Genomic DNA, 134,734 nt, shown 5'->3' with positions numbered 1-134,734 from the left:
CAGATACGTCTAATCTCACGTGGAGAAGGAGGGAAAGAGGCTGAGAAAATCTGAGGTCTTAGCCCAGGCTGGTGTGCTCAGTGGTTAGAGAGCCAGGCTGTGCATGGAAGGGTCGCAGGTTTGATCCCCCCCCCCCCTGTCAAGGCCACACACCTCAGTTGCAGACTCCATCCCCGGCTCTGGTAGGGCATGTGTAGAATGCAACCAATCTATGTACATCAAATGTTTCTCTCTCTCCCCCTCCCACCCTTCCACTCTCTCTGAAAATCAATGGAAAAAATATCCACGGGTGAGGATTAACAACAAAAGGTGAGGTTGGCTACCAGCGAGCTGGGAAGGAGGCAGCAGAGAAGGAAGTTACCAGATCATGGATCAGAAGGGGGGAGGGGAAGGCTGAACCGGAAGAGGATAAGTCCTGTGAAGCGACAGAATTGGACAGACAGTAAGAAAACACACATTTTAGCCCTAACTGGTTTGGCTCAGCGGATAGAGCGTCAGCCAGTGGACTCAAGGGTCCCGGGTTCGATTCTGGTCAAGGGCATGCACCTTGGTTGCGGGCACATCCCCAGTGGGAGGTGTGCAGAAGGCAGCTGATCTATGTTTCTCTCTCATGATATTTCGAACTGTATCCCTCTCCCTTCCTGTGAAAAATCAATAAAATATATATTTAAAAGAAAGAAAACACACACTATAACAGAATCTTACCCAGGAGCTGCCTGAAATTCCTGGGCTTATGGTTTCTCTCACCTTTTCCGGAGCTCCAAAGTGAGCTCCTTACTCAGGATGGAACCGTGACCTTAAGCCGGGTGCCCCCAACATACTTGGTCCAGGGGGTCTTCTTGGTACCCACTCCCTCCTTTACCCGTGCCCAAATTTTGATTTTGGTGTCTCAGCCCTGCTTCCTCTCCCGCCCCCCCACCCCCTACTGGTACGTACACTCAACAATCCGCCATCTTTGTTCAGGGCATGGTGACTTCCGGTCGGGGAGGAAGCAACCCTAACCTGGCTTCCGGGAGATGCTGGAATAGGGTTAGAGCAGAGGTTTGCGTGGGGTTCTTCCAATCAGCTCCCCATCTCGCCCTCTGGCGGTTTCGGATGGCAGCCAGATTTAGTTTGACTACGGTCATTCTCCAAGACTGGCGCTGACCCTTTTCACCGAGGGATTTGGGGGTTCCAAATGGGGGAGGAGGGGACGGAGGGCACCGTCCATCTGCTGTGCCTCGCGGCCTCCAGCGGAGTCCCTCTGTTCTGCAGGAGCAGCCGCGGCGGTGCTCCCGCCCGCCAGCAGGTGGGGCTCTGGACGTCTGGATCTCCGAAATGGAAGGGGGTTAGGAGCTTGGGCTCAGGTCTTCAGGGGAGCAGGGGCTGGGGAGTTTAGAGGTCTGAGGGGTGCAATAGACCAAAGACTCAGTTTCCCTGACCAGGAGGTGCCAGGGGACCTAGAAAGGGGAGGGGATTGGGGAGGCCCCTGTCTAATGTCCTCAACCTTTCCGCAGCTCCTGTTCTCTGTCATCGGCTCCCTCAATGGAGTACACATGTTTGGGCAGAATCTCGAGGTGCAGCTGAGCTCTGCGAGGACCGAGGACACCACCGTGGTGTGGAAAAGCTTCCATGACAGGTCTCCAAGTGGTAGCGTGCAGCGGGGACTGGGCCCTGTGGAAGATGACCTCAAAGGCCTTCCAGCCCTCCAAGGCCAGCTGTTACCCTCTCTGATCTCTGAGTTTCTCTGGATGAGAAGCGGGTTATGCTGGAGGAGGATGTAGCTAGCAGCCGGGATCAAGGGCAAACTCCTATCCTCACCGTCCTGGTCCCTGGCCTGGACTCATTCTTCCTCTCACCTTCCTTTCTCACAGCATCACCCTCATCGTTCTGTCATCTGAGGAGGGCACCTCGGAGCTGAGACTAGAGAGACTGCTCCAGATGGTGTTTGGGGCCATGGTGAGACCCCCCAGGCCTCTTTTGCAAACCAAGGAATGTGAACTCTCAGCATCCTTCTCCCTCAGACTCAGCAGTCCAGCCCCCAGCGCCTTTCTCCCCCGCAAACCTAGGAATCCTGGCTCCCAGTCCCTCCTCCCGCTGACTCAGGAGTCCAGATCCCCAGCCTGAGTCCCAGCCCCTGCTTTCTTCTAAGATGCCCAGGGCCCTATTCTCTCATATGGTTCTTCTAGGTTCTTCTTGTGGGACTGGAAGAACTGACCAACATCAGCAATGTAGAAAGACTGAAGAAGGAGTTGAGGGTGAGGCTACGGATATGTGGGGACTACAGTGCCCAGCAGCCCCTGGGGCAGCCTGCCCCATGGATTCCTGGGACGGCTCCGTTTTCTGACCCTGGAGCTAGGCCCACCCACAAGGGCCACATGCCTCCCTTCTCCCTCTGCCAGGCCTGTTACCGCCTCATTGACAGCTTCCTGGGGGACTCGGAGCTCATTGGGGACCTGACCCAGTGTGTGGACTGTGTGGTTCCTCCAGAGGGAGCCCTCTTCCAGGTATGGGGGGAGCCTTGGGAACTCAAACCTGTCTTTATGGGCCCCGTCTCAGTCCTCATCCTCTTACCCCTGGACCATTGCCTCCACCTCTTCCCATCCCTCAGGACTTCCAGTTCAACCCCCACTTGGCCCCAGAAGGACCTTTTTACACCCAGAGCTGACCCAGCCCTCCCCTTAGCACAGCCCTCTCATGGCTTCCATCCCCCGCCCCCTCCCCAGGACAAAGCCCCAGCCCCTTGCCCAGTTGCCTGAGGGGTCCCACACATCCTAACCATTTCTCAGCTTCCCTGCCCTAGCATAGGCTGTTCCTTCTGTCTGGGGAGTCTCTACCCTTTTTTAAAAAAATATATTTTATTGATTTTTTACAGAGAGGAAGAGAGAGTGATAGTTAAAAACATCGATGAGAGAGAATCATCGATCAGCTGCCTCTTGCACACCCCCTACTGGGGATGTGCCCACAACCAAGGCACATGCCCTTGACCGGAATCGAACCTGGGACCTTTCAGTCCGCAGGCCAACGCTCTATCCACTGAGCCAACTAGGTATCGGCTCTCTATTTACCCTTTTTTTTTTTAATATATTTTATTGACTTTTTACAGAGAGGAAGAGAGAGGGATAGAAAGTTAGAAATATCGATGAGAGAGAATTATCGATCAGCTGCCTTTTGCACTCCCCCCCCCCCACTGGTGATGTGCCCACGACCAAGGCACATGCCCTTGACCGGAATCGAACCCGGGACCCTTCAGTCCGCAGGCCGACGCTCTATCCACTGAGCTAACCCGGTTTCGGCTCTCTAGTTACCCTTTTAAAAATGCTGCCCTTGTGGATTCACCAGGGGTGGCCACCCCCAGGAGCCTGAAGGTGGTTGGTTGTACCTGGCACACAGTAGGTCTCAGTAAACCACAGCTGCTGTAATTGTTGGCGCCAGCAGCTCATGCTGGCGGGCAGCAGGTGCCTTACCTGTTTCACTTCCCGCTGGGACTTGGGGATTGTGACTGTGTATGGTGGTGAAGGAGCCCAGGCCCAGGGCGGGTGAGACACTTGGGCATGGCCACAAGGCCACCTGGGAATGGTCCGGCTGTCTGTTCGCACTCCTGCCCCCCCGGGACGCCCCTGTGCCCGTTTCTGTCTCCTTACCCAGGAAGCCCTCTCCGGGATCGCGGAGGCTGCGGGCACGGCCTTCGCCAGCCTCCTGGTGTCGGGCCGGGTGGTGACAGCCACGGAGAGCTGGTGGCGGCTGGGGACGCCGGAGGCCGTGCTCCTGCCCTGGCTGGTGGGGTCCCTGCCGCCGCAGGCCGCGCGGGACTACCCGGTGTACCTGCCGCACGGGAGTCCCACGGTGAGCGGGTGGGTGAGCGGGTGGGCCCGGCGGAGGGGAGGCGGGGGCCGGGGGCACCAGGGCACGAAGGGGTGAGGCCTAGAAGCGGAGTCTCAGGAGGCAGGGCTGGCACGCAGCTCTGGCCCGAGGCTCACCTCGCGCCCCGGGTTCAGGTCCCGCACCGCCTCCTGACCCTGACGCTGCTGCCGGGCCTGGAGCTGTGTCTGCTCTGCGGGCCGCGCCCTCCCCTCAGCCAGCTGGATCCACAGGTGAATTCGGCCCACGTCCTGCTTCCTCCTATTATAGCCCCCACCCGAGTTTCCCGCCCACGTGCTCTCTGCTCCGTGCTCCTCCCGCACAGGCCCCGCCCTTTCGGGCTGTGCTCCCTCCGCCCTCGCCCCGGCGTGGCTCCCCTTCGGCTCCTTTGCCGGGTGTCCATCCTCAGTCCCCCTTGTGGGCTCCTGCCCTCCTCGGTGGCCACGCCACGTCCCCCTGACACCTCCCTGACCCCCCCGTGGCCTGGCAGCTCCTGGACCGCTGGTGGCAGCCCATGCTGGACCCCCTGCGGGCCTGCCTGCCGCTGGGACCCCGCGCCCTGCCCGCTGACTGCCCCCTGCACGCCGACATCCTCGGGTAGGGCTCGGATGGAGGGCGGGGGGGGGGGGGGTTGGGGTCCGCATTCCTTCCTCCCGGGTCACCGCACGCCCTGCCCCGCAGGCTGCTGCTCCTCCACCTGGAGCTGAAGCGCTGCCTCTTCACCGTGGAGCCTTCAGCCGATAAAGGTGACTGAGGGGGCGGGGGGAGGCGGCCGGAGGGCCCCGGGCCCCGCAGGGTCTGTCACCGGTTCGGTTCTTCTCCTTTCAGATCCTCCCCCTGCGCAGCGGCGGTGCCTCCTCCGTTCCTTCTACGCCCTCGTCACCGCCACGCACTTCCCACCAGGTCAGCGGCGGGCACAGCGCCCCCTGTGCGCAGCCTGGGACACTGAGGCCCAGGCCACTCAGGAGGGAGGGGGGGTGGGGGTGGGGGCGGGGGAAACTGGCAGGACTCAGCCGGATGGAAAGGAGGGGCAGGGAGGTCCCAGCCTGGGGTGACAGACTCTCCTGGGTCATCTCAATAGTTAATCTGCTGCCAGATGCTGTATATGCAATGACTCACTTCGTCCTCAGAGCGAGGGCTACCTCCTGCGGTGTAATCACTCCCGTATCGCAGATGCGGAGACTGAGGCTCAGCTAACAAGCAGCAGGGCCAGCTCACTCCGCTCTCCCGCTTTAAGCCCAGGCTTTTCGATGGTCGGGGGAGGGGTGCCGCGGAGCCCGGGGGAGTTAGGAGAAGCCCTAGATCTCAAGGGGCGCTGGAGAGACGGAGGACGGACCCAGGGTGACCTGCCCCGGCAGTGAGGAGCCTGATATTTAGCAAAACGGTGAGGAGCAGCACCTGGAGGTCAGGACTGCCCTCTCCAAGCTAGTGACTCCACCTGCCCCACCAGCTTCCCACAGTGGGGTGGCCCCTGGGGTACCGCCCCACTGGAGCTGAATGCCTGACGGTATCACCTGGGTGTTTGCCATGTGTGTGTTTGTTGTTGTTTTTTTAATATATTTATTATTGATTCCAGAGAGGAAGGGAGAGGGAAAGAGATAGAAACATCATTGATGAGAGAGGTTCACCGATTGGCTGCCTCCTGCATGCCCCCCACTGGGGATCGAGTCTGCAACCGGGGCATATGCCCTTGACCAGAATCAAACCCGGGACCCTTCAGTCCAAAGGCCGACACTCTATCCACTGAGCCACACCAGCTCGGGCTCCATTTGTGTTTCTGAGTGGCCTGCTGGGGCTGCAGTGTCCCAGGAGAGCAGGGACCGAGGCTGGGTGAGAGCCTGTCCGGAGTCACCCTCAGGCCCAGGCTGGGTTTGGCTCCCGCAGGTGGCATCGGAGCGGCCCACACCGCACCGGTCACTCAGCCCTTCCCCTCCTCCCTCCAGAGCCCGGGCAGCAGGAGGAGAAGGCGGAGGGCACGGCCCAGCGGGCTCACGTGCCGAGAGCCTGCTACCTGGTGTCGGGGACCGAGGAGCCGGGCACGGGATGGCGTCTGGTGGCCCTGCAGGCGGGGCCGCGGCGGCTGCTGCTGCTGCTGGCCGCGCAGAGCCCCTGCCACGGGCTGCGGGGCCTGGCCGCCCGCACTCTGCAGGCCCTCACCCCACTCCTCTGACCGCAGACCGGACGCGGCGGTTAGCGTCTCTGTTTATTGGGTCACAATAATACACAGCCCCTGGCGGGCGGGGGCGGGGGGCCACAACAGGGTGGGGGGGGGGAGGCGCCCGCTTCCCCGGCCCCTCCCCCTCTGTGCTTGGGGGGGATGGGAGGGAGGGGGCTCCCCCTGCCCCCCAGAATGTAAACAGCAGCAGATGAACAAAAATAAAAATACAAAAGGCCGGAGGAGAGTCCCGGGCACCCCCTACCCTGGGGTCCTCCTGTCACCCGCGGAGGGCCCTCTGCTCCGATCCACAGCTCCCTCGTCGGGGGCTTCCTGGCGCGGCCGCACTTCCGGGGGCGGGTCCGGGGCTCAGAACTGCTGGGCCAGCAGCTCGCACAGGTGGCGGGAGACGGGCTCCTTGCTGGTGCGCAGGGTCAGCCGGTACATCTGGGGGAGGAGGGGGAGGGGCTCAGGGAGGAGGCGGAGGGATACAGGCCAGGGGAGAAGATGGGGAGCCCGGGGGGGGGGGGGGGGGGGAGGGGATGGGGAGCCGGGGGGGGGGGAGGGTCCAGGGGAGGAGGCGGAGGGGTAGGGCAGGCCAGGGGAGAGGATGGGGAGCCCGGGGGGGAGGGTCCAGGGGAGGAGGCGGAGGGGTAGGACAGGCCAGGGGAGAGGATGGAGAGCCCAGGGGGGGAGGGTCCAGCGGAGAGAAGATTAGAAGAGAGAAAAATGAGAAAGGGGTCTAGAAGGTGATAGAAGGGACAGGAAGTAGGAATAAAAATGATGGGAACGGGCAAAGAATGAAAAATAAAAGAGGCCAAGAACAGTGGAAAGGCCCTAGCCGGTGTGGCTCAGTGGATAGAGCAGCAGCCTGTGGAATGAAGGGTCCCAGGTTCGATTCTGGCCAAGAGCACATGCCTGGGTTCTGGGCTCGATTTCCAGACGGGGGCGTGCAGGAGGCAGCCGGTCAGATTCTCTCTCATCATTGATGTTTCTCTCTCTCCCTCTCCCTTTCTCTCTGAAATCAATAAAAAATAAAGCAGGAACAGTGGAAAGGATATGTAGACAAAAAGCCAGTGGAAGCTGAGCCAGAGGAGGGGGGCCTCACCTGAGCCTGGGCGTTGGGCTCCAGCCGGAGCAGGCAGCCCACCTGCAGGGCTTTCGTCTGGATGATCCCGGCCCCCACGAAGTTCTCGGGGTTGGGGTCCACGTTGTCCAGGAGAGCGGAGCCAAACCCCAGAAGCTGGGAGGAAGGGTGGTGGCCGTCAGGGTGGCCTACGGGTCCCCAAAACTACCGGAGGGGGAACTGGCCGCATTTCCCAGATGGGGAAACTGAGGCTCGGGAAGGTGACCAGAGTTCGGGAGAGGCCGGGCTGGGATGTCAGCCCGGGGCTTCCTCCCGAGTCCCCCTGGCCCTCACCTTGGCCTTCGTGACTTCCGCGTCCATGGGGTGGGTGGCTTTGAAGATTTTCTGCGCCTCCTGCTGCGGGCTGGGCGGAGAGGGTCCAGTCAGGGACCGGCCGCCCGCCCGCCCGCCCGCCGCCCTCCCGCCCCGAGTGAGGCTGGCCCGGCGCTACTCACAGGCTCAGCTGCTTCCAGCGCTGGAAGAAGTCCTGCGCCGCCATCTCTGTTGGCTGGAAGAACTTGTTGATGGTCACGGGGAGCTTCAGGGTGAGGGACTGAGGGGCTCCCCCGTACCTAGTGTTAGAAAGGGCGGTCAGACCACGCCCCTTGCTCACCAGGCCCCGCCCAACAGGCCCCGCCCTCACCCCAGCAGCCCCCCACCAGGCCCCGCCGCTCACCCAACAGCCCCCGCCCACCAGCCCCCGCCCTCACCAGCAGGCCCCGCCCTCACCCCAGCAGGCCCCCACCAGACCACGCCCCGCACCCAGCAGGCCCCGCCCACCGGCAACACCTGGACTCACCGGAAGCGCACGGACAGGAGCGGGGGCGTCAGGAAGTCCCTCAGACACTCGATGTTGAGCACCTGCTGCACCTGCGCCCCGCCGTCCACCTGCGCGGCCACGCGCTTGGTCTGCACGGCCAGCTGTGCCCAGCGGTCAAGGAAGCCAGAGACTGAGGCGGCTCCTGGGCCCTGCCGCCCGGATGCCCCCATGCTACATCGCCTTTCACATGGGGCTCAGCGGCCTCCCCACCACTCCCCGCCCCGCAGGCAAGAGCCTCTCTGGGCTGCAATCCCAGCTCTGCCACCTCAGCGACTGTGGGCCCCTCGTGGCCTCTCTCGGCCGCATCTGCGAACTGGACGTGTCCTCGGCGCTCAGTGACAGGACCCAGCACAAGCACTTGTCTGTGTGGCTGGCACACGGGACCTGCAGTCATTGCTCTCACCTCCCTTCATGCCAGCGGCCCAGGGCATGGGCTGGGCCTTCTGCATCTCACCCCCTCCCCCCACCCATGCCCAGCAGAGCTGAGTGTTCAAGAGGCCTCTGGAAGTGGTGATGGGTGAAGCGAAGAACTAAAAATAAGATCCTCAGAGTTTGGGTCTGACCCTATCGTTTCACAGGGCTGGGAATGGAGCAGAGGGGAGAAGGGACTGGCTGCTCAAGCACTTCCTTTCATCCTTCCAGAGTTTTCCAACCACGTGGATGCACAAAACTACCCCATGAGGAGGAAGCGAAGGGTCCACACAGGCAGAGCGACAGGCCCCGGCTCACAGGAGGCCCTGGTCGGCACCGGGACCCCGGGCTGGCCCTCGAGCTCGGGAGGCCCTAGAACCCCGGGAGCGGAGGGACAGCGGACAGAGTCAGGAAAGGTCTGGAAGGGGCCAAGCAGGGACAAGGGGCCTGGGCAGCAGGGGCTCCAGAAGCACCACCTCCTCACACCTGTCACTTCGCTGTCCCCTCCTGTGGGGGAAGGGACCACCCTCCTACAGATGACACTGCATCTCACAGTTAACAAGGCTCTCAAGCAAGAGGCTGAAGACGGGTCTCGACCCGGGTCCCTCTCGTCCCAGGAGGCAGACCCGGCGGGTGGCCTGGGCCGGGGCTGGGCCAGGGCAGAGGATATGGGTCTGGAGGTCCCCGGGGTGGACGACGGTGGGCGTGAAGCTCTGGAACTGGACGGAGGTCTTGTTGCCGTAGAAGAGATACATGCGGCCTGCAGGGTGGGGCGAGGCGGCCTCCGTCAGTCCCCACGCCACACCCGAGCCAGGTCTCCCCGCATCCCCACCCTCACAGCCCCCCAACACCCACATACCCAAGTTCTGCCGGAACTCCGACTTGACTCCAATCTGCAGCAGCTGGTTCTCAAACAGGACCCCGTTGTTCTTACACACGAACCTGGGGGGGGCGGAGAGGGGCAGCTCAGGATGAGAGGGCGCTTGTCTGGGCTCTGCTTCGTGCTCCCCGCCCGTCCTCACGTCCCTCCCGACCTCCCCAGACTCACTTATTCATCAGTTCGTCAGCCTCTGGGATGGGCGACCCGATGTCCTCGGACCCGGGGCTGCAGGGAGAGGAGAAGATGGGAGGGGTTGGGAGAGGGAGGTGCTGATAGAGGGAAAGGCCTAGAACTAGCTCAGGAAGGAGACAACGGCCCTGAAGGGGCAGAACCCACGATCCACACACCCAGAGTCCCCAGAGAGCCACACAGAGCCCCACACCAGCCTGGTGCTGCCTCCCGGGAAGAGGCCCTGCGTGTGCTGCTCCCCACCCCACGCCAGAGGGCCCTGTTTGCACTCCCTCCCAAGACCTCGACTCCACAGTTAGTGCAACAGGAAGCCCTGACGAGAGCTCCCGGCCCCTGACCCTCCCTAGGGCCACGTCTGCCCACCGCCCCCTGAGGCCACCCCTTACTCGGCAGCTGGAGCCGGGTCAGCCAGCAAAGCCATGGGGCTCTCAGGAGCAGGCGGCTCCAGCTCGCTGGGCCATCCAATCCCAGAGCAGACAGAGAAGACAGGCGTGGCAGGCAGCCAATCCCAGACAGGCAGCAAAGGGCCAGAGAGAGAGAGGAGGAGGAGGGAAGGAGAGAAGGAAGAGCAGGCTGAGACACGGTGATGGGACAGGACGACAGAGGGTGGCCAGAGGGACGAAGTAGCCGAGAGGCGGCAGGCAGGTGGACAGAGGCACAGGGGCAGGGAGGGAGGGAGGAGGTGGGGGAGGAGACAGAGACGGGGCCCGGGGCCCAGGCAGATGGTACCTGAGGAAGGCCTCCTCGGGGGTGGGCCCCAGGCCGGGCTGGGCGGCGGGGCCGTCGGAGGAGACGTCCACCAGGAGGTTGCCTGCGCCCGCGGGGGCCGGGGCTGCCGCTGGAGGAGGGGCTGCCCGCAGCCCCAGGAGGTCGGCGGAGGGGGAGGGTGTGGACTGCAGGAGGCACAGAGGTAGGTGAGGAGAGGCGATGGCCCCGGGGCCCCTCCCCGCGGCCGGTCCCGGGGGGCTCACCACCGTGCTGGGCGTGGGCTCCACGCCCCCGTTGATGTCGTTGCTGCTCGCGTCCCTCCGGCCATCGTCCAGGGCGCTGGCGGCCCCCGGCCCCTTCTTGCGCTTCAGCTTGGCCAGGATGGACGACTCGCGCTCGGGGAAGGGCGGCATCTCCTCCAGCACCGTGGCCTGCGGCGGCGGAGGGGGCGGGTCAGGAGGGGCGGGGGGGCCCGGGGGGCAGAGGGCGGGCGGGGGGCCGGGCCCTGACCAGGACGTCCGTGCTGGCCACCGAGCTGAGGGTGAGGTACTCGACCGCGCGCTGCTGCAGCTCCACGTCGGCGTTGCGCAGCTGCGAGCCGGCCCGCAGCACGCCCTGGATGGTGGCCTTGGTCTCGGGGAAGAGGTTGATGAACTTGATGTAGGTGGACAGCAGCAGGGCCCGCGTCGCCACGCTGCACAGGTGGAACTTGGAGTGCAGCAGCGAGAACTGGACCGGGGGGCTGTGTGGGGGGCGGGGGTCAGCGGTGCCAGCTCCCTGCTGCTCCCACAAACCCCCAGGGCGGTGCTGCCTCCCGGGCAGGGACCCTTCCCAGGGGGCCCCGGGGCAGTGGCCTGGAGGCTCCTGGGAGCTGGGTTCTCCCTCATCCTCCAGGGTTCTGGGTGGGGGGCTGACAAGATTCCCAGCATCAGGAGCCTAGAGACTCCGGGGTCCCCCCGCCCAGGACCCCTCAGAGTGCGTATGATCACCCCTCACCTGGAGCGGGGGTCCCCCGCAATCAGGTTTCCGAACTCCCCGAGGATGTAGCCGCCGACCTTCACCATGTTCTCGTGGCAGGCGGGGGCCTGGAGCGCCTGCGGGAGGGGGAGCACTCAGGGGTGCGGGCGGGGCTGACCGTGGGACTCCATGAGTGTGTGTGTGTGTGTGTGTGTGATTACAGAGGGAAACTGAGGCCGGAGTAGTGAAGTGACTGGCCTGAGCTCACAGGTAGTAAACGGGACAGAAAGGGACCCTTTTCCGGTGCAGAGGGAGTGGGCGATGCTGAGGCCTGGGGATCGGCGACGGCACACGCTGACCTTCCACTGGCCAGCGAAGGCCAGGCCCGGCCCCTGGGAGAGGCAGGGAGGCCAGAGAGCAGCTCTGAGGAGGGGGCAGCAGGACGATGGGCCGGGTGGCGGGCCCGGAGTCCCAGCTGTCCTTTCTCGGCCCTGACGCCCCTGGATGGGGTGCTGACCTCAAAAACGGTCTTGGCAGCGTAGCCCTGGACGTCGTCGCGGTTGGTGACGATCTGCAGCACGCGGTACCACACCTCCTCGCTCACGTAGTCGCCGGCGATGCGGATGAGGTTGAGGATGGTGTCCACGTACCAGCTGTAGTCCACGGCGTACTTCTCAGCCAGGATGGCCACCTTCAGGACCTGCCGCCGTGCGAGGACGGGCACGTGTGTGCACACGAACGGATGCCCATGGGGCACAGTGTGTGGACTCAACCGGACCTGGGCTCGCAGCTGTCCCCATCTGGAGACCCAGGGGTCCAGGCCCCCCGCCCCTCCTCCCTCAGACCCAGGGGTCCGGGCCCCCAGCCCCTCCTCCCTCAGACCCAGGGGTCCGGGCCCCCAGCCCTCCTCCCTCAGACCCAGGGGTCCGGGCCCCCAGCCCCTCCTCCCTCACACCCAGGGGTCCAGCCCCTCCTCCCTCAGACCCAGGGGTTCAGGCCCCCAGCCCTCCTCCCTCAGACCCAGGGGTCCGGGCCCCCAGCCCCTCCTCCCTCACACCCAGGGGTCCGGGCCCCCCGCCCCTCCTCCCTCAGACCCAGGGGCCCAGGCCCCCGGCCCCCTAGGACTCACGATCTCTTCGCGGATGGCGTAGTCGGCAGTCTCCAGGTACCGCAGCATCTCCGACACGATCTGCTTGGCGTTGCTCCGGTCGCACATGGCGTAGAGGAGGTCGGCCGCCCGCTGCCGCACGCTCACGTCCCGCTCCGTCTGAAGGGAGAGCAGGCGCTGTGCTCCGGGCTCCGGGCGGCGCGGGGCTGGCCACCGGGGGCCTGCCAGCCCGGGCCTCTCTGAGGAGGCGAGGGCGGGGGCGAGGAGAGCCAGCCCAGCGCAGGCTCCGGGGCACACACACCTTGAGGGCGTTGATGACGGTGTCGATGTGCGTCTTGACCGCCTCGTGGGAGAACTCGGAGCTGGCCAGCGTGCACATGCTCTCCAGGGCCAGGTAGCGCAGGTTGGTCTCGCGGTGCTGCAGGAACTGGCCCAGCTGGTTGCAGGCCCGCACCAGGAGGTTGGGCTCACTGCCAGCGAGAGAGAGAGAGAGAGAGAGAGAGAGAGAGAGAGAGAGAGAGAGAGAGAGAGGACATGAGGAGGTGGCCTCCGGCAAGGCTGGTCCATCTACGCCATCCTCGGGACCCAGGTCTTCCCTCCTGCCTTCGGCCCAGTCATGGCCGACCTGGTGACCCCGACATCGAGGCCACAGCCCAAATAGAGAGCCGGGAGCCGGAACCGGTTTGGCTCAGTGGTAGAGCGTCAGTCTGCGGACTGAAAGGTCCCAGGTTCGATTCCGGTCAGGGGCATATACGTTGGTTGCAGGCACATCCCTGGTAGGAGGTGTGCAAGAGGCAGCTGGTCGATGTTTCTCTCTCATTGACGTTTCTAGCTCTCTATCTCTCTCCCTTCCTCTCTGTAAAAAAATCAATAAAATATATTAAAAAAAAAAAAAAAAAAAGACAAATAGAGAGCCAGGAATTCTGGCTCCCGGGAGGGAGCCGCACCAAGCTAGCAGGGTGGGTGCCATTTGTCCTCCCTGAGGTCACAATTCCCAGGCCCCGCCCCCAGGCCCGGGATCCAGGCCCGCCCCGGCGGGCACCTGTCGTAGTGGATGATGAGGCTGATGGTCTCGAAGAGGATGGCGTTCTTGGCGTTGGAGTGCTGGACCTTCTTGGACTTGGGCGGCTCCTGGGCCTTGTTAAGCACAGTCTCCAGACACTCGACCAGCCTGCCCTTCACGGCCGCATCCTCTGGGGAATGGAGGGCACGTCCTGCTGAGCGCTGGGCCGGCCGCTGAGCTGCCGGGCAGGGCCATGCCAGGCTCCCTTCCCGGGAGGGGGCAGGCCCTGCGGCAGTGGCCGGCCCAGGTGACCGGAGGAGGAGGGAGAGACGCCGACAGAGGACCCCACGCCGGGGCTCTCGTCCCGCTGCGCTCTGCACGGGACTCTGGGAGCCTCAGTTTCCCCTTCTGCAGCACCGATGCTGTTCAGGCTCCTCACAGACCAAGTTCCATGTACCTTCCCCGGAGACACCCTGACCCCCAGCTCTCCCACGGAGACAGGCAGACAGACGCCAACCACAGCTCACACGACCCCACGGCTGCTCTCCCTGCGAGTGAGGCAGCGCCGTGGACAGAACAGCTGCCACGTGTCCCAGCAGAAATGCGGCCCGGAGTCTGCCAGGCAGTGAGCGAGCCCTGGCCGGGGTGGCTCCAGGCATTCCAGAGCCGGCAGTCAGTGGGCCCTGGCCGGTGTTGCTCAGTGGTTAGAGAGTTGACCCTCGGACCAAGGGGTCTTGGGTTCGATTTCCAGTTAAGGGCATGTACCTGAGTTGCAGGCTCATCCCTGGCCCTGGTCAGGATGTATGTGGGAGGCAACCAGTTGATGTGTCTCTCTCACATCAATGTTTCTCTCTCTCTCTCTCTCTCTCTCTCTCTCTCTCTCTCTCTCTCAAGATCAATGGAAAAATATCCTCTAGAGAAGATTAAAAACAAGCAGGCACTGGGGCAGAGGGAGGTGGGATCTGGGGAGACTGTTCCAGACTAAGGAAATATTTGTGGTCCTAGATTGTACTGTATTTTGTTAAGCCATAAACATAATGCTATGGCCTTGACCAGTTTAGCTCAGTGGATAGAGCGTCGGCCTGCGGACTGAAAGGTCTCAGGTTCGATTCCGGTCAAGGGCATGTACCTTGGTTGCGGGCACATCCCCAGTAGGGGCGTGCAGGAGGCAGCTGATCGATGATTCTCTCTCATCCATGTTTCTAACTCTCTATCCCTCTCCCTTCCTCTCTGTGAAAAATCAATCAAATATATTTTTAAAGAAAATAATGCTATGGACGACTGGCCCAGCTTGGTGCTCGGACTGCAGACGACACTGTGAGGCCGTTTTGAATCTTCTGAGGTAAGATGAGGGCGCGGAGGTTCATGCTGCACTCCCGGGAGACGCGTGTGGAATATTCCAGGGTGGGGAGCGTTCTGGCGGGCCTCATCTTCAAGCGATGCTAACTGTCTGAGCGGGCGCGTGAGGGAGGGCAGACACAGCACAGAGGCACCTGGGCGCGGCCACCCTGCTCCGGGAGGGTATCTCTGTGTTTGAAACTTTTAGTAACGAGCGGCTGGTGAAAGCCAACGCCCGGGAATAAAGGGGGCAAGTCTCCCAGATGAAGGGAGATGGACGAGAAGTAAAATCCAATTCGGGACTAGTATCGTGATTAGATCCTCGTAGGAAGTCTGTCTGGGGAAATTAGGAAAAACTGCAGTGGGATTGCAGAACATCAGGGGATCTTTGTAGTTTGAAGTATGAATGTAGAATTGCTGTTGGGAATGAAAATCACCATAGTTTTGAGAAACACATGATAAAATATTTAAAGGCGAAACATCATGATGTCTGTAATTACCTTCAATATATATATATATATATATATATATATATATATATATATAAAAACATATGTTTTTATACCTATTTATATATTTTTAATTGATTTCAGAGAGGAAGGGAGAGGGGGAGAGAAACATCAGTGATGAGAGAGAATTATTGATCAGCTGCTCACCCCCATTGGGGACCAAGCCCGCAACCTGGGCACGTGCCCTGCCTGATCAGGAATGGAAGTGACCTCCAGGTTGAGACTCATCCACTGAGCCACACCGGCCAGGCTGTAATTACCTTTTAAATATGTCAGAAACACATAAGCAAATAAGAGCGTGCCTACAAGAAATGCGTGAAGTCTAGGTGATGGGTATTTGAATGCTGAAAATTGTTTTTGTTGATGTTAATCCTCGCCTGGATTATTTTTTCCATTGATTTTTATAGAGTGTGAAAGGGAGGAGGAGAGAGGCAGAGAGAAGGAGAAACAGAGACACATTAATAGGCTGCCTGGGATCTACCTGCAACCCAGGTATGTGCCCTTGACGAGGAATGGAACCCACAACCCATCGATACACAGGACGCTCACCACTCACTGAGCAACACTGGCCAGGGCTGGAAATTTTTTCATAATACATGTTAAAATAATTGTTTGGGCCATGGCTGCCATTTCTACAGTGTGAGAAAGAGTAGGGAGGTGCCCACCCTGGCACATGCCAGAGTTATAAGGTGGATCTCTGAGGTGGAAGGGGGCTTAGGTCCTCCAAACCCTCCTTTACAGCATGAGGAAGAGTCAAAGTGCAAGCGGCTTCCCCAGGGCCGGAGGGGCCTGCGGAGTGGCCTACAGCACACACTCACAGTGTGTGCACACATACACTTGGACATGCACATACACATAAATGCACGCACAGACATGTATGCACAGATATGTGCAGAATGCACACATACACAGGATGTATGCACACACAGACAAGCATACGAGGGACATGCACAGGCACACACATACACAGGTGCGTGCACACATGGACATGTATGTACAGAGACATACACAGGCGTGCATACACACACAGAGATGCACATAGGCAAACACAGACATGCCTGCAATGCCTGCAGAGACATGTATGCACACAGACACGGACACCCTGCACACAGTGCTGGCTCTTAAGACTCAGTGCTGCACACCAGCCCCAGCTCCCGGCAGGTGCTCAGCATGGGGCTGAACGGAAGGAAACTGGTTCATCAGGCACCTGCTCTGTGCTGAGCGCCTCAGGCCGGGCCCTCAGGCTGCTCTGAGGCCGGACCGGGCGCCCATGGCAGGGGGAGGGGCTCAGAGCACAGATTCTGAAGTCCGGCTCTGCCTGTCTCTGCCAGGCCTGGAGAGGCCGCGTCTCCTCTCCAAGCCTGATTCCCTGTCTGCACGGTGCAGGGGCGGTCCCCCTCACAGCTCTGTGCGGGGCCGGGGAACACACACACACACACACACACACACACACACTCCTGTGCAGGGCCTGGCTCGCAGGAGGCGCTTCAGCCATGCCCGCTTTCATGACACTGGGGACATGAAACCCTAACAGAGCTACGGTCACTCAAACCGCACGGCCTGGGCAAGACCTGAGACAGGGACCTCCCCACCCAAGCCTCGGTTTTCTCATCCGTAACACGGGCCTGACAACAGCCCCTGTCACAGGCTGGAGTGCGAGTGCGGCTCAGGAGGCTTTGGCCCACAACGGGGATCAGCGCCGGTGACCTGTCCGCATCCTGCTGCAGAGGGCGGGCTGCTGGCGTACGCTGCTCCCGCCTGAGCGTTCCTGGCCGGTCCTGGGCTCAGGGCTGCCCCACTACGGCCAGGGGACGGGGCTAGAAGCACTGGCCGCCTCTGAGAAACCCTCACACGGCCCCACAGACCCGCCCGGCTGCCCCAGGGGGCAGAGCCCCGATCGCAGCCCCAGGGTCCGCGGTACCTGGCGGCGGGTAGCACTGCAGCAGCCGCAGGAGCTTCACGGAGAGCCAGGGCGCGGGCACGAAGTAGTAGGTGTAGTCCTGGAGGTCGGTGGAGGCCGAGGAGACGATCTGGGGCAGGAGGAGGGAGGTGAGGCAGGGGCAGGGGCACCAGCTGGGTGGACAAACGCTGCCTTCCCAGGGGGAGACGGGAGGACCTGGGACAGAGCCGGGCCGTCGGGGGAATCTGCCCGTCGGATTCCCTTACTGTGAGCTCCTCAGCTCTGTGCCCCCAAACCTGGCTACGTCCCCCAGCGCATCACACCCCCTCTGGAGACTGTTCCCACGGTCCTCCCCCGAGACTGGCAGCTCCTCAGGGGCAGGAACTGGGTCCCTGGGCCCAATACAAGGTCAGACACGAGGAAGGCTCAGGGTGTATATAGGAGAGAATTAGTGAAAGAGCGTGTGTGGACTGATTCACAGCAGCCATGTTGTGAGGTGGGCACTGGGATCATCCCCATTGAACAGAAGAGACCACAGAGGCCCAGAAAAGGGGAAGCCACGCACAGCCGAGCCAGGATGAACTCAGCTCAGAGCCGGAGTTCCTGACCACCAGCTGGCTGCCTCCCGGGGGGGAAGGCAAGGAGGACCAGAGAGGTGCGGGGGAGAACAGGGACGGAGGCCCCGCCCGCAGCCCCAGCGAGGCCACACGCACCCTGCTCAGGCGAGACACCGCCAGCGAGATGCAGGTCTTGAAGTCGTCCGGGTTCTTTTTGCAGAGACAGGTGATGAGGCTGACGGCAGCTGTGACCACGCCCTGCAGGGGCAGAGAGTGGCAGTGAGGGCCCTGGTGAAGGTCAGACTGGGGACAGTGTGCAGGCCGAGGATCTGAGAGCGGAGACTCAGGAGTGCACAGGGGTGGGGCTGGGGGGGTGCTTAGGGGTGCACAGGTGTCACAGGGGGTGCTTTGGGGCTCAGGGGCATGACCGGCACTCACTTGGGTTCTGGAAGAGACCAAACTGGGGGTAGGGACTGGGACAGGCAGCGGGCACTGGGAACTCTGGGTGTCAGACACACAGGCCGGATCTTCTGAGGGGCTGGGCGGGTGTTGGGGACACTGAACAGGACCCCTGGGCAGCCAGGGGGTGTCAGGGACGGAGACGGAGTGTCTCGGGACACTGGGGTGAGCGGTAAGTACTGGGGAGACGGACCAGGGTCTCTAGGTGCCTTGGGAAAGGCAGGCACATGGGTGGGGTCCCCGGCATCCAGGGCGGGATGGGACTCCCGGCCTCCCTCCGGTGGACACAGGGCAGGGACGGGGGGACAGGGCCCGGGCTCACCATGTGCTGGTCGTTGAGCAGGTGCACGACGCGGGCCGTCCACTCGCCCATGGGCACCAGGTCGGGCGAGGCCTTGTAGAGCCGCAGCAGGCACAGGGCCGCGCTCTGCTTCACACTGTCCATGCTGTCCCTGCGGGCACACGGGGTGCGGGGAGGGGTCAGGGCGACCCCAGGACGCCAGCCCCGCACACCTCCCGCCTCTCCCGCTCCTCCCAGGCGGACCCGGGATCCAGCCTGGCGCTGCTCTCGGCAGCCTTGTGGGGTCCCTGGCAAACGCCAAGCCTGGCTCTGCACTTATGCAGCGCCTACTGGGTACCACCACGCTGCAGGCACTGCGGGCAGGCCAGTGAGCAGATTGGTCCAAACGTCTGTCCTCACAGAGGCTGCGGCCTGGCCGGGCCGTCGGTATCCAAGCTCATTGTACACCATGCCCCCGGCCGCTGCTGTGGGGGCGGTGCCAGGGGAGGGGAAACTGAGGAACTGGATGAGGAAAGACAAAATCTCCGCACAGCAGGAGCGCGCGCTGCGGCCGGCCATCGGACACAGCGGACACAGCGGGAGGTGTGCCAGGCCGGTGCACCATTAGCGGCCGCTCTCCCTGCATCATCACGGCTCCCGGCTCACAAGCCCTGACTGCGGCCACTCTGCACCACAGCTTCTCCTTAACGTGTTCGACCCTCGCCACCGCCCTCCAAGGAGGTGAATTCTAGCATCATCTCCAGTTACAAGCCGGGAAACGTCCAAATAACAAACCATGAGCTTAAACCCAGTCTGTGATCATATGAAGGGGAAGTTTGAAACTACATAGTTTGGGGGACTGAGCCCAGGTATTAAAGGAAGAACCACCTGATTTAGAGGACAGGGAGGGAGGAAGGAAAGAGATGATCTGAGGGATGTGAGGGGGATTTCAACTGCAGCTGTTTCATCATTTTAATAAATGTTTGTTTGTTTTTAAATATATTTTATTGACTTTACACAAAGAGGAAGGGAGACAGACAGAGAGTTAGAAACATCAATGAGAGAAAAACATCGATCAGCTGCTTCCTGCACACCCCCTACTGGGTATGTGCCCACAATCAAGGTAGTACATGCCCTTGACTGGAATCGAACCTGGGACCCTTGAGTCTGCAGGCCAACGCTCTATCCACTGAGCCAAAGCGGTTAGAGCAATAAATGTTTTTAAAAATGTTTTTAGTGATTTTTAGAGATAGAGGATGGGAGAGAAACACCGATCGGTTGCCTCCCGTATGCATCCCAACTGGGGATCGAACCCGCAACCTGGGCATGGGCCCTGACCAGGAACTGAACCGGCAACCTTTCAGTGCATGAGCCCGCGCTCAACCAACTGAGCCACACCTTCCCGGGTAACTATTTCTTCTTTCTATGAAAGGCATGGTACCATGTGACTCAGCAATTCCTCACGTAGGCATCTACACAAGAGAACAGAACACCGAGTCACACAAATGTGAACCTTGTACAGATAGGCGGGAGATGGGACCTTTTTTTTTTTTTTTTTTTTTTAGATATAAATAAATAAATAAATAAATAAGATGTGGTCCATCCAACAATGGAATGTTACTATTCAGTCACAAAAAGTTATGATGCACTGATCCGTGCTACAACACGGGTGAAGCTGGAGGATCTGATGCTGAGAGAAAGGAGTCAGACACCAAAGGCCACAGGCTTCCATTTGCAGGAAATGCCCAGAACAGGCGAATCTAGAGACAGAAAGCAGGTCAGTGGTTGCCTGAGGCTGAAGAGAGCGGGTGGAATGGCCTGCTGATGGCTGTCGACATCTTTCTGGGATGATGGAAATGTTCTGGAATTAAGTGAGTAGTGGTGGTTACACAACATTGTGAAGATACTAAAGCCTGTACCCTTTAAAATAGTTAAAATGGTGAACTTAGCCCTGGCCGGGTAGTCAAATGGTTAGAGCACTGTCCCACATTCCAAGGTTGCGGGTTTGATTCCGGTCAGGGCATATACAAGCAAGAATCAATCAAGGAGCCCTGGCTGGTTTGGCTCAGGGAAAGAGCGTCAGCCTGCACACTGAGGAGTCCCGGGTTCGATCCCAATCAAGGGCACATGCTCAGATTGTGGGTTCAATCCCCAGTAGGGGGTGTGCAGGAGGCAGCTGATCAATGATTCTCATCAGTGATGTTTCTATCTCTCTTTCCTCTCTGAAATCAATAAAAATATATTTTTAAGAAAAAGAATCAATCAATGAATACATAAACATGAACAACAAATCGATGTTTCTCTCTCCCCCAATATCTAAATATTAATCAACACATTTTATTTTATTTTTTAAAATATATTTTATTGGCCAAAACCGGTTTGGCTCAGTGGTAGAGCGTCGGTCTGCAGACTGAAAGGTCCCGAGTTCGATTCCAGTCAAGGGCATGTACATTGGTTGCGGGCACATCCCCAGTGAGGGGGTGTGCAGGAGGCAGCTGGCAGATGTTTCTCTCTCATCGACGTTTCTAGCTCTCTCTCTCTCTCTTCCTCTCTGTAAAAAATCAATAATATAATATAATATATATATATATATATATATATATATATATATATATATGTATATATATATATATATATTTTAAATATATATATATTTAAAAATATCCAGTTTGGCTCAGTGGATAGAGCGTCGGCCTGCGGACTGAAAGGTCCCAGGTTCGATTCCGGTCAAGGGCATGTACCTTGGTTGCGGGCACATCCCCAGTGGGGGGTGTACAGGAGGCAGCTGATCGATGTTTCTCTCTCATCGATGTTTCTAACTTTCTATTCCTCTCTCTTCCGCTCTGTAAAAAATCAATAAAATATTAAAAAAGAAAAAAGACTTAGCACAAAAAATACTGTAAGACAGCCTTGGGCAGTGTAGCTTGGTTGTGCATTGAAAGGTTGCCAGTTCGATCCCCAGTAGGGGGCGTGCAGGAGCAGCCAATCCATGTTTCACTCTCAGACCTGTTTCTCCGCTCCCTTTTCTCTCTAGAAATCAATAAAACAAAATCTTAAGAACATTTCCCCCAGCTCTTTGTTTCTCCGGGCTGCATTCTCACTCACTTCAGTTCTACTGCCGGTTTAATCCTGCTTTGATCACTGTCTATTCTGCTGCTACACCAGACCACTCAATTTATAAAAATATCAGTGACATTTTCCAGCTCTGCTTGCGCTTTGCTCCAGTGCTTAAGTCATTTTCATAGTTCTTGGAACCCATTAAACGTATTTCTTTTACATCCTATGTGACAATTCTAATTTGTTCTTTTCTATTTTCCTTCTGCTGGTTCTCCCTCGAGGTGCTTGCTTCCTGTGTTTAGTGAGTTTCTTTCTTTTTTCTTTTTTTATTTTACAGAGAGGAAGAGAAAGGGATAGAGTTATAAACGTCGATGAGAGAGAAACATCGACCAGCCGCCTCTTGCACACCCCCTACCGGAGATGTGCCCGCAACCGATGTACATGCCCTTGACCGGAATCGAACCTGGGACCTTTCAGTCCACAGGCCAACGCTCTATCCACTGAGCCAAACCGGTTTCCGCTGCTTTGTAATTTTAAATATATATATATATATATATATATATATATATTTTTTTTTTTTAAATTACAAAGCTGCTCATCATCCACCCCGTCTCCCCCCATCAATTACAATAAAACCTGACTTTCTCTCCTGTTCACCACACTCCTTCCAAAAACACTCTCTCTGACTCCAGGAATGTAGAAAGCTCATGCCAGCCTCAGGGCCTTTGCACTTGTTGCTCCTTTTGCCTGGGACTCTCCCTCCAACATTTCTGAATGACTATGTTCTTATCGCTCAGTGGCAAACTGCATCCCCTCTTTAGAGACCCCCGAGGAGTCTGGTCTAAGTGGCCACCCTCACACCCTCCAGGACACCCCACTGCCCTATTCTGTTTTCTTTGAGTATCAGTCACTGTCTGAACTCGCCTTATTTTATTTTACTTTTTATTTTTAAAAAATATATTTTATTGATTTTTTTACAGAGAGGAAAAGAGAGAGACAGAGAATTAGAAACATCGATGAGAGAGAATCATCGATCAGCTGCCTCCTGCACACCCCCCACTGGGGATGTGCCCACAACCAAGGTACATGCCCTTGACCGGAATCCAACCAGGGACCTTTCAGTCTGCAGGCTGACGCTCTATCCACTGAGCCACACCGGTTTGGGCTGGATTCACCTTATTTTTGTGTGTATGTGGTCGTTCTTTGGCTCTCCCACTCCATGTAAGCTCGGCCAGGGTGGCACCGCGGTCCCTGCTGCTCCCCTCCGCCTCCCCCATGCCCATACAGCGCCCAGCACAGGGCAACAGAAATACCTGCTGAAGGACCTCGCGCCTCCGACACTCACTGCCCTTCACGCCTTTCCCCTTTCCACAGCCAGCGCCCCCCCTCGCTTAGGCCTCAGCCTCGGGCCGCTTCCTCCGGGAAGCCCTCCCTGATGCCCCAGGCGAGGTCAGGCTGAGCCCACTAACTGCTCTTGGGGTTCCTACCCCCACAGCCTGGTTTTAGAGGAATTAAATGCTTCATCTGCGATTATCCAATCGGTGTTTCTCTCTCCACGCTGGACTGTGAGTGCTGGGAGGACATGGGCCATGTCTACATCCCCAGCAGGCAGCATGAGGCCTGCACATGGGAGATGCCCAGCAGACACTGCTGAATGAATGAATGAATGAATGAATGATGCCCCGCTCCGCGGCCCGGCTCACCCGGCCACCAGGACGCGGGGGATGTCTGCGGCGAAGGCCTCCCCCATCTCGCGGCTGCCCACGTTGGCGATGCAGTGCAGGGCCAGGCACATGAAGGTGGGGTTGCGGCTGGCCAGGTCATTCTTGATGGCGTTGTTGATGAGCCGGATCAGCTCCGAGTTCGAGTTCACCAGCACCGAGATGAACAGGTAACCCTGGGGGGGGGGAGCCTTGTGGTTCATCGGTCCTAGGCCCCAACTCTCATACCCCAGTCTGTACTTCCAGCCCCTCCTCCCTCAGACCCAGGGGTCCAGGCCCCCAGCCCCTCCTCCCTCAGACCCAGGGGTCCAGGCCCCCGGCCCCTCCTCCCTCAGACCCAGGGGTCCAGGCCCCCAGCCCTCCTCCCTCAGACCCAGGCCCCCAGCCCCTCCTCCCTCAGACCCAGGAATCCAGGCCCCCACCCTCCTCCCTCAGACCCAGGGGTCCAGGCCCCCACCCCTCCTCCCTCAGACCCAGGGGTCCAGGCCCCCAGCCCCTCCTCCCTCAGACCCAGGGGTCCAGCCACCAGCCCCTCCTCCCTCAGACCCAGGGGTCCAGGCCCCCAGCCCCTCCTCCCTCAGACCCAGGGGTCCAGGCCCCCAGCCCCTCCTCCCTCAGACCCAGGGGTCCAGGCCCCCAGCCCCTCCTCCCTCAGACCCAGGGGTCCAGGCCCCCAGCCCTCCTCCCTCAGACCCAGGCCCCCAGCCCCTCCTCCCTCAGACCCAGGAATCCAGGCCCCCACCCTCCTCCCTCAGACCCAGGGGTCCAGGCCCCCACCCCTCCTCCCTCAGACCCAGGGGTCCAGGCCCCCAGCCCCTCCTCTCTCAGACCCAGGGGTCCAGGCCCCCAGCCCCTCCTCCCTCAGACCCAGGGGTCCAGGCCCCCAGCCCCTCCTCCCTCAGACCCAGGGGTCCAGGCCCCCAGCCCCTCCTCCCTCAGACCCAGGGGTCCAGGCCCCCAGCCCCTCCTCCCTCAGACCCAGGCCCCCAGCCCCTCCTCTCTCAGACCCAGGAATCCAGGCCCCCACCCTCTTCCCTCAGATCCAGGGGTCCAGGCCCCCACCCCTCCTCCCTCAGACCCAGGGGTCCAGGCCCCCAGCCCCTCCTCCCTCAGACCCAGGGGTCCAGGCCCCCAGCCCCTCCTCCCTCAGACCCAGGGGTCCAGGCCCCCAGCCCCTCCTCCCTCAGACCCAGGGGTCCAGGCCCCCAGCCCCTCCTCCCTCAGACCCAGGGGTCCAGGCCCCCAGCCCCTCCTCCCAGACTCACTATCTGCTTCTCTGTGTACTTGTTGGAGCTCAGCAGGTTCACGGCTTCCATGTGCCCAAAGTCAATGTCGTGGCCGAGCAGAAAGATGAAGAGCAGTTTACAGACGTACTTTTTCTTGCTGTAGCCATCCAAAGCTTTGTCCCCTGGGGCCAGAGGAAGGAGGAAAGGGGAGGCCAAATGAGGAAGGAACACACCTGCGAGTCCCAGGAGCCCCAGCCCCCTCTGCCCTCAGCCCCAGGAGCCCAGACCCCCACCCACCTTTGAACTTGGAGCGGATATTGGCCAGTTCCTTGTTGATTCTCTTAATCTCCGCCTCCTTGCTCTTGCCTGGGGAGGGAAGGCAGGGCTGGGGTGAGGGTCCTGGAGCCGAGCCACCTGCCCCGCTTTTCTTGGCAAGAGCCCCGAAAGCTGGAGGGCAAACCCCATGCTGGGGCCTCGGCCCGGAGAGGGAGACAGGCCTGGGCCCAGGAAGTGATCGCTAAGGCTCATGGGTATCTCCAACCCAGAGCAGGCGCCCGGCGCACCCTTCAGGCCACCCGACTCCCTCCTCTCACTGCGGCCCCTGACTCTACTGCCCTGAGCTGTCCCCACCCACAGCTCTGCTTACCCCTGCACAGCCCCGGCACTGGCCTGGCAAAAAGCGTGTTATAAAGGATGAATGAATGAATGAATGAATGAATGAATGAATGAATCGGCTGGCTTCTAGCTGCCCCCAGGATCCTCACTCCTACACATCCCCACTCAGCGTCTCCCGAAAACCCGCCCCCCCCCCCCCAGCTTCCCAATTCAATGAAGGTCCTATTGGGACCCAGTCAGAGGCCAAGGCCAGACCCCTGGGTGCTGAGCCACTCCCTGCACTGCCCCCGCAGCCATCAGCTGGTGACTCAGAACCCTGAAGTGTCGCTGATCCGAAGTGAGGTGGCTGCAAGTGGCAAGGCCACACCAGATTTAGAAGACGGGGGGGGAGGGGGCAGTAAAATATCTCAACAATTTTTTAAAGATTTCATGTTGACATGAGACTATTTGGGGTATATTAGGTATCATGGATATATTGTTAAAGTGAATTTTCCCTCTTTTATATTTTTGTTGATTTCAGAGAGGAAAGGGGCCAGAGAGGGCGAGACAGAAGCATCAACCAATGGTGAGACTCGCTGATCAGCTGCCTCCTGCTCGCCCCACTGGGGATCAAGCCAGCAACCCGGGCCTGTGCCCTGACCAGGAATTGAACTCTGACCTCGTGGTTCATAGGTCGATGCCCAACCACTGAGCCACACCGGCCAGGCTCTTTCTACTTTTTTTTTTTTTTTTTTTTTTAGTGCCCACTGGGAGAAGTTGCAAACACCACGGGTGTGGCTCAGCGCTGTCCCAGGGCCCCCCGGGCGCCCACACTGCCCGGGCACCTCCCTGGGGTACATGTCATGGGTGTCGGGGGCCACCTGTCCCCAGGACCCAACCAGGAGCTGGATGAGAACAGGGTCAGCAGCTGCCACTTTTCTGGGAGCAGCTCCATGTCCCCAGGGCCTGCCGAGCGCCTGAGCTCAGAAGAGGCACAGAGACCTGCACACGGGCCCTGTGAGTGCGGAGAGGCCGCCCCCCTCCTGAGGAAGGAGCGGAGGGAGGGCCAGCGGGTGGGGTGGGAGGTCTCCGGGATGCGGGTGTTAAAGGGCCAGCCCTCCAATGACGAGTCTGAATTGGCCTTTGCGGCCCCAGAGGCCATCTGATCCTTCATTTATTAATCATGTTTCCTGAGGCCCGGGGGCCAGGCCGGAGGGGGCCACACTGGGCCCCCAGCACCCAGGGGGGCCCGGTACTTCGGATCCATTTCAGGGGCTCCTGGCCTGATGGGCGCAGGCGGGGGCTCCATCCCCACCCCGGGGTGCGATGTGCAGGGACGGGGGCTGCCGGGCGGCGCTGGCCTTGGCAGGGGTGCGGAGGGGAGACATTTGAGGAAGGCTGTGAAAGATGAGGAGGGTTCAGGAGCAGTTCACCAGCCAGGGCGGCCAGCACTGCGCCCTGAGTCCCTGCTAAGGGGTGGCCGGAGGCTGGAACAGCGCCTCCCTCCGGTGGGCCCATGCCAGCCCCTCAAAATCACTTCGCATGCTTGGTGCTATTCCTTTTTTTGTTTTTAAGATATATTTTATTGGTTTTTTATAGAGAGGAAGTGAGAGGGATAGAGAATTAGAAACATCGATGAGACAGAAACATAGACCAGCTGCCTCCTGCACACCCCCCACTGGGGATGTGCCCGCAGCCAAGGTACATGCCCTTGACCGGAATCGAAACCGGGACCTTTCAGTCCGCAGGCCGACGCTCTATCCACTGAGCCACACCGGTTACAGCTCGGTGCTATTCCTAAGCTGAGAATGGCCACAACTGCATCACAGGCTCGCTTTAAACTGTTCCGTGGGGAGCAGGAGAAACAAACCCTCATAAATGGATCGCAGAGCACAAAGGAGCGGAGTAAACTTCGCCGCAGACAGACGGCTATGTGAACGGCAATTAGATTTCCCAGGCTGGCGACCTCGCTGCCTGCACTCGCACCTCTATTAAAAGCTTCGAGAAGCTCGCAGAGCTAGCCCGGGGTGGGGTGACCCAGTGGAGGCCCCCCTGGGAGCAGAGAGGGTGGGAGGGTGCAGGGAGGGTGCAGGGGGCCAGGCTGGGGTGCTGGCTCTGCGGCTGGGGGCCGGGGATGTGGCTGTGTTCGTTCAGGGAGGATTCGCCACGCTGGTCACTTAGGATCTGTGGCCTTCTTAGTAGACATATTTCCATACATGTACATGTGTATACAAACACACTTACATATTAAAATTACATCATCTAAAAATATGTTTGTAGGAATGTATTCAATCATACAGAAGGCAGTATCAAATAGATATGGATAATTTAAAGACTATGTAAAGAATATGCATATGTGCTGGAACCGGTTTAGCTCAGTGGATAGAGCGTCAGCCTGCGGACTCAAGGGTCCCAGGATCGATTCCGGTCAAGGGCATGGACCTTGGTTGCAGGCACATCCCCAGTAGGTGATATTGCAGGAGGCAGCCGATCAATGTTTCTCTCTCATCAATGTTTCTAACTATCCCTCTCCCTTTCTCTCTGTAAAAAAATCAATAAAATATATTTTTAAAATAAACAGAAATAAGAGTTTCCTTTATCTTCAAACATTTCCTGGGGTGAGGCTCAGGGATAAGTGGCATCAGCCCTGTGCTTAGAAACTCCGGATTGCAAAGGAGGCTGACGGGCAATTTTTTGAGCATTTTAAAAAATATATTTTTTATTGAATTTTTTTGTTTACAGGGAGGAAGGGAGAGGGATAGAGAGTTAGAAACATCGATCAGTTGCCTCCTGCACATCTCTTACTGGGGATGTGTCCGCAATCAAGGTACATGCCCTTGACCGGAATTGAACCTGGGACCCCTCAGTCCGCAGGCCGACGCTCTATCCACTGAGCCACACCGCTTAGGGCAATTTTGAGTATTCTGACACAGGCAAACACAATGGGGCTGGGAGGCTGGAATCAGCTCCTGGGATTTGAGGATTAAAGGATGAAGCAGGCCCTGGCCAGTGTAGCTCAGTGGTAGTGTCAGCTCGTGCACAGAAGGGTCTCGGATTTGAATCCCGGTCCAAGGCACGTACCTGGGTTGCAGGTTTGTTCTCGCCCCCAGTCAGGGTGCTTGTGGGATACAACCAACTGATGTGTGTCTCACATCAATGTTTCTCTCTCTCCTTCTCCCTCCCTTTCACTCTCTCTAAAAACCAATGGGGAAAATACCTTCTGGTGAGGGTCAACAAAAGACGAGGCTAAGATGGACCAGGTAAAAACAGGGCAGCGTGCCCTGCGCAGGAGGACCCGCCTGTGCAACGGCCTGTCGGCTGGCACAGAGGGCGGCCAGGCAGCCGGTCCCTCCTGGGCCTTCTGAGGGGCCTGGGAGCAGTGGGAGGGTCAGGTCCCTCTCTGCCTGCAGCTGTGGCTGTAAGGGACCCTCTGGCCGCAGAGCAGAGCAGCAAACTGCTGAGTGTGCTCAGAATACGCTACTTGAGGCTCTGGTTACGGGAGATAAAGCCCGTAGGGTTTAAGCCAAAAAGGCTGAGGGGCGGGTCTATCACTGCCACCGAAAGCATCGTGACAAACCCTGACTCTGGGCGCTTTTACTGAGGCCACAGTCCCCCTCCCTGCAAGTGTCCGCAGCCGGCCAGACGACTACTACGCACAAGGCAGCAATGTTCCCAGCCAGACAATCCTGCCCTGATGGGCCTCCCACGGTCCAAGCAGCGCTGGGTCCTCAGAGAGGATTCTGGGAAATGATGCTTCCTGACTCTGGACCACCATCCGGCTCAGAACATGTCCAACACGGGGGCCACTGGCCACATGTGCTGGCAATATGGCCAGTGGGACTGAGGGACTGAATTCCTCTTAATACATTTAAATTGAAAAACGATTCTCAATTCAGTTACTGCAAAAGTATGTTTGGAACAACTTGAGTACCCGTGAATCTATGTTTTATGAACACTTTTTTTTTAATGGTTTTATTATTTCAGGGAGAGGGAGAGGGAGAGAGAGAATCATCAATGATGAGAGAGAAGCACTAATTAGATCCCTCCTGAATACCCCCTGCTGGGGGATGGAGCCTGAGACCCGGGCATGTGCCCTGAGCAGGATTTGAACCGTGACCTCCTGGTTCACAGGTCAACCTCTGAGTCTCACCAGCCAGGCTACATTTTATGAATTCTTTTTTTTTTTTTAAATATATTTTATTGATTTTTTACAGAGAGGAAGAGAGAGGGACAGAGAGTTAGAAACATCGATGAGAGAGAATCATCGATCAGCTGCCTCCTGCACACCCCCTACTGGGGATGTGCCCCCAACCAAGGTACATGCCCTTGACCGGAATCGAACCTGGGACCCTTCAGTCCGCAGGCCGACGCTCTATCCACTGAGCCAAACCGGTCTTGGCCATTTTATGAATTCTTAATTAAGAGCCAGTATTCCCAATGAAAACGCAGCCTTTGGATTGAGAAAGGAGCATAAACTGTCTCATTAACCATTTAAAAACTATCAACTGCACCTTCAAATGTTCTGCACACTCTGGGAATAAGGAAGATGTATTCGAATTAATTTCACTGGTTTTACTGGGTTAGCGCTGGGTCAGACTGCGCTCATGTGATCAGTCGTCACCATCCCTCAGGGAGAGAAATATTCTCCTTGAGCAACCAAGTCACACCCCGTCAGCACAGCTGGAAGGCAGCTGCAGGCCGGGCCGAGCTCCCGCCTCACGTTGGGGTGCACAAGCAGATCTGCAAACCCAAACAGACACACCAGGTCCCCAGTGCAGGGAGGTGTGGCTGCTCCACTCAGGGCGGCAGCCACGGGGTCCAGAGCAGGCCTGGCACGGGGAGGGGCTGGATCTGACGTGTGTGTGTGTGTGTGTGTGTGTGTGTGTGTGTGTGTGGAGGGGGCGGGGAATGGCATGCTAATGTTGGAGAATCACCAAAGTAGGACTCATTCTTTCTGTTCTCCGCGCAGTGGCCAGCGGGAGTCTGTGAGAATCTGAGTCAAACCTCTGCTGGCTATCACTGTCCTCGGAGCAGAAGCTAACTATGGCCCCAGGCCCTGCACACCCACTTCTGCCGAGCCTCCCACCCTATCCCCAGCCTCCCCTAGCTCCTCCTCCTTCACTTCCAGCTCAGTCCTGCCTCAGGGCCTTGGCACAGCCGTTCCCTCTGCCCAGGATGCCCCCCTCCAAATTTGTGCTGGCCCAATCCACCCACCGAATCTGATTCTCTGCTCCGAACATCACCTTTTCAGCAAGAGACTCTGACCGGACTGTATAAAAGCACCATCCCCACCCTTGTACCCACCCCCCTCCCTGCTCCATTTCCCTCCATCCCCCGCTGCCACCGGTCTGAACACCCGGATACTAGATATTCGCTTGTGATTGGTACATCTTCCCCCTAGAATGGGAACCCCTCTGAGAGGGGCTTTAGGTCACTATTTATCCCATCGCCCAATCAGTGCTCAGTAAGGGACAGTTCATTTGTTCATCCATCCATCCATTCATTCATTCATTCATTCAATGGGCAAACAGCTCCAAGGACTGCAGCGGCGGGGTCCTGCACTGGGCAGACTGGGGTCCAGGGAAGGACCAGACCAGGCCTGTGCTCAGGGGCTGGGGGAGCTGTCACAGAGGGAATGGGTCACATGTGGAGTGGGATGTGCCCTAATGGGTGGCTCAGCACCCTACCCCCCCCCCCCACCATTCACTCCCTCAAAAGCTCGCCTTGGGGTGGGAGGGACTGGGGCCCTAGAGAGGTGGCAGCCCAGCCCCTGCCTTGGGGAGCTCCAGTCAGATAAGTCCCCCCACATACACACACACACAGGCCCGGACCACACCCTCAGGCTGCACTCAGCTTCAACCTGTCTTATCTGCAGAATTTGCCCTTCCCGGGCCTCCTCGCCCGCCTCGCTGCTCATTTCCCAGCAACTTCAGCCTCGGCCCTTCTCTTCCCTCCGGCGTGACACCCTCCAGCGCCCTCAGGGCTGGCACTCTGCCCACCCCCAGACCCTAAGCTCAGCTCACAGTCTTGACTGGGACTCAGGACCTTTGCACTCGCTGGCCCTATGCCTTCCCAGGTCCCCACTTCCCGTGGCCCGGCTCACCCCTGCACCCTGAGCAACGGAACACCCCCATTCTCTCACCTTCGAGGCCCTCTCCCTCACAGGACCTAGGGCAGCTACAATATTTTTCCGCTTAAAAAAGTAAGATATAGCCGAAACCCGTTTGGCTCAGTGGATGGAGCGTTAGCCTACGAACTGAAAGGTCCCGGGTTCGATTCCGGTCAAGGGCATGTACCTTGGTTGCGGGCACATCCCCAGTGGGGGGTGTGCAGGAGGCAGCTGGTCGATGTTTCTCTCTCATCAATGTTTCTAACTCTATCCCTCTCCCTTCCTCTCTGTAAAAAATCATAAAATACATATTTTTTTAAATTAAGATATAGCCCTGGCCAGGTGGCTCTGTTAGGTGGAGAGTTGATTGCTCTGTACACCAAAAGGGATGGATCCCTGGTCAGGACGAATACAGGAGGCATGGATTGATGTTTCTCTCTCTCTCCCCCTTCCTCCCTCTCTAAAATCAACTTTAAAAGAAACATGTACCCTCGGTTGCGGATTAAAAGGGGGGAAAATGAAGATATAATTCACATACCCTAAAGGTCACTGCTTTTCTTAATTTTATTGATTTCAGGGAGGAAGGGAGAGGGAGAGAAAGATAGGTACATCAATGATGAGAGAGAATCATTGATCAGCTGCCTCCTGCACGACCCCTACTGGGGATCGAGCCTGCAACCCGGGCCTGTGCCCTTGACCGGAACTGAACCCCAGACCCTTCAGTCCGAAGGCTGTTGCTCTATCCACTGAGCCAAGCAATTCAGTGGTCTCTAGCGTATCCACAATGTTGTGCAATCATCGCCCCCATCTGATTCCTGAGCATTTCCCACAAGGAAATCCTGTACTCATTAGCAGTCACTCCACCGTCCACGATCCTTAGCCCCGGGCAACCACTAACCTGCTCGCTGTCCATGGCCTTGCCTGCTCTGGACATGTCAGATACACGGAATCACACACTTTTGTGCATACGGCTTCCTTCCCTTAGAAGGCTCACCCGTGCCGGGACCGGTTTGGCTCAGTGGATAGAGCGTCAGCCTGCGGACTGAAGGGTCCCGGGTTCGATTCCGGTCAAGGGCATGTACCTTGGTTGCGGGCACATCCCCATTGGGGGGTGTGCAGGAGGCAGCTGGTCAATGTTTCTCTCTCATCGATGTTTCTAACTCTCTGTCCCTCTCAATTTCTCTCTGTGTAAAACCAATAAAATATATTAAAAAAAAAGAAGGCTCACTCATGTTGTAGCATCTACCAGTACCTCGTGCTTTTTAACGGCTACGTAATATTCCACTGCGTGGCTGGAACACTCATTTATCATCTGTCCGTGGGTATTCGGGTTGCTTATTTCCACTTTTTGGCTCTCGGGAATGACGCTGCTATAAACATTTGTATACAGCTTACTTGTGAGTGTGACGAGAACAGCCGCCCGTTTAGGCAGAGCCTGTCTCTCTCCCTCACAGGGGCACAGGCAAGCTTGTCCTATTCACCAGTGTCCCCAGCACCCGAAAGGCTGGAAACGCGCCAGCCACTCAACACGGATTTGAGAAAAGGAAGGACAGGAGGAAGCCCCGATTCTCCCGGTGAAATCACCTCCCCTGCCCCCGAGCTGGAGCTCCCCTTTGTCCTGTGGCTTCCCGCTGAGTCCCGCAGGGACACCGGCCCGATTTCTCTGTCCGGCTCCTCCTCCAGGATCCAATCCCTGGGAAAATGCTTCACAACTGACCCCAGACCCAATTACCTCTCCCCATTTCCCCCTCACCCCAGCCAGCCTGCACCACTCACACCTGGGCGCCTGCAAAGCCCCCGAGTTCTTTCCCTGCTGCCACGCACACCTCCTGCCTGTGCTCTCCACGGAGGCCAAAGGAATTCCTTTAAAACATCAAAAGGCCCTGCCGACGTGGCTTAGCCGTTGAGTTGTCGACCTATGACCCCTGGTCTGGGCACATGCCTGGGTTGTGAGCTGGATCCCCAGTGTGGGGCGTGCAGGAGGCAGCTGATCCATGATTCTCTCTCATCAGTAATATTAATATATCTCTCTTCCTCTCCCTTCCTGTCTGAAATCAGTAAAAATGTATTTTGTTTACATTTTTAATAAAAATGTATTTTTAAAAGAAATTTTTATAAATAAAACATCCATCAGCTCGTATTCCTCCTGTCTGAAAACCCGCCCGCCGCTCTCGTTTCCCTCAGAGAAAGGCCAAAGTCTCATGGACCCACAAAGCCCTACCCATCCCGTCCCCTCTCTGCCCTCCGCTCCCACCTCGGCTCCAGCCACACGGGCCCCTCACTCTGAAGTGAACACACACCATGTGTGCGCAACCTCAGGACCTTTGAACGTATGATTCCCTTGCCTGGACTCCTCTTTGCTCCAAATCCACAAAGCTCACTCTCACTCAGTCTCCACTCAGATTCTCCAATGAGCCATCTCGGTGGGGCCTTCACGGAGCTCCCTCTCCTCCTGGCCCCCCCTCTCCTTATTCTTCACGGTGTGACACGGTGTCATTTATTGCCAGGTATCTGTGTTTATTTTTTCTATCTCCCTCCTGCCAGGGTGCTCCCAAAGGCAGGGGTTTCTGCTCATGCGGCAGCCCCAGTCCCTGGGACAGTCTGGTGCTTGTCAACTGAATGAATGAACCTTCAAAGGTGAGGTGCTGTCATGCCGGGGGTTTGCAGACCAGAAAACTGAGAGCATCAGGGAGGTTCAGGGACTTGCCAAGGGTCACGTGGCTCGGAGGTATCGGAGGCCACGCACCCACACCTGCTTCTCACAGCTGGCCCCCCGCCGAATTCACGGCCCCTCGTAGCCCCGCCCCCTTTCATAACCACCACAACCTCCCTCCTCCACCTGATACCTCAGTTTCCACCGCTCCCCTTCACCAGATCTAACCCAAACCAGATCCTTCTGTACCTACCGAGTCTAAACCAATCATGGGCACCTCCTCACAGACCCAGCAAAACGAGAACAACAGCCAAGATCTGTCGAGGGCCCGGAATGTGGGAAAGGCCCCACCGACAGACATCACCACCACGATCTCACCAGGAAAGTGAGGACAGCAGTCCCCCCACCCCCCACCCCCGGCAGATAAGGGAACAGAAGTGAGGTCCCTCATTCAAGGTCACCCCGCTGGGGAGTGACAGCCCTCGAACCCGGGTCTGGCCGGCCCCGAGGCCACGCAGATGGAGCCTGGGAAGCTCCTGACAGCTCCAAACACCAACACCTGCTGCGAGGAGCTGGGCGCTGTCTTGGCACCAGGCCTGCCATCATCACGACAGTCCCTCCTGCGGGCAATCGCCGTCCCCATATTGGTGTGGTCAGGTTCCAGATTCAAGACTGTCCACCCCCCGGAGCCCGGAGCCCGCTCTGAGACCAGGCTTTCCCCCACCCCACCCTCAGTTTTTCAGATCTCTTCCCCACGCATTCCCAAGGCCCCCTGGCTACCTCCCCTCTCTGGAACATGCCCTAGGCCCGCACTTGACAGTGTCCTCCCTTTCCAGCCCCACAGGCCCCTGTGTCAGGGTCTCCCAAGCCTCTCCCCGGGCCATGCCTCCCCCTGTGTGCCCTTTGAGCCCCTCCTTTCCCCTTAGTAACCCTACAAGCCCCTTCTCCACCGCCCTCCATACTCCTAAGCGATCCTCCGTCCTGCAGCCCCTCTCCCCTTCCCCAGGGTCCCGCTGGAGTCCCCCACCTTCCCGTCTCTCCTCCCCGAGCCCCTAGGACTTTCTATCACTGCCAGGCGCGCTCTATGCACTGGCCAAGGGCCTCGGTGACCTATCTAGCTCCTTCCCTCCATGACACCCTCTCCCCCAGGCCCTCAAGCTCGGCCCCATTAGGCTTTCAGGGTTTCAGGTCCTCCCAGTCCCCTCTGGCTTCTCTTCTCCCCCCCCCCCCCCATTCTATCGCTCCACGGGGCACCCCGACACACACCCATGCACCTCCTTCCCTTTCTGTCTGCCTCAGGGATCCCTCGGATACGACCCCCAAGGCCATCATTTCCGGGGACACCTCTATGCCCCCATCCTCGGACCTTCGCTGACCTCCTCGCCTTTAAGACCCTCTCGGGCGTCTCTTAACCGCTCGGTGTAGTCGCCTCAAGAGAGGCATTCTAGGACACCCTGAGCCCCTTCACTCCCCCACCCTAAAGTTCCCCCGGGGCCCTGTCTATGCTTTCCCTCCACGACCGCAATGGTTTCCTATCCCCGGGGCTCCTCCGTTACCCCCGAACCCCTCAATGCCCCGCTCCCCTCCTCCAGCGTCCCCCGGCCGCACACTCACAGTTCCGGATGTCGGAGATGAACACCGCGAGCCCCCGCATCCCATCGCCCTTAGATACGGCCGGCATGATGACGGTGGTGTCGGCTCCAGGCCCGGCCCGGCTGGGCACAGCGCGGCGGGGGCTAGCAGGCGGGGACCGGGAGGAAAAGGACCCCAGGCAACGCCAACGAGCGGAGCCGGCCGCCGCGGGGGGGAGGACGGGCTGGCGGGCGGGCGGGCGGGCTGGAAGGCCGCAGCACCGCCCCTAGCCCCTCCCCTCTGCTAGGCCGCCTGAGATTTCATCGCCCATTGGCTCACGTTGCTGCCGCTCACACGCGGACCCGCCCTCGCGCCCTCGCTCATTGGCCTCGGGACAAAGGCACGCCGCTGCGATTGGTCCTGCGCCCCGCTATTTCCGTTTGGGAGGAGGCGTTGCCCAAGAGTCGGGCGGAGTTCGATTGCGTACGGTGGGCCCGCCCCCTCCGCGCGGCCGGGGCGGGTCGTGATTGGACGAGGACGCTCTCCTGCGAAGCCGGGGATTGACGTGAAGGGAGGCGGGGGGCGGGCTCGAGGAGGTGAGACTCGCGCTGGCCGAGGCCAATGGGCGAGGAGATCGCCCCCGCAGGCGCCGCGGATTCGCCACGTCCGTCCTAGTCCCGCCCCCGACGGGGCGGTTACGTGGGCGGGAGGAGGGCGGTGAGAGGGGGACCGGGGAGGGCGTCACTCAGCCGGGCTGGGATAGGTGGAGCGCCGCCTGCAATTCCCTGCCGCAGAGGAGGCTGTGGGCGGGACGGGAAAGCGCGAGGTGTTTACTGCGCAAGCGTCTCTGCGTTCCCCTTTCTCCCTAATCTCCTCCGCCCACGGCTCCTTAAATCTTCTTCCGAGAAGAGGTCCCTGTCCCCGCCTCCTCCCCTATCTAGCGGCCAAGAAGTCCAGACCTAACTTGGTGAGACCAAGAATGCCAGGGCCGAGGGGACAATACTTCGTAGCTGATCCCTTTGAGCAGAGATGAAAACTAAGGTCCAGAGAGGTTAAACGTCTTGCCCAAGGTCACACAGCCAGGAAGTGTCAGCCAGATTTACAGTCTATTTTGGCTTTTCATCACTTTTTAAAAAAATATATTTTATTGATTTTTTACAGAGAGGAAGAGAGAGGGATAGAGAGTCAGAAATAATCAATGAGAGAGAAACATCGATCAGCTGCCTCCTGCACACCCCTTAGTGGGGATGTGCCCGCAACCAAGGCACATGCCCTTGACCGGAATCGAACCTGGGACCCTTCAGTCCACAGGCTGACACTCTATCCACTGAGCCAAACCGGTTTCGGCTTTTCATCACTTTTCAATATACAATGTCATTTTATTTAATTTAAAATAAAACATTTTATTTTATTGTTTTATTTTGCAATCATAAGGCCATGATACAGATATCAAGTCAAAATCGTGAGCATCTCCTCCTCCAGCCTTGGAGCTCCTCAGCAAGAATGGGACCTGGGACTGAACACGCTGGCTAAAAAAGGAAGCAGTAGGTGGATCTGTGGTGTTGGGTCCAACCTCTGCCGCTCAGGGTCCCAGAGACCCGCTAGGGCGAGCTGGCTTTGAGGAAGGACAGACCTCCGGAACTGGCCGCCCGGGGCCATTGAGAAATTTGGGGCAAAGGCTACGGGAAGAGTCCATTCTGTCACCGCAGGATGCAAACCCCACCCACCACCCTCTCCCAGTCTCCGGAGCCTGGTATTCCTGGAATGAGCCTTGGGGGGAGTGTCCTGTTCCTGGGAACGTCCCTTCTGAAGAAGTCCTGGGGGGTGGAGAGAGAGTCCACCCTCCAGGTTCCATGGAGCCGCCCATTTGGGTTTTCAGGAACCGGGCTTGGATTCTAGGAAGACGGACCTCGCTCAGCGCTCAGCTGTGCAGTAACCAAGAGGGACCATTCCTAATCATGGCTGGAGGGGAGGGTGCTGTCTGCCCATAAAGAATAGAGACCCGCACCATTGAAAACAGTAACAACAACTGGAGCTATTGGCACCTCGAGTTGGAAAGAGTCCTTATTATTTTTTTTAAATCTTCACTGAGATATTTTCCCCATTGATCTTTAGAGAGAGAGTGGAAGGGAGGGAGGAAAGCACCGAGAGAGACATTGAATGCGGAGCCAGGGATCAAACCCGGGAACCCAGGTGTGACCCCTTCAATCCAGGGGCCCCGCTCTCTAACCACTGAGCCACGCAGCCAGGGTGGAAAGAGTCCCTTTTAGGAAAGATAAGCATCTCAAGGACGGGAGGAGCCCATTCCCTGAGAACAGCACCATTTTAAAAAAATATATTTTATTGATTTTTTACAGAGAGGAAGGGAGAGGGATAGAGAGTCAAAAACATCGATGAGAGAGAAACATCCATCAGCTGCCTCCTGCACACTCCCTACTGGGGATGTGCCCGCAACCAAGGTACATGCCCTTGATCAGAATCGAACCTGGGACCTTTCAGTCCGCAGGCTGACGCTCTAGCCACTGAGCCAAACCACTCAGGGCAACAGCACCATTAAAAAATATATAGATAGATATAGATATAGATATTAGTAGTGGGGTTTGAGCTAGTTTGCTTTATGAAGGACGTGAAGGGAGAAGGGAGACCATCCAGATCCCAAGAATAGGAAAGGTCTGTGTCTAAGGTCGGGGCGGGGGGGGGGGGGGGGCACCCCGTCCCGGCCTCGACTCTCCACCTGCCTCTCACCCACCTCTTCCACCCTTTGCCCAGAGCTCGGGGGTTTGGGTGTGGGTAGATGGGGAAACTCGGTCCTCTCCCAACGCCCTGCAGAGCCCATGAAGCAGCCAAATTTAATTTGCAAGACTGGGCCTAAGGCAAAGGCATTCTAAGGTCCAACGGGGATCCGATGAGGAGGACGGAACCTGGGACGGCGGGACCGTGTGGGGGCGGACCTGGCGCCGTCAGGAGCTGGCGGACTTCCCCCAGCGGGACGAGAGCAGCGCTTGCTAATGGGAATGCAATGGGAACCACAGGGAGACTTTCCAGTGTATTCCAGCAACGGTTTAAAAAAAGGGGGGAGCCCTGGCCGGTGTGGCTCAGTGGATAGAGCATTGGCCTGCGGACTGAAGGGTCCCAAGTTCAATTCTGGTCAAGGGCATGTACCTTGGTTGCAGGCACATCCCCGGGGGGGGGGGGGTGTGTGTGTGCAGGAGGCAGCTAATTGATGATTCTCTCTCATCAATGTTTCTAACTCTTTATCCCTCTCCCTTCCTCTCTCTAAAAAATTAATAAATAAAATATATTTTAAAAAATTTTTAAAGTAAGCCCTGGCCGCTCAATTGGTTGTGGTAGGGGGTGTGCAGGAGGCAGGTGATCAATGTTTCTCATCAATGTTTCTGACTCTCTCCCTCTCCCTTCTATAAAAAACAAAAACAAATAAAATATATTAAAAAAGAAAAAGGAGAGCCAAAACCAGTTTGGCTCAATGGATAGAGCGTCGGCTTGGGGACCGAAAGGTCCTGGGTTCGATTCCGGTCAAGGGCATGTACCTTGGTTACGGGCATATCCCCGGTGGGGGGTGTGCAAGAGGCAGCTGATCGATGACTCTCTCTCATCGATGTTTCTAACTCTCTATCTCTCTCCCTTCTCTGTACAAAATCAATAAAATATATTTAAAAAAAAAAAAAAAGAAAAAGGAGAAATAAATTTTAATAACATTTATGTGACCATTTCAACGTATCTGGCATTCTTATTTTTCTGTCTTTGAAAGTCGGCGTTTTTCACTTATACTACATCTTAGTCGATCAGTGGCCATGAGCCGTTAATACTGGGTGTGCCAGCATAACATTATGGGACTGGATTTGAACAAGACCATTCTGGGGCTCAGCAGCTGGCCCACTGCTAAGGCTTTTTGTGTTGTTTTTTTTTTAATATTTTTTATTCATTTTTTACAGAGAGGAAGAGAGAGGGATAGAGAGTTAGAAACATTGATGAGAGAGAATCATCGATCAGCTGCCTCTTGCACACCACCCACTGGGGATGTGCCCGCAACCAAGGTCCATGCCCTTGACCGGAATTGAACCTGGGACCTTTCAGTCCGCAGGCCGATGCTCAATCCACTGAGCCAAACCGGTTTCTGCCAGAGAGCTTTTTCCGATATCAATCAGCCGTGTCTTTGGTTGAGGTCTTAGAGCCCCAGCACCGAGGGCTCTTTAAGAACTTACAAAGGGGCCAGAAAAACCCTTACTGGGGAGGCAAAGAAGCTGTTTGGATTTTCTTAATGGGCAAAACTCACGCGCCATCAGAGACTCATCCCCAGCGCACACATCGGAGAGCTTTGCCGAATGCCCACGCCACCATCACCGGCGTTGGTTCTCTCTGTATCGCTTACCGACGCCTGGTGTCTGCCTGCTCCCTGTCTCCTGGCCCAGTCCCTCAGCGAACGGGGATCCATCCTCCTGGCCTGGGCTCCATCCTCACTCCCCACCGGCTCCCAGGCCCAGGCCCGGCCAGGGTGCCCAGGGAAGAATCCAGTGGGAATGTGGGGGGCTGGGTGAGCCCACGGGGACCCTCAGGGAGAGGGAATCGGCCCCCCCCCAGAACCAGGGGGCCCCTCCATGGTCAGTTCCGGACGGAATGAGGGTTCCATGGAATTTCTGAAGGGGCGGGACGTGTCCGGGTGACAGTAGAATCTGGGCCCCCGGGGGACAGGCTGAGCCAGCACCCCCCCTCGGGGCACCCCCGCTCCGGGAGGCCCAGTGGTTGGGCCCTTTGTGAGGTGGGCTGGGGGACACAGAGCCCTGAGGGCCAGCGGCCAGAAGGGGTAGAGAGCCTCAGAGGAAGGAGCCCCTGGGAGCAGGGCCCCGCACGCCATGGCCAGCGTGGTGGTGAAGACGATCTGGCAGTCCAAGGAGATCCACGAGGCAGGGGACCCCCCGGCGGGCGTGGAGAGCCGCTCCCAGATGGTCCCCGAGGCTCCTGGGGGGGGGCCCGGCCCGGCCAAGGGGATCGCCAAGAAGAAGAAGGCCGTGTCCTTTCACGGGTGGGTCGGCTGCGGCCCCGACGGCTGTGGTCCAGGCACCCAGCGCTGCCTCGGCACAGCACTCGTGTCCGTGTGGGGGCTGGGGAGGGGGGGCGGGAGGGGCAGGCAAGGAAGAAGTCAGGGGAAGGGGGAAGGCATTAGAGGAAGAAGAAAGCCAGGCCTGCAGAAACCGGTCTGGCTCAGTGGTAGAGCGTCGGTCTGCGGACTGAAAGGTCCCAGGTTCGATTCCGGTCAAGGGAATGTACCTTGGTTGCGGGCACATCCCCAGTAGGAGGTGTGCAGGAGGCGGCTGGTCGATGATTCTCTCTCATGGACGTTTCTAGTCTCTATCTCTCTCCCTTCCTCTCTGTAAAAAATATATTTAAAAAGAAAGAAAGAAAGCCAGGCCTGTGAGGCTCAGTGGTTGAGTGCCGACCCATGAACCAGGAGGTCATGGTTTGATTCCTGGTCAGGGTACAGGCCTGGCTGCAGGCTCGAACCCCAGTAGGGGGCGTGCAGGAGGCAGCCGATCAATGATTCTCATCATTGGTGTTTCTATCTCTCTCTTCCTCTCCCTTCTTATCTCTCTAGTCAATAAAAGCCATATTATTTTTTTAGCCCTAGCTGGTTTGGCTCAGCGGATAGAGCGTCGGCCTGCAGACTGAAAGATCCCAGGTTCCGTTCTGGCCAAGGGCACAGGGCTGGGTTGTGGGCTTGACCCCCAGTAGGGGGCGCGCAGGAGGCAGCTGATCCATGGATCTCTCCCATCATTGATGTTTCTCTCTCTCTCTTTCCTTTCTCTCTGAAATCAATAAAAAATAAATAACATATTTTAAAGAAAGAAAATAGGTAGAGGGATGGAGGAGGAAGCAGAAAGTAGGCGGTGAGGTTGGAGTCAGAGAATATGGGATATGGAGATGGAGGTAGGATGCTACATCTTTCTATTTTTATTTTATTTTTTTAAAATATATTTTAATGATTTTTTTTTTTACAGTGAGGAAGGGAGAGGAATAGAGAGTTAGAAACATCGATGAGAGAGAAACATCAATCAGCTGCCTCCAGCACACCCCACTGGAGATGTGCTCGCAACCAAGGTACATGCCCTTGACCGGCATCGAACCTGGGACTTCTCAGTCCCCAGGCCGACGCTCTATCCACTGAGCCACACGGGTTTCGGCTTATTTTTATTTCTTAACTGATTTCAGAGAGGAAGATAGAAACATCAATGATGAGAGAGAATCATCGATCGGCTGCCTCTTGCACGCCCCCTACTGGGGATGGAGCCCACAACTTGGACATGTGCCCTGACCGGGAATGGAACCGTGGCCTCCTGGTTCATGGGTTGACGCTCAACCACTGAGCCACCCGGGCCGGGCTGAGGCTCCCCCTGACCCTCCTGCCCGCCCCCTCTCTCCCGCCCAGGGTGGAGCCTCGGATGTCCCACGAGCCCATGCACTGGTGCCTGAACCTCAAACGCTCCTCGGCCTGCACCAACGTGTCCCTGCTCAACCTGGCCGCCGTGGACGCCACGGACTCTTCCCTGACGGACTCCACCACGGAGGACAGCGGCTCGCTGGCGCTGCCCGCACCCCCCGCCTCCCCCACCCCGCCCTGGGCTCCGGACGACCCGGATATCACGGAACTCCTGGTGAGGGCGAGGACGGTCCAAGCCCTGGCGGGAGGCAGATGCTGAGAACGGAGGGGTGTCTGGGTGGTGCTGGTCACCGTTTTCCTTTGATAATATTTTTATTTTATTTATTTATTTTTTTAATATATTTTATTGATTTTGTACAGAGAGGAAGGGAGAGAGATAGAGAGTTAGAAACATCGATGAGAGAGAGTCATCAATCAGCTGCCTCTTGCACACCCACTACTGGGGATATGCCCGCAACCAAGGTATATGCCCTTGACCGGAATCGAACCCAGGACCCTTCAGTCCCCAAGCCAACGCTCTATCCATTGAGCCAAACCAGTCCTGGCGATAATATTTTTATTGATTTCAAAGAGGAAGGGGGGAGAGAGAGAGAAACATCAAGGATGGGAGACGATTATTGATCAGCTGCCTCCTGCACACCCCCGACTGGGGAGCCCACAACCTGGGCATGTGCCCTTGACAAGAATTGAACCTGGGACCCTCCAGTCCACAGGCCGATGCTCTATCCACTGAGCCACACTGGCTGGGGCTGGGAGTTGGTCTTTCGGCCAGGCCAGGTCCCTGCCCTGGAAAAGCACCCATTCAATGCCCAGTTCTCACGCTGTCTCCCAGGTACAGACAGACAGACTGACTGGGGACACCACATCCTTTAGTAGAGGCCATGCTGGGAGCCCAGAAAAGGGACCTCACCCCAGGATGGGTGCATCCGGAAAGGTTCCTCCTGGGCTTGGACAGAGGAGGTGTTCTCTGAGGGGCTCACCTAAGAATTCGGGTAGCCAAAACCAGTTTGGCTCAGTGGCTAGAGCATCAGCCTGTGGACTGAAGGGTCCCGGGTTCGATTCCGGTCAAGGGCATATTCCGTATCTTGGTTTTGGGCACATCCCCAGCAGGAGGTGTGCAGGAGGCAGCTGATGGATGTTTCTCTCTCATCGATGTTTCTAACTCTCTATCCCTCACCCTTCCTCTCTGTAAAAAGAAAAATCAATAAAATATATATATTTTTAAAAGTAGGAAAAAAAAAAAGAATCGGAGGTAAAGCAGGGAGGTGAGCAAGATCTGTGAGAATGCAGAGAGTCCCCCACAGAAGCATAGGCCTGCAGCCTGGTCCTTTTCCCGCCCCTCCCCCCCCCCCCAGCCAGCCCCAACCAGGGCTCCATGTGACACAGAATAACCAGATTGCCTGGGGGGGGGGGGGCTCTCATCCATTTGTTGTGCCTCCTCCCGGAACCGAAAGGTTGCAGGTTTGATTCCCAGTCAGGGCGCACACCCGGCTGTGGGCTCAATCCCTGGTAAGGAGTGTGTAGGAGGGAGGTAGCCGATGGATGTTTTGCTCTCACGTGGATGTTTCTCTCTCTTTCTCTCTCTTTCTCTAAAATTCAATTTTTCATATACATATTTGTATTGATTTCTGGGAGGAAGGGAGAGGGAGAGAGAGATAGAATCATCCATGATGAGAGAGAATCATAGATGGGCTGCCTCCTGCACGCCCCCCCACTGGGAATCGGGCCCACAACGCGGGCACGTGCCCTTGACCGGAATCGAACCTGGGACTTTTCGGTTCACAGGCTGACGCTCTATCCACTGAGCCACACCGGTTTCGGCCAAAAAAATATATATTTTTTAAAAATCTTAAAATAAAAAAGAATAACTATGCTCATAACGATGCTCATGAGAGTCACTGGCAGCGACTGGGCACTTCCGCTCCAGGAGCCTCAGTTTCCCCATCTGTGAAACGAGAGGCATTTTTAAATATATATATATTTTATTGATTTTTCACAGAGAGGTAGGGAGGGGAGAAAGATAGAGAGCTAGAAACACCGATGAGAGAGAGACATCGACCAGCTGCCTCCTACACACCCCACACACCAGGGATGAGCCCGCAACCAAGGTACACGCCCTTGAGCGGAATCGAACCCGGGACCCCTCAGTCCGCAGGCCGACGCTCTATCCACTGAGCCAAACCGGTTTCGGCGAAACGGAGAGGCATTTGTTCCCACGAGAAATAGCCCTCCACCCCTACAGGGTGCCAGACACGAGTCTAGGAGCAGAAACACAGCAACAGCCATGACAGAATTCTGGATGGAACCGCGCCCACCCTCTGCGGTTGCCATGACAACGGTGTGCCGTCCATTCACGTAAAACGTGGGCCCAGCAGCCAGCTGTCGGCACAGCCCGAGTGTCGGCTGTCACTGTCGTTCTTTTTATCTGCCCCCGTTTCCCACGTGAACTTACTGGGGCACCAAAAGGTTAAAGGGCAAAGGTGAGGCCGCCGCTCGCAGTGGAGCCAGGCCTAGGAGTCAGGGGTGGGAGGGGAGGAGCACCTGCACTGATGGGGGTGGGGGGGTGAGGTCTCTGTGCGAGCCCCAGAAAGGGAGCCTGTGGCCAAGGAAGGCTTTCCAGAAACAACAAAACACAAGCGGAAACCGGTGTGGCTCAGTGGATAGAGCGTCGGCCTGCGGACTCAAGGGTCCCGGGTTCGATTCTGGTCAAGGGCATGTACCTTGGGTGCGGGCACATCCCCAAAGATGTTTCTCTCTCATCCATGTTTCTAACTCTCTATCCCTCTCCCTTCCTCTCTGTAAAAAAATCAATAAGATATTTATATATTTTTAAAAAATAATAATAAATAACAGGTCTAGCCTGGCTGGCATGGCTCAGTGGTTGAGCGTATGAACCAGGAGGTCACCATTCCATTGCCCATCAGGGCACATGCCCAGGTTGCAGGCTCCATCCCTGGTGTGGGGCATACAGGAGGCAGCCCATCAGTGATTCTCTCTCATCATCGATGTTTCTCTCTCTCCCTCTCCCTTCCTCTCTCAAATCAATCAATAAATATATATATGTGTGTGTATATATATATATATATATATATATGTGTGTGTGTGTGTGTGTGTGAATATACACACACGTGTATATGTGTGTGTGTATGTGTGTATGTGTGTGTGTGTATATATATATATATATATATATATATATATATATATATATACATACATACATGGGTCTAGATGCCCTAACCGGTTGGCTCAATGGATAGAGCTTCGGCCTGCAAACTCAAGGGTCCCAGGTTCGATTCCGGTCAAGGGCATGTACCTTTGTTGTGGGCACATCCCCAGTAGGGGGTGTGCAGGAGGCAGCTGATTGATGTTTCTCAATGTTTCTAACTCTATCCCTCTCCCTGCCTCCCTGTAAAAAAATCAATAAAACGTTAAAAACAAAAACAAAAACAAAAACAAACAGGCCTAGAGAAGGGGAGTGAGCTCTGCAGGTTCAGAGAGTTGATCAGAAACCAGGTCAGGATTGGAAGCTGGTTTCTTTTTTTTTCTATTTTTTTATTTATTAAATTATTATCTGTGTACATATTTTTGGAAGCTGGTTTCTGATCAACCATCAAAAGTCCTTTCTTTCCCGAAAGACTCCCCTGGGGCTGGGCGGGGGCCTCTGAAAGGCAGAGAGCCTGGAGGCAGGGAGGCCAGAGGAGGCAGGGAGGCCAGAGGAGGAGGACCGGCGGGGAGATGGGAGCGGGGCTGGCTGTCCAGTGGGATGGGCAGGCGGGAGCCATCCCCTCCCCCAGCCCTGACGCCGTCCTCCCTGTGAGCGGCTCAGGAGCACTGGCAGCCTCCGCCTGGGCCAGAGCTGGTTCTGAGTCACAGCCCCGGCGGGTCCTGCGGCCTCGGAAAGCCTGGGCAGCAGCCGGGATGAAGGCTGAGGGCCGCCAGCCCGCGGGGGTGAGGGGAGCGGCCGCCTCTGCCTCAGGTTCCTTCTCTGGAACGGAGGAGTGTCTTTGGTTTGGGCACCAGTGAATAGAGCGCAGGAACAATTAGAAACTGTTTGGGATGGATTGGTGGCAGTTTTTTTTTTTTAATCGTTGGCATAATTCATCATTGAAGCCATCTGGTACTGGCTTTCCTTTGCTGGAAGTTTGATTCTTGACTCCATCTCTTTACTTGTTATGGGTCTGTTCAGATGTCCAGTTCCTCTTGAGTCAGTTTTAGTTGTTGGCATTTTCCTAGGAATTTCTCCATTTCATCTATATTATCAGATTTAATGGCATAAAATTGGTCAAATAATCCTTTTTCCTTCCATAAGACCCATTTTACTGTCCCCTTTCCTTCCTGATTTTAGTAATTTTTTCTTCTCTTTTTCATAATCAGCCTGGCTAAAGATTTGCCAACATGTTGATCTTTTTTTTTTTTTTTTTTTTTTTTTTAAATATATTTTATTGATTTTGTACAGAGAGGAAGGGAGAGAGATACAGAGTTAGAAACGTCTATGAGAGAGAGTCTTCGATTGGCTGCCTCTTGCACACCCCCTACTGGGATATGCCGGCAACCCAGGTACATGCCCTTGACCGGAATCGAACCCAGGACCTTTCAGTCCCCAAGCCGATGCTCTATCCATTGAGCCAAACCGGTTTCAGCAATATGTTGATCTTTAAAACAAAACAGAACAAACACACATACACACACACACACACACACACACACACAAAAACCTTCTCATTTGTGGATTTTACATACTGTTTTTCTACTCTCTAATTTTTTTTTTTTAACCACTGTATCTTTACTAATCCCTTTCTTCTGCTAGCTCTCAGTTTAGAATACTGTTCTTTTTCTAGTTTGTTAAAGTGAAAGTTTACATTATTATTTTTTTAATAAATATATTTTATTGATTTTTTTACAGAGAGAGAGATAGTTAGAAACATCAATAAGAGAGAGTCATCAATCAGCTGCCTCTTGCACGTCCCCTACCGGGGATGTGCCTATAACCAAGGTACATGCCCTTGACCGGAATCGAACCCCGGACCCTTCAGTCCGCAGGCCGATGCTCTATCTACTGAGCCAAACCGGTTTCGGTGGAAGTTTACATTACTAATTCTGAGTGCTTTCTTCTTTTTTTTTTTTTTTAGAGCCTTTTCATATATATATATATATATATATATATATATATATATATATATATATATATTTATATTTATATTTATATATTTATTTATTTTTTATTGATTTTTTACAGAGAGGAAGGGAGAGAGATAGAGAGCTAGAAATGTCGATGAGAGAGAAGCATCGAACAGCTGCCTCTTGCACACCCCCTACCGGGGATATGCCCGCAACCCAGGCAAGTGCCCTTGACTGGAATTGAACCCGGGACCGTTCAGTCCCCAGGTTGATGCTCTATCCACTGAACCAAACCAGGTAGGGCTCTGCAATTGATTTCTAAGTTCACTCTCCTGATGTCATCAAGGTAAAAAAAAAAAAAAAAAAAAAGTACTTTGTATGATCTCAATCCTTCTCAACTTATTGAGAATTTTGGGGAAACTTTTCATGTGCACTTGAGAATGTGCATTCTGCCATTGTTATTGTTATGTGGCATGTTTTATACATGTCTGTGAGGGCTGGTTGATTTATAGTGCTGCTCAAATTTTCTCTCTCTTTGCTGATCTGTCTAGTTTTCTCATATGAGGTACTGAAATCAACCATTGATGTTGAATTGTCAGTTTCTCCCTCCAATTCTGTCATGTGTTTTGAAGTTTTGTTAGGTGCATATTCTATATAATAAGAGTCTCATATGCAAAGTGTCCAGTCGTCCAGTTGGCCATTCTACCAATCAAAGCGTAATATGGTAAGGTCGCTCAACTGTTTGCTATGACATGCACTGACCACCAGGGGGCAGATGCTCCGACCAGTAGGTTAGCTTGCTGAGGGGGTCTGGCATATCAGGACTGAGTAAGATGGGCCAGACACGCCCTGGAGCCCTCCTGTGGTTCCTTCCTGGCTGGCCAACCTCCCATGTCCCTCCCCGGCCCCCATCGTGCATTGGGGGGGTCACAGATGGCGAGCACAGTGGCAGTGGCAGGAGCCTCTCCTGCCTCCACAGGATGTACGACTACCTGCTCCCCACGGAAGCAGGCCTAAGCCAGCAGTCGGACACCCCTGAGGGCTCTTGGACTGTGAGAGAGTGCACTCACCCAAGTGCACAAATTTTGTGCACTGGGCCTCTAGTATATTTATAATTGTTATATCTTCTCAGTGACTCAACTCTAACCAGTTTTTGCCAGTTTTTTATTTTTATTTTTTTATTTTTATTTTATTGATTTTTTACAGAGAGGAAGAGAGAGGGACAGAGTCAGAAACATTGATCAGCTGCCTCCTGCACACCCCCTACTAGGGATGTGCCCACAACCAAGTTACATGCACTTGACCGGAATTGAACCTGGGACCTTTCAGTCTGCAGGCCAACGCTCTATCCACTGAGCCAAGCCGGTTTTGGCTGCCAGTTTTTTTTTTTTTAATTGATTTTATCAAGGGATGGAATTTTGGGGGGTTGACTCCACTTTGCTGTCTCCTTAAAACAGTATTTATCACACTTGTCCTCCACAGCAGTCCTGCAGGAAATGGGATATTGTCCCCATCTCACAATGCAGGAAACGTGTGCTCTCTTTTCTCCTTGTGCACCAGTTCAGCGACTGTGAAAGAAACCAAGATGGCCTGTTTATTTCCCACATGAGAATCTCTACAAACACAGCGGGCCTGCTCTTCAGATTACAGGCTCCTGTGTTCTGATGGCTCAGCTGCTAAGTCACAAGTCTGGCTGCTGAAACATAGACACAAACAGCTCTGGCCGGTGTGGCTCAGTGGATAGAGCGTCTACCTGTGGGCTGAAAGGTCACGAGTTCTATCCCTGGTCAAAGGCACGATCCACAGACTTTATCGATGCTCATGTGAGAGAGAACCAATCGATGTGTCTCTCTCAAGTTGATGTTTCACTCTCTCTCTTTCCCCCTCTTCCCTCCCTTCCATTCTCTCTAAATATCAATGGGAAAAATATCCTCGGGTAAGGATTAAAAAAAAAAAAAAAAAGCTGAAACCGGTGTGGCTCAGTGGATAGAGCGTCGGTCTGCGGACTAAAGGTCCCAGGTTCGATTCGGTCAAGGGCATGTACATTGGTTGCGGGCACATCCCCGGTGGGCGGTGTGCAGGAGGCGGCTGGTTGATACTTCTCTCTCATCGATGTTTCTGGCTCTCTATCCCTCTCCCTTCCTCTCTGTAAAAAATCAATAAAATATATTAAAAAAATTAAAAAAAGACACAAAACAGCATAGCTTAGCCAAGATGGAAAATGTCATCTCTATGTGCTAGTCTTCAGAGGTGGCTGGAATCTAGGACGGAAGCTCCACAGAGCTGGAATTCAGGCTTTCTCTGTCTTGTTCTGTCTTCTATCTCATGTCCCAAAATAGCTTTAGCCACCAACGTTGCATTCCCGCCAACAGGAAGAAAAAAATGGGGCCGTTCTCTTTTCTTTCCCGTATTAAATGCATGACTCAGATGTTATCTTCTTTATTCCCACTCACATTCCTCCAGCGGAACGTAGTCACATGACCATGCCTGGCTACAAGGGAGCCTGGGAAATGTAGTCTTTGGCAGGGAAGTCATGTGCTAGGCCAGTGGTGGGCAAACTCATGAGTCCACAGAGCCAAGTATCAACAGTACGATTGAAATTTCTTTTTTTTTTTATAATATATTTTATTGATTTTTCACAGAGAGGAAGAGAGTGATAGAGAGTTAGAAACATTGATTAGACAGAATCATTGATCAGCTGCCTCCTGCACACCCCCTACTGGAGATATGCCTGGAATCAAGGTACATGCCCTTGACCGGAATCGAACCTGAGACCTTCCAGTCCGCAGGCTGACGCTCTATCCACTGAGCCAAACCGGTTTCGGCTGAAATTTGAGAGTCAAATTTTTTAAAATTTAAACTTCTTCTAATGCCACACCTTCAAAATAGACTCGCCCAGGCCTTGGTATTTTGTGGAAGAGCCACACTCAAGGGGCCAAAGAGCCGCATGTGGCTTGCGAGCCGCAGATTGCCGACCACAGTGCCAGGCTGACTTCTGAGAATGTGGAGGGGCTCAGAGTGGACCCCTCCTGAGCCCGTTTGGCAGGAACCACAAAGCATTCTATGGCGATAAAAGAGAGCAGTGATCGAGGCCACCTGGGGCGGATCCTGTCCACCCGGGTACACACACACGAGGTGGCCTGGTCCGATTTTAAACCAGAACTCAGCCCCCTCCTGTGCTGTGAGCCTGGGTGACAGGGGACACCCCTCTCTGAGCCCCCTTTGCAGAAGGGGCCAAACAATGTCAGCAGGTGTGGCCGTGAGGAATAAAAGAGAAAATGTGTGTAAGAGCTCGGCTTGCAAGCAGTGAGTGCTTGTGTCTAGAACGTGGGTTACTTTTATTTATTTATTTTTTAAAAATATATTTTATTGATTTTTTACAGAGAGGAAGGGAGAGAGATAGAGAGTTAGAAACATCGATGAGAGAGAGTCATCGATCAGCTGCCTCTTGCACACCCCCTACTGGGGATGTGCCCGCAACCAAGGTACATGCCCTTGACCGGAATCGAACCCAGGACCCTTCAGTCCCCAAGCCGACGCTCTATCCATTGAGCCAAACCGGTTTCGGCAGAACGTGGGTTACTTTTAGAATTCTCCAGAGCCTGGAGAGAAAGTCAGAGCGTGTGGATTATTTTTTTTGTGTGTGTGTGTGTGTGTGTTTTTAAATACATTTTACAGAGAGGAAGGGAGAGGGATAGAGAGTTAGAAACATCGATGAGAGAGAAACATCGACCAGCTGCCTCCTGCACACCCCCCACTGGGGATGTGCCCGCAACCAAGGTACATGCCCTTGACGGGAATCGAACCCGGGACTTTTCAGTCCGCAGGCCGAGGCTCTATCCACGGGGCCACACCGGTTTTGGCTGGACTCGTTCTTGCTGGGGTTTTGCTCCCACCCACCTGTCGTCTCTCCTTCCTCCCCAGAGCGGGGTCAACAGTGGACTGGTTCGCGCCAAGGACTCCATCACCAGCTTGAAGGAGAAAACCACCCGGGTGAATCAGCACGTGCAGACGCTGCAGGTGCGAGGCACGCCCCCCACCCCCCACAGCACCCCCTCTTCCTTCCTCCAGGGCCACGGGGCTCTCCTAGGCCCCTCCCCCAGCTCCTCGAACCCACAGCCCAGCTTCCTGGGCAGAGGCTCAGCAAGGAGAGCGATCTGCCCAGGCCTAGCCACCTCGCCCCACCATGGGGCGCACGGCGGGGTGTCCCCTTAGCTAACCCCTCCGCTAACCCCTCCCTCCCGTGCTCCAGAGCGAGTGCTCTGTGCTGAGTGAGAATCTAGAGCGAAGGCGGCAAGAGGCAGAAGAGCTGGAGGGGTACTGCAGCCAACTCAAGGTGAGCTGCTGGGGAGCAGGGGCGGGGGGAGGAGGGAGTGGACGGAGGAGGAGGGTGGGGGGCATGGAGTGGGGGGACCTGACGGGGGGGGGGGGCAGTGGAAAGCAGCGCAGGACAGGCTGCAGGAGAAAGTCATCCCTTCGTCCCAGGGAGCCAGCCAGGCGCCTAAGGCCGTGGTCGGCAAACCGCGGCTCGCGAGCCACAGGCGGCTCTCTGGCCCCTCGCGTGCGGCTCTTCCACAAAACACCACGCACAGGGCGATGGAAACCTCGTGGCCCATGCACAGAAGTCGGTTTTCGGCTCTCCAGAGATTCCAATCGCTGTGCTGTGGGTGTTTGGCTCTGTGGACTAATGAGTCTGCCGACCGCTGTCCGAAGGCCTACAGGGGTCCTCAAACTTTTTAAAGTGGGGGCCAGATCGCGGTCCCTCAGAGAGCTGGAGGGCCGGACTATATGAACTACTAATTCCTACTGTAACACCTCGGCTGCGCTCACTGCCCAAAAAACCTGGCGAGCCGGATCAGACTCCTCTGCGGGCCGCATGTGGCCCGCGGGCCGTAGTTTGAAGACCCCTGGCTAGAACAGCAGGCAGAGGGCAGGCACGGGCTGGGGGGTGAGGGGGGACGTGGGCCTTGCTGTCTGCGGGGAAGCCTGTGAGGAGATGGAGGGGAAGGGCCGGGAGGCAGAACCGGACTGGGAAGGCAGGGCCCTGCCTGGTGTCCCGCCCCAGGAGAACTGCCGGAAGGTGACGCGGTCGGTGGAAGATGCTGAAATTAAAACCAACGTCCTGAAGCAGAACTCTGCGCTGCTGGAGGTAGGGGGGGGGGGGGGGACTGGGGGCAGGGAGCTCGGTCAGACTTCAGGCGGGACTCGCCCACCCCGCCACCACCTCGGGCGCCCCTTCCTGTCCCCAGTCACACGTCTGTGCATGGTGAACAGGCAGGTCCACGGTCACACGTCTGTGCACAGTGAACAGGCAGGTCCACGGTCACACGTCTGTGCACAGTGAACAGGCAGGTCCACGGTCACACGTCTGTGCACAGTGAACAGGCAGGTCCACGGTCACACGTCTGTGCACAGTGAACAGGCAGGTCCACGGTCACACGTCTGTGCACGATGAACAGGCAGGTCCACGGTCACACGTCTCTGTGCACAGTGCACAGGCAGGTCCACGGTCACACGTCTGTGCACAGTGCACAGGCAGGTCCACGGTCACACGTCTGTGCACAGTGCACAGGCAGGTCCACGGTCACACGTCTGTGCACGATGAACAGGCAGGTCCACGGTCACACGTCTGTGCACGATGAACAGGCAGGTCCACGGTCACACGTCTCTGTGCACAGTGAACAGGCAGGTCCACGGTCACACGTCTCTGTGCACAGTGAACAGGCAGGTCCACGGTCACACGTCTCTGTGCACAGTGAACAGGCAGGTCCACGGTCACACGTGTCTGTGCACAGTGAACAGGCAGGTCCACGGTCACACCTCTGTGCACAGTGCACAGGCAGGTCCACGGTCACACCTCTGTGCACAGTGCACAGGCAGGTCCACGGTCACACCTCTGTGCACAGTGCACAGGCAGGTCCACGGTCACACCTCTGTGCACAGTGCACAGGCAGGTCCACGGTCACACGTCTGTGCACAGTGCACAGGCAGGTCCACGGTCACAGGTCTGTGCACAGTGAACAGGCAGGTCCACGGTCACACGTCTGTGCACAGTGCACAGGCAGGTCCCGGAGAGTCTTGTGCTGACTTGGGGCGGGAATGTCCGAGGCACACACCTCCCGGAGAAACGCTAGAAAAGTTTCCATTGTTCTTCCTCAGCCGGAGGAGGAGGCCTTGGAGGACGGGGTGGGGGGTGGAGAGCTTGGGGGGCGGGGCTGCCTGGAGACAGGGAGGCAGCAGCTTCCGATGGGAGAAAAGTCCCAAAGGAACGGCAAGAGGGAGTCCAGTTAGACTCCCAGCTGGACTTCCCATCCCAATATCCTTTTTTTTTTTTAAAAAAATATATTTTATTGATTTTTACAGAGAGGAAGGGAGAGAGATAGAGAGCTAGAAACGTCGATGAGAGAGAAACACCGACCAGCTGCCTCCTGCACACCCCCTACTGGGGATGTGCCCGCAACCAACGTACATGCCCCTGACCGGAATCGAACCCAGGACCTTTCAGTCCGCAGACCGATGCTCTACCACTGAGCCAAACCGGTTTCGGCCTGTCCCAATATCCTGCCCCCACATCCATGTGCTTTCCAATCTCGGGACTCACTGGGTGGGTCTGGGGTGGAGGTGGGGGAAGGGGGACGTGGGGGGCCACGGGCTCCAGGCCCTAACCCTGCCCCTCCCCTCGCGTCAGGAGAAGCTCCGCTACCTCCAGCAGCAGCTGCAGGACGAGACCCCGCGGCGGCAGGAGGCCCAGCTGCAGGAGCTGGAGCAGAAGCTGGAGGCCGGCCTGTCCCGCCAGGGCTGCTCCGGGGGGCAGGGCTGCTCCGGAGGCCAGGGCTGCTCCGGGGGGCAGGGCTGCTCCGGGGGGCAGGGCTGCTCCGGGGGGCAGGGCTGCTCCGGGGGCCCCGGGAGCCCCGACGAGCCCCCGCGGCCGCGCTGCTGCTGGGGGGCCCGGGCCGGGGAGGGCCTCGTCCTGAGTGAGCAGGAGGTGCAGAAGGTGTCCGCCGGCCTGGAGGACCTGAGGTGGGTGGGTCGGGGGTGGGGGTGGAGGGAGAAGCTGGAACACCTTGGGGGGCAGGGCCTGTGTGGGGGGAGCCCTGAAGAACCGGGAGGGAGAGTTTCAGGAGGTGGTGGCCTAGAAGGGCAGGGCTTGGGAGTACTTAGTTTTGAGCACAGGCTGGCGGGAGGGGGCGGTCCGTGGCTGGTTAAGTGGAGGAGGGCAGGGCGTGTGTGTGTGTGTGTGTGTGTGTGTGTGTGTGTGTGGAGGGCAGGTGTGTGTGTGTATGTGAGGAGGGCAGGTGTGTGATGTGTGTGTGTGTGTGTGTGTGTGTATGTGAGGAGGGCAGGTGTGTGATGTGTGTGTGTGTGTGTGTGTGTGTGTGTGTGTGCGTGGAGGGGGAGGCAGGACGTTGGAGGCTCCAGGTTCAGGGGTCAAGGGGACAGGGTTGGGGACTGTGCCCTGAGGAGGCGGGGCTGGAGGGGCCGGTGCGGGGCTGGAGGGGCCGGTGCGGGGCTGGAGGGGCTGGTGTGGGGCTGGAGGGCAGGATGAGCGGAGGGCCAGGGTGCCCGGGTGAGCACAGAGGCAGCGTTTTAGACGACGGGGGTTGGATTCCAAGAAACAGGTGGAGAGAACGTGGGGACCGGGTGGGCCCGCAGCCACAGACGTGGTCTCGGCGCGGCGGGGACGATGGGGGCCGAGCCCACGCCCGCCTGACCGGCTCCTCACCTTGCCCCGCAGGAGGGAGGTGTCCTCGCTGACGGCGCGGTGGCACCAGGAGGAGGGGGCGGTGCAGGAGGCGCTGCGGCTGCTGGGGGGCCTGGGCGGCCGGCTGGACGGCTTCCTGGGCCAGTGGGAGCGCGCGCAGCGCGAGCAGGCGCAGACGGCGCGGGGCCTGCAGGAGCTGCGCGGCCGCACCGACGAGCTGTGCACCATGTGAGGCCGGGCGCGGGGCGGGGCCGCGGGGCGGGGCCGCGGGGAGAGCGGAGGCCAATCAGCTGGGACCAAGAGGGCCCTGACCATAGACTGACACGAAGAAGCTCCTATCAGAGAGTAGGAAGGGGCTGGACATGCCTAATAAGGCCTGAGGGGCGGAGCCAATTAGAGAAGGTTTCCTCGCCTTAAAAGGACAGAGGGCGGAGCTAAGCAGGCCAATTGGAGAACAAGGAGGGGTATCTCGGCCTGGGCCAGTGGGCCAATGGTTAGAGCCCCAGCCTGAGCACTGAATGGTCTCAGGTCGGATTCCCTGTCAAGGGCGTATCCCTGGGTTGCAGGTTTGATCCCTGGCCTCCTGGGGGTGCATGCGGAAGGCAATGTTAATCTCTCTTTCTCTTTCTCTCTCTCTCCCTCTCCTCCACTCCCTACTTCCCTTCTACTCTGTCTAAAAAACAATGGAAAAAATATCCTCAGGTGAGGATTAACAAAGTAAAATTAAAATTTTTAAAAAATAAACATAGCCGAAACCGGTTTGGCTCAGTGGATAGAGCATCGGCCTGCGGACTGAAAGGTCCCGGGTTCGATTCCGCTCAAGGGCATGTACCTTGGTTGCGGGCACATCCCCGGTGGGGGGTGTGCAGGAGGCAGCTGATCGACGATTCGTTCTCATCGATGTTTCTATCTCTCTCTTCCTCTCTGTGAAAAATCAAAATATATTAAAAAATAAACATAAAAAGAGGGGCCAATCAGAGCAGAGAGGGCGGGGCCCATCAGAGCAGAGAGGGCGGGGCCCATCAGAGCAGAGAGAGGCGAGGCGTTAGACTTGCTGCTCGAAGCCCGGGTTATTCTCCCGCTTCAGGGTGGAGCGCTCAGCCGTGTCGGTGGCCTCGCTGAGGAGCGATCTGGAGGGGCTGGGCCCTGTGAAACCCATTCTGGAGGAGCTGGGGCGGCAGTTCCAGAGCTCCCGAAGGAGCTCTGACCTCACCATGAACCTGGACCGGGCCTCCCAAGGCTCCTGCACCCGCTGTGCCAGGTAAGGGGCGCAGGCCCGGCTCCGGTGCATTCCATAAAGAGGAAGGACTGAAGGAGGTGGGCGATGGCCAGAGCGGGAGGGAGGGCATCCCCAGGCAGCCCTGGGGCATGATGGGAGCCACTTTTCCCACGTGGAGTCAGGATCTTGTGGAACACGGGAAAGTCATATATATATTAATTATTGATTTCAGAGAGGAAGGGAGAGAGAGAGAGAGAGAGAGAGAGAGAGAGAGAGAGAGAGAAACATCAATGATGAGAGAGAATCATTGATTGGCTGCCTCCTGCACGCCCCCTACTGGGGATGGAGTCGGCCACCCAGCATGTGTCCTTGGCCAGAATAGAACCTGGGACCCTTTAGTCCGCATGCCCATGCTCTATCCACTGAGCCAAACCACCCAGGGCCAGAAAGTCAATATAGTCAAGCATCCTAGACTCCTAGTGCATTGTGGGAAGAAGATCGGGGCGTGGTGGTCGGTGGGAGGCTGGGTTTACCGGTGCATTGTGGGGAGGGGAGACCTTGGTTTATCAGAGAGCGGAGGGATGGATACCATGTTCGGGTCACGTTAGGAAGGGGGGGGACTTCCAATACAACGGGCGACCAGATTAAACCAGTCCATTGTGGGCAACAGGAGCTTCGGGTGAGCTGAGCGCCATCGGGCCCTTCGGGAGTGGGACTCCCCGGGCGTGGTGGGGGGGTTGCGGGGTGCCCCGTGGGCGGTAGGCCTCCTGGGGATTGGGGATGGAGTGAGCACCAGGCCTCTCTCACCCGCCGACTCCCCCGCCCCCCCAGCCAGGGGCAGCAGCTGTCCACGGAGTCCCTGCAGCAGCTGCTGGAGCGCGCCCTGACCCCGCTCGTGGACGAGGTGAAGCAGCGGGGCCTGGCCCCCGCGTGCCCCAGCTGCCAGCGGCTGCACAAGAAGATTCTGGTACCAGGGCCCGGGCCACCATGCCCCACGCTTCTGCCAGAGGGGGGGCGGGAGCCCGGGGCAGAGGGGCGGCTGGGGGCGGCTGGTGGGGGGGCTGAGCTGTGGGCAGCAGGTGCAGGGGGGACACTGGGCTCCAATGATTAGGGCCAGGGGAGGGGCAGGCAGGTTAGAAGGCTGAATTTAGGGACATTTTAAAGAGAATGTCAATGGGTGGGCATTTTAGAAGCCAGCACAGGGTCCACTGGTCAATTATTATGGAAATCTTGGCGAGGGATGTTTCCCAGAGCATGATGGGAAACTGTGGGCTTCAGGAGGCAGACGCAGCTACAGCTTCCTAGAAGGCAGACATGACTTTTTAAATATATATATATATTTCAGAGAGGAAGAGAGGAGAGAGATAGATGGAAACATCCATGATGAGAGAGGGTCACTGATGGGCTGCCTCCTGCACACCCCCCACTGGGGATTGAGCCCGCAACCCAGGCATGTGCCCTTGGCCGGAATTGAACCCGGGACCTTTCCGTCCGCAGGCCGATGCTCTATCCACTGAGCCAAGCCGGCTAGGGCGGGAGGCCACATATGATACGGGCTCCCTGAGGTCAGACAGAGGACCCGGGGGATGGAAGCCACAGTAACTAGTGCATTTTGGGAAGCGGGACCTCAGCTCCTCCTGGACCTTTGCACCACAAACTCCAAGCTCAACAGCTACTGGAACGTTCCACACAGAGAGCTGATGTTTCATATATATATATATATATATATATATATATATATATATATATATATATATAATTGCTTTTTTACAGAGGAAGAGAGAGGGATAGAGAGTTAGAAACATCAATGAGAGAGAATCATCGATCAGCTGCCTCTTGCACACCCCCTACTGGGGATGTGCCTGCAACCAAGGTACATGCCCTTGTCCGGAATCGAACCTGGGACCCTTGAGTCCACAGGCCAGCGAGCAAAACCGGTTTCAGCGTTTTTTTGTTTGTTTGTTTGTTTTTAATGTTTTTTATTGATATATAGATAGAGAGAAAGAGAAAGAGAAACATCCATGATGAGAGAGGGTCATCATGCATTGGCTGCCTCCATCTTGGGGTTGGAGGCCATAACCCGGGCATGTGCCCTTGACCAGGAATCGAACCCGGGACCACTGAGCAACACCAGCAGGGCAAGAGAGCTGATGTCTTATGGGCTGTGGCCTAATGACATGCATCGTAGCGGGTGAGACAGACGAGTGAGGCAGCGCAGGGCGTTGATGTGGCAGAACTATGGGACCAGGACGCCCTAGGACCAGGGGCCCGGTGCATTCGGGGACCTAGGTCACCAGAGCAGAAGGACCGCTCATGGGACAGAGATGCTGGTCTGTAGCTAAGGACGTGGGAGGTCTGATTCATGAGATGTAGGTCACCACGTGACGGGATGCTGTGGGCCAAACCCATGCCCAAGGCATGACGCTCTGGACATTTGGGGGGAGTCAGACGGGTGCTGATGCAGTGCCTGCTGGGGCCCAGAAGGCCGGGCCCTGGGGGACAGGCAGGGGGACGGAGCCAGGCTCGGCACACAGCGGGATGCGGCAGGCAGTGCACTGTGGGACGCCGGGGTCCGCCGGAGGCGCGCGGGGACCCCCGGAGGGAGGAAGGCGGGCCCCGCGGGCCCCTGCCCCTTGCCCTCCGCGACCCAGCTCCCTCCACCCCCAGCCCGGTCAGGCAAGCCCAGCGGCGCCCACACCCCTCTCCCCAGGAGCTGGAGCGCCAGGCCCTGGCCAAGCACGTCCGGGCAGAGGCCCTGAGCTCCACCCTCCGCCTGGCCCAAGACGAAGCCTTGCGGGCCAAGAACCTGCTGCTGACGGACAAGATGAAGCCGGAGTGAGGAGCAGGCTGAGGGCGTGGGAGGAGGGTGAGGCCTTGGGGGTCGGGCCTGCTCTCCCCTGCCCCCCGCCCCTGTGCCTGGGCGCCAGCACCCACCGCCCGCCCGCCCCCCCTCCCCCCCCCGCAGGGAGAAGGTGGCCTCCCTGGACTATCTGCACCTGAAGATGTGCTCCCTCCACGACCAGCTCAGCAGCCTGCCACTTGAGGGGTCCACGGGCACGATGGGAGGAGGCAGCAGCGGGGGCACTCCCCCGAAACGTGCGGGCCCGACCCCCGAACAATAAATAAATGGCTCCTCGTGCTGGCATGAACTCCGTCTCCTTGCTTGGCACCGGAAGAGGGTTCGTCGTTGGGGTGCACGCCCTGCCTCAGGCCCCGTGCTCCCTGCGGGGTGCTCCCCGCTAACAGGCCGTCTCCATTCAGAGAGATGCTGATGGTGGTCCAGGTCTCTGGAAAGAAGGTAAGGGGGCCCTAGCAGGTGTGGCTCAGTGGATAGAGCGTCGGCCTGCGGACTGAAGGGTCCCAGGTTCGATTCCGGTCAAGGGCATGTGCCTTGGTTGCGGGCACATCCCCATGGGGGGAGGGTGCAGGAGGCAGCTGATTGATGATTCTCTCATTGATGTTTCTAACTCAGTATCCCTCTCCCTTCGTCTCTGTAAAAAAATCAATACGATATATTTTTAAAAATCAATAAAATACATTTAGAAGAAGAAGAAGCTGAAATCGGTTTGGCTCAGTGAATAGAGCATCGGCCTGCAAACTGAAAGGTCCCAGGTTCGATTCCGGTCAAGGGCATGTACCTTGGTTGCGGACACATCCCCAGTGGGGGGTGTGCAGGAGGCGGCTGATCAATGTTTTTCTCTCATCAATGTTTCTAATTCTCTATCCCTCTCCCTTCCTCTCTGTAAAAAATCAATAAAATATATTTTAAAAACAAAAACGAAGAAGAAGGAGTAGGAAAGTAGGGGGTAACAAGGTTCCGTGGTGTAGTCCGCATCAGTCAGCCAACATTTCTTAGGGTGATTTTTACTAGGTGATTGCCTATTGCTGTGTAAAGAATTACCCCAAAACTTAGCTGCTTAAAGCCATAACTGTACATTATCTCACAATGTCTGAAGGCCAGGAATCCGAGTAGCTTAGCTGGCTGGCTCTGGCTCCGGGCCCTCATGAGTTTGCAGGCTGCCAGCTGGGGCTGCAGTCATCTGAAGGCTGGACCGGGGCTGGGAGGCGCACTCTCATGGCTGCTGGCCGGGGGCCCCAGCGTCTCATGCCCGCTGACTCCTCCCGGGGTGGCAGTCCGAGGAAGAGCCTTTGTGACCTCGGCTCCCAAGTGGCATGGTATAATTTCCCCTTTTTATGTTCCTTAGAATTGAGTCCAAATTTTACGCAAGGGGGCGTGTCAGAAAATGTGCAGACATATCTTAAAGAAAATGCCAATCTGTGGACACATTTTAAACCACCACAGCAATGCTATTTTAAGTTTTTTTTAAAAAAAAAAAATTATAAAATTTTATTTAAAAAATTCACAAAATACAAGTTAAATCAGCCAGAGATTTTTAGACACCTTGCAACTTAAAAAAAAAAAAAATCAAGTATTACAAATGTTTGATTTTTATGTATAGTAATTCCCTGAAGATTTCGTTTATCTACCAAACCCTTTCATCATGTCTAATATGAACTATGTTTTTTTTTAAAGTTCTTGCATTAAACCTTAAAGCGTTTTAAATTGCTGTACCATCAGCTTCAATCTAGTGATACTTATTTATATAGAAAGAGAATCATGCCGAAACCGGTTTGGCTCAGTGGATAGAGCATTGGCCTGTGGACTGAAAGGTCCCGGGTTCGATTCTGGTCAAGAGCATGTATCTTAGTTGCAGGCACATCCCCGGTGGGGGGTGTGCAGGAGGCAGCTGATCAATGTTTCTCTCTCATCGTCGTTTCTAGCTCTCTATCCCTCTCTCTTCCTCTCTGTAAAAAAATCAATAAAATATATTTTTTAAAAAGTTCTCATTAAACCTTAAAGCGTTTTAAATCGCCGCACCCTACGCTTCAATCTAGTGACACTTATTTATATAAAAAGAGAACCTACTTAGACTACAGATCCATAAAACCAAACAGCCTGCCGAAGCCGGTTCGGCTCAGTGGATAGAGCGTTGGCCTGCGGACTGAAGGGTCCCGGGTTCGATTCCGGTCAAGGGCATGTACCTTGGTTGCGGGCACATCCCTGGTGGGGGGTGTGCAGGAGGCAGCTGGTCGATGATTCTCTCTCATCGACGTTTCTAGCTCTCTATCCCTCTCCCTTCCTCTCTGTAAAAAATCAATAAAATATATTTTAAGAAAAGAAAAGAAAAGTTGTAGTTCTCTTATAAAAAAACCCCGCCTCCGTTAGGTTTTGGGGAAGAAGTGCAGCTTCTTGGTGAGCATGGAGGCGAAGCAGGGCACCTGCTTCTTGCCGATGGCGCTCGGGTCTCTGCAGACGTCCACGCGGCGCCGGGCGACGCTCCTGTTCACCAGCGTGAGGAGCTCCGTGAACTCCAGGGAGGAGCCGAACCTGCGCAGCATCTCGCACAGATCCTGGACGTACCAGGAGCCGCGCACCGTCTCCCGATGGGAGCAGTAGCCCTCGGCAACGGAGTAGCACACGAGGAAGTCGGCGCCGGCCGGCAGGGGGCGCACGGAGGCCGCGTCCACCGCGGTGGCGCCCGGCGCGTCCACCTGGTCCGCGGGCGTGACCGGCACGTCGGGCTGGCGCCCCCTACAGGCCTGGAGGATGAAGATCTTGGGTTTGCCCACCAGGCTCGGGCACCGGTCTCCCCTGAACAGGCCCGTCAGCGCCTGGATCTCGATCTTGGCGTCGTACGCATAGACGTGCTGGCCCTCGCCGTGGCTCAGGAACGCGCACAGGAAGCAGTCGGCGTCGGCGTGGCTGGAGGCCGAGGCCTCGTGGGCTCGGAGCAGCAGGTCTCCGGCTCTGAGGTCGTTGAAGCATCTCACCTCGAAGCCCAGCTCCGCCAGCCTGCGCGCCAGATTGTCCCTGTCCGCGCTGGTGCCTCGCCGCTCGGGCAGCGTCAGGTGCCAGAGGAAGCGCTCCTGGTTGAAGATTAGGGCCAGCCCCCTCCGCTTGTGGTCCATCTTGTACGCTTCTCCCGGGTCAAACGTGTCGCTCCGGCAGGAGGCGTCTGTCTCGGTCGTGTTCTGCTCCTCGCCCGCAGGGCCGGCCCCTCGGGGCCCGGGCGCCGAGCTCACCGCGGCCGGAGCGTCCACTTCCAGCGCAGCGTCCATGGCCGGCGGTCTCTCTGTCTACGTTTTCAATCAGAGTATAACATAAACAGAAAAGCTCACAAATTAAAAGCTCCACGACCTTAATTAAAAAAATAATAATAAATAAATAAATAAATAAATAAATAAATAAAAGCTCCATGAGAGCAGCCAGTGTGGCTCAGTGGTGGAGCATTGATCTATGAACCAGGAGGTCACAGCTGGATTCCCGGTCAGGGCACATGCCTGGATTGCAGGCTCCATCCCCAGTGTGGGGCGTGCAGGAGGCAGCCGATCTATGATTCTCTCTCATCATGGATGGTTCTATCTCTCCTTTCCTCTCTGAAATCAATAAAACATACATTTTTTTAAAGACTCTATGTATTTATCATGAAATAGACATGTTCATGTAAACACCACCAAGATTTAAAAATTCGGTTTAGCCGAAACTGGTTTGGCTCAGTGGATAGAGCATCAGCCTGTGGACTGAAGGGTCCCAGGTTCGATTCCGGTCAAGGGCATGTACCTTGGCTGCGGGCACATCCCCAGAGGGGGGTGTGCAAGAGGCAGCTGATCCATGATTCTCTCTCATTGATGTTTCTAACTCTATTCCTCTCTCTTTCTCTCTATAAAAAAATCAATAAAATATATTTTTAAAGATTCATTTACAGAAGGATCCACAGTTATGGGTAAAGAACCAGGATTGCAACAGATTCATCTCCTCCAAAGCCCTTTTTTCCATTCCTCCAAGAGACAGTGAGTTGCAGGGATAATGAAGTCCCATTTTCCATCTGAAAAACTATCATTTCATCAAAGCGCAAACAGCTGGACACAATGTACCCAGAGTCCCATCTTGAGGATCTGTTCCCTGAGGTCACTCTTGGCACCAAGAACAACACTAGCAGTCAAGACCCAATCAACAAGTAACGGCCCTGGCCTGTGTGGCTCAGCGGACAGAGCATCGGCCTGCGGACTGAAGGACCCGGGTTCGATTCCGGTCAAGGGCATGGACCTCGTTTGCAGGCTCGGTCCCCAGCCTCGGGCCAGGGCCTGTGTGGGAGCCACCAACCGTGTTTCTCTCCGTGTCTCTCCTCCTCCCGTCCCCTCGCTCTAAAATCAGTGGGAAAATACCCTCAGGTGAAGGTTAACAGCAACAGCAACTAATGTTGGGAATATCATTAAAATAGAGGAATTAGCCGAGACTGGTGTTGCTCAGTGGATAGAGCGTTGGCCTGCGGACTGAAAGATCCCAGGTTCAATTCCGGTCAGGGGCATGGACCTTGGTTGCGGGCACATCCCCAGTAGGGGGCGTGCAGGAGGCAGCTGATGGATGTTCCTAACTATCTATCCCTCTCCCTTCCTATCTGTAAAAAATCAATAAAATATATATTTATATTTAACAATAAAAAAAGAAGTGTTACAGTAGTCACCCCACCCCACCCCACCCCTGGTTATTCACAGTTTCACTTCCCGTGGTAAACCCCGAGGTAGAAAATGTTCCATGGAAAATTCCAGAAGTAAACAATCCATTCCATTTACAGTGGGCTCCACTCCGAGGGCCTGATGAGATCTCCTGCGGTCCTGGCCTGTCCCACCCGGACGTGAACTGTCCCTTTGTCCAGCGTCTCCACGCCTGGTCACTTAGTGGCGACTTGGTTATCAGATGGACTGTGTCCCGGTGGGCGCTCCGTTAGCCCTGCTTTTCCTTTGTAACCGCCCCAAGCCACCCACGTTCATCACGGGGCCGGGTGGGGCAGAAGTCGGTTTACAGTTGTGAGAGTGGGAAACACAGTTTACTCTTATATTATTATTTATTATTGTGTTGTTTCCTATATGAACAACTGCAAACCGATTTTTGCCCCACCCAGTATAGTGTTCTTTTTCTTTTTTTCTTTTTTTAACTTTTTAAATATATATTTTATTGATTTTGTACAGAGAGGAAGGGAGAGAGATAGAGAGTTAGAAACATCGATGAGATGAGAGTCATTGATCAGCTGCCTCTTGCACACCCCCTACTGGGGATGTGCCCGCAACCAAGGTACATGCCTTAGACCAGAATCGAACCCGGGACCCTTCAGCCCCCAAGCCGACGCTCTATCCATTGAGCCAAAGCGGTTTCGCTAGACGTGTTCTATTATCAATTACTGTTAACCTCTTACTGTGCCTAATTTGTAAGTTAAAATTTATCATAGGAATTTGTAGGGAAAAAAGCAGTATATATAGGGTTTGATATACATTAGAGATATACACTGAGTGTCCAGATTATTATGATCTCTGAATGCATAATAATCTGGCCACTCAATACACACACACACACACACACACACACACACACTCAGGCCCGGTGCATGAATTCGTGCATGGGTGGGGTCCAGCCAGCCTGGCCAGGGGGAGGCGACATGGGCGGTTGGCTGGCCTACCTGCTGGTCGAGGGGACAATTTGCATATTAGCCTTTTATTATATAGGATAGACACTGAGTGGCCAGATTATTATCCGTTCAGAGATCATCATAATATGGCCACTCAGTAAATATATATCACACACACACACACACACACACACACGCTTTCATGCATCCACTCGCGGTCTTGGAACATAGCCCCCAGGATAAGAGGAACTACTGTACTTCGGTATACAGGCTTGGTAACTAGGTAACCAAAAGGCAAAAAAAATAACCTTGTGGTATTATGGTGCCCTTCACTACAGCAAGCAGCTACCGCCGTGGGCAAGCAAAACAAAGAGAGAAACATTGAAGAAAGCAGGTTAGCAGCATTGAGACGGAACGCTGGGATGAGGTTCCCGCTGGAGACGGAACTCGGACCGCCAGGGGGCGCTGCCGGGCAGGGCAGGCGGTCCGCGCTGGGAGGACCGCCGGGCGCTGGGAGGACCGCCGGGCGCTGGGAGGACCGCCGGGCGCTGGGAGGACCGCCGGGCGCTGGGAGGACCGCCGGGCGCTGGGAGGACCGCCGGGCGCGGGCCTTCCCGGGAAGCCGCGGGCGGGGGAGCCGGCGCTGACGTCGCTGAGGGTGGGCAGCACTCGGAAAAGTTGCGAACTAGACTCACCAGCAGTCAGAAGAAGGAAGCGCCTCCGCCAGGGTGAAAACTGCTGGTGGCGCTGACGGGAACCAGAACGGACTGGAAATGAGCGGAGAGCCAACCGGAAGCAGCGAGTCCCCGCTAGTCCTCCAGGCGCCCGGTCTCGTTGGTGCCCCCTAGCGGCAGAGCGCGGCACCGCCGGCGGGCAAAGCGAGAGTGGCTTTCAGAGCCCGGCCTCAGATTCACAAAGCCCATCGGAGGGGAACGGATTTGAAACCGAGAGATAATAAATAACTGGCACACTTCAGACAGGAACCAAGAGATAATAGCTTAATAACTGGCACACTAAACAGCAGAGCGTGCCAGGGGCCTGGGACGACGAGCCATCCAATTCCATCCCTGTAAGGCCCAAATATATGTTTAAGGGAACTTGACTACATGAAAGACTGTTCTCCTGCTTAGCTAGTCGGAATGTCGTGCTGAGGTTAACTCCACCCAAATGACATCTCCCATTAGATTATTTTTAGAATATTTAAACCCAATTATTCTAAAGGTCTTCTGAAGAAATAAGTAAACGAAAGAAGCATTTTTTTTTTCTATAGAGAATAAGATAGGTCTAAGCCTAAATGTTTTTTGTTGTTTTTATTTATTTTTTATTTTTTGTTTTTAAAATATATATATTTTATTGATTTTTTACAGAGAAGGATAGAGTCAGAAACATCAATGAGAGAGAAACATCAATCAGCTGCCTCCTGCATACCCCCCACTGGGGATGTGCCCACAACCAAGGTACATGCCCTTGACCAAAGTCGAACCTGAGACCCTTGAATCCACAGGCCAACGCTCTATCCACTGAGCCAAACCAGTCAGAGATAAGCCTATATGTTTTTTGTTTGTTTGTTTGTTTGTGTTTTTTTAAAAATTTATATATATATATATATATATATATATATATATATTTTTTTTTTTTTTTATTGATTTTTCACAGAGAGGAAGAGAGAGGGATAGAGAGTTAGAAACATCGATGAGAGAAAATAATCAACCAGCTGCCTCTTGCACACCCCCTACTGGGGATGTGCCCACAACCAAGGTACATGCCCTTTAACCGGAATCGAACCCGGGACCTTTCAGTCCACAGGCCGACGCTCTATCCACTGAGCCAAACCGGTGCCGGCAAGCCTATATGTTTTAAAATATATGTTTTGAGGATTAAAAGTGTACAAATCAGTGGCATGAATTACACTCACAATGTGGTGTAACCATCACTACTATCTATATCCAGAACCTTTCACTATCCCAAAGTCAGTCCTGTACCCATTAAATAAAGTCTCACTCCCCATTTCTCCCTCCTCCCAGCTCCTGGCAACCACCAGGAACATCTCTTCATACGCTGAATAGTCATTTGCATATTTTCTCCGGAGAAATGTTTCTTCCAGGTCCTGGCCCCTTTCTGAACGGGGATGTTTTGTTGTTGCTGTTGTGTTGTAGTTCTGGATATTAACTCCTAGTCAGATAAATGCTTTGCAAATATTTCCCCCCATTACGTGGGCTGTCTTTTTACTCTGTTATATCCTTCGTGGCACAGGTTTGAATTTTGAGGTAGCCCAATTTATCTATTTTTCTGTTGTTGCCTGTGCTTCTGCTGTCATGTCCAGCCAATCATTGCCAAATCCAGTGGCATGTAGCTGTTCTCCCGTTTTAAGAGTTTCGTTTTAGCCCAGCTGGTGTAGTTCAGTGGATAGAACATCAGCCTGCGAACTGAAGGGTCCCAGGTTCAATTCCAGTCAAGGGCACATGCCTGGGTTGCGGGCTTGATCCCCAGTGTGGGGCGTGCAGGAGGCAGCCAATCGATGATTCTCATCATTGATGTTTCTCTCTCTCTCCCTTCCCCTTTGAAATCAATAAAAAAAATATTAATTAAAAAAAAGTTTCAAGTTTTAGCTTTTACATGTAGGTCTTGGATCCATTTTGAGTTGAGTGTCCTCTATGGAGTGAGGTAAGAGTCCAACTTGGTTGTTTTGCATGTGGGAACCCAGTTTCCATTTATCGAAAAGGCTGCCCATTGAGTGATCTTGACTCTGTTTGTCAGAGCTCATCGGCCCACATACATGAGGGTTTAGTTCTGGGCTCTCTACTCTATTCCATCGGCCCCTCTGCTTGTCTTTCTGCCAGCGCCACACTGTCCATACTACTGTGCTGACAGTAACTTATAACAAGTTTTGTTTTTTAAATATATTTTATTGATTTTTTTACAGAGAGGAAGGGAGAGAGAGATAGAGAGCGAGAAACATCGACCAGCTGCCTCCTGCACACCCCCTACAGGGGATGTGCCCACAACCAACGTACATGCCCCTGACCGGATTCGAACCTGGGACCTTTCAGTCCGCAGGCCGACGCTCTATCCACTGAGCCAAACCGGTTTCGGCTATAACAAGTTTTGAAATCGGGAAGTGTGAGACCTCCAGCGTTGTGCTTCCTTTCCAAGATTGCTCTGGAATTTTTCTATTTCTGTGAAAAATGCTATCGGGACTCCGATGGGGACTGCGTCGAGTCTGTAGAACGCTTTGGGTAGTACTGACACCTTAGCAATTTTACATTTTCCAACCCAGGTTCACGGGGTATTAACCATTTTTTTAAAGGTATATTTTATTGATTTTTTTTTTTTCCAGAGAGGAAGGGAGGATAGAGAGCAAGAAACATCGATGAGAGAGAAACATCCATCAGCTGCCTCCTGCACACCCCCCACTGGGGATGTGCCCGCAACCAAGGTACATGCCCTTGACTGGAATCGAACTCGGGACCCTTCAGTCCGCAGGTCGACGCTCTATTCACTGAGCCAAACAGGATTCGGCTGTATTAACCATTTTTAATTACATTAGTGGCTCACATGACTGGCTTACATATCCCTCCAAACACCCTGTATTAGTTCACTGTATCAATAATATAACATTATGCCGAAACCGGTTTGGCTCAGTGGGTAGAGCGTCGGCCTGGGGATTGAGAGGTCCCGGGTTCGATTCCGGTCACGGGCATGTATCTTGGTTGCAGGCACATCCCCAGTGGGGGGTGTGCAGGAAGCAGCTGATCGATGTTTCTCTCTCATCGATGTTTCTAGCTCTCTCTTCCTCTCTGTAAAAAATCAATAAAATATATTTTTAAAAAATAATAATATTACATTAATTAGATTGGATGAACAAGAGTTGGCGAGAGCATTGATAAGAAATGCACACCCCACCCCCCACCCCCAATTTGGACAGTTGATGTTGGGGCAGCGGGACTGGGCTGAGGACGTGGGGTTGTTTGACTGGGATTGGCCTCAGTGACCGGAGGTGGGAATGCGGTGAACTGGGCTGGTCACTGAAGTTGTGCTTGGAACTGGGGACTCACGGTTCGGCCTGAGGTGGACGGGGCCTGTCTCCTCCCTCCCCCAGCCCTGCCCAGGCCAAGAGCAGAGGAAACCACACACCCAGCGCACACGTCTTTATTGGCCCAGATGGGGGGTTCCCCGACCCAGACGGGAGCCTCTGTCCTCACCGGGCGGCCGCAGAGCCCGGTCCCCGCTGGCGGAGGTCAGAGCTGGGGGGCGGCAGGGGTGCCCTGGGGCCCCTGGCGGCAGGGGAGAGGCCCGCGCCTGCTCCCCGCGCCCTCCGCCCCCGGCGCCCTGCCCCCGCGCTGGAGGCGCTGCCCCTCCGGGAACAGGGAGGCCACGTCCAGCAGCGCGTCCTCGATGTGCTGCCCCAGCCGGTGCGAGTCCTGGGGGAGAGCGGCCTCGTCCGGGGGAGCCGGGGGCCGGGGGCTGGGGGCTGGGGGAGGGAAGGAGGAGGGAGGAGGGGTCCAGGCTCCTGGGTCCCGAGGAAGGAGGTGGCCGGCGGGTCTCACCGTTTTTGTGCTGGATTTTTTGCTGGAAATGTGGAAGGTGACCGCGCCATCCCCCATGAAGATGTAAGAAACGCCGTAACCGTGGTCATTCACCTGGAGAGGGGCAGAGTGAGGGGCACAGAGGAGGCCCCGTGCCTCCCCACCAGGAGGAGGAGGAGGAGGAGGGGGAGGAGGAGGGGGAGGAAGAGGAGGAGGAGGAGGAGGAGGGGGAGGAGGGGGGAGGAGGGGGAGGAGGGGGAGGAGGGAGGAGGAGCAGGAGGAGAAGGAGGAGCAGGAGGGGGAGGAGGAGAAGGAATAGGAGGAGAAGGCAGGAGGAGGAGGAGGAGGAGGAGGTAGAAGGAGGAGGAGGAGGAGGAGGCAGAAGGAGGAGGCAGGAGGCAGCGCCCGCCTCCCTCAGGGCCCGGGGCTCCACTCACAGGCCCAAATCCTCCCCCGGAGGACACGTAGTCGGGGTAGTTGTGGACGTCGAACAGGTGGGCTTGCTGGACGGGGATCTGGCTGGTGGCCAGCTGCCACTGCTCCGAGTGAACCTGGGGGAGGAGGCCGGTCACAGACACCCTCCCTCCTCCCCCAAAAGAGAAAAACAGACCAACAGACTCGCAGGTCTGCGCCCCTCGGCTCCGCTCCACTACACAGCCCTGTAGCCCTCTCTGACCTGCCCCCTGGCTGCCCGTTCCCCCTAAATCTGCCCCACCTGCCCTCTGCCCTTCTCCCCCCTCCGGGCCGCCCCTTTCTCCCGGCCACGCCCACCGCCCAGGCCACCCCCCCCTTCTTCCAGGTGATGGGCGTCCCTCTCCCTGGGACCAGCCCCGCCCCTTTCTATCGGTGACCACGCCCCTCTGCCCTTCTCCTTCTGACCACCTCTCCGCTCCTCTGGAACCCGCCCCCACCCGCCCCTTTCTCCCAGGCCACACCCACACCCCAGGCCACGCCCCCTTCAGGTGAGGGGCGTTCCTTTCCTTGGGACCAGCCCCGCCCCTTTCTCCCCGGCCACGCCCACTGCCAAGGCCACGCCCTTCTTCAGGTCAAGGAGTTCCTCTCGCTTTGACAAGCTCCGCCCCTTTCTATCTATGACCACGCCCCTCTCCCTTTCTCTCCGCCCCCTTTCCCTGGCCTGGCCTCTTTCCCTTCCCTCTCGGCCTTGTCTCCTTAGCTCTCTCCTCCGCTGTTACCTCCTTTTTCCAACTTCCCCGTCCTTGCCCCCACGTGCCCCCCTCCTCCCGGGGTTCACCACTCCCCTGCGCCCCAACCTGGTCCAGGAAGGGCGCCGGCAGGTGGAGGAGCTGGGACACGATGTAGAGCGCGAACAGGTGGCGGTCGACGCCCTGGCCGCTCATGGCCGCCTTCAGCAGGGCCTGGTGCTTGGCCACCGCCAGGCGGAACAGGGAGAGGCGCTGCGAGTCCTGGGGTCCCCGGAGGTCACAGGTCATGGAAAAACAGGAAATGGGCTTACTGCGGGGAGGGGGGGGGGTCTGTCACACCCCTGGCCTCCTCACCCCAGCTTGCAACACCCCTGCAAGGCGAGACAGCAGCTGTTTTACAGGTGGAACCGGGCTGGGGGGGGGGGGGGAGTCACCTGCCAGGGACACCGCGCAGAGCAGAGGCAGCGGGGTCCCCAGGTCTCTGAAACCCCTCCCACTGAACCACACGACCGGGGAGAGGAAGCAGAGGTGCCTGGGGCGGAGGGGGGTGTCTGAGCAGAGAGGGAGCAGGAGCAGTGGTGCCAATGGCAGTCACAAGGTCACACCGGGTAAGTAATCATCAGAGGGCTGCACTGTGGCCAGAGGGCTCCCTCTAGGGTGCTCCCCCAGTGTCCTGTGAGACCCCATTCAAGTCTATGTCAGTGCAGCCGGTGTGGCTCAGTGGTTAGTGTCAACCTATGAACCGGAAGCCACGGTTTGATTCCTGTTCAGGGCACAGGCCTGGGTTGCAGGCTCGATCCCCAGTAGGGGGCGTGCAAGAGGCAGCTGATCGATGATTCTCTCTCAGAGCCCCGCCTGTCCTCCCCGCCCAGCGCCCCCAGCAGGCGCTCCGTGCCCATCCGCCGGTGCCTGGTGCGGATTGGACATGACCGAGGCCTCGGAGGAGGCTCACACCCACGGTCGCCTCCCGGGCCTCCATGGCTCTCACAAAGTCGCAGGCTTCCCGCGTGCAGGACCGCACCGTCTCCGTCCGGCCCTCCAGGAACAGGCGGGTCATGGCTGACTCGTACGTCAGGCAGAAGCGACCCCTGTCCTGGGGGACAAGGAGAGGAGGAGCCCGTCACCTGGGCTCAGGGAGTCTCCCCAGACGCGACCCCCCTCTGGACCCACCGCCTCCGCCCTCCCTGCCCTGCGTGGCTGGGAGAGAGGATTCAAGATGGCAGACCCGCCCTCCGGGGCGGCTCAGCTGGCTGGCGTCGTCCTGCACACCAAAAGGCTGCTGGCTCGCCCTAGCTGGTGTGGCTCAGTGGATAGAGCACCAGCCCTCGGACGGATGGGTCCAGGGTTAGATTCTGGTCAAAGGCATGTATCTCAGTTGCAGGCTCCATCCTGGCCCTGGTCAGGGTGCATGTGGGAGACAATCACCCCATGTGTCTCTCTCACATCCATGTTTCTCTCTGTCTCTCCCTGTTCCTTCCACTATCTCTCTCTAAAAAAATCAATGGCTAAATATCCTCGGGTGAGGATTAACAACAACACAAAGGTTGCAGGCTCCATCCCCAGTGGGGTGGCATGCAGAAGGCTGCCGATCAAGGTTTCACTGTCACATCAATGTTTCTCTCTCTCCCTCCCTCTCCATTCTTCTCTCTCTAAAAATATTAAAGAAAAAATAATAAAAAATAAAAAATAAAAATAAGGCAGAGACCGGTTTGGCTCAATGGATAGAGCATCAGCTTGGGGACAGAAGGGACCCGGGTTCGATTCTGGTCAAGGGCATATCCCCAGTAGGGGGTGTGCAAGAGGCAGCTGATCGATGACTCTCTTTCATCGATGTTTCTAAGTCTCTCTCTCCCTTCCTCTCTGTACAAAATCAATAAAATATATTAAAAAAAATAAATTAAAAAAATAAAATAAAAAATAAAAATAAAATAAAAATATTAAAGAGCTCTGACTGGTTTGGCTCAGTGGGTAGAGCGTCGGCCTGTGGACTGAAGAGTCCCAGGTTCGATTCCGGTCAAGGGCGTGTACCTGGGTTGCGGGCACATCCCCAGTAGTAAGTGTGCAGGAGGCAGCTGATTGATAGTTCTCTCTCATCGATGTTTCTAACTCTCTATCCCTCTCCCTTCTTCTCTGTAAAAAATCAATAAAATATATTTAAAAAAAATATTTTTTAAAAAGTACCTCTGGGCTGGGGGAGATAGTGGACCCACAACGGCCAAGAAGGGTCATGAAAGGGGCTGACGTGGCAGGTGTTGGGGGACCAGGGCACCGAGCTCCGGAGAGGGGGTGGGGCAGGGAGGGGACCCGACTGACCCGGAAGAGGGCCAGCTGCAGAGCCACCTGGACGAAGCTGTCGGAGGACAGGCGGCAGCGCTTGATGAGGCCCTTGCCAAAGTGGGAGAAGGGGAAGACGTGGCAGTCAGTGTCCCGGGACAAGGCCTGGGCTCCCCTCAGGGCGAGAGAGATGGACCGGTGGACCTGCCGGAGGAGGGAGGGAGGGAGGGGGGGAGGCGGGTCAGAGATGGGAGTGAGACGCAGGTTGGGGACGAACGAGGCCGGAAGTGGTGATGGGAATGGAGGTAGGATTGGGGTGGTCCTGGAAATTGGGAATGCAGTTGAAGGGCTAGGCCCGTGGTCAGCAAACTGCGGCTCGAGAGCCACATGCGGCTCTTTGGCCCCTTGAGTGTGGCTCTTCCACAAAATGCCACGGCCTGGGCGAGTCTGTTTTGAAGAAGTGGCGCTAGAAGTGTTTTAAAAAATATATATTTTATTGATTTTTTACGGAGAAGAAGAGAGAGGGATAGTTAGAAACATCGATCAGAGAGAAACATCCATCAGCTGCCTCCTGCACACCCTCCACTGGGGATGTGCCCGCAACCAAGGCACATGCCCTTGACCAAAATCGAACCTGGGACCTTTCAGTCCTCAGGCCGACGCTCTATCCACTGAGCCAAACGGTTTCGGCTAGAAGAAATTTAAATTTAAAAAATGTGGCTCTCAAAGGAAATTTCAATCATTGCACCGTTGACATGTGGCTCCGTTGACTGATGAGTTTGCTGACCACTGGGTTGGGTTAAAAGTGGAGACGGAGATTAAGGCGGGAATGGGGTTGTGGATGGAAGGAGGCTGGGGTTGGGCTGGAGCTGGGCTGGAGGGAGGGCTGGGGTTTCAGGTGGGTGTGGTGTTGGAAACAGGACTGAACTGAGGATGGTGATAGTGATGGTGACAGAGTTGGGATGGAGATGAGCTTGGGGTGGGCATGGGGTTGGGCAGGACTGGATCGAGAGATGAGATTGGGATTGAGGATGGCATTGGTGGTGGGGACGGGGCCAGAGCTGCGGTTGTAGGGGATGAGGCTGGTCTCGAGGTTGAGTTTGGGGGGAGGCTGAGTTTAAGCATCAAAGCCAGGAATTTGGGGACTCGGAGGGGAGGCCCGGCCCCCAGGCTCACCTTCTCTGGGAGGTCCCAGCGCAGCCGCTGGGGCCGGGGCAGGGCGGGCTCAGGGTGGCCCTTGCAGTGGCCGTCCACCGAGTAGCCCAGCTGAAAGCATTCTGTGGCCAGAGTGAACTGTGTGCAAAGCAGGAGGTGAGCGGCCCCCCACCCCCTCCCTCTGGTCCGTCTAACCGGGACCTCTCGGGCCAGGCCCTCTAGTGCCCGGCGTCTGTCCGTGAGGAGAAACCCTGATGCTCACAAGAGGGCTCTCAGGTTCAAGTCCATGGAGAGCCGGAGTGAAGCTGACACCCAACAGCGCCTCCCATCCCTGACCCCCTCACAGGCTGAGGCCCCGCCCTCCCGGGGACCTCCTCAGCATCCATCTGACCGTGCGGGGCCCACACCCTCCCGGGGACCCCCTATCTCTCTCCCTTCCTCTCTGTACAAAATCAATAAAATATATTTTTTTAAAAAATTAACATTCTTTTTTTATTGTCATCTCATTATTTGGGGATATCTTATCATTAAATATTTGGACTAAAAGTTGATTGAGCCGAAACTGGTTTGGCTCAGTGGTAGAGCGTCGGTCTGGGGACTTAAAAGTCCCGGGTTCGATTCCAGTCAGGGGCATGTGCATTGGTTGCGGGCACATCCCGGTAGGGGGTTTGCAAGAGGCAGCTGGTGGATGTTTCTCTCTCATCGACGTTTCTGGCTCTCTATCTCTCTCCTTTCCTCTGTGTAAAATAATCAATAAAATATATTAAAAAAATAAAAAAATAAAAGTTGATTGAATTATGTTGAATCTGAAAGGAATTTTGTAAATCCTGATTTTCTTCTCTAGTGCCAATTTTCATAAAATACTTATTCATCAAGGAGATGGTAAAAGCAGCTTTTGTAGAGTAGATTGAGATATAAGCCATCACAAAAAAGTGAGAAAAATATAAAAAGAAAATTTTATTTTATATTTTTGGCGGCTCTGCCCCCCGGGGACCCCCTCAGAATCCATCTGACTGTGCGGGGCCCGCACCCTGCTTTTTATTATTGTTCAATATTGCTAAATACTTTTATTTTTTAAAAAAATACATTTTTATTAATTGCAGAGAGGAAGGGAAAGGGAGATAGGAATATCAATGATGAGAAAGAATCAATGATCAGCTGCCTTGTGTATGCCCCCCCTCCCCCCACTGGGGATGGAGCCCCCAACCCAGGCCTGTGCCCTGACTGGGAATCAAACCGTGACCTCCTGGTTCATAGGTTGACGCTCAAACACTAGCCACGCCAGCCGGGCCTGCTAAATATTTTAAATCAACCCCAATCAAGCACCTGCCAAAACAGGTGTGGCTCAGTGGATAGAGCGTCGGCCTGCGGACTGAAAGGTCCCGGGTTCGATTCCAGTCAAGGGCATGTACCTTGGTTGCGGGCACATCCCCAGTGGGGAGTGTGCAGGAGGCAGCTGATCGATGTTTCTCTCTCATCGATGTTTCTAACTGTCTATCCCTCTCTCTTCCTCTCTGTAAAAAATCAATAAAATATATTTTAAAATTTTTTTGTTAAAATAATTAAAAAATATATTTTTTTAAATGGATAATTTAAAAATAGATAAATCAATTAAAAAGATAAAAGGAAACCCAGCCTTTCGCCGGCGGGAGGGGAACCTCAGGCTGGGGGAGGGGAGGAACGGGTGAGGCCGCACAGCCCAGCTCAGAGGCGGCTCCAGCTCGGCCTCAGAACATTCTGGATTCACAGTCCTGCCCTGCAGTTCCTGGCTCAGTGGCTGGGCACATCCGCTTCCTTCTCTGAGCCCCCACTGTCCACCCAGGCTCCTGGTTTCCGGGCAGCCCTGGCCGGCCTCTCCCTCTCCCCCGGCCTCCGCTTTTCCTCCGACCCTGAGTCCCGGGGAGGAAGGTCCCTGGAAACCGGGGTGGGGTCCCCCGGCCGCCCTACCTCCCACATGTGCCCTGAGACCGGGCAGTCCGCCCACGAGTGCTCCACGCTGAGGCCCAGCTTCCCGTTGGAGAAGACGATGAGGGTGAAGGACTTGTCATACCAGCTGCGGGAGAGGTCACAGAGGTCACCAAAGGGGGGGGCCGGGGGGAAGTCGGGGTGCTCCGAGGGACCTGTGGGATTTCCGGGAGGGGAGACTTTTCTGCAATCGGGCTGGTGTGGGATCCCCAAGAGGGCGGGCCTCCAAGGGGAGGCTGTAGACGGGCACGGAGGCCGGTCCGGGGTGCGGAAAAGCGGGGGATTCTGAGAGAACGGACCCGGGAAGGTGCGGGGCTCAGGGGGTGCTGGGAGGTCCCGGGGCTCAGAGACCAGGATGACTGGTGGGCATCCAGGAAGTTCTCTGAGGGTCTCCGGTCTGGGGGGGGAGTTGTTTTGGGGTTTGGGATGCCAGCATTCAGGTCTGGGGGTTCGGGGTTCTGAGTCTGAGATCCCAGTCTTGGGGTCCGGGCTCTGGGGATCTCTGGGTCTGAGGGTCCGGGTCCGGGTCTGGGGTTCTCTGGCTCGGAGGTCCCCAGGTCGCAAGCCATTGAGTCTGGGGTCCTCAGATCCAGGGGGCCCTTGGGCCTGGAGGTGCCCGGGACTGGGGCTCAGGGTCTGTGCATCCAGGGCCCAGAGCATCAGGCCCAAATCCGGGGTCCGGGTCGCAGGTCGGGGTGGGGGTGGGGTGGGGGGTCCAGGCCCCGGGCGGACGCACCGGTCGTGGCCGCGGCCGGCCAGCAGCGCGTGCGCGTAGGCGTCCAGGGAGGCGGCGGGGTCCTCCCGGGCGAGCCCCGCGGGCTCCGCGTCCAGCGAGACGAAGAACGCGGCGCCCTCCACGGCCTCCAGGGCCTCCGGGGCGCGGCCCTGCAGGGCCCTCCGCGCCTGCGCCCACACGTCCCTGCGGGGAGGCGCCTGAGCCCGGCCCCCCGGCCCCCGGCCCCCGCCACAGCCCGGGGATGACCCCAGCCTCGGGGTGACCCCCCCAGCCTCGGGGTGACCCCCCCCAGCCCCGGGGTGACCTCCCCAGCCTCGGAGTGACCCCCAGCCTCGGGGAGACCCCCCAGCCTCGGGGAGACCCCCCAGCCTCGGGGAGACCCCCCCAGCCCCGGGGTGACCCCCCAGCCTCGGGGAGACCCCCCCCAGCCCCGGGGTGACCCCCCAGCCCCGGGGTGACCCCCCAGCCTCGGGGAGACCCCCCCCAGCCCCGGGGTGACCCCCCAGCCCCGGGGAGACCCCCCAGCCCCGGGGTGACCCCCCAGCCTCGGGGTGACCCCGCCCACAGCCTCGGGGTGACCCCCCAGCCTCTGGGAGACCCCCCCAGCCTCGGGGTGACCTCCCCAGCCTCGGGGTGACCTCCCCAGCCTCGGGGTGACCCCTCAGCCTCGGAGTGACCCCCCCCCCAGCCTCGGGGTGACCCCCCCAGCCTCGGGGAGACCCCCCAGCCTCGGGGTGACCCCCCCAGCCTCGGGGAGACCCCCCTCACCGGGGCGCCGCCGTCAGCGCCGCCAGGTGCTCCTCCTGGGCACACGCGGGCGCCGGGTCGTCCAGGATGCGCTGGAACTGCTGCTCCAGGGCGCGCGGGGGCAGCAGGCCGCCGGGGCCGTGGGTGGCCACGCGGAAGAAGCGGCCCCGGTGGAGCACCGCCACGTGCCGGCTGTCCGGGAGGTGGCGGAGGTGGTCTGGAGGGACAGGGGCAGAGTGTGGGGGCGGGAGGGTTGGAAACATTAAGAATAAAACTAGCAAGAACAAAATAAAAACAAAAAAAGAAAAAAATTAAAACCAAAACCAAAACCAAAAAAAACACACACACACACACAAAAAAAAATAAAAACAAGCAAAAGAAGAAGAAGAAGAAGAAGAAGAAGAAGAAGAAGAAAAAAAAGAAGAAGAAGAAGAAGAAGAAGAAAAGAATAGCAACTGCGGCCCTGACCGGTGTGGCTCAGTGGATAGAGCATTGACCTGCGGACTGAAGGGTCTGGAGTTCCATTCCGGTCAAGGGCATGTACCTTGGTTGTAGGTGGCATATATCCAGTGGGAGGTGTGCAGGAGGCAGCTGGTGGATATTTCCCTCTGATCAATGTTTCTAACTATATCCCTCTCCCTTCCTCTCTATAAAAAAAAATATATAAGATATATTTGAAAAAAGAAAAAAGACAAAAAAAAAAAAAAAAGACTGTCCTTATCCCATTTGAGAGACGGGGCGGCCGAGGCCCAGGGAGGGTCACTTGCTCAAGGTCACAGGGCGAGTAGGACGGTGCTGGGATGCAAACCGGGGCGGCGGGCCCCAGAGCAGGTGCCCTTGGCTGCACCGCCCGCCCCCAGAGCCAGGCGGGGAGGGCCTCACCTTTCCGGGCCCCGGGGACCCGCGTGGTGTTGAAGATCTTCTCATACTGGGCGGAGCACAGGGGCCGCATGCCCATCAGCAGCGTCTGCGGGAGACCGGGCTCGGGAGCTGCCCCCAGGGGCCCCGCAGCCCCGCGGCCATGGCCCCCGCCCCCGGGGCCCTCACCGGCAGGATCTCCTGGCGCTCCAGGCGCTGGCGGTACAGCAGCAGCGCGTGCACCGCGTTCCCGGCGCGGGCGGCCTGCACCGGGGTGGGCGTGACGTACAGGAAGTCCTGGGCGAGGGGGGACAGCAGAACGCCTGGGGTCAGGCTTGCCCCTGACCCCCACACACAGGCCCTGCCCCCCACAGAGGGCGGATGGGGAATTCAAGATTGTGATGTGGGTCCCTGACCCTAAACCCCACATTTTAGGAGCCTGCCCCCTCCCCAGCGCCGAGCCCGCCTCTCCCGCTCACCATCAGGTAATAGTTGCTGTTCACCATCAGCGGGTTGCGGGAGCGAAGGTACACGAACTCTTCCCACCAGTCACTGACCTGGGGATGGGTCACACAGACACGAAGCTGGGGTGACGGGGCCCATGCAGGGGGGGACAGGGGGAGGGTCCAGCCACCCGAGACTTGGCTGTGTCTAACGGGGAGGGCGGGGCCCAAGGCAGGAGGCAGGCCTGGTCAGTCACTAGCAACACCCTAGAAGCTAGCCTCAGGCTGTGAAATATTACGCAGCTGTTAAAAAGAACAAGCTAGGCCAAAACCGGTTTGGCTCAGTGGATAGTGTCAGCCTGTGGACTGAAGGGTCCCAGGTTCGATTCTGGTGAAGGGCATGTACCTTGGTTGCGGGCACATCCCCAGTGGGGATTTTCAGGAGGCAGCTAATTGATATTTCTCTCTCATCGATGTTTCTAACTCTCTATCCCTCTCCCTTGGTCCCCGTAAGAAATCAATAAAATATATTTTTTTTAAAAAAAGAAAAAGAAAAAGCTATATCCATATGACTGACACAGAGGGAGCACCAAGGCATGCTGCCCATGGCGGGGGCGGGGCCCAGAATGCCCGGCATCTCGGGCCTCCAATCGCTGCAGGGCCTCGGGGCTGTGGGCGGGGCGTTGGGCGGGGCTGACTGAGTATGGGGCGGGGCCCAGAATGCCTGGTGTCTGGGGCCTCCAATCGCCGCAGGGCCTCGGGGCTGTGGGCGGGGCGGGGCTTACCCCGCGGGGGCGGGGATTGGCTCAGACTCCGCCTTCCCACAGGCACTCACGTAGTTGGACGCCCACCAGGACTTGAGCCGCAGGTACCACTGCAGCAGCGCCGCCTGCAGCCGCAGGAAGTCCTGCGCCAGGCCCGCCGTGCAGGCGAAGTCCTCGTCCGAGAGGACAGGCCTGACGGACTCCAGGTACTGAGAGGAGGCGTAGGGGCAGGTGGGTCACACCCCGAGCGCGCCCCAGCCCGCCCGCCGCCTCCCCTCCCCTCCAGGGCCCGGCCCACCTTCCCAACGGTGTCCTGCGCCGAGGGCACCGGCTGGCGCGGCAGGGAGCGCTGGTAGCTGAAGAGCATTGGGTGGCGGCCGGAGAAGATGCGGACCAGGGCCTGAGGGGGGAGAGGGAATTGTGGGTCATTAAACCCACAGAGCAAATGCGACAGATACCCACCCCCCAGAAAAAGGGGGAGGGTGGAGACTTAGAGAGAGGGGGACAGACACCCAGAGAGAGAGGGGGACAGAGACCCAGAGAGAGGGGGACAGACACCCAGAGAGAGGGGGACAGAGACCCAGAGAGAGGGGGACAGAGACCCAGAGAGAGGGGGACAGACACCCAGAGAGAGGGGGACAGACACCCAGAGAGAGGGGGACAGAGACCCAGAGAGAGGGGGACAGAGACCCAGAGAGAGGGGGACAGAGACCCAGAGAGAGGGGGACAGACACCCAGAGAGAGGGGGACAGAGACCCAGAGAGAGGGGGACAGAGACCCAGAGAGAGGGGGACAGAGACCCAGAGAGAGGGGGACAGACACCCAGAGAGAGGGGGACAGAGACCCAGAGAGAGGGGGACAGAGACCCAGAGAGAGGGGGACAGACACCCAGAGAGAGGGGGACAGAGACCCAGAGAGAGGGGGACAGAGACCCAGAGAGAGGGGGACAGAGACCCAGAGAGAGGGGGACAGAGACCCAGAGAGAGGGGGACAGACACCCAGAGAGAGGGGGACAGAGACCCAGAGAGAGGGGGACAGAGACCCAGAGAGAGGGGGACAGAGACCCAGAGAGAGGGGGACAGACACCCAGAGAGAGGGGGACAGACACCCAGAGAGAGGGGGACAGACACCCAGAGAGAGGGGGACAGAGACCCAGAGAGAGGGGGACAGAGACCCAGAGAGAGGGGGACAGACACCCAGAGAGAGGGGGACAGACACCCAGAGAGAGGGGGACAGAGACCCAGAGAGAGGGGGACAGAGACCCAGAGAGAGGGGGACAGACACCCAGAGAGAGGGGGACAGAGACCCAGAGAGAGGGGGACAGAGACCCAGAGAGAGGGGGACAGAGACCCAGAGAGAGGGGGACAGACACCCAGAGAGAGGGGGACAGACACCCAGAGAGAGGGGGACAGAGACCCAGAGAGAGGGGGACAGAGACCCAGAGAGAGGGGGACAGAGACCCAGAGAGAGGGGGACAGAGACCCAGAGAGAGGGGGACAGAGACCCAGAGAGAGGGGGACAGACACCCAGAGAGAGGGGGACAGAGACCCAGAGAGAGGGGGACAGACACCCAGAGAGAGGGGGACAGAGACCCAGAGAGAGGGGGACAGACACCCAGAGAGAGGGGGACAGACACCCAGAGAGAGGGGGACAGAGACCCAGAGAGAGGGGGACAGAGACCCAGAGAGAGGGGGACAGAGACCCAGAGAGAGGGGGACAGAGACCCAGAGAGAGGGGGACAGACACCCAGAGAGAGGGGGACAGACACCCAGAGAGAGGGGGACAGAGACCCAGAGAGAGAGGGGGACAGAGACCCAGAGAGAGGGGGACAGAGACCCAGAGAGAGGGGGACAGAGACCCAGAGAGAGGGGGACAGACACCCAGAGAGAGGGGGACAGACACCCAGAGAGAGGGGGACAGAGACCCAGAGAGAGGGGGACAGACACCCAGAGAGAGGGGGACAGAGACCCAGAGAGAGGGGGACAGACACCCAGAGAGAGGGGGACAGACACCCAGAGAGAGAGGGACAGAGACCCGGAGAGAGGGGGACAGAGACCCGGAGAGAGGGGGACAGAGACCCAGAGAGAGGGGGACAGAGACCCGGAGAGAGGGGGACAGACACCCAGAGAGAGGGGGACAGAGACCCAGAGAGAGGGGGACAGAGACCCAGAGAGAGGGGGACAGAGACCCAGAGAGAGGGGACAGAGACCCAGAGAGAGAGGGACAGAGACCCGGAGAGAGGGGGACAGACACCCAGAGAGAGAGGGACAGAGACCCGGAGAGAGGGGGACAGAGACCCAGAGAGAGGGGGACAGAGACCCAGAGAGAGGGGGACAGAGACCCGGAGAGAGGGGACAGACACCCAGAGAGAGGGGGACAGACACCCAGAGAGAGGGGGACAGAGACCCGGAGAGAGGGGGACAGAGACCCGGAGAGAGGGGGACAGACACCCAGAGAGAGGGGGACAGAGACCCAGAGAGAGGGGGACAGAGACCCGGAGAGAGGGGGACAGAGACCCGGAGAGAGGGGACAGACACCCAGAGAGAGGGGGACAGAGACCCAGAGAGAGGGGGACAGAGACCCAGAGAGAGGGGGACAGAGACCCAGAGAGAGGGGGACAGAGACCCAGAGAGAGGGGGACAGAGACCCAGAGAGAGGGGGACAGACACCCAGAGAGAGGGGGACAGAGACCCAGAGAGAGGGGGACAGAGACCCAGAGAGAGGGGGACAGACACCCAGAGAGAGGGGGACAGAGACCCAGAGAGAGGGGGACAGACACCCAGAGAGAGGGGGACAGAGACCCAGAGAGAGGGGGACAGAGACCCAGAGAGAGGGGGACAGACACCCAGAGAGAGGGGGACAGACACCCAGAGAGAGGGGGACAGAGACCCAGAGAGAGGGGGACAGACACCCAGAGAGAGGGGGACAGACACCCAGAGAGAGGGGGACAGAGACCCAGAGAGAGGGGGACAGAGACCCAGAGAGAGGGGGACAGAGACCCAGAGAGAGGGGGACAGAGACCCAGAGAGAGGGGGACAGACACCCAGAGAGAGGGGGACAGAGACCCAGAGAGAGGGGGACAGACACCCAGAGAGAGGGGGACAGAGACCCAGAGAGAGGGGGACAGAGACCCAGAGAGAGGGGGACAGACACCCAGAGAGAGGGGGACAGAGACCCAGAGAGAGGGGGACAGACACCCAGAGAGAGGGGGACAGAGACCCAGAGAGAGAGGGACAGACACCCAGAGAGAGTGGGACAGAGACCCAGAGAGAGGGGGACAGAGACCCAGAGAGAGGGGGACAGAGACCCAGAGAGAGGGGGACAGACACCCAGAGAGAGGGGGACAGAGACCCAGAGAGAGGGGGACAGAGACCCAGAGAGAGGGGGACAGAGACCCAGAGAGAGGGGGACAGAGACCCAGAGAGAGGGGGACAGACACCCAGAGAGAGGGGGACAGACACCCAGAGAGAGGGGGACAGAGACCCAGAGAGAGGGGGACAGAGACCCAGAGAGAGGGGGACAGAGACCCAGAGAGAGGGGGACAGACACCCAGAGAGAGGGGGACAGAGACCCAGAGAGAGGGGGACAGAGACCCAGAGAGAGGGGGACAGACACCCAGATAGAGGGGGACAGACACCCAGAGAGAGGGGGACAGAGACCCAGAGAGAGAGGGACAGAGACCCAGAGAGAGGGGGGCAGAGACCCAGAGAGAGGGGGGCAGAGACCCAGAGAGAGGGGGACAGACACCCAGAGAGAGGGGGACAGACACCCAGAGAGAGGGGGACAGACACCCAGAGAGAGGGGGACAGAGACCCAGAGAGAGAGGGACAGAGACCCAGAGAGAGGGGGACAGAGACCCGGAGAGAGGGGGACAGAGACCCAGAGAGAGGGGGACAGAGACCCAGAGAGAGGGGGACAGACACCCAGAGAGAGGGGGACAGACACCCAGAGAGAGGGGGACAGAGACCCAGAGAGAGGGGGACAGAGACCCAGAGAGAGGGGGACAGAGACCCAGAGAGAGGGGGACAGACACCCAGAGAGAGGGGGACAGAGACCCAGAGAGAGGGGGACAGACACCCAGAGAGAGGGGGACAGAGACCCAGAGAGAGGGGGACAGAGACCCAGAGAGAGGGGGACAGACACCCAGATAGAGGGGGACAGACACCCAGAGAGAGGGGGACAGAGACCCAGAGAGAGAGGGACAGAGACCCAGAGAGAGGGGGGCAGAGACCCAGAGAGAGGGGGGCAGAGACCCAGAGAGAGGGGGACAGACACCCAGAGAGAGGGGGACAGACACCCAGAGAGAGGGGGACAGACACCCAGAGAGAGGGGGACAGAGACCCAGAGAGAGAGGGACAGAGACCCAGAGAGAGGGGGACAGAGACCCGGAGAGAGGGGGACAGAGACCCAGAGAGAGGGGGACAGAGACCCAGAGAGAGGGGGACAGACACCCAGAGAGAGGGGGACAGAGACCCGGAGAGAGGGGGACAGAGACCCAGAGAGAGGGGGACAGAGACCCAGAGAGAGGGGGACAGACACCCAGAGAGAGGGGGACAGACACCCAGAGAGAGGGGGACAGAGACCCAGAGAGAGGGGGACAGAGACCCAGAGAGAGAGGGACAGAGACCCAGAGAGAGGGGGACAGACACCCAGAGAGAGGGGGACAGAGACCCAGAGAGAGGGGGACAGAGACCCAGAGAGAGGGGGACAGACACCCAGAGAGAGGGGGACAGAGACCCAGAGAGAGGGGGACAGAGACCCAGAGAGAGGGGGACAGAGACCCAGAGAGAGGGGGACAGAGACCCAGAGAGAGGGGGACAGAGACCCAGAGAGAGGGGGACAGAGACCCAGAGAGAGGGGGACAGAGACCCAGAGAGAGGGGGACAGAGACCCAGAGAGAGGGGGACAGAGACCCAGAGAGAGAGGGGGACAGAGACCCAGAGAGAGGGGGACAGAGACCCAGAGAGAGGGGGACAGACACCCAGAGAGAGGGGGACAGAGACCCAGAGAGAGGGGGGCAGAGACCCAGAGAGAGGGGGGCAGAGACCCAGAGAGAGGGGGACAGAGACCCAGAGAGAGGGGGACAGAGACCCAGAGAGAGGGGGACAGAGACCCAGAGAGAGGGGGACAGAGACCCAGAGAGAGAGGGCGACAGAGACCCAGAGAGAGGGGGACAGAGACCCAGAGAGAGGGGGACAGACACCCAGAGAGAGGGGGACAGACACCCAGAGAGAGGAGGACAGACACCCAGAGAGAGGGGGACAGAGACCCAGAGAGAGGGGGACAGACACCCAGAGAGAGGGGGACAGACACCCAGAGAGAGGGGGACAGAGACCCAGAGAGAGGGGGACAGAGACCCAGAGAGAGGGGGACAGACACCCAGAGAGAGGGGGACAGACACCCAGAGAGAGGGGGACAGACACCCAGAGAGAGGGGGACAGACACCCAGAGAGAGGGGGACAGAGACCCAGAGAGAGGGGGACAGACACCCAGAGAGAGGGGGACAGACACCCAGAGAGAGGGGGACAGACACCCAGAGAGAGGGGGGGACAGACACCCAGAGAGAGGGGGGGACAGACACCCAGAGAGAGGGGGGGACAGACACCCAGAGAGAGGGGGGGACAGACACCCAGAGAGAGGGGGACAGACACCCAGAGAGAGGGGGACAGAGACCCAGAGAGAGGGGGACAGACACCCAGAGAGAGGGGGACAGACACCCAGAGAGAGGGGGACAGACACCCAGAGAGAGGGGGACAGACACCCAGAGAGAGGGGGACAGACACCCAGAGAGAGGGGGACAGACACCCAGAGAGAGGGGGACAGAGACCCAGAGAGAGGGGGACAGACACCCAGAGAGAGGGGGACAGACACCCAGAGAGAGTGGGACAGAGACCCAGAGAGAGGGGGACAGAGACCCAGAGAGAGGGGGACAGACACCCAGAGAGAGGGGGACAGACACCCAGAGAGAGGGGGACAGACACCCAGAGAGAGGGGGACAGACACCCAGAGAGAGGGGGACAGACACCCAGAGAGAGGGGGACAGACACCCAGAGAGAGGGGGACAGACACCCAGAGAGAGGGGGACAGACACCCAGAGAGAGGGGGACAGAGACCCAGACAGAGGGGGACAGACACCCAGAGAGAGGGGGACAGACACCCGGAGAGAGGGGGACAGGGACCCAGACAGAGGGGGACAGAGACCCAGAGAGAGAGGGGGACAGACACCCAGAGAGAGGGGGACAGAGACCCAGAGAGTGGGGGACAGGGACCCGGGGGGGGGCAGTGACCCAGAGAGAGGGGGGCAGAGACCGGGGGGGGGGGCAGAGACCCATAGAGGGAAAGGGGGACAGAGACCCGGAGAGAGGGGGACAGAGACCCAGAGAGAGAGGGACAGAGACCCAGAGAGAGAGGGACAGAGACCCAGAGGGAGAGGGACAGACACCCAGAGAGGGGGGGGCAGAGACCCAGAGAGGGAGAGGGGGACAGAGACCCGGAGAGAGGGGGACAGGGACCCAGACAGAGGGGGACAGAGACCCAGAGAGAGGGGGGACAGGGACCCGGAGAGAGGGGGACAGAGACCCAGAGAGAGAGGGACAGAGACCCAGAGGGAGAGGGACAGACACCCAGAGAGGGGGGGGCAGGGACCCGGAGGGAGGGGGGACAGGGACCCGGAGGGAGGGGGACAGGGACCCGGAGGGAGGGGGACAGGGACCCGGAGGGAGGGGGGACAGGGACCCGGAGGGAGGGGGACAGGGACCCGGAGAAGGGGGGACAGAGAAGGAAGCCCCCACAGGCCCTCACATACCAGCCAGGTCTTGGTGGGCGAGGACATGGCCCCGGGGGGCTCCAGGAGCCAGCCGTGGTAGGACAGCAGCAGCCGCAGCGCCACGTGCAGCGTGAAGACCAGGGCGCCCCACAGGCAGGAGGCGAACAGGGCGGCCGCCAGGACCCCCCGGAGCCGGTGGTGCGGTCCGCCCCTGGGAGGAGAGAGCAGCCTCCGGCCTCTGGTCTCCCGGCCTCCGACCCCGCCCGCCAGCCTCACCGGTCAAGGGCATGTACCTTGGTTGCGGGCACATCGCCAGTAGGGGGCATGCAGGAGGCAGCTGATCAATGATTCTCTCATTATTGATTTTCTCTCTCTCTCTCTCTCTCTCTCTCTCTCTCTCTCTCTCTCTCTCTCTCTGTCTCCCCCTTCCTCTCTGAAATCAGTAAAAATAAAAACGAAAACTCCAATACCTAAACTGGTGAAGTGTCTTATCTAAAAGTGCACACTCAGAGACTAGCAGAGTTCACACTTTCATTAATATGCATAACCATATGAGACATTTTCTAGTTTGTCACCATCCCTCTTAACAAGCAGCAGCCAGGATGGACAGCAGAGAGAAAAGCACCTCCTTTTTTACTGAGGCCGTACCTTTAGTAATCTGTCCCAAAGCAGCAATCAGAGGTTACTTTTCTGTAGCGGGCACAGCACACTGACAGAGCAACCCACCAGGTGCTGGGAAAGGAACCAGGGAGGTTACTGGGCAGAAGTGGGGACTCACCAGTCCGGCAGCAGCTCTTTAATCTTCTCCGTCAGGCCCAGGGAAGGGTCCAGCTGGAGGAACCAGGCGAGCTGGATGGCGCTGAAGAGGAAGAGCCAGCTGAGGGGGCTGGCGGGGAACACGCCCACGAGGAAGTCGTTCTGTGGGGAAGGGAGAGCGTCCGTGCAATCGCATTCTCTGAGCACAACCCTCAGACACTGATCGAGCGCCCAGCGTGTGCTGGCTTCCGAGCTGGGTGCCCAAGACCCAGGGGGCGGCAGAATGATCTAGTCCAGGGGTCCTCAAACTTTTTAAAGTGGGGGCCAGATCACGGTCCCTCAGAGAGCTGGAGGGCCGGACTATATGAACTACTAATTCCTACTGTTGCCCAAAAAACCTGGCGGGCCGGATCAGACTCCTCTGCGGGCCGCATGTGGCCCGCGGGCCGTAGTTTGAAGACCCCTGATCTAGTCTGTCCTCAGGGAGGTCACTCAAGAAACCGGTTTGGCTCAGTGGATAGAGCGTCAGCCTGCGGACTGAAGGGTCCCAGGTTCGAATCCGGTCAAGGGCATATACCTTGGCTGCGGGCACATCCCCCAGTGGAGAGTGTGCAGGAGGCAACTGGTCGATGTTTCTCTCTCATCGATGTTTCTAACTCTCTCTCCTCCTCTCTGTAAAAAATCAATAAAATATATTTTAAAAAGAAAGAAAGGATGAGCCGAAACCGGTTTGGCTCAGTGGTAGAGCGTCGGTCTGCAGACTGAAGGGTCCTAGGTTCAATTCCGGTCAAGGGCATGTACATTGGTTGCGGGCACATCCCCAGTGGGGGGTGTGCAGGAGGCAGCTGGTCGATGTTTCTCTCTCATTGACGTTTCTGGCTCTCTGTCCCTCTCTCCTCCTCTCTGTAGAAAATCAATAAAATATATTAAAAAAAAAAAGAAGAAGAAAAAAAAGAAAGAAAGAAAGGATGAAGTCCTAACCAGTTTGGCTCAGTGGATAGAGCGTCGGCCTGCGGACTGAAGAGCCCCAGGTTCGATTCTGGTCAAGGGCATGTGCCTTGGTTGTGGGTACATTCCCCGCGGGGGGTGTGTGTGTGTGTGTGTGTGCAGGAGGCAGCTGATCGATGATTCTCATGGATGTTTCTAACTCTCTATCCCTCTCTCTCCCTCTCTGTAAAAAATCAATAAAATATATTTTTAAAAAATTACTTTTGTTGCTACTTCATAGCTGTAAATGTGCTACTGTTATGAATCGTAATGTCACTATCTATTGAGAGAACCGCTGCTGTGAGCCTAAGACCATCGGAAAGCACAGATATTTACACTGGGGGGGGGCAGAGATAACGGGTACATAAGCGAAGGGCTGAGAGCAGTGTGTCAGACAGCGCTAGGTGCTGTGGAGAAAAATAAAGCAGAGAAGGGGTCGGGGGAAGGGCCTGCTTGGAGCAGCTCGGAGCCAGGCATTCAGCAGGTGCTCAATAAGTGCCACTACGGCGATCCTTTCCATCGCTACTCTACTGCTCCTTGGGGTTTATTTACTGGTCTGCCTTTGGCTTGGCAGGAACATTACAGGCAAATGTGGTTATTTTTCTTTCTTTCTTTTTTGTTACTCCTCACCTGAGGATACTTTTTTTAATTGAGAGAGAGAGAGAGAGAGAGAGAGAGAGAGAGAGAGAGAGAGGAGTAACATCGATGTGAGAGAGACACATCAACTAGTTGCCTCCCGCACGCACCCGGACCAGGGGTGGGGAGAAAACTGTAACCCAGGTTACACCAACCACTGAGCCACCCTGCCTGGCAGGCCCACCCACTTTAACTCCTGGAGATGGGAGGGAAAGCTGAGAAGTGCGCCATGGGAAGGGGACTGAGTTCTAGAAATTGGGGTGGGAGTGGAGTTTGGGGGTGTGGGGAAGGCGGTGAGTAGGGGTTCCCAGTGGGTGAGGCTGAGGGCCCCAGACCAGAAAGCAGCTGTAAGGAGCCCTGGACGGGGACAGAGTTCCCGGAAGCAGATAGCAGATCCCCGGAGGGAGGCCCCCCGCAGCCCTGCTCACCCAGAAGCGGGCGAGGTGCCTCTTCCAGGAGCGCAGTCCGGACAGGTAGATGTCCTGCAGCAGGGCGCCCGGGGCCGCCTCCGCCCCCGAGGGCAGCGCGGGCCCGAGGCCCACGGCCTGGTGCGCCTCCGCCATGTCCCGCCGGCCCTGGGAGGACAGAGGCCCTGAGCTCCCCGCCCTCTGCTCCCGCAGACCCTCCTCCATCAGACCCTCCTCCCTCAGACCCAGTAGTCCAGGCCCCCAGCCTCTCGTCCCTCAGACCCAGGCCCCCAGCCCCTCCTCCCTCAGACCCTCCTTCCCCAGACCCAGGAGCCCAGGCCCCCAGCCCTCCTCCCTCAGACCCAGGAGCCCAGGCCCCAGCCCCTCCTCCCTCAGACCCAGGGGTCCAGGCCTCCAGCCCCTCCTCCCTCAGACCCAGGGGTCCAGGCCCCCAGCCCCTCCTCCCTCAGACCCAGGGGTCCAGGCCCCCAGCCCTCCTCCCTCAGACCCAGGAGCCCAGGCCCCAGCCCCTCCTCCCTCAGACCCAGGGGTCCAGGCCTCCAGCCCCTCCTCCCTCAGACCCAGGGGTCCAGGCCCCCAGCCGCTCCTCCCTCACACCCAGGGGTCCAGGCCCCCAGCCCCTCCTCCCTCAGACCCAGGGGTCCAGGCCCCCAGCCCCTCCTCCCTCAGACCCAGGGGTCCAGGCCTCCAGCCCCTCCTCCCTCAGACCCAGGAGTCCATGCCCCCAGCCCCTCCTCCCTCAGACCCAGGACAGCTCCTCCTTCCTAAGCACCTGAGGGTCTGAGGGTCCCGGCCAGACGCTCGGTATTGGGGGGACCTCCGTAGACCTCTGTGAACCCACACACAGGCGGGAGGGCTAACTCCGTTTACCCTCCTTGTGTCTGTGCTGAGGATGCAGGGCGGGGGCAGTGCCTCCTCCCAATGTAGGACTTTCAAAATTCGGGGGTGGGGCGGGGGGGGTGTCCGTCTAGGGTGAGTTATGGGGTCTCCGAGGAAAATATCAGAACTGGACCCTCTTAAAACAAACACCTGCCCGAAGCTGGCTGGCACTGCCCACCCGTTTCCGTGTCCCGTTCCGGGTGGGGTGGAGTGGGTGAGGGTGGGGTGGGGTGGGTGAGGGTGGGGTGGGGTGGGTGAGGGTGGGGTGGGTGAGGGTGGGGTGGGGTGGGGTGGGTAAGGGTGAGTGTGGGGGGACTGTCTATCATGCACCCGCTCCGGGTTGGCTCGGCGCCCCCTCCCCCGCAGCAGGGGCCGGCGGGGGTGGGGGAGGGAGCCCTCCACTGCGCATGCCCCGCAGCCAGGGATGCTGCGAGGACAAGTGATGGAGAAGCTGGACGCCCAGCCTGAGACCCGGGCCTCCCGCCCCCGCTGCGGCTCGGCCCCTCCCGTCCGTACTTACTCCGCCGGGCAGGGGTCCGCCGATGGGGTCCTGGGGACCAGGCCGGCTCACCCCTCCCCGACCCCCGGTGCGGAGCGCCAGGCCCGTCCCCCACTCGCATAGAGATGTGCGGCCCAGGGCGGCGAGTCCGCGACCTGGCCGAGGGGCTTCAGGGGTTCCTGCGCGCCCCGATCATCCACCACCCAGGACCCCCGACTTCTGTCCAGCGTGTGCCTCCCCTGGTTGTCCCCGCCCCTTCCAATCCCGGCTCCCTGTCCCCGCCCCCTCCCGATGGCGCTGCGCTGTCCCCGCCCCCCGAGCCCCAGCCTCCAATCCCCTCCGGGCGTGGGTCCCCGCTGTCCCTCTCTCCCCGCCCCCTCCCGATGGCGCTGCGCTGTCCCCGCCCCCCGAGCCCCAGCCTCCAATCCGCTCCCGGCGTGGGTCCCCGCTGTCCCTCTCTCCCCGCCTCCTTCTCCATCAGTTCTAAGCAGCATCTGTCCTCTGAGCCCCAGGTTCCCGGGCTCCGGTCTGCTCTCCCCCGGGGGCGGGAACGAGGCTTACCCGGGGACTCGAAGCCCACCTCCGGTGAAGTCCAGTCACGCGCGTGGGGTGTCCAGGAGCTGGAGCGAATCTCCGCCCTGCCATCCCAGGCAGGGAGGAAAGCTGGTTTGGGATCAGATAGAGCCACAGAGCTACCCATACAAGGTGCAACTGCGCTGGTGCGGAGGAGGCGGCTGCAGATTGGATTCGAGTTACAGGGTCAGAGGGACTCCCATGAGGGAAAGTGTGCATGGCACAGGGGGGAAGTGTTAGGGGCGGGACTCAGCTGGTCAGACCAGAAAGAGCAGAGACTGAAACACGGGTATCACTTTTTTTTTTTTTTAATATATTTTATTGATTTTACACAGAGAGGAATTGAGAGGGACAGAGAGTTAGAAACGTCGATGAGAGAGAAACATCGACCAGCTGCCTCTTGCACACCCCCACTGGGGATGTGCCCGCAACCAAGGTACATGCCCTTGACCGGAATCAAACCCGGGACCTTTCAGTCCGCAAGCCGACGCTCTATCCACTGAGCCAAACCGGTCCCGGACATGGGTATCACCTTTTATTTGGCTTGGGACATTAATATTCTGACCATGCTGGTTCTGGGGTGCCCCTGGGCCCAGCCCAGTCACAGGGGGGAAATATACCTGGGCAAGTCCATGTAGAACTAGGAGGAAGCTTGGGGTTGTGGCCCCAATATACAGATGGGTAAACTGAGGCTAGGAGAGGTGCAGAGGTGTTCAATGTCACCAGCAAGCTGAACACTGCAGGCCTCACTGCCATGGGTCCAGCCCAACTTTCCTGAGCTCCTTGGCGGAGGCAGAGCAGGGCCAGTACTTGCAGGCCTCACTGCCATGGGTCCAGCCCAACTTTCCTGAGCTCCTTGGCGGAGGCAGAGCAGGGCCAGTACTTGGTCTCTGGCAGGTGGTACATTTGGCATGTCCCAGGGAACAGAGGGGCCACCGAGGAGCGTGATACCGAGGCAGGAGCAAGCCACTGGAGAAACGGGACTGGCAACCGATAGGGCAGCTCTGAGGTGCCTCCCCATTCCTAGCCGGACAGCCCTGGCCCGAGGGCTCCTTGTAGGCATGTTCCCGACACCACCAGCCTTTATTTTACTTTTTAATTGATTTTTTTACAGAGAGGAAGGGAAAGAGATGGAGTTAGAAACAATGATGAGAGACACCGACCAGCTGCCTCCTGGACACCCGCTACTGGGGATGTGCCCGGAACCAAGGTACATGCCCGTGACGGGATTCGAACCCGGGATCCTTCAGTCCGCAGGCCGACACTCTATCCACTGAGCCAAACCTGTCAGGTCACCATACCCTTTCTCACCTGCCCCAGGAGCCTGGTCTCCCAGGTCGGAGGGAGCTGTAACAGCAGGAGGGTGTTGGCCACCAGAAAAACCAGTGAGTGGAGTTGCCCCCCCTGGGGGGCAGCCCTCTTCCAGGGCAAGATGTAGCTCAAGGAGTCAGGGACCGACCCCCACCTCCCAAGAGTAAAACAGGCCCGTCTCTGGGGCCACACGGGGCCAGAAGGGCAGGATTAGAACCCAGACCCCCACCTCCTCCGCTCCAGGGAGCCCTCAGGGTGCTGGGGTGGTGCCCCAGGAGAGGCAGTTCTAAGGCCTAGGAAAGAGGGACAGGACAGCTGACATTTTTCCTTTTTTTTAATGTTTCATGATTTTTTTTTTTTTTTACAGAGAATAGAGAGGGATAGAGAGAAACATCGATGAGAGAGAAACTTTGATCAGCTGCCTCCTGTACACCCCCTCCTGGGGATGTGCCCGCAACCAAGGCACATGCCCTCGACTGGAATCGAACCCAGAACCGCTCAGTCTGCAGGCCGACGCTCCATCCACTGAGCCACACAGCTGACACTTCCAAGTGGCTTCAGCAGCTGGTTCTAAGGAAAGGGTGGGACCGGGGAAGCTGTGGGCTCCAGTATAGACCAGACCTCACCCTCACCCACGGAGACTCTGCCACCCAAGGCCCCTGGGGACAGGGACAGAGCCGGGCTCAGCACTGCCAGAGTGGACACCAGCCGGGAAGAACGATCAGTGACCCGCAGGCCCAGGTTCAGCAGGCAGAGCAGGCGCTGCGCCAGACGGTCCAGGTGCTGGGGGTGGGGCTGTGGAGAGGGCATGGGACGGTGGCGGATGAGGACTCCCCGCCTGGCACGGGAAGGTCATGGGACCTTGGTGCCCACCTCTGAGGGGGCAGGCTGTTACCCTAAGATGGGACCCCCACCTCAGATACCGCCCCCCCAAGGAATTCTGAGCCCCAGGGCGACCCCTCCGCAGCTCAGTGTCTTAGCTGCCGAGGGCGGGAGGACTCACTGCCAGGCAGCCCTGGCATGGCATAGGAGGGGCCTGGACAGAGGAAACAGGAATCATGTGTTGGGGGAGGCAGGAAATGGCCTTCTGAGAAGCTCCAGGGCCCAGCTGTACTGGGAACCCACACCCAACCCGCCACCAGCCTGGCAGTGCAGCTGGAAGCAGAACCATGCCCAGTGGGCACAGGAGAGAATAGTGACTCAGAGGCAATAGAGGGGGGCGGGGGGGGACAGACTCACTCTTGGGGGGGGGGGAGATCCTAGGAGGGAGCAAGAGGTGAGTGGGGACAAAGGGACAAGACACAGAACTAGACAGTGAGGACAGAGACCCCCAGCCGTCATCCGGGCACTCCTGGCGGCTCAGACAGACCTCAGCACCTGCACACGGAACCCCACCCCCCGGAAGCCATGCTGTCCCAGCTGAGGATTTATTGGCATAAATGTAACCATATAAAAACATAAGTTATGAAAAACAGCCACAAGGTGCCCTCCCCCCACCCTCCCGTCCCGGGCCCAGGCCCCTGTGACTCCCTTCGGAGAAAGGGACGGAGGGGGTCCTGGCCCCCTCGGAAACGCCGCGGCCGCTGGGCCCGCAGGCCGCCGGCTGGGTGGGGACACCGGGCGCTCTCAGCGCATCCGGTAGTCGGTGGAGCAGGACAGCTCGCACAGCTGGCCCTTGAAGTCCAGGTCGATGGTGAAGTCCAGGTCGCGCTGTGGGGAGAGGGGGACATGAGGGACCGGAGGGCAGGCAGGGATGCAGGCTGTCCGAGCCGGGAGGGGGCCGGGGGTGCAGGCCTGTGCCCACCCTCCCTGGAGACCCGAGGGCCCTGCTGTTGGCCCAGGGCCAGGCCGGAGAGGCCACATCGCTGGTCCGAGCACCTGCTCTGGACCGGACTCCCGGCAGCACACGTGGCACCCCCCCCCCGGCCCCTTGGGCAGAGCTCAGCTGCCTGGCCTCGCTCAGGACTGTTTCCTCCTGAGGACCACCCCATCAGCAAAACAGCATGTCTTCCCCTGTAAAAGCGAACCCCTCTCTCACCCACACTCCCTCCTCCTGAAAACCTGACAGCAAAACGGCCCCCACTGGCCTCACTCCAATCCGCCCCCTGCCCCTGCTCTGAGGCCGCCCGCTCTCCCCGGGAATGCTGCCCTCGGTCCCCTCACCCGCCTCCCTGCTCCCCCCCTCTCCCCCGGCTGTCTGTCTCTTCAGTTTGGGGTGTCTCAGCCCCCATACGACCGGCACTGGGGGCCACTCTGCCATCCTGTGCACCCCCAGCCTCTACCCCCCAGATGCCATTAGCACCCTCTGGTCTGTAACACCCCCCAGGTCTGTAGTGGCCAACATCACCCGGGGTACAGGCCCCTGGCTGCGAGTCCCTGCTTTAAGGGGCTTGTCTCCCTGGCTTGGGAAGTGGGTGCCTTTTGGGCCCCTCCCCTCCACCCTCCACACAGGCCCCATGTTTTGGCGCAGAGCACGCCCCCCTCAGGAATCAGACCCTCCTCCTCCCGCGGAGGCCCAGCTGGAGCCCCTGACTCTGCCCCCGTGGATGGCAGCGGTGCGGCCAGGGGCGCAGGAGGAACAAATGGCCCGCCCCACTCTGCGTCCCTCAATCCCCAGGCCCAGGCTCTCCTCCGGCCTCCTCAGCCGGCCCCCCTCACCAGCTTGGCCCAGTCCCTCCAGCTGCCATTACCAGTGACTGTGACCACGTCTAGATAGGGAGCACCGGGGGGTTCAGCCTGACCGTGGTGGGGTCCCCAGAGCCCGCTCCCAGCAGGTGCTCAGTCCAGACAGACCCCAGGAGCCCGGACAGGCAGAGGCGCCCCCAGTCCACCCCGGGCCCAGCCTCACGTTGTTCTTGGCGTTGGGCCGCATGCCGATGGTGCCGAAGATCTCCTCGCCCGTCTTCACCGTCAGGTAGTCCTCCATGTAGAACACCGTCTGCTTCCAGTGCGTGTACGGGGACTCGGGGCCTGAGGGCAGAGCCGGGTCAGCCGATGGCCCCTGCGCCCCCCTTGGCCCTGCCCGTCCCTCTGCCTGGCACCCCCCCACTGTGGCCAGCTGCCTGTGAATCCCTTCACCCCCCCCCCCCCGGGCCTCGTGGGGAAACTGAGGCAGGCCCGGGGCGGGCGCACTCACTGGTGGAGAAGCCGGTGCGCTTGTGGCAGCGCGTGAACTCGATGTTGAAGTAGGCCACCAGCGCGTGCACGTAGTCGTTGCGCTTCACTTGCAGGCAGAAGGGCGAGGTGAAGGTCAGGTCCTCCACCTTCACCGTGTAGATGTCCACCTCCTGCGGGACAGGCCGTGAGGCCAGGGTCCGAGGCCGACGGGGGTGGAGGGGGATGGATTCCGTTCCCTCCCCTCCCACCCGAACCTCAAACCCGAGTTCATCCCTGGACCTGCCACTTCACTAGAACGGCCCGTTCACCCCTCCCACGGCCTACCCCCTGCCCAGCAGCCTCCCCACGGGGCTCCCAGCTTCCGTCCCCCCGCCCCCGCCCACACAACTGAGCCGGACACGTCCATCACCAAGGTCACCGCTGCAAACCAAGCCCGTCACACGGTGCCAAGCCCCTGCTTCAGCCCCGGACAGCCCCTGGCCGCGCTCAGAACTAAGCCCTGGTCTGCCGCAGCCTCGGAGGCCGGGCCAGTCAGGTCATCTGCTCGACTCCCGCCTCCTCTCCTCACTCCTCCGCCCGGGCTGCCTGCCTCAGAGTGACGTGGGACGTGGCAGGGAGGGAGCTCAACAACTGATCGCAGCCAGGACCCTTTCCTTGTGAGATCAGCTCGCTCCTGGCCCGCTTCTTGCATTTGGTGCTCAGGCGAGCCCCGCGGGGGTCTTAGCTGCCAGCCTGTGTTCCCCTGGAAAGTGTCCCTGGCAGGGCAAGCCCAGCTCCATGGGTTCCGTCTTGGAACCACGGGCCCTGGCTGGCCCAGAGCGTTTTCACGGGTGACACGGCTTCGCTGGGCCTCTGGCCGCACCCTGGCTGACAGGCGAGGAGCCCAGGACCCGAGGCCAGCACTCTGCGCCCTGACGTCTCCCATGCGGGACAGGAGCCCGTCCTTCCTCGGTTCCAACCCCGGGGGACCCGGCCAGCCCATCCCTCACCTTAATGAGGCAGGCGTTGGTGACCAGCTGCTTGGGGTCCACCACGTCCACCAGGGGCTCCTTGATGGCCACGTCTTTGATGCAAGACATGTCAAAGCCATACACGTTCTCCCACCCTGGGGGAGGCAGGGGGCAGGGTGAGCACACCAGGCGCCCGGGCCAGCCGGAGCCCACCCCAGCCCACGAGCCCCTCGGGCCCGAGCTCACAGTGGATCTTGTAGTCTTTGTACTGCCGGTCCTCGATGGCCGTCACGTACAGCGTGGCCCGGTCTGGGAAGATGAGGCCATCGGGCGCCTGTGTGAGGGCACGGGGAGGGGGTGAGGGGAGGGGGCCTTAACACTGCGGCCCAACCTCTCCCGTTTGGCTCTTTATCCGCCTCCTCTGAGCCACTGACACCTCCCGCCTGGGCTCCTGCCGGGCCTCAGAGTCCCCTGCTCTGCCCTCGCTCCGATCACTCCCCACATGGCTATCAGGTGGAATCATGGGCACCTAAACCGGACCTGCCCGGAGGTTCTCAGGGGTCATCAGAACCTGCCCTGCTCCTGAGAGGGAAAGCAATGTCTCATGAGGGTCCACAGGCCCCTCCACCCCTCACCTCCACCTTCACCTCCTACTGCTCTTCCAGACGCTCATTTCACTACTTCCCTGCTTCTCCTCAACACACAGCACATGCTGCCCCAGGACCTTTGCACTGGCTGAAATCCTATCCAGTGTGTTCTTCCCCTCGGATGCAGAGCCTGTGTGGCCACTTCCCCTCCTCTGCTTACGTCTCAGCCCTCTCCTTGGGGGTTCCCTCTGCCTGGCACGTCTCTGGTGTGAGAACCTGAGGGACTCACGCCCCCCCCCCCCCCCCCGTCCCTCCCTGCCCCTCTGCCCGCTATGGTTTTCTTCTCAGCACTAGCACCTCCTGACCATCTCCCTGTCACCATGTAGCTCCCAAAAATTGTTCTACCCGTTTGCCTGTGGGCCCTCCAACATCTGCGAGGGCGATCCTGTGTGGGAAACACCTGGCCCCCACTGACCCACGCGGGACCCGGCCGCACGCCCGCCCTGCGGGGCCTCACCAGCCACTTGTCTCGGGCGTAGAGCACGGTGTTGAGCATGGACTCGTAGAAGAGGCAGTAGCCCATCCACTCGCTGATGATGATGTCCACCTTCTCCACCGGAAGCTCCACCTCCTCCACCTTCCCCTTGATGATGGTCACCACTGCGGGGCAGAGAGGGCACAGCCTGTCCGACCGCCTCCCTTTGGGGACCCAGGGCCTGGGGACCCCACTGGGGTAGCCCTTGTCTTCTGAAGCAAGGGCCGGGGGCTACATGTGGGCCTCTTCAGAGAACTCCGCCAGCTGAAGCAACCCCGGTCGCTCAGTTTTAAAATCACTCACTCTACATTTCCTGAGCCAGAAGCAGAAATCTTACGTGGATTAGGCAGTGGGTGATGTTAAGGTTTTGCCGATCATCTATTAGAAACATACACGCAGGATCTAAATGGCGTCACATTTGGAATTTGCTTCCAATGGACATATTTACAGCCGAGTGTTGGGTACAGGGGGTCACTATACTAGTCTTACTGAGAAGGAATAGCTCGTTACTAAATGCCAGGAGCCTTCACACTCTCTGCCCCTCACACCTCGCAGGTGGAAGTCCAAGGCCATCTCGGCAGGATCTACCAACTTCCGTTTCTGACCCACGGGATAGAACTTTTATGAATGGACCTCACAGATGCGCCAGTTATTGTGGGATGGCATTATACGCAGGAGAGGAAATCTCAGCCCGGGTATGTGTGGATCAAGAAGAACAAGATCCTCTCAACGTCCTGCAACATGTTAACCGACACGATGACCGGAGAGAAGAAGTAAAGGGGCAGGGCTGGTGTGGCTCAGTGGTTGAGTCCCAACTATGCACCAGAAGGTCACGGTTCAATTGCTGGTCAGGGCACAGGCCTGGTCCCAGCAGGGGGCGTGTAGGAGGCAGCCGATCAATGATTCTCTCTCATCACTGATGTTTCTCTCTCCCTCTTTGAAATCAATAAAAGGGTGTTTTTGTTTTTGTTTTAAATAAGAAAAAGCAAAGGGAAAGACTTGCGTGAAATGCCGTGTGTAAAACTGACGCACGTACATGTAAAAACCTTCACATGCACGTGTGCTCGCAGATAGAGACCTGGGCGTGCTGGCTGAGCTCCGAGAAGGGGGCTGGGCGCCTTCTCCCGTGGGCCCGCATGACCCCCTCGCTGAAAAATCTAAGACTGCTTCTTGCCTGACGTTGTAGAGCACATGTGTCAAACACAAGGCCCGCGGGCCAAATCCAGCCCGCCAGGCCTTGCAATGTGGCCCGCACCGCGCTGTCATCACTGCACTCCGCTGTCAGTTTATGACATTGTCAGTTTATGACTGTTCAGTAAACCATTCGGCCCGCGATTTAGGCTGGATTTTAGATTTTGGCCCCTTCTCTGATTGAGTTCGACACCCCTATTGTAGAGGAAGGCGCTAAGTCTGGGACTTCAACACTTAGATGCTAAGACAGCAGAGCCTGCTCCTCAGGTTTCGGGCTGAGAAGGTTGAATCCCCAGAGCCCACCGGAGAGGACAAGCCGAATTGGCGTCTAGCGGCCCCCTCCCTCCTGCCCAGGGCCCGGGGGAGCTGCGCCCGCCCGCGCCACCCCCACAAACCCATCCTCCTCCCGGGCTCACCGTGGTCTAACTTGTTGGCTTTGACGATCTTCACCGCGTAATCGGAGATGCTGGAACACTCGATCTGGGTCCAGGAAGAGGTGAGGGTGAGCCCCCCCTTCTCCACAGTCCCACCCTCACCTCCCGCCCCCTCTACCTGATCCCTGAGCCCCAGGGGGTCCCTTTCCGCCCCAGGGCCCACGCCCACCGGCTGTCCAGTCCAGGACACTCACCCCGATGACCCTGCGGGCCCCGGCCTTGGCCGCGAACATGCAGAGGATCCCCGTGCCCGAGCCCACGTCCAGCACCACCTTGTCCTTGAAGAGGTGCCGGTTGTGGAACATGGAGTTGCGGTAGGTGAGGGTGCGCACCTCGTCTTTCAGCATCTCCTGGGGGAAGGCCGCGGAGGCACCGTGAGGGGCCTGCGCTCACGGCTGCAAACGGGGTGCTGGCCTCTGACATGCTAATAACCGTTTGGAGAGCCGGAGCTCAGCCCTCCCACTTGCTCGGTCCCTTTGGAACAAGTCATTTCCTTGCCACGTGCCTCAGTCTCCCTATCTGCAAAATGAGACCGGGTAGACTAACCTCCCTTCTAGATCAGCCAGGTTCTACCACTGCCTCCTAAGCCTCAGCTGTATTTGCTTTGAAAAGTCCTCAGCAGCCGAAACCGGTGTGGCTCAGTGGATAGAGCATCGGCCTGCGGACTGAGGGGTCCCGGGTTTGATTCCGGTCAAGGGCATGTACATTGGTTGTGGGCACATCCCCAGTGGGAGGTGTGCAGGAGGGAGCTGATCAATGATTCTTTCATCATGGATGTTTTTATCTCTTTCTCTCTCTGAAATCAATAATCCACTGACCTGTACACTCAGGAAAAAGAAAAACAAAAAAGCCCAAAAGAAAAAAATCCTCAGAATCCATCCCAACCACCGGGCCGTCAGCCTCCAGTGAACCAGAGCAGAGAAGCCATCTGCAGAGACAGGAGCCGCTGGGGGGACAATCCCACCGCTGGCCACTAGGGGGCGGCAGAACCCAGCCTGCCCGGGCCTCCAGCTGCATCTCCGCCAAGCTCGTGGGCTCCCTCCCGCCCCTGCCTCTCCGGAGGGATCCTGAAGAGCACCTGGCTAACCTTGGTCTCCAAGGCAACCGCAGGGAGAGCAGACCCCAGGGTGAGCTTGGGGCATGCGCAGAGGGGCAGCCTGCTGCCAGGGAAGGCAGGGTGCATGGTGGGAAATTCAGTCCCAGCCCTCCCATGAATCAACCTCCCCGGATTCAGCAACCCTGGAAGCTGCCCGCACGCACCTCGTGGATTCCAAAGTGGGCGTAGGAATCAAAGTAGTAATCCTTGGACGTCATGTCCTCCGCGTTGGGCTTCTCGGTGCATTCTGTTTGGCCACAGGAGACCTGGGAGAGGGAGGACAGGACCGGGGGTCAAATCTGGGGCTCCCCAACGCCTCTGAAGCCTCCAGGTCCCTACTTCTCCCTGGAATAAACGCCCCCAAATCATGGCAACCCTACAGCTCCCATCTAACGCTTGCCCCCCCAAGACCCACAAGCCCCATATTCCTATGCCAGGGATTGCCGACACCTCAGCCATGCCTACCATCTCTCCAGTCTCTCTGCCCCCGTCTCTAGCTCAGCCCTCAGCTGGGAGGGGAGGGGAAGGCAGGACTGGAGCAGACACGGGGAAGGGCAGAGGGGAGCTGGAAATGGAGTTAAGGAAGCGGCCAGTCTTGGGGAAGTCAAGGTGGGGGCCACAGACCTGCAGGGAGTGTGTGCTGCGTGTTTTCGGGGGGCAAGGGGCAAGCTGGTTTGAAGCAAGAGGGATCATGGTTAGACCAGGAGAAAGGGCCTGGTGTGTGTGCAGGGATCTTATATGGGCAGGGGTCTCACAAAAGGATATTTACTTCTTCAAGAGGCGGCTGGAGGCTCATCCCATTAGCCAAGGTGGCTACAAAATTCTAGGAGAGAGGACAGGGAGAAAGGGTTAGCTATGGGAGCGGCTAGGGGCAGGCCAGGCCAGGGACCCTGGCTGGGAGGCGAGGGGAGTGTGTTCTGAGATTTTCCTTTTCCGTGGCGGGGAGTGGGGGCAGAGAGAGCAGGTCACGGGGCAGGGCTGTTTCGAACAGGGAGGGGCGAGTTGGGGGAGGAGAGAGGGCTTCTGCCTCAGCTGTGGCTGGAGAGATGGCGGCTGGATCCCAAGCTGCCCCTCTGGCCAGGCATCTGACCGCGCACCCCTCCCCCAGCCAGCCCAGAGGAATTGGCACCCACCGGGCACACAGGCACTGCCAGCTGTCACCCCCTCCATCATCTAATCCCCCAGCTTAGGTGACACTCTGACCCTGACACACACACACACACACACACACAGAGCTGGGGAGCTGGCTGGCAGAGCGTACCCACTGGGCACCTGCCACCGGTCTCTTTCATGAGAGGATTCCAGCATGGAGATGTGGCACCCCCACCGGAGCTGGCACCTGGACCCCAGCTCCCCCTCCTGCTTGGGCTCAGGAAGCCCCAAATGAAACCAGCGGGAGCCCATCTCCTTGCTTATGACCCCTCTGCCCAGATTCCCGGGGGGGGGGGGGGACTCTGGACCCTCCAGCCCACCTCCTCCCATTCAGACACACACCGCAGGCTCGGAAGCCCCCACCCCTCCCCCATTCAGGCCCTGGTCCGGGAGAGCCGAGGGGGATGGGAGTCATTGGAGTGACCCTGGGGAGCTGCCCTCCGAGCCCAGAGGCCGTCCAAGGCCAGGGGTGAGAATCCGGCGGCCCCCACCCGATGACAGCCGAGCCCAGGCTGCGGGGAGCGCCAGCCGGGGGGCGGGGGGGACGTGACCCGCAGGGCCCAGGCCCCACCCCATCCCCGCAACCAGCCAGGATGCCCACAAAGGAGGGCGGCCGGTGGGGGGATTCCCCGTTGGGGCTCATTTCTCAACATCACTCATGTCCCGGCCACACTCATCTCCCCAAATAGCCTGGGGCCCGGCGCCGGAGCCAGCCCGCATGGCGGCACGACAACCCCCATTTTGGGAAGCCATTTCAGGCATCCGGGCTCGGGACCCTCGGACATGGATTCTGGAGGGGGGTTTGGGCGGGGGGAGTACAGATCCCGCCTCCACGAGTGCCCAGAGGAGGAATGGGGGGAGAGCAGAGCTCGCGGCCTCCATCACGCAGACCCCCTCCCCGCAGACCCCTCCCCTCCCCCGCGGGCGCCGGCGGGGAGGGGGCTCGGAGACACGCCCCGTGAAAAAGGCGGCCCTCCCACACGCCCCGAGATGGCCACCAGGGGGTGCCTGGCGCCTTATCGGGAGAGATCGGCTTCAGCTGGAGGCCCCGCCGCCACCGCCACCGCCACCGCCACCACCACCGAGAGGTCACAGGGGCATCCCCAGCCCCCAGCCCCCGAAGCCCCAGAGGATAATCCAGCGACAGGAAACGGGCGAGAAGGAAGGGGGGGCCGCAGAGAAAACCAAGCCTTTGTCTCCCTCCAATCCGAACCCCAAAAGTGCACAAAACCCGGGCCGATGCCTAAGGAAATGCCCCATTCCCGGGAGGGGGGATGGATGGATGGAGAGGCCCTGGGCTCAGTCCCACTCGGAAATGGACGTCGCGATCCCCGGGAGGAGCTGGGGGGCCCAGAAGGGTGGGAGCCCCCCCGCCCCGGGGCGGCCCTCCCCCGGCCGGGGGCGGGGCCTTTGTCCCGCACGTGGAGCCGCCCGCGGGGCCACCGGGCGCGGCACACCCCCTCCCCACCCGCCGCGCCGCGGCCACGTGGGGGCCAGGCCGGAAGCGCCCCCAGCCCGCCTCCACGTGGGGGGGCGCGAGATCCGCGTCCGGGCGGGAGACCGCAGGCCCCCCCCCCCCCCCGAAAGCTGGGGAACCCGCACCGAGACGGCGGCCCCGACCCGGAGCATGCGGACCCCCCTCCGCGCGGCGGGAGGCCTCGACTCCATTCCGCCGACTCACAGCCCCTTCTCCAAGCCGTCCGACACCGACCCCCAAACCGGCCTCCGCCGCCGGCCGCGTTCCAGACGCTCACCTCCATGATGCAGTTCGCGGTCTCGGCTGCCGCCATATTCACCCGCTCCTGCTCCTCGAGCCGCCGAGACCCCCCCCCTTCTCCGCACTCTCCCGAGACCGCCTTATACCGGAGGGCCTGGGCCCGCCCACCGCGGCACCGCCAGGAGATCTCATTGGCGACGGAGGCGGTCCGTCTGGGAATGCCGTCTACTGATTGGACAAGGAAGACGCCCGTCAAAATCCAGGGACGCGTCTAGCCTGGAGTGGAAAGTCCCGCCCACTGAAGTCGACGGGGATGGGAAAGATTTCTCGTCTGTCACAGGAGCCGCGACTGGTGATTGGGCGAAGCCATCCGGGAGCTCCCGCCCCTTTCCCCGGCACCACCTCAAAGCTTTCCCGACGGGCCCCGCGCTAGCGGACATTTTGAAATAGATCTGTCCATCACCTCGAGGACCCGCCTCTCACCAGCTGCTATTGGTTCATCTGAAAGGTGAGGTCACGAGGCCTTTAGCGAGCCCCGCCCAGCGGATGGTCTCAAGAAGAAAGCGATTGGCCCACGCAGAGAGACGGCTTTATCCTCCAGCGATTGACTCAAAAGAACTGTCACTCATCGCTTATTCCTGACGGATTCTCCCAGCCCCAAGGCAGTCTAAGGGAAACGAGGGAGATTTTGCCCATTTACGTGGGGGGGGGGGAAAATGGAAGCCATTAGAGACCCAAAGAGAGGGAGGGCTTGTGCGGGGTCTGGAACCGAGTCGGAAAGGACGCAGGCGTCAGTGCATTCAAAATCCAGCCCCAAGGGGAGGGTGGGGGTCAGGGGGAGAGACCAACCAAAGGACTTGTGTGCATGCAGATGGGCCTACCCAGTGGCCATGGACAACAGGGGGGTGGGGGCGTATGTGGGGAGGGGTTTGGGATGGGAATGGGGGGATGAGGATAATTATGTGATACCATAATCAATAAAATTAAAAAAATCCAGCCCCTCTCCTTAACGGTTCCACGTTTTCTAAACCCAGCGGCCTCCCTCAAACCTTTTGGCCTTTGCCAATTCCCTCCCCCTGCATGGAACACCCCCCTCCCTTTGACAATCACCTCCTATCCGTCCATCAGGGCACAGCTAAGACACCGCCTCCTCCAGGGAGCTTTCCCGGATCTGCAGAAAACGCTACTGAGAGAATGAAGATGAATGTAGAACTGTCACCCTGGAAAGTTCCTTCATATAACCCTTTCTAAGTTGATTCCTTATCCACCCAACCCCTGAAGCGATGGCTTTCTATTGTCTGCCACTGCAGTGTAGCTTTTCCTTTGCTGGTTTCCTGCATTCCTGCATTGTGCCTTTTTGTGTCTTGTGTCTGTCTTCATGCACTCAGCACCATGCTTTTCTGATTCACCCATGTTGCTGCACGCAAAGGTTGTGCAATTCTTCGTATTGCTCAGGAGAATTCCATTTGTATTGATGTGTTGTTGGGACGAGGGTCTTCAGGCCTGGGAAGTTCCCCATGTTATTACTGTTCTTCCTGCTGAATGTTAAAATGTAGCATAGTATTTCTTAGTTGCAGCTGCAAACAGGATTACTGAACAAGAACTCAGCTAGTAAGTGTAGCCAACTGCAAAGAAGAAATCAACATGTAATTGGCCAAATCGTGATGAGCCATATGGCTAAGCTCCCTTAGGGGGGCGGAGTTTTGGATGGGAATCCCAGCTCCTTTACTCACGGGAAGTAAATAAAACTACATTGCAACAACTGTTGCATTTTTTTAGTAGAATACCCCCAGCAGCGAACCCCTCGAGTTCAGTAACAGTATCATCCTTTCTTTTCTTTCCTGTTGACAGACAGCTGAAGTGTCCAGATGGGGGCTACTGTGAATCAAGTGGCTAAGAACATTCTTTCTGGAGAGACACTTTGTCATTCCTCTTGGGTCAGCCTGGGGGCAGGTGACCAGAGTTGCATGACGGGTGTACGCTTTAGGCCTCGCTTTATAAGGAACTGCCCCAAGGGCTCACGGGGGTTCTACCATTCTGCATTTCCCTCAGGGATGCAGGAAGAGGTCCCCTGCTCCAGGTCCTGGCCAGCACCCGATAGGATCTGTCTTTCTTCCCTTTCTTTTTAAAAAAATATATTTTATTGATTTTTTACAGAGAGGAGGAAAGAGGGATAGAGAGCTAGAAACGTCGATGAGAACGTCGATGAGAGAAACATCGACCAGCTGCCTCCTGCACACCCCCTACCGGGGATGTGCCCGCAACCAAGGTACATGCCCTTGACCGGAATCGAACCTGGGACCTTTCAGTCCGCAGGCCGATGCTCTAGCCACTGAGCCAAACCGGTTTCGGCAGGATCCGTCTTTCATTTCCAGCAGACTGATGGGCATGCAGCGGGATCCCCCGTGGTTGTCACCTGTATTGCTCTGACCACTGCTGCCGAGCGCCTGTTCATGGGCTTACTGACCATTCGTACATCTTCTTTTATCAAGTGTCTGCTCACATTCATTTTTTTAGTGTCTACTTTTTTGAAAATACATCTTTTATTAAAAAAAATTTTAATATACTTATTTATTGATTTCAGAGAAGGAGGAAGAGGGAGAAAGAAATAGAAACATCAATGATGAGAATCATTGAACAGCTGCCTCCTGCACGCCCCCTACTGGGGATCAAGCTTGCAACCCAGGCATGTGCCCTTGGCCTGAATGGAACCTGGGACCCTTTAGTCTGCAGGCCGACACTCTATTCACTGAGCCAAACTGGCTAGGGCTATTTTTTAAATTTTTTTATTGATTTCAGAGAGGGAGAGACAGAAATATCAATGATGAGAATCACTGATCTGCCCCCTGCCTCCTGCATGCCCCCTATGGGGGATCAAGCCCATGACCTGGACATGTGACCAGACCAAGAGTCGAACCTCAACCACCCGAGCCATGCCGACCGGGCAGAGATTTCAAATTCTGTATTTTGGATAAATAGGGTTAATAAAAATTGTTAAAATTAACTGACCGCCTGGTCGCTGTGGCTTAGTGGTTGAACAGCGACCCAGGCACCAAAATGTCAATGGCTGGATCCCAGTCAGGGCACGTGCCGGGGCCCGTGTTCTCAATCACAGAGAAGGCTCATCTGGTTCCATCAGCCAGAGCTGCCATGCGTCACAGCCCTCCGAATGGGAGCTACCACTGGGGGTGAGGGTGGTTGGAAGTGGGGGTAGGCCCTGACTGGTTTGGCTCAGTGGATAGTACGTTGGCCTGTGGACTGAAGGGTCCCAGGTTCGATTCTGGTCAGGGGCATGTATGTACACTGGTCCCAGGAGGCAGCTGATCAGTGTTTCATCGATGTTTCTATTTTTTTATTTTATTGATTTCTTACAGAGAGGAAGGGAGAGGGAGAGGGATACAGAGTTAGAAACATGGATTCAGCTGCCTCCTGCACACTCCCCACTGGGGATGTACCCGCAGCCAAGGTACATGCCCTTGACCGGAATTGAACCCGGGACCTTTCAGTCCGCATGTTGATGCTCTATCCACTGGGCCTAACCGGTTAGGGATCATCAATGTTTCTGACTCTCTATTCCTCTCCCTTCCTCTATGTAAAAAAAAATCAATAAAATATATATTTTTTTAAAAGGAAGAAAAAAAAGAAGTGGGGTTATAAGCCCATAGACATCTAGTACCTAACCTAGCCTGCAGGCCTCCAGGGGCTGGGAGGACAGAACTTCATCTCTCCGCAAACAGGAACTTGGTTATTCCTTCAATTAACAATTTAGGCCGAAACCGGTTTGGCTCAGTGGATAGAGCATAGGCCTGCGGACTGAAGGGTCCTGGGTTCGATTCCGGTGAAGGGCATGTACCTTGGTTGCGGGCACATCCCCGGTAGGGAGTGTGCAGGAGGCAGCTGATCAAGGTTTCTCTCTCATCGACGTTCCTAATTCTCTATCCCTCTCTCTTCCTCTCTATAAAAAAATCAATAAAATATATTTAAAAAAGAAAAAGAAAAAAGAATTTAGGCGGCCCTAGGATTAGCTCCTGTGGCCGGTCCCCAACACAAACCACGGAGGCCTGCATGTCACATGACAGTCATTGCCGATATGCTGTGATGGGCAGAATTCCAAGGGGGCCCCCAAGATCCCTGCCCCCCAGCGTTATCTACTGGGGACCAGGCTGGGTTACAGGACAAAGGAGATGGACGCCATGCTTGATGAGATTATCTTACACGCCAAAGGTGAGCCGATTTTGCAGGTGCCAGTAAGGCCCTAAGCCAGTTAACTTGAGATTAATCAAAGGGGACATCTTTCAGGGCGGAATTGACTTAGTCAGATGGGAGTCCTTTATTTTTTAACTTTTATTTTTTTAAACATATTCTTATTGATTTCAGAGAGGAAGGGAGAGGAGAGAGAGAGACAGCCATGATGAGAGAATCACTGACCAGCTGCCTCCTGCACTGGGGATGAAGCCCACAACCGGGGTGTGTGCCCTTGAACAGAATCGAATCCAGGACCCTTTGGTCCACAGGCTGACACTCCATCTGCTGAGCCAAACTGGCCAGGGCTGCGTGCTTCCTGTTCAGACAACTTACTTACTTACCACATTGGCCTCCCACCTAACTCAGTCTCCGGCTCCTGAGGGACCGGGGACAGCAACGCTGTGCTGTGCTCGGGGCAGCCGGGGGAGGGCCCCTTGTATTTACTTATATAGATGTTTTATGTCACAGAGGAAGGGAAAAGGAAAGAAATACAGAAACATCAAGGATGGGAGAGAGCCGAAACCTGTGTGGCTCAGTGGATAGAGCGTTGGTCTGCGGACTGAAGGGTCCAGGGTTCGATTCCGGTCAAGGGCATGTACCTTGGTTGCGGGCACATCCCCAGTAGGAGGTGTGCAGGAGGCAGCTGATCGATGTTTCTCTCTCATTGATGAGAGAGAAACATCAATAAAATTTATTTAAAAAAAAGAAAAAGAAGAATGAGAATCATTCATTGGCTGCCTCCTGCACGCCCCACACTGGGGATTGAGCCTGCAACCCAGGCATATGCCCTTGACCAGAATTGAACCTGGGACCTTTAGTCAGCAGGCCGATGCTTTTCCACTCAGCCAAACTGGCTGGGGTGGGAGGGTTCCTTTGAAACAGCAAAATCACCACAAGAAAGCACCAAAATGCAAAAAAACGAAGACAAACCATGGGCCACTAAACAGATGGTGGGCACGCATGTCGACAGTCTGAGGGCCGAAAGCAGGAGGCAGAGGGCCGTGTCCAGTCTTAGCCGAGAAGGTGCACAGCGGGCCCACCCTGTGCCCACAGCCGTGAGTATTCATGGGGGTTACACACAGATGTTAGTGCGCAGGCGGATTCGCTGCTATAGAACGTGCAAAGGACAAAGATGGACTGCCACTGGCTGTGCACCTCATTGTTTACAAACGTAATTCTGTGAAAGAGGCGACACCTTAAAATGGTGACAAACCCAGGTCTCCAGGGAGATGAGGGGGAACCAGCAAAAGAGCACAGAAGGCCGAAACCAGTTTGGCTCAGTGGATAGAGCGTCAGCCTGCGGACTGAAGGGTCCTGGGTTCGATTCCGGTCAGGGGCATGTACCTTGGTTGCGGGCACATCCCCAGTGGGGTGTGTGCAGAAGGCAGCTGATGGATGTTTCTCTCTCATCGATGTTTCTAGCTCTCTACCTCTCTCACTCTCTGTAAAAAAAATCAATAAGATATATTAAGAAATAAGAAAGGAGAGAAATGGGAAGAAGGTGGTGCTCGGTGCGGGGAAGCGGAGCACACAGCGGTGGGGCCACAGGTCGGCTGGAGCCGTGTGCACAATTATCCCATCATGCTGTGCGCCCAGCTGGCAGGCACCCGGAAGTGCTCCCTACGCGCATTTCCAGAATGAATGAATCGCTCTCGCCTCAATGGATAAACCAGAGAGATCTCGGAACCACAGCTCCCCTACTCAGAACTGGAGTTCTCGAGGGAAAGAACAAGCGATTAAACACCTGAACAAGTTTTTAATATGAAAAACGTTTGAACAATTTCTATTTGGCAAAAGCAGGGTGGGCAGCCACCACTCACAGCCCTGAGCGCGAAGGCAGGCTTGAGAAGCACGCACGGAGGCCGGGGGCCTGAAGTCCAGTCTGTGGCAGCCGCGGAGGAAGCTCTAGTCCAGGGGCAAGTTCAAGTCCACGGGGGAGCTGGCCAGGATGCCCTCCTGCAGGGAAAAGCGGCAGAGCCTTGTGAGTGGCGGGTCCCAGCATCCACACCAGCCCAGGGAGAGCGGAGACGGGGGGGGGGGGGGGGGGGGGGGCAGGGAACCGGAATGGGGAGAGGAGAGGGACCGAGGGGTGGGGGACAGAGACCCAGAATGGCAGGACAGACACCCAGGGTGGGGTGACAGAGACCCAGAATGGCAGGACAGACACCAGGGTGGGGTGACAGAGACCTGGAGAGGATCAGACACCAAGGGGGGGGGGACAGTCCCGGTGAGGAAAAGGAAGACGGAGCCGGGGTGGCGGGCCGGCTCCAGGGAGAGGCAGAGGGGGCTGGGGTTGTAAAGATCAATGGCCCCCGGCTGATCCTGACCCCTGCCTGGGAACTTTCCCGCCCAGCCTCCGTGAGACCCGGATAAGAACCCAATCCCACAAGGCTGTTGTGAGGCTTAAACGGGATCATCCGGCTGCAATCCCTGGCGAGCACCTGGCCAGGCTTTCTGTCCATTCCTTAAGACAAAACGGCTTTACAAACCAGACACGCATCCCCCGGGCCCCCATCGCCTGCTCTGAGGTCGGAGGGCATCTCTCGCTTAGCTGGACCTCTGCCACCCGTCTGACTCCTCCCCACACCCCCTTCCCCTCCACCATGCTCGGCCCCCCAATCCAAAATATGTAACCTCTCTCTCCAAATTAAATCCAGAACCCCTGCCGAAACCGGTGTGGCTCAGTGGATAGAGCGTCTGCCTGAGGACTGAAAGGTTTGTGTACCTTGGCTGCGGGCACATCCCCAGCGGGGGGTGTGCAGGAGGCAGCTGATCGATGTTTCTAGCTCTCTATCCCTCTCTCTTCCTCTCTGTAAAAAAAAAATCAATAAAGTATATATTTTTTAAAAATTAAAAAATTAAAACCAGAACCCCTACTGTTCCACTCTGGTCTGGGAATCTCCCCCCTGGACCAGTTCACCCCCTCCAGCTCCCTCCTTCTGCCCTCCCCACACAGTTCCCCTCGCCGCCACCAGAGGGCGGCGTTCACACGTATGCACCCTCTGGTCCCCGGCTCGGAGCCCTCCAGGAATGCGGGGCTCAGAGTCAAACCCCAAGTCCTCGCCTGACTACAGGCCCCAGCAGCCCGCCCGCCCCTCCTGCTCTCAGCTCGGGCCCTGTGGCCTGGCTCAGCCCTCCAGCCCCTCCAGCCCCTCCTCTCCGCTCAGCAAACACACCGGGCCAGCTCCTTACATCCCGAGAGCCTGGCATGCGTCCTTCTCTGCCCGCATCACCACAGCAACAACACAAGGAAGGTGGCAGCCAGGGGCAGGAATAACAAGCTCAGGGAGGGGCGGCTGCCCAGGCCCCGGGGCACTCCGCCGAGCCTGGCGGGACGGAGGAGCGGGCAGGGAAGCCTTCCCGGGGCGTCTGCAGCGGAGGTGAGGGCGGTAAGTCAGACAGCCGCTCCCGCTGGTGGAAGGTGCAGGGCGCTGGGGAAGGAGTGAGGCGGCCGGCAGGGAGGGGAGGCAGCGGGAGGCGAGGAGGCTGCGGCTTAAATGGCACCGGGACAGGCTCCCGGAGGGTCCCAGCCGAGCAGAGCAGAGGAAGGGGGGCTTCGGCCGGCAGAGCTGCCCAGGCAGAGCCGGGTAACCACACACACAGATGCGGTGAGTGCCAGGCACTTAGCATGATCCCATGTAATCCTCACAACACCCCCTGATCACGGTGCTCAGTGGACACAGAACAGGGGACGGGGGGCCACGTCCGAAAGGAAACCTAAGAGCCCCCCCCATTACAGATAGGAGATCCAGGGGGCTCACCCAGCCGCCCTGGGCCTGGATCCAGGGCGTGAAGCTGTGCACGTGCTCCACGCTGAGCCCGGCCAGGGTGCCCCCCAGCCAGGCCACGCGCCGGCTCAGCTCCATGGCCAGGGCCAGGCGGGCCAGGGGCTCCGGGGAGGGCGGCGGGGGGCCCGGGCACCCCACGGAGGGGGGCGCGCGGCTGGGGCAGGGGCTGCCCTCCCGGCTGGAGAACAGCTCCACGAGGCGGGCGAAGGAGCCGGCGGAGAGGCGGGCCAGCTTGCGGCGCAGGGCGGGGTCCGAGGCCAGCTGCGGGGACAGGGGAAGAGGCGGGTCCGCCCTGTGGCCAGCCAACAGGAGGCTGGGGGCGGGGGTGTCTCTCTGGTGCCAGGGTCTTCTCCACCTAAAGCTCTAAGCCATGCCCCCATCCGTCACACCAGCCAATCACCAGCCAGGTTTCTGCCAAACTACTACCGTGTTTCCCCGAAAATAAGACATCCCCTGAAAATAAGACCTAGCGCAACTTTGGGAGAAAAAATTAATATAAGACACTGTCTTATTTTCTGGGAAATAGAATATTTTCTGGTAGCAGGAAGCAGGCCTGGAACCCCAGAAGCTAAGCCACGCCCCTTCCCAGGCCTCCACAGCTAAAGAGGGCTAAGCCCTAGATTGCTAATCTTCCAGCCTTCAATTTACAATTAATAGGCTAATCATGTTTCAGGACACAAGCCACACCTCCTCTGGCAGTCCATCCCTCCGCCCCGCCCCCCCCCCCCCATTCTAAGCCTCGCTCCTATAATCAGTCAGGATTTCAGATTTTATGTCTTCTCAAACCACATTCCGCTCCCACCACCCTGACTTCCTCAACTGGTTCCAATTTCTTTCCTAGATCACGTTTCTGACGTCCACCCCCTTCCTTTAGGCCACGCCCCTCCCTCTAGGCCACACCCTCCCTCTAGGCCACGCCCCTCTGACAATCCACGCAAGGGAGCCCTGGCCATCCCTCTGTCATTCATGAAAGCCTGGTCCCACCCTCTCCCAACCGGCCACCCAATGAGACTGCGGATCCAGCTTCTGACCCCAGTGCCGTCATGGACCAGGGCTGGCCCGGGCCCGTCACCTTCTGGTTGATGGCTTCCGCCTCCTGCTCCAGCAAGGCCACCAGCCTCCGCAGCAGGGCTTCCTTTTCCGTGGCTGGGGGACCCTGTACCTCTAGGGGGGGCAGGGGAGATTTCGGTTGGGGGGCAGAAACCTGGCCGCCCTTCCACCCCCATCTTTCTGCAGGGCCCCTCTGCCCTCACCTGGGCTCGGCGGGGACCTCAGCTGCTCTTGGACCAGCTGTTCCAGCCGCTGGGCCACGAGGGCATAGAAGTCCGGAGTGGCTGGGCCTGGGGTGAAGAGAGATGCTGATCTCTCCAGGAGGTCAGGAAGTTACGCATCCTGTCCTCCCAGCCACCCTGCCTGGACGCAGTGATCTCCACTTCATAGCGGGGTACACGGTGGCTCAGGGAGCGAACGTGGCAAAAGACCTGGTACTTCCCACTTCATGGCGTCCCCCCAAATGGACTTAGAGTGTTTGTTAGAGCTGAACTGGCCCGTGAAGGTTATCCCATCCCAGGAAGGCAAACAGGACACTCCAGCGATTACCACTCTGTCCCTTGGCCATTGCAGGCATCATCAGCTGATCACAGAGCTCTCTCTCTCTCTCTCTCTCTCTCTAGCTTGGAAATTCTTTGCAAGCTAGCATGCCCTGTAGCCATTACTAATCTATCCAGGCTCACGTGACAGGAAAGCTGTTGGTCATTCTAGATCACATGTGTCAAACACAAGGCCCGCGGGCCAAATCCAGCCCGCCAGGCCTTGCAATGTGGCCCGCACCGCGCTGTCATCACTGCACTCCGCTGTCAGTTTATGACATTGTCAGTTTATGACTGTTCAGTAAACCATTCGGCCCGCGATTTAGGCTGGATTTTAGATTTTGGCCCCTTCTCTGATTGAGTTCGACACCCCTATTCTAGATCAAGTCCAATGACTCCTCCTCCCCATTCCTACTTTTTTTTTTTTTTTAAATATATTTTATTGATTTTTTACAGAGAGGAAGGAAGAGAGACAGAGAGCTAGAAACGTCGCGATGAGAGAGAAACATCGACCAGCCGCCTCCTGCACACCCCCCACTGGGGATGCGCCCACAACTAATGTACATGCCCCTGACCGGAGTCAAACCCGAGACCCCTCAGTCCGCAGACCGACGCTCGATCCACTGAGCCAAACATTCCTACTGCGATATTGGATAAACACAGGAACAGGGAAGAAAAGGATTTTCCAAGTCATGTAATCAAATAGATAAGGAGCTGTGATTGAAAACTGAGAGTAGGAGCCGGAGACCCCACACTGCTATCTATACAGCCTTAGCTGAGTGATCTTGAACTAATTCCTTATCCTGTCAGTGTTTTTAAGAATCAAAGCTCCCAGCCCAACCAGCCTGGCTCAGTGGCTGAGAATCGATCTATGGACCCGGAGGTCACAGTTAGATTCCCAGTCAGGGCACAGGCCCAGGTTGCAGGCTCAATCCGTGGTGGGCGGCGTGCAGGAGTGAGCCCATCAATGATTCTCTCTCATCATTGATGTTTCTATCTCTCTCTCTCCCTCTCCCTTCCTCTCTGAAATCAATAGTGTGTGTGTGTGTGTGTGTGTGTGTGTGTGTGTGTGTGTTGGAATCAAAGCTCCTGGCTTTGCATGAGCAGGTTCCTGGGTGATCTGGGGATCCTCTTACCAGGCTGCGAATCATAGCAGGGGCGAAGGGGCAGGGAGCAGGGCCGAGGAGACTCAGGGGGAACTGCTTCTCGACCCAAAGAGCAAGGAAAGCATCTTCGAAGGCGGCTCAGGAAGTCTGTTGGCTCCTCCTGGGCAGGGGTCCTGAGGGAGGGACCTCAGAGAGTGACTCAGAGCCCCCTTGTGAGCAGTCCCTCTTTCCTCCCACTCAGGGCCTCTCCCTGCAACCCCAGGGACAAGGAACAGAGCCAGGTATAAAGGACACAGACTGAGACCAGGGGCAAGAGTTAAGGACGGTCCACACCGCATGCAGAGGCCCCTGGGGGAGGAGAGCAACTCCGCTTACCTGGGTGGAGTAGGGAGGGGGGACCCAGCAGCCTCACCGCGCTTAAGGAAGGCAGCTAGGACCTTTAGCGTGTCCTCCCGGAGCCCCAGCTCTTCCGAGCCCGCCATGGGGGCACCTGTGAGAGAGGGGGCTGAGGGATAAACTCAGGGTTCAGCAGAAGTGAACCTAGTTTGTGAATGAAGAGAGAGGGTCAGGACTGGGGAGTCCCCAGGGCAGGAAGGGGCTGAGGGTCTGAACTCCTAGGTCCTTTAGGGGAACTGAGGTCTGGAGGTCCAGGCTCTTGAGTTTCCAGGGGGAGAAGAGGAATGAAGACGAAGATTCCTTGATCCTGGCAGAGGAGCAGGCTGGAGACCCGATTCTGGGATCTAAGCAAAGGGGGGGAGCCTGAATTCTTGAGTCTGAGAGAAAAGGGGATTGTGCCTTGGTCCTCTGGGCCCCCGAGCAAGAAGGGCACTTGAGGCTTCGACTTCTGGACTCCGAGAGAGTTTGCCAAGTTATTTAAACCGTTAGAGGACGAAAACTACCAATCCCAGCAGGCTTCGTGGCAAACATTCCACTCGGTCCGCAGTTGGTCACCGCGCAGCCTGCTGGGAGGTGTAGTTCCACCGTCTAAGGCTGGACTCGAGGAAGGGGAGACCTGTGACTCTAGGATGTCGAAACAGGACTGGGGTTCCATCTCCTGAGTCGCGGCCCTCTTCTCCTCCGTCCTCCCCGCAGCCCTCACTAACGCCCCACTTACCTGGCCCCGGGCCCGGGCCCCGGGCCCCGCCGCCTCCTCCACTGAACTCGTCCAACTTCTCTAGTAGTTCAACTTTCCCGCGCCTGCGCACTGGGCCGGGCTGGCGACGGCCCAACGTCGAGGGGGCGGAGCGCCGGTGCCCGCCTCATTTGCATGCAACGTTCCCGGCATGCCAGTGCCCGGAAGTGCCAAATAGGGGCTCGGGGAGGAGAAATGTCCCGGCTTCGGGTGCCGCCTCTTCGGGGGCTGTTACCCAAATGATGAGAAAGTCGTTTTTATTTCAAGAAATCTGCAGAAAGCAAAGCTCCACCGCCCTGAAGCTCAGTTGACGGTAAGGAGGGGGCGGGGGGGGGGTGCAGCTCCGAGTTCGAGCGCTATCGGAGCAAAGCCAGGGTGGCCCGGGCACCCAGCACCCAGCGCGCCCCGCCCCGTCCCGTCCCTCTAGGTGGGTAACGCGGAAGAGCCGGGGAGTTGGTGGTGGCCAGGAGTGGGGGAAAGGGGACGGGAGAAAGTAGGAGACTCACATGATGTGGAAAGGGGAGCAAGGAGGGGGCAAAGTGAAGCGGTGGCAGGTGCAAAACAAACAAAACAAAACACGGACGTAGTAGCGGGGAGGCGATCACTAAAGTGGGGAGCGTGTCCTGGACGAGGGAGGCTTTCCATGGGGGACTGAGGATGGAGGTCTACGGTGGACATGGGCGAGGGGGTCATACGTGGGGAACTGTGGGAGGGGGTCCACACTGGGGTAAGTGCGGGAGGTAGAAGCCTACAGAAAAGGAGCGTCTGCTCTTAGGCTCCACCTTGGAAGTGGGGTACCCGCCTTGGGTGATGGGGAGGGGAGGGGAGGGTGGGATTTGCAGTGCAATAGGGAATTGATGGGGTAGTGGGGTCTGCACAGAAGATGGGGAAACGAGGGGACCCTACCATGCATTTGGGAGGGACTCCTCCCTACATTGGGGGGTGTCGCCGGAGGGTTTGTGAGCAGGGGAGGTCCGTTTGTTCCCCAAGAAAATACAGAGGAGGGACCTGCGCCGAGGCCCGTGAGGGGATGGTCCGGACGGGCCCATGACCTGCCCGTTGTTAGCAGGCCCGACATGGGATCCCAAAAGCCGCGGATCCTGCCTTGGCTGGTGTCTCAGCTAGACGAGGGGCGGCTGGAGGGCGTGGCCTGGCTGGGCCAGAGCCGCAGGCGCTTCCGCATCCCCTGGAAGCACGGTTTGCGGCAGGACGCCCAGCAGGAGGACTTTGGCATCTTCCAGGTGTGTGGGCGCCGAGCCTCAGGAGGGGGGCTCCGAGGGGTGGGGTTAGAATGGGACGTGCAGAGCTGAGGATAGTTGATAGGTGTGGGATCGCTGGAGGGCCCAGGTTCCAGGAAGAGAACTAGGAAAGCCGGTTAGACCGTGAAGGAAATGCATCCTGGGAGCCCAGGGCTGTCTGGGAATGGGGTCTGGGGTGTAGAATTCTGGGGGCGGGCCTTGGGACAGGAGACCAGACCAGGCTGAAGCGGAGGTACTTACCACCACATTAGAATGAATACACCAGTTAGAGTGGGAGGGGGCGGGGTTAATACAGAGGGTGCCCTGGGGCAGGTGAATTGCAGAGTTAGATACCTAGTAAGACCTGAAAGATTGGCTTAGAAAGCAAAGGTTTAAAAAAAAAAAAAAAAAAAAGCTAAGGTTTTTGATAGGTGGAGGAGGCAGGCAACCTGGGGCACAGAGAATCTGAGGATTTGAGAATAAGACTTTGCCAAGTTAGAAATGTGCCCGGGAGCCGCAGCCGGTTTGGCTCAGTGGTAGAGCGTCGGTCTGCGGACTGAAAGGTCCCAGGTTCGATTCCGGCCAGGGGCATGTACCTTGGTTGCGGGCACATCCCCGGTAGGGGGTGTGCAAGAGGCAGCTGATCGATGTTTCTCTCTCATCTACGTTTCTAGCTCTCTCTCTTTCTCTCTGTTAAAAATCAATAAAATAAATTATAAGAAAGAATCGGTGCTAGGATGAGAGGCGGCAGGGTGATGGCCCCTGGGGCGGGGTCTGAACCACCCTCTCCTCTATCCTGTTGCCATGGTTCCCAGGCCTGGGCAGAGGCCAGCGGTGCCTACACTCCTGGGAGAGATAAGCCCGACCTGCCGACCTGGAAGAGGAATTTCAGATCCGCCCTGAACAGGAAGGAAGGTTTGCGTTTAGCCGAGGATCATAGCAAGGACCCCCACGACCCGCACAAGGTCTACGAGTTTGTGAACTCAGGTGTGCTGGGAGCGGGGTTCTCACGGAGCAATGGGGGTTTCGGGGTCCCCAGCACCCCCTTTCCACTCACCACCTCTCTCGCCAGCAGCTGGCGACTTCCCTGAGCCGGAGGCTTCTCCAGACACCGATGGCAGGTTCAGTACCTCTGACAGCCAGGTGAGAGAGACCCTGCCCGCCCCTCCGCCCCCTCAGTCTCCGGCCCATCCCCTCTGCGTCCTGCTGAGCTGTCCAGGCCTCCTTCGCTCCATGGACCATCGTCCGCCTCCCCCCGCCTCCCTTCCCTCCCTCCCCCGGCGCAGAGCTGACCTCTGCCTCTCCTGCTCTCAGCCCTCCGTGGCGTCCCGGCCCCTCAGGACAAAGCTCGGCTCTCACCAGGCACGCAAGGCCCTCGCACACCTTCGCTGCCTTCCTCGCTGTCCAGCCTCCTGGGGACTAAAAACTCCCTGCCCTTGACCTTGCTGGTGTCTGTGCCAGGAAGTCCCCTGGGACCTGCTCCCCAGACTTCTCTGCCCAGGTCCTGCCGGCATGGAGCCAGGTCCTTGGGCTGAATTAGCGGCTCTCCCGGACCTCCCAGCCCTCAGCACTCAGAGCACCGTGCTCTGCGCCCCCGGCGGCCTCTCCCCAGCTCAGGGCCGGGTCCTCTCTGGTCCCCAGATCGCTGAGCACAGGCCTGACCCGGGCCAGTCTTCAGAAAATGCTGTGGGGATGCTGGACCCTCCCTCCCTCTCTCTCTCTCTCTCTCTCTCTCTCTCTCTCTCTCTCTCTAGGAAAGCTTTCTGGGGGAGTTAGTGAATGGCATGAACTTGGGCCCAATTCCAGATGAGGGGGCCTCGGGCCTGGCTGTAACCCCCGAATACCGCCCTCAGCTCTTGCTGAGCCCCACCTCGGACATTCCTGCTCCCTACCCAACCCCAGGACCCCCTGAAAACCCCCTGAAGCAGCTGCTGGTGCTGGAGGAAGGTGAGGGCCAGCCGTGGGCTGGGAGGGGCCGGATGTGGGGTGGCAGGCCCTCACACGCTCTCTCTCTCTCTCCCTTCACATCGCCACCACCGCCGCCGCTCAGACTGGGAGTTCGAGGTGACTGCCTTCTACCGGGGCCGCCAGGCCTTCCAGCAGACCGTCTTCTGCCCCCGGGGCCTGCGGCTGGTGGGGCCCGAAGGCGGGGACCGGACTCTCCCCGGGCAGCCCATCACACTGCCGGACCCCGAGGCGCTCCTGGCGGACAGGGTGGCGAAGGGCTACGTGAGTCGCGTGCTGAGCGGCCTGGCCGGGGGCCTCGCCCTGTGGAGGGCCGGCCAGGGGCTCTGCGCCCAGAGGCTGGGCCCCTGCCACGCGTACTGGGCCGTGGGCGAGGAGCTGCTCCCCGACAGCGGCCGCGGGCCCGACGGCGAGGTCCCCAAGGAGACGGAGGGGAGCGTGTTCAACCTGGGGCCGTTCGTGACTGGTGAGTGGGGCGGCCTCACTCTGCTGTGGAGGGTGGGCCCCAGCGGTTAAGGACCTGGGCTCAGACCTGGCGGGATCCTGCTGCTCTGTGCGCCATTTAGCCTAGACTGCTCTGAGCCTGGCAGGTCCGAGGGCCCTCTCCCTCCCTCTGCCTGCCCGGAGCTGGGAGGAGGCAGGGGGCCTCCTGCACAGAAGGCGGTCAGGAGCTAGCTGCCCTGGTGGTCATCATTATTACCAACTAGAGGCCCAGTGCATGGAATTCATGCAAGGGGGTGGGAGGTGGGGGTTTCCTTGTACAATTTAGCACCCCTCGGGGGCTGTCTGACTGCCTCTTGCAATCCAGGACCGCTGGCTCCTAACTGCTCGCTGGCCTGCCTGCCTGATCACCCCTAAACACCTCTGCCTTGCCCCACACCTGGGACCCAAAAGTCCCTCCTTCAGCTGGTTGCAGGCAGCCAGGACCCGGGCTGGCTTCACCCGGGCTGGCCACAGCCACAGGGGACTGTGGGCAGGCCGCACTGCCTGGGCCGCAGGCGCCCTGGACCATAGGGTGTGCGGCTTGTCCCTCTCCAGAGCTGCAGCCTGGCTGGTCCCCATTCCTCTCTCTCAAGTTCATTGTGCCTGACTGGTCCCCATTCCTCTCCCTCAAGCTCATTGTGCCTGGCTGGTCCCCATTCCTCTCTCTCAAGTTCATTGTGCCTGACTGGTCCCCATTCCTCTCCCTCAAGCTCATTGTGCCTGGCTGGTCCCCATTCCTCTCCCTCAAGCTCATTGTGCCTGGCTGGTCCCCATTCCTCTCCCTCAAGCTCATTGTGCCTGGCTGGTCCCCATTCCTCTCTCTCGAGCTCATTGTGCCTGGCTGGTCCCCATTCCTCTCTTCCCAGTGTTGAGTGTCTGAACAGCCGAGGGTGGGAGGGTGTGATGACCATTTGCATATTAGCTCTTTATTATACAGGAGGATTATGGTGGACAGACAGCCACAGGAAAGATCCTGTAGGGCATTGCTAGCCAATAGCAATTCGATTGCACTGACCAGTACCCAACAGTGTCCAGTCATGTTGCTATTGAGTACTTAGAGAGTGTCTGAGGAAGTGCGGTGTGAACTGTATTTGCATTTTAATGAGTTACTATTTAAATAGCCCTGGTGGCTAATGGCTACCTAGGGACAGAGTGGCCTCAGGGGGCTAAAGAGCAGTAACTGTTACCCTCTTTGGGAGAGGACCCCTCCTGGCCGGTTCCCCATCCAGAAGCTCAGCCTCCGGGGGCCGGGGGAGCGGGTTGTCCAGCCCCACCCTGATGGGGAGGGAAAAGGTACTTCTGTTTGTGCCAGAATCTGGGGCCCTGACGCACATCCGGCAGAGTTAGGCCGGGCTTTGGGCTGGTGAGGACGGCGGGCCGGTACCGGGTTTCAGGGGGAGGGGCAGGGGGAGGTCTTCCCGGCGCTGACTGGGTTCTCGGCCCCCAGATCTGATCGCCTTCATCGAAGGAAGCAGACGCTCCCCGCGCTACACCTTCTGGTTCTGCCTGGGGGAGTCGTGGCCCCAGGACCAGCCGTGGACCAAGAAGCTAGTGATGGTCAAGGTGCCTGCGCCCTGGGATCCGGGAGCTGAGGGGGTGGATCTCCCAAAAGAATAGGCTGCTCCCAGGAACTACAATTCCCAGAAACCCCTGGAGAAACGAAAATCTCCAACTCTCTGCATCACCATTTTCCCCCTCACCAGAGGCTATTTTCATTGATTTTTGTTTGGGGGGGGGCCGCGGAGAGAGAGAAACATTCATTGGTTACCTCCACATGTGCCCTGACGCGTGGGGGTTGAACCTACAGCCTTTCAGTGTATGGGATGATGCTCATACCAACTGAGCCACACCAGCCAGCCAGGGCCTCTCCATTCCTGAGACTTCCGGGTGTCCCGCCCATGGCCTTACACCCTCCCACCACCCCCCCAGCATGGGGGAGCTGGTGGACTGTAAGTCCTGGCAGCCAGTGAGGAACTACAGTTCCCAGGATTCCTTCTGACACAAGCTGCTGAGCCCTAGCTTCTGGGAGCCCCTCTGGCCTCCATGACTGTGAATTTGAGAAAACTACAACCTGAGCCTAAGGATGCATCCTGGGTTATGGTGGGACTGCTGGGAGTTGTAGTCCACTCGGCCCCACCCGCTACAGCAGACACTGCTGGTGCTTTCCTTGACGGCGCTTCTCCCCACCTCCTCCAGGTGGTCCCCACGTGCCTCCGGGCCCTGGTGGAAATGGCGCGGGCAGGGGGTGCCTCCTCGCTGGAGAACACCTCGCTGGACCTGCACATTTCCAACAGCCAGCCCCTCTCTCTCACGGCGGAGCAGTACAAGGCCTACCTGCAGGACCTGGTGGAGGACATGGATTTCTAGGTCACTGGCCGGGCCTGAACCCGCCACTCACGGGGGCAGGGCCCTCCCCTCCACCAATAAACACCTTCTCGCCTGGCGCCACTTGTGTGTGGTGTTCGGTGTCCCCAGGCAGCCCTGACCCGCGCTGGGCATTGCTCCTTCAGACCTGTGCGTGCATCGGCAGCCCCCCACCTCAGTGCTCCCTGGATGAGGGCGAGGCACTGGGGGCAGCAGACCCTCAGCAGCTCCACACCCTTCACAGACTGAGACAGGAGACTCGGAGAAAAGGCCACAAAGTAAGACACGAGCTGGGCAGAGGCCAGTCCGATGTCAAAGCCGCTCCCCTCCGAGGGAGGCCAGGCTGCCTCCGGATCCCCCTCACCTGGGAACAGCCGGGGTCGAGGCCCGGTGTGCAGTCGGGGGCCTGGTCCCTCCAGCTCCTGCCAGCCCGTCCTCCGCACGGGGCTGGGACGGGCAGCGGTAAAGGAGCCGAGCCCACCACCGGAGCAGCCGCGGCTGCGTTCTGGGCCACAGCACGGAGCGAGGCCAGCACTGCTCCCACGTGGCACTTCCTGTGCCTCAGTTTCCCTCTGATCTCAGGAGGTGGATTCCATCGCCCCTCCTCATAGGACGGGTAAAACACAAGCCCCCCATGGGGGACGGCACATCCACGCCGACAGGGAGCGCCCAGGTGCCCCGAGCTGGGAGCCCGGCCGGGGCCTGGGCCCTGCGTGCCGTCACCCCACCCTCAGCAGCAGCTTCCGGGCACCGGAGGGGTCCGCATGCTCACTGCCTGGGTCCCCCTTAATCCTCACAGCACCCACTTCACAGCTAAGGAAACTGAGGCCCAGAGAGGGGACGGTACTAGCCAAGCCACACAGCCTGGCCTCCCTGAGCCGCCCTCAGACTTGGGCCACGCTCCCTGACCCCTCCCCAAATTAGACTCGGGGGGGGGGGGGGGGGGGAGGGCTAAAATTGCGGGGCTCGAAGGTAACATTTCATGAAATCTTTAATGAAACTGGGGGAGGGGCATGAAGAGGGGAGAGGCGATGGGCCAGGCTGGGGACCAGGAAGGTGGGCACAGGGCGGGGCAGGGGGCTCTCCTCGTCCCCACGGCAACCCTCTCCCAATCGTCCCGCTGACGGGGGAGGGGGCGGAGAGGCGGAGCCATAAATACGTCCAGAATTCCGAAGAGGCGGAGGAAGGAGTGGGCTGGGGTCTCAGAGCGGGGGCAGGGGCAGGCCCAGGCCGGGGCCGCCCTTGTCCGGGGGCCCCGGCTCCTTGGGCGGCCGCGGGGGGCCGGGGGGGTCCCCGGGCTTGCGGCCGTGCTTGCGGAAGTAGCGGTAGCGCTGGACGTAGGCACGCACCAAGTTGCTCACCTTCACCGGGTTGATCTCCCCACTTTTGCTGTGGCAGATCTGGGGGCGAGGGGCAGCCGCCATCACTGCCAGCGCCCCGGCCCGCCCACCGGGACGGCCGGCTGTGTGCCCGGGGCCAGGATGGCAGTCCCTCCTCACCCCGCTGCCGGGGGGCGGGGGGGCCCGGAGGGTGTGAGATCCTGCCGCCCCCTCGCCTTCCGGACCGAGCCCCCGCCCCAGCCCCCGCCCGCCTGCCCTCCTCTGCCTGCGTCACCCCGCGTGCCGCCCCTCCGGCCACCTTGTGCACGGCCTTCCTCAGGATGTCCTTGTACTCCTCCTTGGTGATGTCCTTCTTCTGGTAGTACGGCTTGATGGCCAGCTTCACCTCCTCCACCGCCCGCTCCTGCGTGTGCAGCTTCTTCAGGTACTGGCCGGGCAGCGGAGGGAACAGAGGCAGGTGAGCTCCGGGGGACCCGCCTGCACCCGCCGGCCCCCCAGCCTCCCGGGCTGCTGTGCACCCCGTCTGAGGCCCCAGGACCACAGGCTGGGCCTCGGAGTCCCTGAGCGCGTCCTCCAGGCCGCACGCTGGCCGGCCCGGGTGGCCACGCCAGGACACGCGCCCCTGCCCTCACAGAGTTCAGTCTAGTGCAGAGACAGGACGTGAGCCAAGCAGGACTGTGTTCACAGACTCTATGGGACCCTCTGAGCGCAGCAGCAAAGCATGGCGGGCTTCCGGCGTGGGCTTCACGGACTGCCCTGGCCGCTGAGGGGACAGCGGGCGAAGGGGTGCTGGGGGCCCAGGGCTGGTTAGGAGGGGAGGGGAGGGGAGGGCATGGGGGGAGATGCTAGAATCCTGCTGTACCGCCCGAGGCCTGGACGAGGGACCAAACCCCTTGTAAAAGCGGACAGGACTCATGAGGGGGCGGGAGGGGGTGGGGACACAGAGGCCACAGCAAGGAACCAGCCAGGGGGAGCTCTGAGGTGGGGACAGGACAGGAGCAGCTGAGAGACCCAACCCCTGCTGCAACCTCAAGTGGGATCTTTGCAAAAACCGACGGATAGGCCGAGACCGGTTTGGCTCAATGGATAGAGCGTCGGCTTGGGGACTGAAGGGACCCGGGTTCGATTCCGGTCAAGGGCATGTACCTTGGTTGCGGGCACGTCCCCAGTGGGGGGTGTGCAAGAGGCAGCTGATCGATGACTCTCTCTCATCGATGTTTCTAACTCTCTATCTCTCTCCCTGCCTCTCTGTACAAAATCAATAAAATATATATATTAAAAAAAAAAAGTTTTAAAAACCAACGAATAGGACACCTCCAGCAGGAGCACACATTCAGGCCAGAGGCGGTCTGCACAAGGCACAGTCCCCGAAACACCAACCCTGGGAGGCCGCCCTCCTGGGCCAGGGCTGAGGGAAGACGGGAAGGGTAAACTGAGTCTGGCAAGGGCAGGACACCCAGACGTCAGGGCCAGCATCTCGGGAGAGAAGATGCAAACTGTCTGCGGAACCGCTGGCCGCGCGGGCAGCGCCACTGCTGGGAGAGCCACCGGCCCCCGGGGTCAGTCCTCCGGCCCCCCAGCCCACAGGAAGTGGGTTTCTAAAGAGGGGGGGGCGGGCTGTTCCCACAGCCACCTCAGAGGCGGCAAGTGGAGACCACAGGCAGCGAGCGGACCAGAGCAGCCTCCGGGCACAGAGGGAGCGGCCAGTCCTCGGGCCACGCTGTCCGGTCCCGCAGGCCCGGTGCTGGGAGCACAGCGGCCCGCAGAGCCGGGCCTGCACCGGCCCTCACACGGCGCTGCCCACGGGGTCACGCTCCCCGGCACTGAGCACGGAGTGTGCTGAGGACGGGCACCGCCTCGGCCAGCGAGAGGCTGCTGGACCTTCACAAGGCCTCGGGGTCGGACTTGTCCGCTGGCCCATGTGATGGTATGAGTGTATGTTTATGTCCTCATCTGTCTGTCTTGACTGTCCCTCTCTCCCCATATATATGCACAAATCATTTTTTTAAAACCTGCCCAGCCCCCATTCATCCATCAGAGTGACAGTTCAGATCCTTACAACTGAACAACTTCAGTTTTTTTTAAACCTACGGCCCCCTCTGCTGGCAGCACCTCTGCCATTCTCTCCGGGCCCCTGCACCTCAGTGTCTGCTGCTGCTCCCTGCAAAACCGTCCCCGTCCCCCCGCCTCGCCCGGTCCCAGCTCACCTTGTCGGTGTCCCCTCGTCCCTCGGAGCTGCTGCTGCCCTCCCTCTTGTCAGACGCAGCAGCCAGCCCCGTGGGGGTGGGGGGGGTAGAGCTGCAGCCCCCGAGGGGAAGGCTGCCAGGGAGCAGGTAGCTGGAGGGGCCAGGGGGCAGGCCCAGAGAGGGGGGCACGGGAGCTGGTGTCACCCCCAGGCTGGAGGGTGGCTTTCGGTGGCTGAGGATCTGTGGAAGAGTTGGAGGATGAACAAAGGGCAGTGGAGGGAAAGAGGAAGCATGTACCCCTATGATTTCCACCCTGATTTCCCAACAACCCCAAGGGTAACAAGCTCCACTTCTGGCCAATATCTTGCCCCAAGGCCTGCTGGGAGTTGTAGTTCCTCTCCTAACCCAAGGCAGGGGACAAGAGAAGGGGCTGGGGGCTTCCCCTGGGGAGCCCACCTGGTTGGTGGCCTGGATCAGCTCCTGGGCCTTTGCTCGGCTCGCCAGGTTGGCTTCTTCCATCTTGAAGAGAAGTGCAGTCACTGCAGGAGGCGGAGAGGCGAGGACAGGGAGGTCCGGGGTTGACAGGAGATGAGACAGTGAATCTCACCTCTCCGCCCACGGCCACCCGCTGGGCCCCCTGGACAGGCTCAGAACTAAGGGGGCCTCGGCCGCTGAAACCCCCTCCACACTCCCCACGTTCTTGCCACTCAAGGAGCTGGCCACCTTGCCCATCACACCCGAACTCCGAGAGGCCCCCTGGACGGGCCCTCGCCCTCCTGCGGCCCCCGTCCAGGTGCCTGCATACCCACCCTTTCCAGGGCCTCCTCTGCCTCCGAGGCTGTCCCCAGATGGCGTCCTCTCCTGACCCTTCCTGCCCACCCCACAGCCCCGGCCGGGCCCGGGGCACACTCACAGGCCAGCACGCCGCTGGTGGTGCAGTCCACCCCAGCGGGCAGGTTCCAGGGCAGGGGCGGGGGCAGCGTGGGCAGCTGAGAGGCACGGGGAGCCGGCCCGTCCTCGGCCCCCGAGTCGCCGGCTGTGGATCCCGCGCTAGGGGCCGTGCTCGGGGCGGGGGCGGCCGTGCTGGTGGCCGTGGTGGTGGCAGGCTGTTGCTCCTCCTCCTCTTCCTCCTCCTCCTCCTCTTCTTCCTCCTCCTCCTCCTCCTCCGCCCCACCTCGGACCCCAGGCTCCTCAGCGGCCTCTTCGGGCAAGAAGGAGACCTCAGGAGTCTTGCAGCTGCTGTCCACAGTCTGGGAGTCCGGAGTGAGGGCGGGGGGCGGCGGGGCGGCCTTGGGGGGCGGGGTGCTGGGGGCCTTGGCCGCTCGCTCCTCCCCAGACCAGGAAGTCTCCTCGGCCCCCTTGGCTCCGGCGGCCTGGCTGCAGCTGTCGGCCTTGGACTTCTTCAGGGTCCCGGGCCCCCCGGGGCCGCCGCTGCCCGCGCCGCGCACCTTCTTCCTGGTCTTGGATGGCTTGGTCTTCCCCTTGGTCCCCTTGGCCTTCTTGGCCCCGGCCTTGGCCTTGACCTTGGCCTTTTTGGGCTTGGCGCTGCCGGGAGCCGCCTTGGCCACCTCGGCGGGCGCCCGCTCCTCGGGCTTGAGGAAGGGGGAGCGGCTCTCGCGGTCGCGGCTGAACTTGACCCCGATGGAGCCCAGGCCGGCGGGCGCGGCCTCCTTGGCGGGCGTGGTGCTGCTGACGCCCTCCCGGATCAGCACCGCCACCTTGGACTGCAGCTTCACCTTCCGGGAGGAGGAGCACGAGGAGGACGACGAGGACCCCGAGCCGCTGCTGACCGGCGGCTTGGGCGGGGGCCCCGCGGAGGGCGCGGCCTCCTTGGGGAGCCGGGCCTTCTTGGACGACCTGTCCCGGTCCCGGTCCCGGTCCCGGTCCCCCGCGTCCGGCGCCTTCCGCCGCGACGCCTTCTCCCGGGAGGAGGCCCCGGAGCGGCGCCGGTCCTTGTCGCCGCGGCCGCGCTCCTCAGCGCTCAGCCCCTCCGAGTCGTACAGCACCTCGCGCTTGGGCGATGCGGCGGGCGCGGGCGACGGGCCGCGGGGGTCGGGCTTGTCGGGCCGGCCCACCGTGATGGTCCGCTTGATGGCGAAGAGGTCGTGGTCCGTGAGGTCCTGGATGGAGGGCGGCACGGCGCCGCGGCGGCGGTCGCGCTCCGCGCCCAGCGAGGCGGCGCCCGGCGGCGGTGGGGCGGGCGCCGCGCCCTTGTCGCCGTCCCCGGAGCGCTTCTCGCCGCGGGACCGGGACCGCTTCTTCTTCTTCTTGCCGCCGCCCTCGCGGTGCTTGCCCCGGTGCCGCTCGCGCCGGGAGGACGAGGAGGACGAGGCGGCCGGCGGCGGGGAGGCCGAGCGCCGCCGGCGCCGCCGCTTGTCCCGGGAGCGGGAGCGGCGGCCGCCCCCGCGGCGGCGGTCGGGGCTGCGGGAGCGGCGGCGGGCGGAGCGGGAGCGGGAGCGGGAGCGGGAGCGGCGGCGGGCGGCGGCGTGGGAGCCGGAGCCGGGCTTGCGGTCGCGGGAGCGGTGCTTCTTGGAGTCCCAGGGGGAGGCGGGCGCGGCGGGCGCGGCGGCGGCGGCGGGCTCCTTGGCCTCGGGGCTGCGCTTGCGCTCCCGCCGGGACTTCTTGCGGGCGGGCGGGCCGGCGGCGGCGGGGCCCGGGGAGGGCGAGCGCTGGCGGTAGCGCTCCCGCCGCTGCGTGAGGATCTTGCGGCGGAGGTCCAGGCCGCCCCAGCGGGCGTCCGCGGGGGGCTGCGCGGGCGCCGGCTCCCCCAGGTCCACCTGCAGGGCGCCCTCGCCGTCCGACTCGGCGTGCAGCGACAGGAAGTCGTCCCCCTCCGGGGCGCGGGCGGCGGGCGGCGGGGCGGGGGGCTGGGCGGCGGGGGCCGGGGCGGCGGGCGGCGGGCGGGCGGCCCGGCCGGCCCGGAAGAGGGGCAGCGCCATCCTGGCCTCCTCCTCCGGCTGCACGATCTCGCCCTCCTCGATCTCCGAGTCGGCCGGCGGCAGCGGGGGCGGCGGGGCGGCCCCGCCGGCCGTCACCACCTCCACGGAGACCTTGCCTTCCCGACAGGCCTCCGCCTCGGCGCCCACGACGAAGACGCGGCGGCGGGTGGCCCCGTCCGCGCGGGTGGAGTCCGCCTGGGGCGGCGTGCCCGCGGCCGCGGTGGGCTGCGCGGGCTGCGGGTCCTGCCGGGGGCTCTCGTCACCTGGGAAGTCCTGGCTCAGGCTGTTGTCATCGTAGATGCCCGCCAGCGTCTCGGAGATGCGGCTGATGCTCTGGGACAGGCCTTCCTCCTCCTCTTCCTCCTCCTCCTCCTCCTCCTCTTCCTCCTCCTCGGGCGAGGGGGTGCCGGCGGAGGAGCTGGGGTTGGAGCCGGTGGGCTCAAAGGGATCGTACTTCTGCTCCGGTGCAGGCGGCGGGGAGTAGGCCTCGTCGGTGGGGTGGAAGGGGTCGTAGATGTCGAACCGAGGGGCGGGCTGGGCCGGGGGGGCTGGGGGCGGCGGTGGGGGCGGGGGGGAAGGGGAAGAGGAGGAGGGGGAAGGAGAAGGCGAGGAGGACGCAGAGGAGGGGGCAGGGGGTGGGGCAGGGCCCCCGTCCCCAGTGCCCAGGGTGAGGAGGTGGCGGGCACGGGCGGGTTGAGAATGAGACTGAGGAGAAACTGCAAAGGAACGGGGAGACAGAGCTGTGGTCAGGGGCGGGTCCTGCCTCCAGGACCCCCACCCCGGGATGGCCAGCAGCCCTCCACGCCCTCGCCCGCACTCGGCTCTCCTGGCGCCTACAGGTCCTGCCCCAGTGCTTCCCATGTGTCAGCTCCTAACAACGCTACACCAGATACCGTGCCCCAGGAGGAAACTGAGGCACAGAGCTGCGGGAGCTTCCCCAGGGACACACAGCGGGGAGGAGTCAGGGTGCAAACCTGGTCAGTGTGGCCCCCAGCCTGCACTCCCTCCTGAGACGGACACTGGCCCCCCAAGACCACCCTGACCGCTGAGGCCAGGCATGTCACTCAGAGGGCGCGGGCTTGGGGGGAGGGCTGGATTCGAACCTCAGACCGCCTGCTCAGCCAGGCTCAGGCCCGCTGCGGAGCCAGGGAGGGCGGGGCCAGGGAGGGGCGGGGCCCGGGAGCCCCGGCCCCTGAGTCTCCGCTCCAGCCCTCCCTGTGCAATGCCCCCACTCCAGGGGCTACATCTGCTCAGGACGTAGAGACACACCCAGCGGGGACAGGATGACCGTCATCCTTTCCTAAGCCACCCGCCCACACTCTGAGCACATCTCAGGGCCACAGGCCCTGCCCCAGGCCTCAGACACACGTCGGCGTCCACGGGACCCCGCCAGCCACATGGAGCTGCAAGGACCCGCCGAGGCAAGGACGCCAGCACGCCACGAGGATGGTGCCGGAAGCACAGGGTCGAGGGCAGCTCCGGAGCCACCTCCCGATCTGGATCCCAGGCTCCAGCCGTCCCTGCCTGCCTCAGTTTCCTCATCAGCAAGGTTTGTGCATTCAGTCAGTCCTTTTACCCGCCACCACCTATTTGTGCCAGGCGCTGATCGGGGCACCAGGAATAGAATGAAGAACAAAACAGACAAAAACCCCTGCCTTCGAGGAGCTCACATGCAAGTGGGGAGAGAAATACCAACATGCCAAGCACACAGTCTGCCAGCTGCGGAGGGCGCTGGAGTAAAACCAAGCAGGGTCCCAGGTTCAATTCCCCTCAAGAGCACATGTCCAGGTGGCAGGCTCCATCGCCAGCGGAGGGCGAACAGGAGGCAGCCAATCCATGATTCTCTCAACATTGAGGTTTCTCTCTCTCTCTTCCTCTCCCTTCCTCTCTGAAATCAACAGAAATATATTTTAAAAATAAAGAGAGAGGAAAAAAAGAAGAAAGCAGGAGAGGATGATGATGGGAGCATCCAGACCCCCAGGTCTGAGAGGACACATGAACAGCTGCACGGAACCAAACTGCACGGAACCAAACTGCACGGAACCAAACTGCCTGGCATTGGGAGGACTCAGTGAGCGTGAGCGCCTATGAGCCTGGTTATTATCACAACCTGAAGTGTGAAACAGTCTATGGACCAGCCGGCCGGTGTGGCTCAGTGGTTAAGCATCAATCTATGAACCAGGAGGTCACAGTTCCATTCCCGGCCAAGGGCACAGGCGATCCCCAGTGTGGAGTGCAGGAGGCAGCTAATCAATGATTCTCTCTCATCACTGATGTTTCTCTCTCTCCCTCTCCCTTCTTCTCTGAAATAAAAATAAAATAAAACCCTGCAATAAGCCAAGTGACAACATCTAAATATATCCAAAATGATAAAAAAATATATAAGTCTAGACGGAGTGGTCTGGAAGCACAGGCATCTACTTTTTTTAAATATATATTTTCTTGATTTTTTACAGAGAGGAAGGGAGAAGGTCAGGGAGTTAGAAACATCAATGAGAATCATCGATCAGCTGCCTCCTGCACACCCCCTACTGGGGATGTGCCCGCAACCAAGGCACATGCCCTTGACTGGAATAGAACCCGGGACCCTCCAGTCCGCAGGCCGACGCTCTATCCACTGAGCCAAACCGGTTTCGGCCTCCCTACGTTCTTAGTATTTTCCAAATGAAGACCAAAAGAACACTGGAATGAGGAAATAAAACATAAGCCCTGAAGCCAACTTCTAGGTCCTCCACACATCTATTTTACTTAAGGCCAGGAGCCACGTCCGGCCCACCATCTGTTTTTGTATATAAAGTTTTATTGGAACACGGTCCCGCTCATTTGTTTACTTATCCTCTATGGCTTCTCATTTTAAAAGAAATGACATTTCTTTTGTGGGCCCCTAAGGCTGTGGTGGGTCCTAGGCACCATGACCCAGAATCTAACAGACAAGCCAAACTGCAGCTTAAAAAAAGGACAAGGAAACCATGAACCGGCTCAGAGTGCCTGAGCCGCAGCGGCTCGCAGCTCACCCTCTGCTTCACCTTCCTCTTCCTGTCCTCTCTACCCTCCCCAAATACGCAGGTCCATGCCAAAGTGAGGCCTAACCCAGGTCTCTACGGGGTCCGGGGTCCGGCAGCAGCATCACCAGGGTTAGAAACGGGAATTCCCGAGCCCCACCCCAGACCTGCCAATCGGAAACCTGAGGACAGGCCCAGCGACCTGCGCATCAGGAAGTCCTCCTGGTGCCCAGCCGGTGTGGCTCAGTGGTTAGGCACTGACCTACGAACCTGTCAGGGCACATGCCCCGGCTGTGGCTCCATCCCCAGTGTGGGGCGTGCAGGAGGCAGCCGATCAATGATTTCCTCTTATCATTGATGTTTCTCTCTCTCTCTCCTCCCTTCCTCTTTGAAATCAATAAAAATATATTTTTTTTAAAAAGGAATTCCCCTGGGGATCCTGCTGCCTGCTCCGGTTTGAGAACCCGTGCTCCTCCGCGGTGCTGGGCAGACTGTCACGTGGGTGAGCGCGCGGCACAGACGCCAACACGGCGGGCCTTCCGCCCGGACACACCTGGGCTGGGGCTCAGGACCACCCAGACAACGGGCTGTGCCGCCCTGAACAAGTGATTCCCCTCAGCCTCTCCTCTGGAGGACGGAGATGTGAGAGTGCCCCCTGCTGGGGAGACACACCCCGTGCAGCTCACGGAGAGGTGGGGCCCGGGTGGCGCACTGCAGCCTTCATTCGGGTGCCACAGGGGAAACGCACCCTAAGGATTCTGTCTAACCGGAACCATCGTCGTGACTGCCCCTGACGCACACAGCGGCGGCCGGCGCCTGCCCAGCCCGCCCCGGCACACGTACCCGTTTTGCCCGTCCTCCAGGCCCTGAGACGAGGCAGCAGGCTGGGCACCGGCAGCGGGACGGGGTCCCGGTCCCCGATGCGGACCTCGGCCACCAGCTCCAGCATGTCCTCGCTTCTGCAAGACGGAGGAGCGAGTGAGCGGGGTGCTCCCGGCTCCCGGCCGAGGCCTCTGCCACTCCGCCGCCCGCTACTCACTCGCCAGGCTGCAGGTCCAGCTGGCTGGGCACCCAGGTGTCGGGGGGGTCCAGGACGCTCACCAAGCCCGCCAGGAAGCTGTCAGCGGCCATGTCCAACACCTGGGGCGGGAGGACAGCTCCGCCCTCACCCTGATCCGGGGAGGACCGCAGATCCCTCCCCCCAGCCCCCGCCCTCTCAGGACCCAGACAACGGAGACCCCGCCCCCTTCAAGGAAACATATGGGCTCAACCGATTCCCTCATCCTGACTGTCCCCAAGGCCTGACCCCATACCCTCCAACATGGCCCCTGACCAGCACCCACACCAGGAGGCTGGATCCCCATCCCACCTCCCCGTCTCAGGGATCCAGGCCCGGCCCGTCTCCCCGCCCCTCCTTACTCACAGCAGCCGTGTCCGGTCCCCCGGACTCCTGGGAGCGGGACTCCGAGCGAGGGCTCCGGCAGCGCCTCCAGCGGAGGCCATGGCACCTGGAGCCGTCTGCGGGAGACACCGTGGGCACTGGGACAGGGACTGGTAGCAGGGACTTGGGGGGCAGAGGACAGAGAAGCCCACCCTCCTCTCCCAACCTCCACCTGCCACTTCCCCAACACCCTCTGGGCCTCCAACTCTCACCCACTCGTCCTCCCAGCTGCCCTCGGGACAAAACCCAGCCAGGGCAGCTCGGCACTGGAGCCAGCTCTGTCCTGGTCCCCGCAAACTTCTATGGCCGCCCCTCCCACCCCCTGCCCGCCAGCCCCTCGGAAACACAGATCAGGCCTGCGGCGCAGCCCTGTGCCATGCGCCTGCTGCTGCCTCTCAGGCTGTCTCCCTCACCAGACAGCTCTAACATGCCACCTCCTCCAGGAAGCCCTCCTGGACAGGTTCCTCCATTAGCTTAGCTGGGCCTCCTGCCCGCTCGGGTACCACAGGCCACCTCCTGACCATGCCTATGGACCCCTCCAAGGCAGACTCATCTTCAGCTCCTTTGCCAGCCCAAGGGCGGCACCAGGAGGTCTCAGGAAAGCCCGTGGATGAGATCGGGGTCAGGGATGCAGAGGTGGGGCAGGGAGCCAAAGAGGAGCCAGAACCCAGCCTACCTTTGTCGTTCGCCAGGTCCCCCTGCAGGGAGGTGCCCACGGCCTGCTGGATGGCCCGCTGCGGGAGAGATGGGGTGGAGAGGTGGAGAGAAAGGGCGGCGGTCAGGGGGCTGGTGCAAATGCTCCCGAGGCTGCTCCCGGGAGAGGGGCATTCTGGACACCCTACAACCAGACTCAGACCCCTCAGAGGTGCCGGGAGCCTGGGCCCCGGGCCCCCTCCCGCTGGGCCCACGGGTCCTCCCCGCCTCCCAGCCCCTCCCTCCTCGGCCGCGGGGCACAGGCCTCACCAGGATGAAGGCGGAGGGAGAGCGCGCGGGGTCTCGGTCGGGCGGGCCATCGCCCCTCTCCTCGCCCGACTCCTCTGTCTTCCCTCGAGGCTCATCTTCCTCCTCCATGGTCACCTGAGGGGGGGGGGGGAGTGTGGAGAGCAGGCTGCGGGGCGGGGCGGGGGCCAGGGGGGCGGTGCGATGGGTGTGCGCACACAGGCATCCAGTCCCACGCCCAGAATTCCCTCTGCTGAGCTGTGGTTCCCGGTGGCGTGCTCACAGCCTCGCGCCTGCACCGTTCCTAACATGAGGGAGTGCCGAGGGCACCTCCGCACAACGCAACTTCCTAAGCATCACCCAAAACCGTTTACATACATGACATGGAACTGTGACGTATATAACATGGAACCGGGTGCCACTTTTGAAACGAAAACACTGACGTTAGAAGGGCCTGCTGCCCACCAGACACACACACACACACACACACACACACACACACACACCCCGGACATCGCCTCTGGCCTGTCTGCCCGCTGCACGGAGGCATGGCTGCCGCCTTGGTGATGTCACAGGAATGCTTAGATGACGCAGAGCCGAAAGGCCATCCTTCAGCTGCGGCTGAGTGAGGCTTCAGAAAACAGGAGTGTGCCAGCTGTGGGCTCCCCTCCAGCTGTCAGACCCGCTTCTCCGCAGCCATACCCAGCCCCAGTCCCTAGAGAGCTTCGAACCCCTAACCCCGCACTCAGTACGCGGTGCAATCAGAGTGTCCTCCTCAGAGGACGGCGGTGAGAACTGAAAAGAGCCGCTTCTGCCACAGAGTCAGCTCAGCCCAGTGCTCAGCACAGAGTACCAATAATGATAATTTTCATTATTAGCTTCTGGGGGCCGGGCTTCCCCCACACCCCCTTTCTCCCCTGCACACCTACAAAGACCTCTGTCCCGCTCTCCCTCCTACCAGATTTTCAACACTGCTATTTTTTTTTTAATTGATTTCAAAGTGAGGGAGAGAGAGAAACATCGATGAGAGAGAATCATTGATCTGCTGCCTCCAGCACGCCCCACACTGGGGATCCAGCCCGCAACCCGGGCATGTGCCGTCACCAGGAATTGAACTATGACCTCCTGGTTCATAGGTCAAAGCTCAACCACTGAGCCAGGGAAGGATGGGCATTTTTCAAGCTTTTTGAAAGCTTTCCCTCGCAGCCTCCCAGCTCCCTAAGAGCCTGGGGCTCCTTCCCTCACTCCCCATGGACACACGCCCTGCAAAGGCCCTGAGGCCAGTTTCCCAGCTCTGAGGGCAGGTCCCAGCCCTGGAGCTTCTCTCCAGCACCAGGGGGAAGCACAGGTGTCAGTGATCCACAGAAGCTTCTTGTAGATCTGCAGGCTACAGACAGACACACCGACCCCAAAACCTCCGTATGAAGACACTCCCTTGCCCATTCACGCATGCCCCAAGCTCTGCAGACACAATACCAGTGGCTCCTTAAAAAAATTTTTTTTTACTTGAAAAGGCTCCGCAGATGTTGCTAGGTCCCTAGATCAGTGAGTGGTTCCCACTGAGAGCGGTGTAAGTGCTTCACACACAGCTCGTCACAGAAAGCAATTCGGTAGAACACAGCAGAAGATTCTTCAGGTTGCAAGAACTAAGTGGAAATACCAGTGGGACGTGGGTCTATGGTTCAATATATATGTCAGTAGGTCCTGGGGGTCGCAAGGAGAAAATGTATTTCTTACTGTAGACCAAGGTCAAGGGTTTGAAAAGCGCTGCACGGAGAGCTGGGTGATCCTACGGGCTTCGTCAGACTCACGTGGGCGAATTCTGACTCTCTGGCCCCCAAGGCCATACAGACTTTCAAGACATTTTCCATCCGAATTACCTTCTAAAGTGCAAGTACGTTTGAGTTCCGCATATTTCCCAGTACTCTCCTTTTGTCTTATTCCCCATCTGATTATCTGGCCCCAAAGGCATTCGCATCTGCTCCAGGCACGGAGACTGCACTCTTGCAGGCACACTCAGAGCCACCACCGAGCGGGTTCCAGGTCCTTCTAGCTGCCCACAGCCTCCTGTCACTCCGATCAGACACTCCCCAGACGATGGAGACCCATCCAGGCCTTGCAGCACAACTCAATACTCGCCTCCCTCCCTTGGGGGGGCACATCCCACCCCTGAATGACTTCCTAACCCAGGATCGGCTCCTTCAGGCCGGCTCGATGGCCCCAGACCCGGGTAGGTGAGTGGCAACCTCAGGTCGGCCCCTGCAGACACCTCGCAGCCCCGATCGACGTACCCCAGAGCTACAGCGATGGCTCTGCAGATACGCCCCGGCTCTTGCACACCTCCCTCACCTCTGGGACAGATCTCCAGATCTCAAGATGGCCCCAGAACCCTCCGAACAGACCCCAGCCTCCGGTCAGCCCATAAAGGCGATCCACAGCGCCTACGGAAAAGACCCATGATGGAGGGCAGGCGCCAGGCCCGGCCCAGGCCCTGCGGACGCCCCCAGTTCTCACGGGGACGCCCCGCAGATGCCCTCGGCACCCACAGACGCGTCCCGGGGCCTGGAGGAGGCCCCCGGTTCGGCGCCAGCCTCCGCCTCCG

General features: G+C 58.6%; 9 protein-coding genes across 31 annotated transcripts in view; 3 read left to right on the top strand and 6 right to left on the bottom strand.

Annotated features, from left to right (window-relative positions):
• The first annotated feature begins 993 nt into the window (after positions 1-993).
• On the top strand, positions 994-6,030 carry FUZ (fuzzy planar cell polarity protein). 4 transcript variants are annotated; one of them, XM_084906115.1, is made up of 12 exons: positions 994-1,041; positions 1,255-1,288; positions 1,497-1,618; positions 1,854-1,938; positions 2,169-2,237; positions 2,382-2,486; positions 3,628-3,825; positions 3,978-4,073; positions 4,331-4,437; positions 4,522-4,586; positions 4,669-4,743; positions 5,784-6,030. In XM_084906115.1, the coding sequence occupies exons 3-12, from the start codon at positions 1,536-1,538 to the stop codon at positions 6,008-6,010; spliced, it is 1,110 nt and encodes a 369-aa protein (XP_084762241.1). In that variant the 5' UTR covers positions 994-1,041; positions 1,255-1,288; positions 1,497-1,535; the 3' UTR covers positions 6,011-6,030. The 4 variants fall into 4 exon arrangements, with proteins under 4 accessions (XP_084762241.1, XP_084762240.1, XP_084762243.1 ...); XM_084906116.1 differs by having other exon boundaries at positions 1,011-1,029; XM_084906114.1 differs by having other exon boundaries at positions 1,003-1,288.
• On the bottom strand, positions 6,031-35,442 carry AP2A1 (adaptor related protein complex 2 subunit alpha 1). Of its 2 annotated transcripts, XM_084905815.1 has the most exons (24): positions 35,215-35,442; positions 24,542-24,610; positions 24,284-24,426; positions 23,001-23,194; positions 18,283-18,412; positions 17,658-17,759; positions 16,966-17,074; positions 13,237-13,387; positions 12,496-12,664; positions 12,216-12,353; positions 11,604-11,786; positions 11,126-11,223; positions 10,640-10,871; positions 10,393-10,560; positions 10,151-10,314; positions 9,808-9,873; positions 9,401-9,457; positions 9,212-9,294; positions 9,024-9,112; positions 7,921-8,045; positions 7,577-7,693; positions 7,416-7,485; positions 7,104-7,238; positions 6,031-6,442 (listed from the first exon to the last, which is right to left on the bottom strand). In XM_084905815.1, the coding sequence occupies exons 1-24, from the start codon at positions 35,279-35,281 to the stop codon at positions 6,365-6,367; spliced, it is 2,937 nt and encodes a 978-aa protein (XP_084761941.1). In that variant the 5' UTR covers positions 35,282-35,442; the 3' UTR covers positions 6,031-6,364. The 2 variants fall into 2 exon arrangements, with proteins under 2 accessions (XP_084761941.1, XP_084761942.1); XM_084905816.1 differs by lacking the exon at positions 9,808-9,873 and having other exon boundaries at positions 35,215-35,441.
• Positions 35,443-39,923: 4,481 nt separating this feature from the next.
• TSKS (testis specific serine kinase substrate) lies at positions 39,924-59,122 on the top strand. The gene is given in 12 exon segments (XM_084906288.1): positions 39,924-40,213; positions 41,615-41,840; positions 50,669-50,764; positions 50,997-51,080; positions 51,785-51,789; positions 51,791-51,893; positions 53,433-53,764; positions 54,480-54,674; positions 55,534-55,707; positions 56,497-56,632; positions 58,376-58,500; positions 58,631-59,122. Coding segments are annotated over 12 exon segments (1,803 nt in total). The 5' UTR covers positions 39,924-40,043; the 3' UTR covers positions 58,788-59,122.
• Positions 59,123-59,979: 857 nt separating this feature from the next.
• On the bottom strand, positions 59,980-64,960 carry LOC311633472 (caspase-6-like). Its single transcript, XM_084906205.1, has 2 exons — positions 64,826-64,960; positions 59,980-61,803 (listed from the first exon to the last, which is right to left on the bottom strand). The coding sequence occupies exon 2, from the start codon at positions 61,783-61,785 to the stop codon at positions 60,889-60,891; it is 897 nt and encodes a 298-aa protein (XP_084762331.1). The 5' UTR covers positions 61,786-61,803; positions 64,826-64,960; the 3' UTR covers positions 59,980-60,888.
• A 3,381-nt stretch (positions 64,961-68,341) lies between these two features.
• CPT1C (carnitine palmitoyltransferase 1C) lies at positions 68,342-89,965 on the bottom strand. 8 transcript variants are annotated; one of them, XM_084905910.1, is made up of 19 exons: positions 89,734-89,965; positions 88,335-88,481; positions 86,306-86,445; positions 85,567-85,738; positions 79,060-79,161; positions 78,833-78,970; positions 78,034-78,111; positions 77,744-77,851; positions 77,579-77,663; positions 76,718-76,913; positions 75,950-76,132; positions 75,196-75,301; positions 73,270-73,386; positions 72,133-72,297; positions 70,772-70,912; positions 69,928-70,080; positions 69,094-69,207; positions 68,678-68,770; positions 68,342-68,551 (listed from the first exon to the last, which is right to left on the bottom strand). In XM_084905910.1, exons 2-19 carry the CDS (start codon positions 88,467-88,469, stop codon positions 68,369-68,371), a joined length of 2,409 nt encoding a protein of 802 aa, XP_084762036.1. In that variant the 5' UTR covers positions 88,470-88,481; positions 89,734-89,965; the 3' UTR covers positions 68,342-68,368. The 8 variants fall into 8 exon arrangements, 6 of the variants coding, with proteins under 6 accessions (XP_084762036.1, XP_084762038.1, XP_084762039.1 ...); XM_084905912.1 differs by having other exon boundaries at positions 70,778-70,912; XM_084905913.1 differs by having other exon boundaries at positions 70,841-70,912.
• A 3,044-nt stretch (positions 89,966-93,009) lies between these two features.
• PRMT1 (protein arginine methyltransferase 1) lies at positions 93,010-102,543 on the bottom strand. Of its 2 annotated transcripts, XM_084906150.1 has the most exons (11): positions 102,413-102,525; positions 100,276-100,329; positions 99,671-99,772; positions 98,605-98,760; positions 98,393-98,456; positions 96,768-96,910; positions 95,910-95,997; positions 95,703-95,818; positions 94,733-94,883; positions 94,445-94,566; positions 93,010-93,306 (listed from the first exon to the last, which is right to left on the bottom strand). In XM_084906150.1, the coding sequence occupies exons 1-11, from the start codon at positions 102,446-102,448 to the stop codon at positions 93,223-93,225; spliced, it is 1,116 nt and encodes a 371-aa protein (XP_084762276.1). In that variant the 5' UTR covers positions 102,449-102,525; the 3' UTR covers positions 93,010-93,222. The 2 variants fall into 2 exon arrangements, with proteins under 2 accessions (XP_084762276.1, XP_084762277.1); XM_084906151.1 differs by lacking the exon at positions 100,276-100,329 and having other exon boundaries at positions 102,413-102,543.
• A 5,813-nt stretch (positions 102,544-108,356) lies between these two features.
• On the bottom strand, positions 108,357-114,335 carry BCL2L12 (BCL2 like 12). 4 transcript variants are annotated; one of them, XM_084906247.1, is made up of 7 exons: positions 114,218-114,333; positions 113,479-113,593; positions 113,134-113,276; positions 111,662-111,748; positions 111,481-111,572; positions 110,382-110,669; positions 108,357-108,576 (listed from the first exon to the last, which is right to left on the bottom strand). In XM_084906247.1, the coding sequence occupies exons 2-7, from the start codon at positions 113,583-113,585 to the stop codon at positions 108,526-108,528; spliced, it is 768 nt and encodes a 255-aa protein (XP_084762373.1). In that variant the 5' UTR covers positions 113,586-113,593; positions 114,218-114,333; the 3' UTR covers positions 108,357-108,525. The 4 variants fall into 4 exon arrangements, with proteins under 4 accessions (XP_084762373.1, XP_084762372.1, XP_084762375.1 ...); XM_084906246.1 differs by having other exon boundaries at positions 113,479-113,608; positions 114,218-114,326; XM_084906249.1 differs by lacking the exon at positions 110,382-110,669 and having other exon boundaries at positions 114,218-114,335.
• On the top strand, positions 109,694-120,361 carry IRF3 (interferon regulatory factor 3). Of its 6 annotated transcripts, none has more exons than XM_084906109.1 (8): positions 109,694-110,009; positions 115,305-115,476; positions 116,289-116,460; positions 116,546-116,616; positions 117,228-117,420; positions 117,524-117,904; positions 119,369-119,484; positions 120,118-120,361. In XM_084906109.1, the coding sequence occupies exons 2-8, from the start codon at positions 115,312-115,314 to the stop codon at positions 120,286-120,288; spliced, it is 1,269 nt and encodes a 422-aa protein (XP_084762235.1). In that variant the 5' UTR covers positions 109,694-110,009; positions 115,305-115,311; the 3' UTR covers positions 120,289-120,361. The 6 variants fall into 6 exon arrangements, with proteins under 6 accessions (XP_084762235.1, XP_084762239.1, XP_084762237.1 ...); XM_084906113.1 differs by having other exon boundaries at positions 109,697-110,009; positions 116,549-116,616; XM_084906111.1 differs by lacking the exon at positions 109,694-110,009 and adding an exon at positions 114,397-114,548 and having other exon boundaries at positions 116,549-116,616.
• An 897-nt stretch (positions 120,362-121,258) lies between these two features.
• Positions 121,259-134,734, bottom strand: part of SCAF1 (SR-related CTD associated factor 1) — a 13,745-nt gene continuing 269 nt past the window's right edge. Inside the window, exons 2-12 of one of the 3 annotated variants that reach the window (XM_084905802.1) lie at positions 134,482-134,573; positions 132,157-132,270; positions 131,870-131,927; positions 131,176-131,270; positions 130,792-130,892; positions 130,596-130,711; positions 124,725-127,466; positions 124,268-124,350; positions 123,833-124,051; positions 121,924-122,052; positions 121,259-121,685 (exon numbers count right to left, since the gene is read on the bottom strand). In XM_084905802.1, coding sequence (XP_084761928.1) covers positions 121,488-121,685; positions 121,924-122,052; positions 123,833-124,051; positions 124,268-124,350; positions 124,725-127,466; positions 130,596-130,711; positions 130,792-130,892; positions 131,176-131,270; positions 131,870-131,927; positions 132,157-132,264 — 3,849 coding nt within the window. In that variant the 5' untranslated portion in view covers positions 132,265-132,270; positions 134,482-134,573 and the 3' untranslated portion in view covers positions 121,259-121,487. Of the gene's footprint in view, positions 121,686-121,923; positions 122,053-123,832; positions 124,052-124,267; positions 124,351-124,724; positions 127,467-130,595; positions 130,712-130,791; positions 130,893-131,175; positions 131,271-131,869; positions 131,928-132,156; positions 132,271-134,423; positions 134,574-134,734 lie in introns of those variants that run through there. The other 2 variants (XM_084905803.1, XM_084905804.1) reach the window with 2 other exon arrangements.

This window comes from Pipistrellus hanaki, assembly GCF_964339955.1.
Source record: "Pipistrellus hanaki genome assembly, chromosome: 15".
Lineage (NCBI taxonomy): Eukaryota > Metazoa > Chordata > Mammalia > Chiroptera > Vespertilionidae > Pipistrellus > Pipistrellus hanaki.
This window is presented reverse-complemented; position numbering and strand designations above follow the sequence as displayed.

Excerpts from the sequence above, each read along its gene's own strand:
- CPT1C (XM_084905910.1), bottom strand. The coding sequence starts at position 88,469 with ATGGCGGAGGCGCACCAGGCCGTGGGCCTCGGGCCCGCGCTGCCCTCG. Across the intron at positions 76,914-77,578 it reads GGTCCCCGGGGCCCGGAAAG|ACCACCTCCGCCACCTCCCG; the intron begins GTGAGGCCCTCC and ends CTGTCCCTCCAG. Across the intron at positions 70,081-70,771 it reads CCCGGGAGGCGACCGTGGGT|GACTCGCAGCGCCTCTCCCT; the intron begins GTGAGCCTCCTC and ends CGGGGACCCCAG.
- PRMT1 (XM_084906150.1), bottom strand. The coding sequence starts at position 102,448 with ATGGCGGCAGCCGAGACCGCGAACTGCATCATGGAG. Across the intron at positions 100,330-102,412 it reads CCGCGAACTGCATCATGGAG|AATTTTGTAGCCACCTTGGC; the intron begins GTGAGCGTCTGG and ends CCTCTCTCCTAG. Across the intron at positions 94,567-94,732 it reads GCGCACCGGCTTCTCCACCA|GCCCCGAGTCCCCGTACACG; the intron begins GTGAGTGCGCCC and ends CTCTGCCCTCAG.
- IRF3 (XM_084906109.1), top strand. The coding sequence starts at position 115,312 with ATGGGATCCCAAAAGCCGCGGATCCTGCCTTGGCTGGTGTCTCAGCTA. Across the intron at positions 115,477-116,288 it reads AGGACTTTGGCATCTTCCAG|GCCTGGGCAGAGGCCAGCGG; the intron begins GTGTGTGGGCGC and ends CATGGTTCCCAG. Across the intron at positions 119,485-120,117 it reads AGAAGCTAGTGATGGTCAAG|GTGGTCCCCACGTGCCTCCG; the intron begins GTGCCTGCGCCC and ends CACCTCCTCCAG.
- LOC311633472 (XM_084906205.1), bottom strand. The coding sequence starts at position 61,785 with ATGGACGCTGCGCTGGAAGTGGACGCTCCGGCCGCGGTGAGCTCGGCG.
- FUZ (XM_084906114.1), top strand. The coding sequence starts at position 1,178 with ATGGGGGAGGAGGGGACGGAGGGCACCGTCCATCTGCTGTGCCTCGCG. Across the intron at positions 2,238-2,381 it reads GACTGAAGAAGGAGTTGAGG|GCCTGTTACCGCCTCATTGA; the intron begins GTGAGGCTACGG and ends TCCCTCTGCCAG. Across the intron at positions 2,487-3,627 it reads CAGAGGGAGCCCTCTTCCAG|GAAGCCCTCTCCGGGATCGC; the intron begins GTATGGGGGGAG and ends CTCCTTACCCAG.
- BCL2L12 (XM_084906247.1), bottom strand. The coding sequence starts at position 113,585 with ATGGCGGGCTCGGAAGAGCTGGGGCTCCGGGAGGACACGCTAAAGGTC. Across the intron at positions 113,277-113,478 it reads CCCCTCCCTACTCCACCCAG|GACCCCTGCCCAGGAGGAGC; the intron begins GTAAGCGGAGTT and ends TCCCTCCCTCAG. Across the intron at positions 110,670-111,480 it reads CGGAAGCCATCAACCAGAAG|CTGGCCTCGGACCCCGCCCT; the intron begins GTGACGGGCCCG and ends CTGTCCCCGCAG.
- AP2A1 (XM_084905815.1), bottom strand. The coding sequence starts at position 35,281 with ATGCCGGCCGTATCTAAGGGCGATGGGATGCGGGGGCTCGCGGTGTTC. Across the intron at positions 18,413-23,000 it reads CCCCGCGTCCTGGTGGCCGG|GGACAGCATGGACAGTGTGA; the intron begins GTGAGCCGGGCC and ends GTGTGCCCGCAG. Across the intron at positions 17,075-17,657 it reads CGGTGTCTCGCCTGAGCAGG|ATCGTCTCCTCGGCCTCCAC; the intron begins GTGCGTGTGGCC and ends CTCCTGCCCCAG.